Source organism: Balaenoptera physalus (assembly GCF_965194825.1).
Source record: "Balaenoptera physalus genome assembly, chromosome: 14".
NCBI classification, from domain to species: domain Eukaryota; kingdom Metazoa; phylum Chordata; class Mammalia; order Artiodactyla; family Balaenopteridae; genus Balaenoptera; species Balaenoptera physalus.
Window position 1 is genome coordinate 30,540,252 of NC_138893.1, and position 142,240 is coordinate 30,682,491.

The 142,240-nt window shown below is 49.6% G+C and overlaps 2 protein-coding genes across 8 annotated transcripts; both read left to right on the plus strand.

Annotated features, from left to right (window-relative positions):
- The first annotated feature begins 13,102 nt into the window (after nucleotides 1-13,102).
- Nucleotides 13,103-113,458, plus strand: CHST15 (carbohydrate sulfotransferase 15). 7 transcript variants are annotated; one of them, XR_014253287.1, is made up of 9 exons: nucleotides 13,103-13,240; nucleotides 62,510-63,548; nucleotides 64,247-64,586; nucleotides 66,491-66,637; nucleotides 69,799-69,955; nucleotides 86,058-86,214; nucleotides 91,837-91,984; nucleotides 93,715-95,414; nucleotides 112,038-113,458. XR_014253287.1 is itself a non-coding variant. In XM_082424327.1 (8 exons), the coding sequence occupies exons 2-8, from the start codon at nucleotides 63,003-63,005 to the stop codon at nucleotides 93,903-93,905; spliced, it is 1,686 nt and encodes a 561-aa protein (XP_082280453.1). In that variant the 5' UTR covers nucleotides 13,103-13,240; nucleotides 62,510-63,002; the 3' UTR covers nucleotides 93,906-96,145. The 7 variants fall into 7 exon arrangements, 5 of the variants coding, with proteins under 5 accessions (XP_082280453.1, XP_082280455.1, XP_082280456.1 ...); XR_014253288.1 differs by having other exon boundaries at nucleotides 112,053-113,458; XM_082424327.1 differs by lacking the exon at nucleotides 112,038-113,458 and having other exon boundaries at nucleotides 93,715-96,145.
- On the plus strand, nucleotides 108,092-109,610 carry LOC309642613 (ubiquitin-conjugating enzyme E2 D3). The gene has a single exon (XM_082424355.1). The coding sequence runs from the start codon at nucleotides 108,344-108,346 to the stop codon at nucleotides 108,785-108,787; it is 444 nt and encodes a 147-aa protein (XP_082280481.1). The 5' UTR covers nucleotides 108,092-108,343; the 3' UTR covers nucleotides 108,788-109,610.
- Nucleotides 113,459-142,240: the final 28,782 nt, after the last annotated feature.

The window sequence follows — 142,240 nt, forward strand, 5'->3', positions numbered from 1 at the left end:
ATCCCAGTGTCAGAGTAGAAGCAAGTGATGAAGACTGTGTCCATCCCATCTTTTCACAGTTTCGTTTCAAAAACAAAACAGAACAAAACAAAAAACCAGGCTCCATCACACACGAAAGTCTTCTGCAAACTGAGCTGAGAGATAATGTTTGGTGTGAGCTGCCCTGGAGGGAGAGGGCGTGGTGGGGATCTTTCTGGGCATAACTTGCCACTTGTCCCAGCACCAGGGGGAAGCCCCACCTCTCCCCTGAGGTCTACTACATAAAAGGAAGGCCAGAAAGCAAGCATCATTCATGAATTCATTCGACAAACTTCAGCGAGCATCCACTGTGTGCTAGAATCTGTGCTGAGTGCCGGGCATAGAGAAGCGGATAAGGAAGGGGTCCAGCTGTGGGCTTGGACAGACCGTCCCTTGGCACCTGGGCAACTAAACAAGCCACGTAACCTCTCTGAGCCTCAGTTTCCTGGTCTGCAAAATGGGAAGAAGAAATAGTATACACTTGATCATGAGGATTAGATGAGATGTGGTATATGAGTACAGCATTCAGACAGTCATCATGAAATGATGAACGATGGTGATGATGGTGGTGATGGTGGTGATGGTGACAGGGACCACAATGATGGTGATGACAAAGTTCCTCCCTTGGGGTAAATCGCAGGACACTGTAGAAGCATAGGCTGGGGACCTGAGTTTCACTGGCTTCTAGAGGGGGTGGCTCTTGAGTGTGTGGAAGAGGGAAGGGAGCTCCCCAGGCCATGAATCTGGGTGGGCAAGGTCTCTGCTACAGTCACTGCAACACTGACGTCTCAGGGGGTTGACACATACGATTGGTTTCTTGTTCACACACAGGCCATGTATGTTGAGAGACTGGACATCAGGTGTCCACCTTACGGTGACTCAGTGATGGAGGCTGCTTTGGCCTGCGGGGTCCACCCCCTCCCAGACAGCACAGGGAGAGTTCCCACCTGCTCTTCTGTGCTTCAGCTGGAAATGACACGCGTCATCCGACAGGCAGTCCCCTGGCCAGAACTCATGTGATCCCATCGAACCGCAGGGAGGGCTGGGAAATGGGGGAAGCCATGCAGAGGGTGTGGGCGGGGAGAGTGCCCCAGGTCGAGGGAGGGCCCAGGGACAGAAGAGCAGTGCTCGAAACTGAGAGTCGATCAGGGCTTCTGCGGTTAGGAGAGCAAGGAAGGTGGGGGCTTGGGGCGGGGTGGAGGCAAGGAGACCCACTGGGAGGCAGGGATCTGGGCAAGGGGAGTGGAGGCCTGAGGCAGGCCCATGGCAACGAGGCAGGAGGAGGAGACAGCGCCTTGAGCCATCAACAAGCAGAATCAAGAGACCTGTGGGAAGTGGGGAAGAAGGGATGAAGGGCAATTCCCAGCCTCCTCGCCTGGGGGACGGCCATTCCCTGAGACGGGATCAGGGAGGCTGGGGCAGCTGGGCACCAGAAGATGAAGTCTGGTGCCTCTGCCCCGGCCACGGGACATACAGAGCTTGGGAGAGAGGCCTGGGCTAAAGAGCAGCCAATCCACAGAGCACAGCCGTCCTGCCCGTCCCATCTCCCGGGTCCCACACCAAGCACCGCCTGTCACCTGCCCTCCGTCCACAAACCCCTGCTGGGCGTGCTTGGAGGAGACAGGGAAACCAGCCAGCCCTGGAAGAACAAAGGGCGGGGGGGGGTGGGGGGAGATTAAAAAGCACCACGCGTCATCTCAGCTGCTGAAGCTCTGAAGCTGGTGATCAATTCCCAGGCTGAACACATCCGATCCCGGGGCGGGCTGGGAGGGGTTGGGGGACAAAAATCGAGATGCTATTTATGGCATATGGAAGTACACCTTTAACACAGAGGATGGCCGGGACACATCACATCGATATCAGTCTTTGCAACCGTTGAGGTAATTGAAACATGATTAACCCCCCGTCTTTGGTCTTTGGGATTTGGAATCCAATATACTGTAAAGGGCTCCCTTCTGAAACTGGCTCTCTCACACGGTCCTCCACGGACAGGAGCTACTCACATAAGCATCATCAAAAGCCTCGAGCATTATTGAATAGGAGAGGTAGCTTTCGTGTGCCCTGATGTCTTTTGCCGTTTCCTCTGGCATTTCAAAGGCTCTTTTCAAGTCAACATAGAGCCACGTTCAGCCTCCAGGGAGGAGCCCCCTGGCCCTGAACATGGAGGTTATTTGAAGATGAATCAGAGGCAGGATCTTTACAAATCAATCAATACCTGCATTTTATTCTAGCCATTTCGCAGATGGGTAAACGGAGGTGCAGAGGGGTCAGGTCATTTCTTTCCCAGGCTCACCGAAGAAAAGCATATTGGGGTGAAAATAGGAACTGGAAGTTCTGCTCTGGCTTCCGTAAATTGTGGCTGCACCCGGCCTCTGCAGAGAGAAGACGAAAACCCTGCTAGAACAAAAGAGAAAGCAGCTCCACCTGAATCCTCCCGCACGAAAGTGACAGGCTTGGGAAGGACAGCCACATTTTTGGGAGCTTCTCTGCCCTGTAGAGAGGCCTGACTGCCTTTTATTAAACAGAGGACTATTCAACAATAAATATTTTTCACACACGGCCAGAGAAGTTACCACTGTTTCCTGTTTCCCAGCCTGGTTGAGTCAGCAGGAAATTAGCCAAGGTGCAGAAAACCTTGTGTTCTATGGTTCTGGTGTGTTGATATTTTTAAAATACTGAGCTGGAAAGCAACAGAACTAAAAAACACCCTTGAATGCCATCACCCCTGTGGGTCCCTTATCCTGGGAAAAATGGGTCAGGGTCCTAGGGTGCCAGGAGCCTCCTTAGGGTGAAAGGATGGGTGGGTGAATGTTACAGGGGGTTTGGGAAGTGGCCCAAGGTGAAGCTCTCTCAGTTACAGTTTCCTTATGTATAAAATGGGTGGAATAATGTACTTTCCTCAGGGCCGCGATGAGGCTGAGATTTTTCTGCTGAGTGAAGAGGGTTTAGTAGGGAAAGCACTGGCCTTGGATTGAATCCTTCCTTTACAGTTAGGACTTCTTAGCTGAGTCCTTGGGCAAGAACCTTTCTCTTTCTGAAACTACTGCTTCTTTATAAAATGGTGCATTAATATGTCGCATATGGATCTTTAAGAGTTAGGTACAGGGGCCCAAAGGACTGGACGAATGCAAAAGTGTCTGTAAATTGTAAAGCCCTAGAGGTACTCCAGGTATGATTTTTTTTTTTTTTTTTTTGGTGCTGTTGTTACCGTGGCCTCTACCGGGGGCAGGTCCCGACTGAGGTCAGGCAGCGGCTTGTGGGACCTTGCTTATTTGTGTTAGGCTTTTAGCAGAGTCTGGGGACAGCTCCTTCACTGGGGCTTAGAAAAAAAAAGACAAAAACTGGTTCTGTTGTTCCCTTCACATAATTAATATTCCAAATAAGAATCATGCAGTCGTTTCTATGAATATTTGATTCCTTGACTCCTCAAATATCAGCTTAGCTCTCCGGCTGATTTGAAAGAAGAAATAATTGTTTTTACACCGACCCGGACATACCAGCAGCTGTAGGCCCTGATCACGGCCAGAGGAGGGATGACTTAGTTTGGTTGACAAGATACATTGTACAAATGTCTGCATCCTGGTTCCTGAAGGGGGAGAAGCACCCCTCGGCTCCTTTTGAGGTGAGCATCGAAGGGGTGGACTTCGGGGGCCCTGGGCCCCTGTGAAGCAGGAGGGAAGCCCGGCAAGAGGCTGGTTTCAGGGGAGCCCCATGACAGGACGCCCAGGACTCACAGAGACCCAGCCTTGCGCGCAGATCAGTGGCAGTGGATGGAGAAGGCGGCTTATCTCCGATGCAGCCCCCAGTGGGCACCTGTGGAAAAATAGTTCCTCCCTCAACTGGGCGCAAAGACAGTGGGTCCTCCCAGCTCAGGAAAGAGGGACAGCAGTCCTGCATATACTGCAGCGCACACGGGTCTCTGGGTCCAGACCCTTCTCACTTCTTGACTCCTTCCTCCCAGAATTCTCCCTCCTGCAGGCCAACCAGAGGCCAGATACATCACAACTACCATGATACAGGCTGGCTTGGCCAGGCAAAAAAGGGAATACATGAGAAATGACAAACTGCTCTGAGGATTGTAATCGTAACATTGTCATCTGAGAATGCTCACAGTCATTGGCGTGTGCCGCTGGTGTGTAAGTATGCAAATCGGGAGTGAGGTGACTGGTGGCCCCTGAGGCTCCTGGAGGAGACCCCTGACTGAGTGCTCCAGCCTTTTCAGAGCTAACCTTCTGGATGGGACTCTTAGGTGACATCTGGTCCATTTCTGGGTTGGGGGGGTACCCCAAACAGAGCACTGATTCAAGGGGCAATGGGCCCCACCCCATCTCCTGCTCTATTTGCAAGGCTGTGTGCCTTTGGGCAACTATCTGAGCCTCAGTTTTCTGACCCGTAAAATGGGATGATAACCTCTTAGCGCCTCCCAGACCTTCGCAGAAACAGCTTGCTGAAGTGTCAGGAGCCATTGGTACAGAGCTACGGAAGTGGTAGCCTGTGGACATCTCTCCTGCAATCTGAATGGGTTGGTTCTCACTGTGCCATATAATTTTTTTCTCTGATTTAGTTGCCAATCCAAAATTACTTTTAAAATTGAGCTATTTCACAATAAAACTCAGATTTCTGGCTCCCATTCCCCATTTAGCAGGAGCTGAGACCCAGCTATCTCCTTGGATGGGTGTGTGTGCTCCACAGTGCCCCAGACCCCACCCTTCCCCATTGCCCACCTCTCGTCCCCTCAACAGTGTCTCGGCTGGAAGGAATGTGCACGGCCCCCAGCAGAGTGCCTGGCAACAGGCAGGTGTGCAAGGAACATCCTCTTCCCCTGTCTCTGTGCAGCCGTGAGGCCGGAAGAGCACCGTGTATTCCCGGGGAGGGACTGGTCCTACTCTCTCCCCTTCCCTCCCCTGTGGCCACGGTATAGCCAGGCAGTTGGCACATCTCCTTGCTCTGCCCGTGTCCTTGGGAAACTGGGGTGGGTTGGAGACCAGGTCACTGCAAAGTGCCAGGAAGTCATCAGACCTACCTCACGGTTGACCAGAAGGGCCCACAGCTCAATTCTAGATGGATGGACTTGCCGTGATGCCAGCCTCTTCTTAGTTCCACTGATGTGGCCCATGGGTTAGGCCTTCAAGTCGTGCCTTGGCTGAGCACCTCCCATCTCAACCTCCTCAAATGCTCAGGATACCTGAGACTTAGGAGATAAAAAAGCTACCTGCAGTCTCCTCTGAGACCTGGGGATGGGAGAATGGCCTTCATTAGACATTCATTCAAGGTGTGGAGGCCCCCAGGCTCTTTCCCAGGGTCAGCTTGCGGTTGGGGTATGATCAATGCTTTGGGTCTTGAGTCTTGAGTGGGGAGGGGAGTGAGATTTGGAGAAGAGGTTCAGGTGCCAAGGTCAGAGGAGGGCAAACTCGGAGCTCAAGCTTTCTTCACCTAAGGGACTCTCCCTGGTGGCCTGGGCTGTTCCTCTCCACCCTCTGACCCCTCCCCATCCACACCCCCTCTCTGCACACACACAGTCACAGTCTGGGACACTGCAGGGTCCAGAGGGGCCTCAAGAGCTTGTTCAGACCACAGGGGACTTTTAGGGATACATGGACCAGGCATTAAATACAGTGGAGATGCTTACTGGGAAAGTTACATCAGAAGGATTTAAAGAAAATTGTTAAGTCCTCTTAAAAACTATCCCAGTGAGAAAGCTCACTGGGTCCTAGTCCTTAAACTCTGACACTTGCTAATTTTCCTAACAGGGAGTATTAACAGGGAGGAGACACCTCTCAGTACCTGGCTGGAATTTAACCACTTTGTTGTTGTTTTTTTTAAAATTATATTTAATTTTTGACAAATTTTTATGGTGAATGATAGTGGTTTTTCCATTCATAAGGAAATAACTCATCTTCTATAAGAATAGTTTTTAAACTCTTTTTACTGTGGGGCTTTCCAAACACAGACCAGAAATAGAGATGGGTGCCCAACACCACACCTTCCAGCTCCAACCGTCATCAGCCTGTGGCCAGTGCCATTTCTCTGTGCCCCACACTCTTCCCACACCCCATTATTGAAGCAACTCCCAGCCACCTTACAGCTTCATCTGTATATATTTCAGTATGTAAATTGCTTCTGTGTGAGCATATTGAAAGAACGTGGTAAGTGGATCACTGTTCCAGATAAAGCAAAATCTGAGAGCAACCTGGATGACTGGGGCTTGGGGACGCTTATGCAGGCCAGCTTCTCATTGAGTGCATGAGAAAGCTGCACCCCCCCGCCCTGGGCCCCTGCCCCAGCACTGGCACAGGCTTGACACTTGGTTTTCCCTGTCTGTGTCCTTTTAGACTGTGAGCCTCTAGAGGGCAGGGCTGCTGTTCTGGGAGCTCATGAGTGGTGTCCCTGGACCCACTCGGGAAATGTTCCCTGAAGAAGTGATGCGGGCAAGAGCAGCTAGCCTTTTGGATTTCCTGACACTGATGTGTGGTAGGCTGAATTTTAAATGACCCCCATCACCTTTGCTCCCAGTGTTATGCCTATGAATGTGTAGGTTACATGGCAAAAGGGACCTTGCAGATGTAGTTAAGGCTACTAATCAGTCGACCTTAAGATAAGGAGATTATCCTGCATTATGAATATCTTGGATTCTCCTTGGTGGGCTCAGCGTAATCACAGAAGCCCTGAAGAGGCAGAAGAGAAGGCAAAGGGGTCCCAAGAGCAAGAAGGACTTGAAATGCTGTTGCTGTTTCACAGGTGGAGGAGACCACATGAGGAGAAATGAGGGTGGCCTCTGAGAGTAGAGACCAAACCCAAGCCAACACCGAGCAAGGAAGCGAGGGTCTCAGTAACCACAAAGAAATGAATCCTGCTAACAACCTGAATGGGCTTGGAAGTACTTTCTCCGCAGGACCTGCAGATAAGAACCCAGGCTTGCTGTCCCCTTGATTTTATTCTGGTGAGACCTGAAGCAGAGAACCCAACAGACATCTGACCCACAGAACCGTGATGTAGTTAGTAGGTGTTGTTTTAAGACACTGGGTTTGGGGTAATTTGTTACACAGCTATAGAAGACTGATGCAGATAGTGAACAGATCACCTTCTGTCACTTCTCATGATGGGTAATCAAGATTCTAATGACACTTTGGAGAGGACTTGGTCCCAAGAGATAATCCAGTTCCACCCCCATGTCATGGGCAGGGATGTAAGGCCTGGGGAGGAGAAGGGGCCACACTCACACTGGGTTTTAATGCCATCAAAGAAACTTCTAAGGAAGCAACTTCTCTCTAGTTAACCCTCCATCCAAGAGCAGATAGTCCCTGGGAATGTTTCATGATGCCATTGTCCCAGACTCATCTCAGAACGACCATATCTGTTGTCACTGAGCCACTTTGGGAAGCAGTGGGAAAGGCGCTGATGGGTGTGTGAGAACTGGGAAGGGAGACAGAGGCACAGCTGCGGGGCCTTGGACCCTGCCTGGCAATGTGGACTGGACTCACCTTTGGGGGCAGTGGAGGTATTACAGGTGTTTTATTATGGGGGCTGACATGCTCTGATTTGTGTGTTGGAAAGATGCTGGCTATGCGTGTAGAAAGAACCAGTTAGTGGAGGTCAAGGAAAGGAAGCAGAGAGTGTAGCTAAAGGCTACTACAACAGGCCCAAGGGAGAGGAGAGATGTGTCCAAACTAGTGGTTCTCAGACTTCAGTGGGTATGGAGTGGGGGAGGGTTGTTAAACATACAGATCCCCAGATACAACCCCCAGAGTTTCAGATCCTGGGGCCTCACCCCAGACCCACTGAAATGGAATCTCTGGTACTGAAGCCCAGGAATCTGCATTTTAAAAACACCCCAGGCTTCTAAGATCGGCAGGGTTGAGAAGATGACGGTGGCTAATGGGAGCTGGGGGTAAAAGAGCCAAGAGCTAAGGATGACCCTGGGGTCTCTGCCTCAGGCACCTGGGCAGGTGTGTGATGGGGACATTCAGAGAGCCAGGGGTTGTGAGGAGTGAAGCAGGTCTGGGTTGAACCCAGCAGCAAAGCTGGGCAGGAAAGGGGTGCAAATCACCAACAGCTGCTTGGAGCCTCTGAGTGTGGGTGTGTCATTCCCCTCATCCTCCCAAGCAGGGCTTTGTAACATGTGACTGCATTAAATGCTCAACCAGGAAAATGAAACGTGTTTAGAAGGCTCAGGTATTTCACAGCTAGGGCAGGCAATGCTGCTCTAAATTTACTAAAAGTCAACAGCTCATGTTTGCTGTTGGGTGGGTTGGAGATTTTATGACAGAAGCGAGTAAGTGAAAATGCTACCAGCTGTAAACTTTATCTTATTGGCGAAATGTCTATTATGCAGCTAAAAACATCCAGTTAATAGGCCATGCCCGCCAACAGTTGGCAGCAACGGTCTTAGGTGGTGATAACAATGACATTACGTCTCTTTCATCACCTGTAGGTTCTTTTTATCACCAATTACTGGCCATACGCTCACTCGTGCAGGATAAAGAGGTGAAGATGCTGTCATCACTAAAACCACTTAGAGTCTTCATCTGATTTTCCTTCAGAGGTTTCTGCCTGTGCTTTTCGGATCCCCAGTCTTCATTGGTGGGGAAGGCATTTGATTTTAGAAAGTAATTTGGTGGACAAGTCGCTAATCAAGCCAGGAAATTCCAACTGGGTCATTCACTGGATGTGTCCGTTGTGCCAGGCTCTGAGCTAGGGGCTGGGAATACAGAGACTTACCCGACCCTGTTCTTGCCCTCAAAGGGCTTACAGATTTCCCTGGAGGGAACTCAAAATAGAGTTCTAAAACCTTCCAGCTGTGGCAGCATCTTTAGAGTAAGTGAACTGACCCCCCGCGGGGGACCCCGTTAGAATAGGCAACGCTCGTGTAAACACACCCATTCCGACGTTTGTTTAAAACTGGCCCCATTGCTTTCTTCACTGAAGTTTCGATACAGAGTTGAAGTCTGCAGCTTTAAGGAATTTGTTATTATCCTAAATCTGGTTGAGGTTTTGGACCGAGTGTAGGAAATTTTCACAAGAACCTAAATTTCACGTTGATTTGTGATGGATTAGCATACCAAAATTGGCTTCAAGTGCACTTAATGGATGCATTACTGCAGAAGGGATCTGTCTAACCACAGTATTTTTAAATTTATGAAATTGAAATGCACTTCAGGTTACTGAGCAGTCTAAATTCGTCAAAGTCACAGGGCTGGAAGCAGGTCGCTGCTGGTGGCAGAGATCTGAAGCCAGGTCCAACGAAACAAATTGGAGAGCCTGTGCACTGATCCCCAGGGGCCCCATGGCCCTCACGTGCAGCCTTTTCCAGCACAGGAACTCTGACTCTGGCAGTCCCCACCCCCCAATGCCGTCCCCTTGGAAACAACCTGGAGTTGGGGAATAAGCTGAATGTGAATTGAACTTCATCCCAGTCTCTGCTAAAGTGTTAACTGAAAATTAAGGCGTTAGCTGAAAACTAAGTCCTCTGACATGTAAAAGGGCCATTCCATTCTAACAGAAGTTTCTTGGAAGACCCCGAATGCTCTGGTTTTAATGCTCACATGGTGGAATGACCAAAGGCAAGGTTGCGGCTGTTGAGTTGGGGCTTGTAATGAGCAGTGCCCATGGCCCGACCTTATCTCCTTTCCCCTTAAGTGGTCTGTTGTCCCCACTTTCAAATTACTGGGCCAGTTCCTTGCACTGTGATTCCCATCCCTTAATCCCTTTAACATGAACTTCCAACAGCAATGCCTCTTGAATCAACAGCTTTAGAAGATGCCAGAGCCGCAGCTTTCAAGGTCCTTCTCCCCTCCAGGTGGGGAAACTGAGGGTCAGAGAGGGGCTCAAGGGCTTACAGACAGCTGATGGCAGAAGCAGAACTTGGGTCCCCCAAGCTTCAGTATTTCTTAAGCAAATTGCACATAAGACGCCTGGAGATTGACACAGTGGTGTTTACTGCTTTATTCTCACTGCGCTTATCTGATGGGTGTGCCCACCATGAACTTGAATTCACTGGCACAAGTGCACACTAAAGGTATAGGAGTGGGCTTTGGTCTTTTCCTATGTTGTTTTGTTTCCTGAGCCTCAGTCTCCTCACCTGAAAAATGGGGATTAAATAATATTGGCTCACAAGGCTGTTGTGAAGGTCAAATGATGTAGCACGGGGAAGTACTTAGCAGTGTTTGTCACATGGTGGGGATCTGTAGGTCTCCATCCTTAGGAGGGTTTGGAGACTTAATCATCTTAGTGGCTCCAACATTCACTCCAGTGTGTGGCACAGAGCAGAGGTTCAGGGAGTGTCTGTTGAATGAATGAATGAATGAATGAATGTAACTTGGGGATCATGGCAGGTCCCTGGTCTTCCAATTTTCTGATGTGCTTTCATTCTCATAGAATCTTTACTCAAGTAATACTTGTTCATTAATTCAATTAACCAGTTCAATAACAGTTCTTATGTGACTATTATATGCAAAACCACTTTCAGTAATATTGATTACTAATAATAGCTAATATTTCTGAGCTCTTACTAGGTCCTAAGAATTATGCTTAATGTTTTCCAAACACTGTATCATTAGTCTTCACACCAGCCCACTGAGGGAATGTATCAGTCAGCCACTTCCACAATAATGCTATGTAACAAAATTTCCAACATTCAATAGCTTGCAACAAGCATTTCCCCCTTGTTCATGTGTTTGTAGGTCAGCTGAGGCAGTTCTGAATCCAGGCTGGGTCACTTGGCTCCAGGCTGCAAGTTGAGTTCAGGTCTGCTCCACGTGTGTTTATTCTGGAGCCTTGCTGGAAGAGGCAGCAGCTTCTCAGGATGTGTTCTTCTCATTATGGATCCAAAGCACAGGAGAGCAAGCCCAGCCCTGCAACACATGTCAAGCCTCTGATTCAGTCACATTCTTCAAAATCTCATTGTCTAAAGCAAGTCATATGACCAAGTCCAAAGTCAAGGGATGGGGAAGCACATTCCATGTGCTATGAGGCTGTGACAAGATGTAGAAGCGTAATACCCCCATGGGGTCAATAATTCAATTTACTGCTTGTAGGGGCTATTATAGGCCCCAGACTGAGGCAACGAAAGAAGTGACTTGCCCAAGGTCACTCAGCTCGTTGGTGTCAGCAGTAGGGGTTGAAGCCAGACAATTTAATTCCAGAATTATGGAGGCCTACGTGTGCATATGGTGAGGGGATATTTGTTTTCTTAAATTACTTGTATTTTTTTTACCCATTAGTTGCCAATGTCATGTTGGCACCAGCCTCTCTCACAGTTACCCATCCATCTACTCACCCACCCACTCACTCACATGTCTGGCCTTTGGGTATTCTCTCAACTCTCCAGAATAAAAGACTCAAGGGCAATTCTTGGGTGATTTTTTGAAATTAATGTTGAGGGGAAAAATTGCCAACCAGTTAATCTCAGGCACGTATATAAATACCTTTAGAAAGTCCCTGGTGGAATTCATATCAAAGCCGCACCGTGATTTTACTTAAAAACAGTTTCTTCTGGGTCAACTGAGATTTCTGACACCTGAATCTGAAAGTGATCTGGGTGGGCCCTGCGCTGTCTCCACAACGGAGTGGTGTGTTTACTTGGAGGGAGGAGAGGAAAGACGAGGTGTGTGTGGCTGTGGAATACGGTTCCACACACGCTTACGGGAGGGGATTTCCTCCTCCGTGTTTCCATAGAACCTTCCCTGTGTTTGTTTAAACCCATTGCACACTCTGGTCTGACAGCTGCCTGGCCCAGGGCCTTCCTTGCAGAAGCATGCGCAACCAACCTTCTTTAACAGCACCCTGCACTGTGTCCCCCGAGGCAATTACTTGAGTATATAAACCTTACTGAAAGGCAGGCTTTTCTTGGGAACTAATAAATAAGCCCCAAAGCCACAACGTGGGTAAGACCTTGAAAAATGGCATCATCATCTATTGGGAATTGTGAACCCTGCAAAAAGCAGCTCATTGTATTTTCAGAAAAAGCTTTTTGTTTAAAAAAATAATAATGAACAAAACCCACCAAGTGGAGTCTATATGGAAAAAGCAATCTAGTCTGAGATTCTAAGGCTGGTCTCTTTGCTGCATTTATCTTTCTTCGTAGACTTTATGTAAGAGGCATTATTTGCAGGAAAACAAGATACCGTTTTGAAGAATTCCCGTCTCATCCCAGCTTTCCATCTGCAGTTATAATCCTCTGATTGTGACCTCTGCATCAGTTGAGCAGAAGTTTATGACCTCAGGATGGGTTATAGTTTCGGGGTGGGTGGGTGGTGGTGAAATGAAGCCTCAAGCAATAAAAGTCACGTATTTCCAGAAAGAGAGGAAAGGGGGAAAAGGCACCCTCAGGACGCATCCCTCAGCGGTGTGCCAGCGCTTGACATTTATGGAACATTTTAGCTCCACTCTTGGTTGCTTTGTTGCTTTGAGGACAAGATGCTGGATTGTAGCCATGGGGACACGGGCAGGCAAAAGGCTATGTGACTGAGGACAAGGATTTTTTTTTTTCCTGTCCCTTGGACCTGTTTCCTGAGAGGCTGGGCTTGAGTCGAGTCTTCCAGAATTCAAAGTGTCTTTTCTTTAACTGACGGTATCTTCAGTCAAGAGCCCGGGAGTCGACCGCTGGTGCCGCTTCCTTGACCTCGGGCAGCCCAGGTGGTTTCCTGGAGCTGCCGCCCCCCTGGGCCACTGCGGCCGGCCGGGCTCGGGGTCCCGCTGAGCCTTCCCTCACCGTGGAAGCAAACAGGCTGGGCCGAAGAGCCCGGGAGAGCCTTCTCGGGATGCAAAAATACAACAGAGGGCGCGGAACCCACCAGCGCCGTGGCCTTGAATATCAACGTATGGGCTGGCTCCAGACCGCCAAGTTCGTTAAAAATGTCTCTCGCAGGGGTGTCATTGGCCGACTTCAGGGGTTTCGGTTTTCTTTCTATTTGGAATCACCGCATCGCACAAGCCGTGTTTACTCGGAAGGGGAGGGGGCGGGAACCAAACCCACCGCTCCGCGCACACGCCTTTTTCTCACATTCCAGACTCGAGCTGATGTGTGTCAGCGCGACACGGGGCGGGGGGAGGGTTCTTTTCGGATGTTTCATTCGCCATCCGCACGTCACTCCCAAACTTTTCCTCCCTGCGCTCGGGGAGTCAGGTTGACGCGCCCTGGCTGAGGGGCTCGAGGCGCGGGGCTGGGCGCGCTCCCGCGGAACCCGAGCCGAAGAGGCTCCCGGGCTGGACTCGGGCTTCTCAGGTACAAGTTGGGTGCCAGGCGCGGCGGCGGGGGCGGCGACGAGCGGCGGGTGGGTGTCTGGCTCCGGGCTCCGGCGCCCCTCCGCGTTCTGGCCGGGCAGCGCCGGGGGCGGCCCGGGCTGGGCGTAGGGAGTCCGGGCTGGCGGAGGCTGCGCGCAGCCTCACTCCCCGCGGCGCTCCCGGCGCGGCGGCAGCGGCGGCGGCGGCGGCGGCGGCCCAGGCAGACAATGAACTTGCGAGCGCGCGGAGCCGAGGCAGGTTTGGGCCCCGCGACCCTCGGCCCAGTCTCCCCGAGGCAACCGCGGCCCCCAGCGGAGGGCGTCCCCTCGCCGCCGGTTCTGGCCGCGCTCTGGGCGCCCCGCGCGCTGGGGACCCCGCGGGAAGGGTCGCACGCCCCCCTCCCCGGCTCGGGAAAATGCGGTCGGAGCTCGGGGACGGGGCACTCGGCGGCAGGGTGGTGGCGCTGCGGACAGCCGGAGGCCGGCGGGGGGGCGCACGCCACAGGGCACGCACGGGCCGGCTGTCCAGGAGAACGACCCCAGGAGTCGGAATCGGGGCGGCGCGCTGCAGGCGGAGGACCGACGGACCGACAGATCCGTGCTTTCTCCTTAAGAGCGCGCTTTGGGTGGGGATGGGGATGGGGCTGGGGGTGGGGGTGGGGATTCTCCAGCCATGCGCTCCGCTTCCCGGCGCACTTCTGGGAAGTTTCCAGGCGCGGCCCGGGGCAGGTAGGTGTGCATCTGCCACTCTCTCCCGGACTCCGGTTCAGAACCGCCTCCTCGCCCCGGCTCCAGTCCCGCGGCCGCACAGGGAGGGGAGGCCTGGGGGGGTGGGGTGTCCCAGGCGCCGAAGCCTGTGGGACCGGGTTCCGGGAGGGGGACCGCGGGGGCGGGCCTGGGAGGAGACGGGGGCGCGGCGAGGCCCGGGCGGCTTGAACTTTTGCCCCCCGCTCCCTCTTCCTTCCTCCCCGCCCCCTGCCCTCTGCCCCCTCCCAGCGCCCCGCCGCAGCTCAGGAGGCGGCGTGACTCCGGAGTAGCCGGCGCTTCCCGGCTGCGGTGGCGGCGGCGGCGGCGGCGGCGGCGTCCCCGGCCGGCCTGGGCGCGGCGAGCCGAGCGCTGCAGGTCTGAGCCGAGTGGCGCGGCGGGGCGGCCGGGCGGTGGGGCTGCGGGGTGACGAAGCTGTGGGGAGCCGGGGTGGCAACGGCCCCTGCGCGGGGGCGACGCTGCCGATCGTGATGGAGCGCGAGTCTTTTGGGTTGTGTGTGCGGGTGGAGAGGACTCGGCGGCCGTGGGCGGATGGCGGGCGGCTCGTGGCGCAGTTGGCCCCCTTGGAGCCCCCTAAGGTCTTGGGATGGAGGCGCCCGGGAGAAGGGAACCTCGCCTTTGGGGGAATGAATGAAGAGCTGTGGAAGCGCCTTCCGACTCCTCCGGGCGAACGGATTGGCCGGCGCGCGCGCTTGTGTGTGCGCGTGTGTGTTTAGGATTTGGAGCCGCCGCGGTCCAGGGCGCGGCTGCTTGACCGCCCCGTCGCGGTCCTGGTGCCCAGGTTGCCCGTCCGCCCTGCGCCCGGGGTCGGCCCGCGGGGCTGGCGCGGCGGGTGTGGACTGAAGGCTGGGGCTCGGGTGCCGGCTGTAGGCAGCTGGACGTCCGCGCCTCGAGCAGGGAGGTTCGAGAAGGAGGCGGCAAAGGCTGGGGCTGAGACTCGCTCCTCCGGCCCCCGTTTTCCGGTTCCCCGAGGCCCTTCGCTGCATTCACGTTGGGTGAGTTGATGGCATGGAGTTTTGGGGAATGAAGTTGTATGTCCAGGAAGCCGCAGGACGCCCCGGGAAGGGATGTGGCGCGCTGTTCTGTGAGGCTGAGCCGAGGGGTTCGCAGGGCCCCAGCTCCTCTTTATCAGCTGCGGTTCCTAAGAGGGCAGCCAGCCGGTGTTGGAGCAGAAAGCAGCCCAGGGGCACGTGCACCCGCTGAGGCGCCCAGGTGGAAACTGAGGCCTGGAGATTTGCCCCAAGTTCCTCTAGAACCTCGCACACCATTTTCCATGCCCAGCTTTCCTACTCCCGCCCCCCTCCCAAATGGTGCAAAATCAGGAACTCTCCCTTCCAGAACGTGGCACTTATTAATTTTACCAACTGTATGTTGAATCAGGCTGTCTTGAGGTGCAAATCATATATGATTTTGTTTAAAATAGCATGGGAATAAAAATGCCTTTTTATTAGGTAGTTTTTAATCGAATACGTTTTTCTCTCTAATACTCCTGAAAGATTGGCAGGAAAATGTTTTCCTTGCCTCCTGCTGCATGGGGAAACTGAGCCAGTAAGGTGAAGCAGCTTGCCGTGGTCTCTCTCTCTCAGTGCATAGGTGCGTGGTTGAGCCAGAAGTGGAGCTGCAGGGCTCTTCCTCCCTCCCAGGTCCAGCTCCCCGGGAGAACCATTTCTAGGGCCCTCTGAAGGAAATTCAATAATGTTTCTGTGTTTTTTCTCTCTGGGTATTGCATGACTGCAGTGAGCAGGGTTAATTCATCCAGGATACTGTGTGTGGGAGGTGGAGAGGCAGGTTTGTCCATAGTGGATCCCACGTGAGCCTTGCTTTTCTTTGATGGTTAGATGGCCAGGCATCCCAGCACTGTCACTGTGGATGCCGTGAGGGCTCTGTGTCTGCACCTTTCTTCTCCTCTGTTGCTGCTGCGCCCGGCCAGAAGAGGTGAGGAATTTGGTTTTCCGCTGGCCTGAAGGAGAGAAGATTAATCCCTGCATCTGGAAGAGGCTATGTTTACAGGAAAGTTTGGGAGAGGTTGGGAAGTGGACTCTGCTTATTTGGTGTCTGGAGAAAGAGCAGAAAAGAAACTCCAAGTCAACCAGCTGGGCCACGGGAGCCCCAGGCTCTTGGAACCTGCACTAGCAGAAGCTTTAGGTTAGGGCTGGGTTGTGATTAGACTGTGGTTGTCCGAGGCCACCTAGGGCCTGGCTGGAGGTGGCCGGCTAGCATCCGCCTAGCATCTGCCGATGGCATGGCGAGCATCCGCATCCGGGCTAGCTCCAGGGGATGGGGAGAGGGGAGACACTCCGGGGCTGCCCTGGGCAGGTGAGCACATGCCCTACCTAAAGAGGGCAGCTTTGACTCAGCTCCAGCCAGTTGGGGGAAAAAAAAATCGACTTGACAGGTCTTGTTACTTTTCAAGAGAATTCTCGAGCCTGGACATTTAAGTGTGGGCTCCAGTTCTGCAAGTAAGGGGTGGGGTGAGTGCTCTGCCAGGAGGTCTGAAGCTTGACATCTGGCCCTGTGTCTGTGTACTGGGGAGGGCGTCCCACTGTCAGAGACACGTGACACCTGACAGGGCATGGGGATCGCATCTCCCCGAGGCCGAGGGACTGAGAATTGACAGGTGCCCAATGTGCCTGTGGCCATGTGCCCGGCTCCTTCATGTGCTGTGTGTCATGCATCCATTCAATAGCTATTTGATGAATTCTTTTTTTTTTTTTTTGAATTTTATTTATTTATTTATTTATACAGCAGGTTCTTATTGGTTACCTATTTTATACATATTAGTGTATATATGTCAATCGCAATCTCCCAGTTTATCACACCACCACCACCCCCCTTCCCCCCTTGGTGTGCATACATTTGTTCTCTACATCTGTGTCTCTATTTCTGCCCTGCAAAGCGATGAATTCTTGTCATGTGGAAAGAGACACCCTGCCTGAAACTTTTCATATAATTTCATGATCAAATAGTACACCATGATAAGACACAGTCCCAGCCCTCGTAGGAAGGGAGCAGGCGAAAATGCCTGTACCCGATGGACAGATGAACAGCGAGCTGCATTCAGAGGTGGGCAGGACAGTAAGGCAAGGAAAGTGAGAGGTGGGTTGTGGAGGAGGGGTCTCCTTTTACTGATGTGGAAACTGAGGCTCGGAGCAGTGGGTCTGAAGTCACACAGCCCAGAAGTGGAAAGTCAGCCCAGGTCTCTGATTCTCCAGTGCCTGGGCCGGCTCTTTCATCCCACCCTGCTGGGCTGGAGCCTCTTGGAAACTTCTAGATGAATGGACATTGGCTGTGGTAGGGAGCTCTTGCTTCCTGTCCCTGTATCCAGACCCTGTCCTGGTCCCCAGGTCTCAGCAGGCCCTGGATTGCCAGGTGTCATTTGGGACGCATTTGTATGAGAGAGGAGTTTCCTTAAATTCTAAAAACAGAAATTATTTTGAAACGTAGCTGGCCTGGGAGTGTCACTGTGTGAGCCCTCTGTCACTGGGCATCTCTTTAGCAGCACGTGATTTAGAAGCGACACTTTCAGCCACTGGTGAGAACGGTACACCCACCTGAAAGTCAGGATGCTCAGGTGATGGTGACTGAGTTCCGCCGTGACTGCGTTGCTTTGCTGTGAATCCAGAGCCTGTCTTCTCACTTAACTAACGACGTACTGGGAGACTGTTTTGACTTGCACAGGGTCTTTCGTTATTGTTCTCAAGTGCTGGGGTCTGATTTCCTTCCTGAGGCGCTCATCCTTTAAAATGAAGCACTGGGACGAGATGATTTATGTGTAGACCTGTGTCTTCACAGCATGAAATGAAGCATAGAGGTGGCAGTTATCTACTGAGTATCCAGTCTCCATATCTAGGAAGAAAAGTAAAGGTTTTGTGTGGATTTGGGCCAATACAGAATATATATATTTTTTAAGTACGGGGGTTGGGGAGGAAGACATTTGGTCATAACAGCTGTCATTTGCTGGGCCCCTACTGATTCCCAGCTGGCCCTGTGCCAGCCAGATCAGACAGGTGTCCCCCTTTGTCTCAGTCAGAGGGCAGGGAGGCTGTTGGAGATCACAGGGAAGAAGCTTTCAGCCATCCGGATGTGCAGGAGCTAGGAGCACAGAATGACAGTGGAGGAAGGAGGGAAATGGGGCTGGAGGTGGAGAAAAACAATCGTGGCTCTAGAAGGGGAAGGCGGGCGTGAATCAGCAAGTGGTAAGGGGCGGGGAGGTGGCAGAAGAAAGCAGGTTCTCAGTCTCTGCTGATTTCGAAAAGGATGTACAGGAAACGCGAGCAGCCTCTTTCATCAGCAGCAGCTACATGCAGCATTTACGCCTTCTTCCAGGTGCAGGCCCAGGGCCAGGTGCGTGGGAGCTGAGAGGCAGCACTCAGAGTAGTGGGCGAGGCAGAACTTGTGCAAGTCAGAGTTACACAGTGCTGCCCGGAGCGCGGCAGGAGCCTGGGTTAGCGACTCTGACATTGGAGTGGTCTGGGGCGACTTCACCCCTGGCCTGAGGGCTGGGGGCCTATACATGACAATACCTGCCGGACACTTGCAGTGGTGCCTGGCATACAGTAAGTGCTTAAGAAACATCGGCTTTTGTGGTGTTCTTTAGCTCTAGAGCTCATAACCAGGGACGGGGGACGTCTCTGATCTCTCTGAAATTGCACGTACAGTTTTTTATGTAGATGTGTATATTTCTTGGTGTGTGTGGGGGGTGGAATTCTAGCATATTCTACCTCAGAGGGCTTCTCTGACACCCCGTAAGGCCAGGAGCCCCAGGACACATTGGATTCTAGTCAGGCTGGTTGCTTCACCTCTCTGGGCTATTTCTTCATCTGTGCAAAGAGGGGGCTGGATCCACAGTTGCCCTCTGGGATGCTTCCAGCGGAACGCTGTGGACAGGCTGTAGGTCCGTTTGGCTGCGCTCCTATGAGATGCGCTTAAGCCCAGGGCAGACCAGGAAATGTGCTGGGGTGGCTGGCTTTTGAATGTTACATCTTGAGCACCACTGCAAGCTTCAGAGAGTCCTGAGCAGGTGTGTGTGGGGGGGGGCTTTTTGCCGGGGCAGGCTCTCCCTGACACCTATGCTACATTTCTAGAGTTTGTCGTGGTCCAAGCCTTTCAGGTCTCTGAAGAAAGTGAGGCTGGCAGATCCTCAAAAGCAGAGAGTATCATTATAATGGAAACCTGGGCACTTTCCAGAACTGTGTTTGTGATAAAAATATTGAAACAGGCAGCCTAGTTACCCAGGTGCCTGCAAAATACCCCAACATGGGCAAATAATTGGATTACAGGGCAGGCACAATTGTTTTTTCCAGTGATATGAGGGAACCTGGTGGTTTCACGTCTTCTCTTGAAATGGGGTATGTGTTTGCTGACCCTTTTTGCTCCCTGTGGTCGAAAACATAGTGAAGTGGCCTCTGAGGGGGAAAGGGCCTGAGAGTTGGCAATTCTATTCCTCTCGGGGCAGCCCTGGATCTTGGGAGAAGTTCTGTCCTGCTCTGCTGTGCCCTTGTAGGGAGCTGCCCCAAGGGCCGGGGCCCGTGGCACATTTGCTGTGATGTTAGAAGGTGCAGTTCAGAGTCTGAGAGGTCTGTGAAGGTGTGTTATTTTCTCACCCCTGTTGAAAGGGGTCTGGGCAGCTCTGTCCGCCCTTCGTGACACACATTAACTGACTCGGGCTGGATGAAGTAAGTTCGGCCAGCACCTTCATTTTCCAATCAACCAAATGTTTGGTGCCCATCATGCGGATGTTCTTTTAGCCTGGGTGTTGAATCCTGTATAGACCCTTGGAGGTGGTGGGGTGAGCCTGGGCACCACGTTGACCTGTGTTTGATCATGACCCTGGGCAAGTGGTTTAATCTCCTTGTGCCTCGGTTTCCTCATCTGTAAAGTGGGGTTAATAATCTCTACCTTGTCCTTGTAGTGTAGTTTGAGTACCAGTAGTACAAGTTAGGGTTCAAGGGAGCTCCCCAAACTGAACCCTTCTTTCCTGGCCAAGTTCTGAACCTACCGAGAGAGAGGGGAGGAGAAAGATGGGTGGAGGTAAAAATGCAATGTTTGTTCCCGACTAAAGTAGACAAGGTAGAATGTGATTGAACCGGTGGGCACGTGGGCATCGCAATCCTCAAGTGAGAAGTGGGCAGTTAGGCCGGCTGACCTCCCCTGAGTCACAGGTCGAGTGGGAAAGCGGCAGCCTCTCCCTGGGGCGGCCCCCTTCCTCCACAGGGCAGCCAGCAGGGGGCAGTGCCTACTCTGTGTGGGAAGAGGCAAGGCCAGGCTACCTATGTCTGTCTAGGTCCTCCTTGCACACTCCTGGGATGGGGGTGGATGGACACCACCAGGTGTAGACACAAGTGGTGGTACACAGGTGGCGCTCTCTCCACGAGGAAGGAATCATCAGGAGTGCGCAAGAAGATAACCCCCCGACCCCCCACCCCACCTCCACACACAGCAAATAATAAGTACTTAGCCCAGGGCCTGACCCACGGCGGGGGGGGGGGGGCGGGCAGGGGTTTGGGCCTGGCACATGGCACCTATTAGGCATAAGTTGGTAAGGGCAGCATTAGATATACAGTTGATAAGGATATTGAGGGGGACATTGAGATTAGGAAGTGAGCCTGTTAACCAGGCCTTGTTATCTGCAGAGCATGGCAGTGATTAGCCAGATTGAGATAATGATTAGCCTTTGTAACACACATGTAATTTACAAGGGCAGGGGGCCGGGGGCGGGGGGGTGTGCCCGCGGAGCCACAGGCTGACTGACAGCCTGGTAGCCTGAGTGGGAGAGCCTTTTCTGCCTCCCCTTGGTTCTCCCTCCTGGTTCATCCCAGAGGGGAACTGTGGATACAGCCCCCTCTTTGCATGGCCTGAACCTTCATCAGCCCCCTGCCCCACCTCCCATCACCACCTTTGGGAACCTTTGCCAGTAATTCTTACCATCTCTCCATATCCTCCCATCCAGGTGTTACCATCCTCCTCTGAGTGTCTGCAATTCTACGCTATTGAACTCAACCTACTTTATACCACGTTCTTTCTAGTTTTCCTGGGTGTGGTCCACTCACCCAGGCCCAGCAAGCCTCTCAAGGGTGAGGAGGCTGTCTGGGGGCCCACTCAGTCATGAGAGACTGTCATTTGTTGAATTAATGCATCAAAAGCCAGCTAGTCCTGGAGAAAGGGCTGTGATGGATTTCTTGTGGGCCTCTGGGTGTGCAGCCAGAAGACAGAAAAGTATCCCCAATTTGGCAGCATGGTGCAGGAGAGTTAATGCTTGTCACTAAATTTCTGAAGGAGTCAAGAGCCTAATGTAATAACCTTGGATTTCCTGACACTAGATTTTTGGGCTATTAAAAGGTAGTGACCACAGTTCTTTTGTGTCTTGAGAGTCTTGGGGATAAATGTTATGGAATTTTGGTTGGTATTTCAGGAATAGAAGCAGGAGCCATTTACTCAGGAAAGAAATGTGGCGGCCGTTAGTGTTTCTTATGGCCAGTATAAATAGCTTGTCTTTAAGTTCCATGCTCCTTTGTTTGGAATGTAAATATTTGCATTAAAAATATAAAGTATGTCCTGGCACGTATTTATAGGGACCATAATTTCCAAACCAAAAATCAGACTATTGGTCTACAGAGGATTACTGCCTCTGATTCATGAACCTGTTTATATAAAGTCTTCCAAATGTACACACACAGAACCGTATTTGCTTTGTGCACGTAAGGGATCTCCAGGATTACAAGAAAGCAGAGTTGCCCCGGGGAATTGGGTCAAGTAGTTGGGTTTCCCGACAGACACTTATGATCACGCTGTCTGTTAAGTTGCAGCCACCCTGGACAGGGCGAAGTTTTGGCCCAGGTCCCGTGGGACCGGCCGGCTTCTCTGTCCTCAGTTTCCTAGACATCCAGGTGGGAGTTGGCTGCAGCTGGCTCATCTCTGGGTCATGTAACCAGACACCTGATTTCAGAATTGCTGCTGCTGTAGGAAGATGTGAGATGAATGCGGGGATTGGTGTTCTTTCCGCCATCTCGTTTCTGGTTCAAGGATGAAGTCTCAGGGCCCCTGGAGGATGTCCTCCTCCATCAGATTCTTGGGGCAGTTTAGCTTTTTAATTTTCCATGAAGAAAAGTGCAGATTTGTCAGACATTTGCTGGAGGCAGGATATCACCACTTACTTGGTCTCTGCCCTCTTCTTTGGAGTGAGAGATTGGGGGCTGCAGTCGGGCTGGGCCAGGGCCTCTGCTCCTGGCACTGTGTGTGTGTGTGTGTGTGTGTGTGTGTGTGTGTGTGTGTGTGTGTGTGTGTGTGTGTTGGGTGGGTTTATTCTCCAAACTCTCTGTTGGCAGCCCTCGATGGAAAGCCTCTCTCCAGATTCTCAACAAATACAGAGTGGGGGATGTCTGGTCTGTTGGAGAGGGCCAACATAGTCCATAAGCCAGCCCTGAATCCAGGCTCGTCCCCCGCCTGGAAACCTCCCTATCATCACAGGGTGAAGAACAAATGAGTGGGGACCCAGGGGGTTCTTGGCAGGGCCGGGGCCCCCCAGCTCTGGCCTCTGTTTGGCTGCTACCAGGACCTCCTTTGTCTGGCATCCCAGCCAGCCCAGGGCCCTTCTCTCTGGTGGGACCAACACCTCCTCTCTCCCACTGGGCACTGTTGCCTTAGGACTGGATCTCAGTTTTGAGGTAGCAGGACTCCTTCCCTGTCTTGCAAAGGGCATGGTGTCCTGGCTATAGGAGTTTCAAGCATCTTTCTGCTTGGGGTCCCAGGATGCTGAGCCCCACCCAGGGGAGGAAGTAAAGCAGGGTGGTGGTCTGAGGGGAGGGGCGTGGAGAGCTGACTTGTAGGCCCACGCTGCCTGTGTACCATCCAGCATTAAGCACTAAACTTCCCCTGTTTGCCTCTTACTTTGACCCATCAGTATTTCTTGTCTGAAAGAAACACCGTGTGGGCTTAGAAATGGTGAGTCCTTAGGGAGGACCATCTTCCTGTGTACCTGGGTGTTCTTGAACCGTGGGAAGCTCACGATTGCCTTTTCTTTGGTCATCTGTAGCCTGACCTTCAGTGATGGGACCTTCCCTTATTCTGTCACAACTCTCTATAAAGATAATAGTTCCAGGAAGGCCCCATCCAACCCCACTTCAGGCCAGTAATCCAAGCGCACTATTTTGAAAGTCAGAGGAAATAGCTGCTTTTAGGACATGTTGAACTTGGCTAAGAAAGTTATCAGCAGCACTAAATGAGAGGATGAAAGAAGGCTCTGATTAATGAAAGTGGGATCAGCCTGATATCTGTGTTGCCGTAACTTTGAAAAGCTATTTATACCTGCTCTGTAGCAGTTTCTGTGAGAAATTAGGTATGGAAAGATGTACAAAAGGGAAGAGTGAGCTTAACAAATGTGGCCTCTTTATTGGAAATAGCTTCCAGGAAAAAAAAAAAATCTTTTGCCCATGGGTTGACAGCTGAAAATCCACGCATCTTTTGCATTGTTCACAGTTTGGCTCAGAGAATAAAAATGATGTATTGGAAAGTAGATGAAACCTCAGTTGCCATTTAGATGGTAGAAAATAAATTTGCTTTTGGCTGTTAAAACTGAAACAAATCAATAGAAAAATGCAGGCCTGCCCACTTTTAAGTCAGCAGTTTCTTTTTTTCTGTGTGTGTGTGGGTTTATGTACCTTTGGATCAGTTATGAAGGTACAGGATTGTTTAGGGAGACGTGTGTGTGTGTGTGTGTGTGTGTGTGTGTGTGTATTTATATGTATATATATTTATTTTACGAAGTTCTCATCCGATTTTTTAAATTTGAATTTTATTTCTTTTATTTTTTTATACAGCAGATTCTTATTAGTTATCTATTTTATACGTATTAGTGTATATATGTCAATCCCAATCTCCCAAATCACGCAACAGACTTTTTTGCCCATTCAACCTGTCCTTTTTGTAAAACAGCTTTAACGAGATGTAATTCACATAACATAAAATTCACCCATTTAAAGTACACAATTCTGTAGTTTTTAGTATGTTCACAGACATGTGCAACCAGCACCACATGTAATTTTACAACACTTCATTGTATCAAAAAGAAACCATGTACCTATTAGCTAATCAGCCCTCTATCTCTCCATTCACCCCCCATCCTCCAGCCTTAAGCAACCAGGAGTCTATTTTCTATCTCTGTTGATTTCTCTGTTCTGGACTTCAGATGAATGAAATCATGTAATATGTCTTTTGTGGGGTCTGGTTTCTTTCACTGAACGTAATGTTTCATGGTTCATCCATATGGTAGCTTGTATCAGTACTTCATTCCTTTTTATGGCCAAATAATATTCCATTGCATGAACAGACCACATTTTATTTATCCATTCATCTGTTGATAGACATTTGGGTGTTCTCCACCCGTTGGCCCTTATGAATAGTGCTGCTGTAAACGTTCATTTATGAGTTTTTGTGTGGACACGTTTCCATTTCTAGAATTAAAATTTATGAGATATTTTTACTTGCTTTTAATAATAAGATTCATTTACTTTTTTGTGTGCTTTTTCCCTGGCCCTAGAGAAGGCTTGATTCTCAGATGAGGTTCTGATCCCCACCTGAATTGTCTGAATTCTAGGGCTTGGAAAGGGCTTCAGGGGAAACATAGTGCAGCCCCATTTTGTAGCTGGGGAAACCGAAGCCCAGAAAGGCCACACAGAGTCAGGACTGAATCGGGATTTTCAGAGTCAGTCCAGTTACCCTGAACGTTTTCCCTGAGCGCTTAGTGAAACTGCAGGTCACCCTCTTGATTGGCTGGCGACAGTAAACACAGGCTGGTCGGGTGGACGGACGGTGCCCGCCTGGCCCAAGCCCACCGTTCTAATCCCCTTTGATCCACAAAGGCCCCAGAGCAACTCACCCTCCACCAGCTGCCAAACGAGAAGTGCAGCTCGTGGCTGGTGGCGCCAGTGCCTTCTGAGTCCGTCCCCTGCAGCCACGGGAGGCCAGCGCTTATCCGGAGAGTAATTAAATTAGGAACCAATTCAGAGAATGAAATTTTATCTGATCTGGCCGAGCCCATAAACAAGGGGCTGTGACTGTGACTCCAGGGTACATTATGAAGTTGTTTTTTAAAGAGTCAGGCTGGGCCCCAGCCAGGAAGGAAATGTGCGGGACCTGCGGGCAGCTCCCCCGGGTGGGTGTGTTGCAAGGGCTGGGGGTGCGTCCCGGGGTGTTGAGCTGAATCCCCAGGCTAGCTTTTGTATTTTTGTTCTTTCCTTTTTTTTTTTCTAGTTTTATTGAGATATAATTGACATATAACTTGTATTAGTTTAAGGTATACGACATCATGATTCTCCAGAGGAGGGTTTCCAGTCCTTCCATGGCAAAGATGGGGGACAGATAATCTGCAGAAATCTCAGGAGCCATCCTCTTCTGTCCTCAGTCTGTCCTCGACTGTGACTCTCTTTGGGTTTCTTGATCAGATTCCCTGGATGTAACTAACATCCATGTTCCATCACTGCAGCATCTGTGGGATTTTAGCTCTGGTTTCCTTCTCTGCATGCATGGCCCAGCCAGAGACCCAGGAGTCTCCTTGGCCCTTAGCTGGTCAGTGCAGGAATTACCTCCTTTCCCTCTCTGCCACTAGAAGGTTATTTGTCCCTTTAGGATAGGAGGTGTGTCTCACTCAAGGTTATATCCCCAGGACCCAGCCCATGGGAAAGAATGATTGGATGGATGGACAAATGGATGAAAGGAGGAGAGGCAAGAATACATTGATTGATTGAAAACCTCGACCCACAGTGTGGAAACGGCAAGAGTCTTACCGGTCGTCTGGGTTGTTTTTCTGTCCTGCTTACCCCCCTTTTCCAGCTGGAGAAACTGAGACCTGCGGGGGTGAAATGACTTGCCCCTGATCCTTCAACTTCATTAACGAAGACCGTTTGAGAGCCTGACCCTTCATCTTCAACTCTTCTGACTCAGGCTCTGCACCCCCTTTAAGAGCCGCCCTCCAGTGATTGAGGACCTACTGTGTGCCCAGTGCTGTCCTAGGAGCTGGGAATCCAGCAGTAATTAGATGGACAGGGTCCCTGCACTCACAGAGTGTATATTCTCATGGATGAGTTCACGAATATCAGAGAACAGACTCTGATAAGTGCTATGGGATGGGAAGTGACTGTCTGGGTGATCGGAGAAGGCCTTTCCAAAAAGGTGACATCTAAGCTGATTCTTGAATGACAAGAAGGCAACACTGTCTGCAGCTCGGGAAGAGCATCCCAGGCAGAGGGAACAACCAATGCCAGGATCCCAGGAGGGGGTCAGTCGATAGGGTGGGATCAGGTGGGCTTGGGAGAGCTGGTCAGAGGACTTGGTTTAGAGCACCCTTGGGTTGATGCCCGTTGTTTTCTGTTCTACATCCCCCGAATTTTCCTTTCCAGCTTCGCTTTCTCACTGTCTCATCTCTGGGTGAAGAACCCTTGTCCCGTGCTGGCTGGCCCACAGCTGCTGCAGTTCCAAAAAGCAGGGCTAGTGAGAAGCAAAGAAAACCCCCATCCTCCTTGTCCTCTCACTTAGGGTTTGAGAGCAGAAGTTATTTTTATGTAAGCACATGCTTGACGGGGGAAGTCTTGGGTGGGCAGCTGAAACCACACTCATAAAAACAAGACTGAAATAGTCTGTGAAGTCCCAAAGGTGAGCATGTGGCTGTTCACTTGAATTTGGTGACAGCTCCAGGCAGCCCACTTCGGGGAGAGGGGGCCCTTTGGAGGGGGGACCAGGGCATAGCAAACTCCCGTGCTGGTGCGGCCCCTGCCTTGAGTATCGCTTTCTTCCCCTGGCCTTGACCGAGTCCCATCCGTCCCTCAGGACTTGACTTCCTCCTGTGCTCTCACGTGGAGGTTCTTCCTCCCTCCCATGGCTACCCCCAGATGTTTTGACATGTTGAAGACTTGCCAAGAGTCCCCTTAATCTTTTGGCGCTCCTAGATTCTGCCTCATAATTTTATTTTTGCTTTTTGTTTTGAAATAATTTTAGAGTCACACGAAGTTGCAAAAATAATACAGAGTTCCTATGTACTCTTCAACCAGCTTCCCCCAATGATAACATCTTACATAACCATAGAACGTTATTACAACCAGGAAATTGACATGGGTACCATGCCATCACTAAGCTACAGACCTTATTCTGGTGCCATCTAATTTTATTAAACCTAGGGACCCACAGCACTTTGGAAGCATTTTAGAATTTCATGAACTTCAATGTTGTCATTTATCTTTTAGATTGTTTTTGGATTCCTTCCAATTGGCCATCAGTTAAAATTAGTTTTGATCAGATCAAAACAAATTCTGGAAGACCCACAATTTATGCATTTCATGTCTCCGTGTGCCCACCTGGTGCTCTGTAGGTGCCTCATCCCTGGGTTGTGCACACACATAGCCTTCTTCCCTAGATCTGGGAGATTCTCAGAGGTAAAGAACCTATAATATAAAGAACAGTTTGGTGAAATAAAACACAGCATAGGGAATTGAGAAACTTGAGTTCTGATAATAGTAACCCACATTTGGGTACTTAGTATGTCCTAGACTTTACATTATTCCATTTACTCTCAGCAACCTTTGAAACAGACACGATTAACACCTCCATTTTACAGATGTGAAAACTGAGGCTAGAGAGGGTCACCCTGCCCAGGTTTTGGTAGCTTATGAATGATAGAATTGAGACTTGAACCCAGGCAGTCTGACTTTAGAGGTTGCTGGCTCTTACCTTGTAGGGCTGCCCTCATTTTTTCAGGCCATTGCATCTCTGGTCCCAGTTCTCACTGACTGCTCTGTGTCCTGGGGCTGCTTACTTGACTTCTCTGAGCCTCTTTCCTCACCTGCAACACGAGGGGCTTGGCTGAGAAGATGTCATGTCCCTTCTGTCTTTGAGTGCAGTTGGTTTTGCTGGTGAAAACAGTTATATCAGTAGAGGAAGAAACACTCCAAAGAGCTGAGTGAAATTTCTACCCTGTCCCTTGTAGGGACTTTTAAGGTTCGGAAGATTTCTGCTGCCTAATTTGGTTTGATGGGAACCTCAATTCCGATTGAATTATGCTCTGGTGTATTTTAATTAAACCATCTACAAACTGATTTCTTAAAGACGCAAAATCCCCATGCATTGTGCTGTGTCTGAACCCCCTGTGGGGTCAGAATGCGTCAGAATGATGCTGGTAATAGCCAGAAGGTGTTGTGTGAAGCCGCTCACGGTCAGCCTCATGGACCGCATTAATTGTGAGATGCCACCAGAACGTGATACGAGGACGTTATCAGCAGATACGTAATTGATTTTGCATCCTCCGCAAAGGAAGCTTAAAATGAAGCTTGTTGGTAAATGGTATTTAAACCTCGTTGTCTGCAGATGAGTTGTAAAAACTAACAGAGCAGAGCACTTGTGGAAGGGCTTAATTTTTTTTTTCAGATTGTGGAATGAGTTCATCCCTCAACTAAGGTAAAGATTTTCCCATTTAAAGGGGCTGGAAGAGCGTAAGCTTCAGGTCATAAATTTCACAGGCGGGGCCTCCACTTGAGTGCCTCTGAGATGGCTGGACTCTGGGATGGCTTTGTAATCACATTAGCTTGATTAATTAAAGGTCCCCGTATTTTTAAAATCGTCAGGCCGAGCTGCATTAGAAAAGATGCTGTTATAGACCAGAGTTATGATAAACAGGCTCATGGAAACTGATTTTGCTAACTTCACTCCTGGTATAGTATGGAAGATTCTGATTCTGCAATGACCCTGGAAAGGTCTCTACTGAAACCAATGATGGGATTAAACCCAGGGTGTAATGCCATTTCCAAGTATTCATTTGTACTTTAGCTGTTACATGTACCAGGAATAAGAGAAGCTCTCTGGATGTGATTTCTCTCTCCGTTTAATCCTGACTGTATTACTCTTTCGGTATCTCCAGAACTGACTCTGTAATTTGCAGGCCTTAGTACAACATGAAAATGCAAGCCCCTTATGAAAAAATTATTAAGAACTTCAAAGTGGGGACAGTAGAGCATTAAACCAGGTGCGGGGCCCTTCTGGGCACCGGGCCCTGTGTGACTGCATGGGTTGCAGCCCTCAGAGCTGTCCCTGGGCATCTTGTATCATGCTCTTCCTAGACCACCTTGACCTGTAGCAACTTGTGGGAACAGTAGACTGTAAGCATGAGGAGGACAGGGCTGTGGCCACGTCACCTAGGTGTGCTCTGCGGGCTCTGGCAGGGCTCCTGACCCCGGTACGTGCTTAGGAGAGATTTGCTGAGCTGAATCGGTTCATGGAGAGATTGTCCTGGTCTGCTGGTGGGATTTTATATGGCTTTCTCAGGTTCCATGCATCAGGAATCTGGAAAAATCCACTTTTGGACTCTTCAGAATGGACAGGTACAAGGACCAGAATTCCTACTGTGTGACAGCTCAGCTTGGAGGAGGATACAAAACCCTTCTAGATTTTGGGTGTGTGTGTGTGTGTATGTGTGTGTATAAAGCCAGTGATTTTTCACTGCAGAATATAAAAGGCTGACAAAATCCAGCACCTCGCAATGGTTAATGTGTGTTTCTGTTTGTAACCCTGTGCCTCGGTCCCTAGAGGGCCAGCTCCATCCTATCTTGGCTTTCATCTCTGGTGTCCACTGCTTGGGATCTCAGGACCACTGTAGGTCACCCTCGTCCTTTCCCAACCCTGGAGAGAGCCAGTGTGCAAAGTCGGGGGTGGGAGGGGGCGGACAGCGCATCTTGGCGAGGAAACAGACTCCAGCGCCTGAAGCATCCCTCCTCTGCAGCAAGTGGCTGCAGGGCTTGGAAGGCCCGGTTCTTCTTTGTGTTCAGTCTTTGTTCTCTCCCGCGTGTTGAGCTGGGACTTGTACAGGCTCAGCGGGTGCCTGTTTCCTCTTAGAAGCCGGTGGAGAAGCGGAAAGTAGCATCCAGGGCTGCCTGCCAAAGAGAGGGGAGGTTCCAGCAGAGGAGAGCCGGGACTTGCAGGTTTTAAATTGGAACCGGTGATCTTGAATGAGGATTAAAGTTATTTTTTATTGGGGGAGGAGCTTGGGGGTTGCTCTGCCCCGAATCCCTAAGGAAAGCTCTTCAGAGGCACGTCTCGGGGGAGTTACTGCGACCGCCACTGGATTCCCCGCCTTTTGTTCTCAGTTTGTACAGAGGTCACTGGGGGGGTGTGTGAGCTCAAAGGGAGCCGGGACGCTGTGCTCTCCTTTCATTGTCGCAAGCTGATGGGTCTGAATGGGGCTGTGATGCTCGAAGAAAGAAAGAAACCGTCTTTTATACATCTCCTGGCTGGGGAGAGATTGCTGGTCAGGAATCAGGTGGTTCTGGAGGCCATAGCTGCCCTTGCTGAGCCCAAGACTGTCTGTGGTACCTGGGTGGCCGGAATCAGGTCCTCCCTTTCAAGGCTACACTCAGCCAGCACTTAACTTACTCAGGAAATGACAAGTTATAGCACCTTGATGTGCAAACAAAAGCTGGTTTTATTTATTTTCCCTGTGAAGACATCTGCAATCATTGTTTTTATTTTGAAAAGAAAAATAATAGGAAAAAAACCTATAATATTTTTATTACCTGGTGCGGGAGTCTTAGATAAATAATATGTTGGGTTTAAAGCTATTGGGGAAAAAATCTTGATGCATAAACCAAAAGAGAGAGAGAGAGAGAGAGAAACATGAAAAGATGAATGTGCAAACAACCTCTCCCCGCTGCAAAACCTCACAAACACCGAAGCGGCTGGGATCTTGTCTGTGGGGTCCACCCCCTGTGTCCCGTGCCTGGGCCAGCTGCACTGAGGGGAACCTGTTAATGAATGAATGAATCAGGTGCTGGATCCCTGTTCTGGCCTGCGAGTTGGCCTTCTTGGACAATGGCCTCAAATGGAAGGAAGCTGTAAAGATACAAGAAAATAATGCTATCATGTTTGAGACACTGTGGTCAGTGATTAGCCTAAGTCAGTCTCCCCTCCAGCCCTGAGGGGTAGATAAAGCTCAGAGAGGTTTGGTAACTTGCCCAGGGTCAACCAGCTGGCAGTGGCTGGGCTGAGATTTGATTCTAGGACTTGCCTCACGGCTGCACACCACTCTTTCTACAGGAGATGTCAAGGAGAGGGAGAAATAAGATTGATGGACAGCCAAGTGTTGGGAATGCCTTGGTGTCCCCACTCTGAGCCTTAACCCACAGATGGACACAGACAAGGAAATAAACATCGGCTGCTGGCAGCCGGTGGTGGCTAAGACATGCCCAGCCTCTGCCCTTATGGAGCTTGGGTTCTGTTGGGTGGACGAGGTACAAAAACTGAGTCAAATGATTATTTAATTTCAACCGTGATGAGTGCCAGGGGGAGACGTGGGGGGCAGGGGTGATATGTGAGCGTGCCTGTTGGTGCATTGAGCCAGCGTGACCAGGGAGGCGTCAGAGAGTTCCAGGGAATGATGGTGGAAACTTGGAGGAGAGTGGGGCACCAAGGAGGCTCTGAGCCCAGAGGGGAGGGAGGGAAGGTCCTAGAAGGCCTCCTGGAGGGGCAGAGTCTGTGATGTTGGGCGAGTGACAGGGGTGGTCGTGGTGAGCTCGAGGCACATGCATCCCAGGGAGGTGCCAGGATGTGGGGTTCTCTCTCTTCAAGGTTCAGAATGGGGGGACTTCCCTGGCGGTCCAGTGGTTAGGGCTCCATGCTTCCACTGCACGGGGCATGGGTTCGATCCCTGGTCAGGGAACTAAGATCCCACAGCCGCGCAGTGCAGCTAAAAAAAAAAAAAAAAAAATTCAGAATGTGGTGGGCTTCTGGTTCCTGGGCACTAGATTGATTCCAACTCTCCCCAGGATCAAAGAGCGAGTTCCCTTCCCTGGGGTTTGCTGTTGATCTAGCAGCTTCTGCCCCAGAAAGTCTTCTATGGAAAGTGGCAAAAAGAGTACATGAGGGACAGATCTTTTAAGCCCGCACTTTAGACCTCACGCCTGCCGCGGTGTGCCCGGCCTGCAGGTGGCTGCCAAGCTGAGCTGGCCGCATGACGTGGCCCGGAAGGACCGGGGCTTGTCGGCCTCCTTGCCAAGTCCACCCTGGAGGGAGCCCTTTAAGACCCTGGAAACCCTTCGAACCTGGGAACTGGAGGTCATTATCCTCTGGACTCTGTGCTGGGACGTAAGATCAGCCCTGAGTGGTTGTGAGCAGAGGTGACTTTGGTTTGGTGCCTCTGAAAGGAAACGGGGGTCGATCTGATGGGAGGACATTGCCCTTTGCAAGGCCAGAGAGCTGGATTGCACACGCGCTTTCACGCCCGCGTCAAATTGCCTGCGTGCCCTTTGCTTCTTTCTTGGGTTCTTATGGGGCAGAAACCTACCACTGCCCATTCTAACTTTCTTTTCTTTATGAACTTTTTCCCCCCATGGTGTGTAACAGACCTAATTAGAGAGCACCTACCAGATGCTTACAGCTCGATTCATTTGCATAAACAGAACTCACCTGTGCAACCGGCACCTTGGTCAAGTGTGTCAACAGCACCCCAGAAGCCCCCAGTTCCATTCTGCTCACTGACCACCCCCCGAGGCCCCAGTCAGGGGAGATCACCATCCTGATCTCCACGGCCTCTGCTGGTTTCGCCTGTTCTTTGTACTTTATATAAACGGAACTATGTGGCATGTTCTCTTTTGTGTCTAGTTTCTTGCATTCAATACTACCTTTGTGAGATTCTTTCCTGGTATTGCTTGTGGCTTTAGTTTGGTCTTACAGCAGGGGCTCTGAGCATCCTAATTCTAGTACATGCCTTTGATCAGCATTGGGATCATTTCTGCTGGGCACAGACCTAGGAGTAGAATTGCTGGTCTTTGGGAATCAGTGTGTTCAGTGTCAGTAGATGTGGCTAGTTTTCCAAGCTACTGTATCAAATACAATTCCCACCAGCAGTGTGCGAGTCGCCTGAAAGATGAAATAAGAGCCTGGAAAAAACATGCCGTGAGACTGACTCCCGTTTACCCCCTGCTCCCCCCTCCAAAAAACCCCGGGGGATAACTGCTGACTATTCCTCAGGTTTGCATTGAATGGATAAACTGGGAACTGAGTAGAGAGTCCGTATGATGCCCCAGAGAGATGTCCATCCCTACTGGGATTCTGCACCCCATGGTCACGTTTCACTTGGAGCCAGTCTGTGTGCCTGAACTTGGGAATGGGGATTTGTTGGCATCTGGGAAGAGCCCAGAATCCAGCATTTAGTCACTGCACTTTGGGGTGTCTACTTGCATTGAAGTAGAGCCTCCAGGCTGATCCTTGAGATGAAAGGGGCTGGCCTGGGGTTCCTCCCTCCTGGAGCGGGGGGCAGGGGAGGGGGCTGCCACCACTCAGAAAGATTTTATTTGCAAATCAGTCCAGTTCCAGAACCAAGTGGTTCTTCACACTCCCTCCTTTTGTGTAGCCTGACCGGCCAGATTTTTCCACCCCATGTTCAAGGTGGGGAAAGAGCTTTTCCTTCCCCCAAGGCTGATGTTCAGGGTGACTGGGGGTTCAGAGCAGTGAGGAGAGGCAGCTGGCATTTCCTGAGCGTCCCTGTGTGTTGACAAGAGCTATGGGCATAGGCATGTTGGTGTCCCTGATATGCACAGGAAACTCAAGGAGAAAAGGCTCTGTCCCTGAGTGCAGGGCCAGGCCTGGCTGAGTTCCAAGGTGTATGGGCTGTCCTGGTTCCGACAGATTCCTGACTCACACGATGACCGTGGCTGGATAAGGGAGTATTGGAAAGAAGGAAAATCTGTGGCCATTGGCTTGAGGCTTAAAAGTCACCTGGGGTGATTGCCCACCTGCCTCCCCCTGCCTGCAGTAGATTCTGCAGATCTGGGGCAGGCGTGGAAGCTGTGCTTTTTGGGTTTTTTTTTTTTAACATCTTTATTGGAGTATAATTGCTTTACAATGGTGTGTTAGTTTCTGCTTTATAACAAAGTGAATCAGCTATACATATACATATATCCCCATATCTCCTCCTTCTTGCAGAAGCTGTGTTTTATCTAGTACCCTAGGAGTCTTACATCAATTCTGGGAAACAGCGATTTCCCAGTGCCTTTTTTTTGGGAGGCCAGGTAAGGAGAGGAGTGAAGGAAGTAAGAAACAGGCCTCACCCTCAAGAAGCCCTCTGTCCTGAGCAGTAGACATTTCTGGGACAGTGGAGATGCTCTGTATCCGTGCTGCCTGGGCTGGTAACATGAGCCACATATGGCCAATGAGCACTTGAAATGTGACTAGTTTCGGTTCCACCGAGGAACCGAAATTTTGAATTGCATTTACTTTTAGTTAATTTAAATTTAAAAACATATACGCAGTTCAGTTATTGGAAAACTTTTAAGAATGTTTGGAGCATCTTGGGCATGTACCTCTCCATTTTCAACTGTAAATTTTATAAAATCTATATACAGATCAAGTACTTCCAATGAAAATTTAGCATCCAAGTTGAGATGTGCTATAAGTAGAAAGTACAGGACTTCCCTGGTGGCACAGTGGTTAAGAATCCACCTGCCAATGCAGGGGACACGGGTTCAAGCCCTGGTCCGGGAAGATCCCACATGCCGCAGAGCAACTAAGCCCGTGTGCCACAACTACCGAGCCTGCACTCTAGAGTCCACAAGCCCCAACTACTGAGCCGGCATGCCACAACTACTGAAGCCCGCGTGCCTAGAGCCCGTGCTCCGCAACAAGAGAAGCCACCGCAATGAGAAGCCCGCGCACCGTGACGAAGAGTAGCCCTCGCTCGCTGCAACTAGAGAAAGCCCGTGTGCAGCAACGAAGACCCAACGCAGCCAAAAATAAATAAATAAACAGATAGATAGATAAATAGATAAATAAAAAAAGAAAGTACACACTGGATTTTGAAGACTTAGCATGAAAAAAAATAATGTAAGCCGCATAGCACAGGGAGATCAACTCGGTGCTTTGTGACCACCTAGAGGGGTGGGATAGTGAGGGTGGGAGGGAGACGCAAGAGGGAGGAGATACGGGGATATATGTATACGTATAGCTGATTCACTTTGTTATACAGCAGAAACTAACACACCATTGTAAAGCAATTATACTCCAATAAAGATGTTAAAAAAATAATGTAAACTACATCATTAATAACTGTTATACTGTATACACGCTGAAATGCTAATATTTTGGATATATTGGGTTGAATAAAATATATGGAAATGAACTTCGTATGGAACATTTACTCTTGGGTGTGAGGCTCATGTTCTCTTTCTTGGGCACCGCTGCTCCGGGGATTCTCCCCTCCCTTCCTGGGATTTGAGCCAGAGGGCCAGGGAACGGGGAGATGAGCGACGCCCCTCCTGTCTGCCCACGGTTTCGCTCATCTGGGTGCGGGGTTTCGGGCTGATTACGCACCTGGCCTCAAGGGTGCCTTGTCCACAAGAGGAGGAACTGTCCTGGGGCTCTGTCCTTCCTGCCGCTTCTCTGTGGTGGCGCCTTTAGAAATGAGCATCTGCTCTGACGCTCCTCACTAGGAAGGAAGCCTTAGCACATGAACGAGCCCATCTGCAATGCAGTCACGCGTGGATGGGCCATGAGCAGCCACCAGCCAAGCTGCCTTGACTTTTAAATTAGATTTAACCTAAATCTCTACCCCAACGGGATGGAGAGCCCCTCCAAACTTGAAGCTACAGAAATGTGGTCCAGAAAGTGAAGCGGATTTCATTTCTGCCTCCCTCCTCGCCCCACCCCCATTTCTGGGGGACAGTGAGTCCCCGGAGGGAGTCCCATGGAAGTGTGGCGGGTGGTGACGCAGAGGTGAGCGCATTATTCTGTCAGCAGCTCATGTTCACCCATGGCACTCGGCCCAGCTGACATTTGTCTTCTCTGTGGGATTCTGGATGCTTCTACCACTGGCCTGCAGGCTCCGCTGGGCATGACCTTGTGCAGGTCACCGCTGTGTCCCTGGCTCTACACTGGGGCCCGGCACATAGTAGGGGTTGAATGAACTTTACTTGGGTTAACTTGGAATGTACTGTCTTCATCTGAGGGTCAAACATGGTCTTTAGGGGTCAGGGGATTGGAGCATACCTCAGTGGATAGGCGCGGGATGTGGAGGTGGTTAGGAACTTTGGATCTACCTTGTGTTTAGTCTAAAACTTCAAGTGCAGGGTCTTCTTTTCTTTTAAAAACTGTTTATTGGATGACACCATAACTTTTATGCAGAGAAAAGAGAACTCTCCCTGTCTGTACAGACCTCTTCTTTCTACCAAGCCCTCCCTCCCCCGTGGTCTGCCATTTGCTCTGACAGCACCCTGGGTGACATCAGTATCTTCATGTGGTCCCCGGAAACAGGTGGGCCACGTGGCCAGAGTCGAACGTCTGACGGGGGTACAGCCGGAGCTTAGATGCGGGGGAACGCCCATCTTGGGGTGACTTCTTCACGATTGTTATAGCCCACACTTAATGCGACCTAATGCATAAATCCTGGTTGATCAGACCCTAGGGAAACAGGAAATGTCAAAGTCAAGACCGAGAGAGAGAAATCTGTGCCCCTCAGAGGGGAGGATGGGGTCTGGTTAGGCAGGGACGAGCTGGTGGGCTGGGGAGGGCCTCAGGCTGGCCTCTGTGCTCAGGTGTCCCTTGGCGGGAGCTCGTGGCAGGACGCTGGTCTTGGTGTATTGGTCCTCTGCTCTGCCTCACGTGTTCAAAGTCAGTGACTCAAATTTCTACAACCTGAAGCCGTAAACTCAGGAGTCCTGCGGTCCTGTTGGTCTCTGGGGAAATACCCGGCTCCCCCGCCCTCTCAGCCTTCCCCCGGCCACAGGTCCTGCACTCTGCTTGTTTGGGTTTCTCCTTCCATCACAGTGTGAGGTGGGGCACCCTTCAACTTGCCAGAGACCCTGGACTCCCCCGCCCAACTGCCGAGGACCAGCCCTCGTGACTCCTGCAACGTCACACCCTCTGCACTACAGATGGTGTCTGAAAACTGCAGGGATGAACTTGAACTTCACAAGACTTGCGTTTCTTGGCTGTATTGTGGTTTGTGTGGACTTGATTTGTGCTAGAGCTAAACTTGCAGAGTTCGGTTGAACCCAGTTCTCCCTGTATTTAGGGGTACTATGGGATGTGGGAAAGCAAGTGATATGTTGGTTTGGGGAGTTTGCACCTTTGCCCCGGAGATACCGAATTTCAAACTCACTGCCTCCATGGGAGGGGCCTATGGGGCATGATGCTGAGCTGGATGCAGGGACAAGGGACATCTCACCACTGAGTGGCAGAGTCCCCACCCTGACTGGTCGTGTCCCACTCACATCTGCCCGCGGCTTAGCCCAGAGAGGGACGTGTTCAGACCTGTTCAGACACTTTCTTCCTAGCTTGCATTATCTCCTTGCTCTGCCATCTTTGTGGGCTTGGGGCCCCAAATACCATCAGACCTAACATTTAAAATAAAAATGATCCTGTTTTTATTGTTTGAATTTATGTTTCTTATTAAAATGGAATTGAATTTATGTTTCTTATTAAATGGAATTTATGTTTCATGAGAATGCTTTGCAGTTATTCACAAGATAAGGTCTTTTTAAAAGAATAACTGTTTCCTCTTTCTGATTTTTTTTTTTTTTTTTTGTATTTAAGAGTAGGGCTATCAAGGCAGGTGATATGAAAGCAGAATTTTTAATAAGAGCGTAGCAATTCTTTTTCAACAGGCTTAGAAGACATTAAAATAAATGTATGTGCTTTGATCTTCTTTTTCTGGATTAGAATATGAAGAATCAGTTGTTGCAACAGACAGCAGAGTAACTCGTTTCTGATACCTTTCGGCGAGCTGGCATTCTAGAAGAGGCCAGCGTGAAACATGGAACTGCGGGACACAGACCAGACCAAAGACATGCCGACATGTTCACTAAACACAAACCCTAAAAGCAGGTGGCAATAGGAGTAATAGTGAGCGCCTACGGGGTACCAGGCTTCTTGCTCAGCGCTTTCCAGGGATCACCGCAGTCCTTCCCACAATTCTGTGAGACTAGACGTTACCATCATCATCCTGTTTCATCAGATGGGGAACTGGAGTGGGCTTGGGGTCGGGCCGTGGAGCCAGGATGAGGACCCTGGCCACCTGGATGCCCCCCGTGATCGTAGCCACCACCCTGCTCCCCGGGAACTGCTCACGAGTGGCGACGAGTCTCCACCACCCCCTCGGCTCTGCCTCTGACCCCCAGAGAAGGTGAGGAATGGAGGCGGCTATTCCTGGAATTAGCCATATGCTCATTCTTTTGCCTCAGTTATTTCACTAATTGCGGCAAAGGTTCTGGGAGTTCTGACGTTAAGTAACTGGATAATTGCCTCAATACGTCATTTTCATTTTACATGTTTGGACACAACCTTTAATGAGATTTGAAAACCCAGCTCTACTTGGGGAAACGATATTACCTTATATTTCTAACTTTGTTTGCCCAAACTAGTTGACGGATTAGGCTTCCAGTTATAAGTTTAATTGCCCAACACATAACCTCCTCCAAATGCCCTGTTTGTTGAAAGTCAACTTGATTTGGGGCAGGTTCACTGACCTTTCCTTACCTGGGGAATGAAGACTTTTAAAAAGATGATCTCTCAGGTGCCTGGCTTTGGTTCTGAGGTTCTGTTCTGGTGGCTTCTATGCCTAACTGGATTGCAGGTCTTAGGAGGGCAGGATGGAAGTCTGCCCTTTCCTTCATCCCTCCTCAAGGCCCAGCACTGATGACTGAACAGATGGGTCAGGACAAGTGTGAAGATGCCAGTGGTTTCACTGAATGATGTGAATGTAAATTACCGGCCAGAAAATATCCAAAGAAGATAAATATCTAAGAGCTTCACGCTACCTTTGACATTTTTTCCCTAATTTCTTCTTTGAGATCCCCAAAGAGAATTTTAAAGAGACTTCAAGTATACTACTTGCAAGAGTCCTGGCACATGATCGTATCCCCGGAATAAGTACAAAATGTGACGTGTGGGGTGCTATTGTCCCATCACTAGGGACTGGGGTCTGCATACCCACTGATGCTTTGAGAAGCCCAGCCAGTTGCTCTGGGATGTGCAGACCGCTCCTCTGCTCCGGCTACAAGGCACCTTTTGGGTCAGATCTCAGTGGGAGTGGGAGTGAATGGGGCAAGAGGAGGTCGAACCCCTACTACATGCTCACACAAGCCTGCTGTCACCAAAAGGCCCTGCCTGGTCCCAAAAAGGTGGGAGGGAACCAGAAGGGGACCCGGGAGAGGCAGCCCTGAGAAGGAGCTGCCGCTGTGTGGACCCACCCCTCTGGGAGGGAGGTGATTGGCAGTCCGGGTAGGGATGCCCCCTCCTCCCCAAGTTGAAATGCCTCCATCTCCTTTCCATTGTAAAGTGAATGCTTCTGGCCATTCATAGGGAAAAGCATCTTTGGAATCTGTTCACAGTCATTCATTTCTGCTCAAGGTTTCACAACTGCAAAAAAGGGTGTGAAAACCTCAGAAGAACTGAGTTAACCAAAGACGGTCCAGCAATGTCATAAACTGTCTTGTCATCAGAAAGTGAAAATAATCCCAGGGTAAGAACATTCAGAAAAAAAAAAGTCAGCCCAAATTGCTTTGTGAGAACGTAAACTTGTTTCTTGCAGCCAATTTCATAGGAGGAGGAGTGGGTGAGGGCTAGAAACAGACAGAAGCAGTGACAGACCTACTGAGGGTTCACTCAAGAGGCTTCAGAAGCATCAGTTTCCCCCTGCCCACCCTAACCTGCTGGAACAGAGCTGGTTGACACTTAAACTTTTCCAGCCCTGGCACTCTGTGATGCCATGAATAATTATTTTAACCTAAAAATCTGGTTTCTCCCACCCATAAAAACCAGTAAATCCTTCAAGTTAATTAAATGGAGGAACTCATTTAATTACATAGTAATTGGTATTTTTATCTCTTTTAAATATAGATGGGAAAGTAGCTGAGGAGACAAAAAAAAAAAAAAAAAAGAAGGAAAGAAGGGAGAAAGGTAATTTGGATTTTTAGTCGATTCTGAATACTTGATGTTTTTGAAACATTTCCAGATTTCCTTTACAGGAAAGGAATGAAAATGATCCAAAAGGAGGAGGGAATTTTTTTTTTTTTTCTTTTGTCCTGAACTCAGTCCTGGGGTTTTGTGGCATGTGCTGAGAAACTGGGTAGACAGAGCGCGTTCAGAAATTTGCCCGAAGGGGTTGTAAGAACTGAAAATGAGTAAAAACAAAACAAAATGGAAAAAACAGAAAGGAAAATACACAAAACATCCGGCTGCAGATAAGAATCATGTAATTTGCTAAGACATATCATTTTGATGTTTTTTGAGGATGAAAGCTAATTTAGAAAGGCAGGGAGGTACACTTGTGGTTGGGAGGAGTGAGATCCAGTCCCGGGCCCTTCGAGGCCCTTGTTTCTGCTCTAGCAGAACCGGGGGCGGGTGGAGGCAGCTCTGTGGGTGTCAGAGCCCGGGGCCAGCCCACCAGACAGCCCTACCATGGAAACCAGTGCCAGCTGCAGGCCCGAGAGATACCAGGAAACGGGTTTTCAGTACCATCGGGACTAATCCTAGAGAGGCAGACTTCAAAAACCTGCAGAATCTAAAGTCCTATTTTAAACATGAACCCTGCCCCCCTTCCCATCATTGGGAATTCTCTGTTTATGACTGTGCTATATTTGTGTAAGTGTTGCCTGCTTCCTGCCTGCCTTTCTAATATCCTTTTTTTAGGAAATATTTATAAAAGTCAACAGAAGAGACACTCTTGCCTTCATGGAGCTTATAGTCCGGTGGTCAAGGCAGATGTCAGCCCAATAAGCACACATGAAGATGAGAAGTAGAAGGGGTTTGGCGGCTGAGGGCAGGGGCTGACTTGGTCTGGGGGCTGGTGGCGGGGGAGCTTGGCTGACATCGGAAGGGGGAGCGGGAGTTCATGGGTCAAGCAGACTAGTGTTCGTGGTGATGGTGGCCATCCAGGGAGGCTGGGGGATGCAGATGGAGACAGACAGAAACAGAGGCGGTGGGATAACGATAGCCAGAGGAACAGAGGCAGCACCCATGCGGGGCACAGTCCGGCTTCTTTCCTTGGGTGGTGAATGTCCCCATTCACAGCGAGGCAGCTGACCAGGGCTCGGAGTTTAGGTGGCCTGCAGGTTAGGCGGCCGGCCCAAGGTCACCTAGTCGGGCAGTTGTTTCAGGACCTTGTGGTGTAAGAGCCATCGAGTCAGGCGTGTTCCTGCTCTGCTCGCCATGTGTCCCCATGGACTCAACGTCCAGTGCTTGTTTGGCGGCTCCATGGCCTCTGCTGGGCCTGGGAAGGATGGGCATGTCATCACGTAGGCACTCGGATTGTGTCGGGAGAAGTTCTTATTGACTCTGAGCTGACTCTAGGTCTGAACATCTATGTGCTTTGGCCAAATATTTATCTGAACCGACCAGAGCAGTTCTTGACAGAAAGTCAGCTACGGGGATTTTTTTTTTGGCCGTTTTTAAAAATTTGAGACTTTTTTTAGCCCAGGAAGAAGTCGGCTCTCTGCAAACAAATCCCAACCTTCGGAATGAGGCCTGAACGCTTTCCAGATCTTTATGGAAAAGATTCCGCTCTTCCGTGGTTAATTCCAAGAGGTTACTGAGTAGCACTGAGTTCGCAGGGCAGCTCGTGCAGCCCAGCTGTCTGCTTTTATACCGTGTATTGCTTGCTCTCCTGTCGCCACTCTGCTTTACCTCGTTGCAGAAGGAGGCTAGTCCTCTCCATCAGCAGGGCAGCTGTGGAGGGCTCCGCTGAAGCAGTATCTTAGCGGACTCCAGGGAAACGTGGTTATTCTTGGAGAGCATGCCTTTGTTACAATGTTTATTGAATGTCCACCTCTCCAGCTTCAAGTATCAAAACTCGGAGAGATATTTTTTGAAAGAAATCATACCCCACCAAACACTCTGAGCGCGCCCTACTTAATGGAGAAAAGAAAAGAACTCCTTTTCGATAGACTGATCTGTGTTTAGCGTCTTGGGTGATATGTCTGTAAATAAATACTTACTTGATCTATTTATTTTACAGAGGTTGGGAATCTGGATTTCAGATTTGAGTGGGGTTATTAGAAACTGGGTCTCTTTTCTAAAAGTGTCAAGGAAGTTATTAGAATGAGAGTTTGAAAATACCATTTTAAATGATTTATTTATTGAATACTAAGGAGTTTTATTTTGCAATTATTTTAACCGGTACGACTGCGTGTATTTTGGTTGCCATTTACTTTTTTAAAAAGGTTATGTTCCATTTATAGTTATAAAATATTGGCTAAAACTACCATTTTTTTAAATTATTTTTTTCTCTGGGTCTTTCCTTGCATCCAAAATCTAGTTCTTGGCTCTGGGTGTCCTGGTGGGACCAGCGTGTTTGTCGCGTGTCACTGCAGGACAGGGCCTGTTTCAGTCAGTCTCGATCAGACATTGCTGACACACAGCCTTTGCAACTTTCCATCTTCCTATTTTGCATCCAGGCTTGGCTGGGTTTTTGTACCCCGGGTGAGAGTCCGTACTGCGGGGCTGAGATCCTGTCTGCAGAGATGGGAGGGACAGAAGGAAGAGAAATGGGGGAGGTGGTGGTGGTTTGGTTGCTGTTTATGGAGTTTAGGGTTGAGGGTCGGTGTTGGCAGCACCGTAGAGGCATTTTGCACGGACCATCCCGTTTAATCCTCGCAGCTCCCTGGCGGTAGGTAGCACCATTGTCTCCATTCGACAGATGAGCAAACTGAGGCACAGAAGTGTAACGCGGTCTGCACAAGGGCACACAGCAACCAGATGGGCGTGTGTGTGTGTGTGTGTGTGTGTTCACATACTTCTGGGGTATGGACTTTCATCTTTGGTCCCCACCACCACGCTTCTCTTTCCATGGGGGCAACGTGCCCATTCCCACCCTGTGTAGCCGTGTGAAGCAGGATCCTGCGTCAAAAGAGTTAGAGGCTCATTTGGCCCCAGCAAACAGTCAGTCATGATAAATTGTCGTCTAGGCTCCCACTGTCCTTTTTGCGTGTTGTCCCTTGGTGCTATGTGCATGTTTATAAACATGGATGCCCACTCTGGGGAATTCTGTGGTCGGCTCCGGGATCTCCATGGCTGTGGCAGAGAGGGCAAGGGAGATGTCCCTCCTGGACTCACTCCCAGGCATGTCATTCTTAGCTCAATGGGAACTGGATTTCTTTTTACAACAGTCGAGCATTATAGTATATCCGGTGGTGGGGGGATATTAATGCAGAGATAACTGGAGAAGTGAGGGGATAAAGTGGGGCTTGGATGTAACTTCCCATTTGGCAGTTTGCATAGACCCCTTCCGTGCCATGACACCTTGCCTCGTATAGCCCTGCAGCCTCATTGCCATCCCTTGTGCCACCTGATCTGCAGAGAGAGGCAAGAGTGCATGCATTTTCAACAGACGAGGAAACTGAGGTTCGGAGATGGGAACTCGTGTCCTGGGGAGCTTGGCCCAGCCCATTTGCTTTTCTTTAGCTTTCTTCTTTTTTTTTTTTTTAACATCGTTATTGGAGTATAATTGCTTTACATTGTTGTGTTAGTTTCTGCGGTAAAACAAAGTGAATCAGCTATACATATACATATATCCCCATATCCCCTTCCTCCTGCGTCTCCCTCCCACCCTCCCTATCCCACCCCTCTAGGTGGTCACAAAGCACTGACCAGCCCATTTTCTATTTGCCACTCCTGTTTGTCAGCATTTATTATCATTGTTTCATCTTTCTCATCTTCGTGGTTATAAAAGTAATACACTATGTAAGTAAAGTTGGAAGCAAGGTGATTGGAAACTGTAATGTGCATGTGGGTCCCACCCTTCCTGTGGGGAGGGGCAGTTTGGGCTTCAGCTTGTGTTTTTTTTCTAAATTTATTTATTTATTTATTTATTTATGGCTGTGTTGGGTCTTTGTTGCTGCGTGTCGGCTTTCTCTAGTTGCGGCAGCGGGGGCTACTCTTCCTTGCAGTGCGTGGGCTTCTCATTGTGGTAGCTTCTCTTGTTGCGGAGCATGGGCTCTAGGGGCGCAGGCTCAGTAGTTGTGGCGCACAGGCTTAGTTGCTCTGCGACATGTGGGATCTTCCCAGACCAGGGCTCGAACCCGTGTCCCCTGCATTGGCAGGCAGATTCTCAACCACTGTGCCACCAGGGAAGTCCCTCAGCTTGTGTTTAAATCCAGATCTGCCACTTACTTGCTGTGTGATTTAGGACAAGCCACTTCGCTGCCCAGAGCCTCGGTTTTCTTACCTGCAAAATGGAGCAATTGTATCTACTTTTAGCATCGCCTCAAAGTCGGGATAGATGAGAGGCAGCATAGTGCCTGCCGTGGAACAAGTGTTACGTTCTTGTTAGTTCTCCGCCCCCACCCCCAACCCGGCCCTATATCAGTGCTTCTCAAACTCACCTCCAGGAGACCCTGAAGGCAGAAGATAATAAGTTCTCACTGGAGTACCCTAGGCTGCACGCAAGCAGCTTGCAGACACGGAAGCAAACTGCACCATTGTGCAGATTTTGTATCACTTAGTTATGTATCTGAGTATAACTTAATTTAAAAACAATGTTTCAAATGCTTAAATATTTTAAATGTGGAAGCTTCAAACTGTCTTGTAGCTTCCTGCAGCTCCTGGAGTACCTCTGCACAGCCCTGGGGGGCTGGCACACACCGCCCCACAACCCTGGGGTCTACACACCCAAGCTGGTGTCGGTGCTGGAGTTGCTGTCCTTGCCTCTTGCCACACCTCGTAAGAGCTAGACCTGTCTGTGGGTAGACAGTGGATGTTCTGGAGAAATCCCATTTTACCCTCACCTTGTTCTAAAACCCTCCAGGGGACACTGCAATTCAGTCAGATGGCTCACTTTTTCCATCCAAAAGACATAATTCCAAAGAAGTGTTTTCAGGCGGTTCTTCTTGTTCAAGGGTTAACCAGATTCTTATTTTGCTTATCTTTGGAAATAAAACAATGTTTAAAACTATTCCGATCAGCAAGGCCATCTGGTGGGGAGTATGCAGCTGCTCCGCATTCAATTGTGCCGCCTCTAATGTATTCGTTGTCAGTCCGCCGTACAGCTGCAAAATCATTATTCGCAGTTGGTTTTGAACAATGAGCTCTGTGTCTGGGCAAGACCTCTCTCCTCCGCCTGTCCTGAAGGACATTTGGATTGGTCACCTTCTGATGTTTGGCAGCCTTTTCACTCTTCCTGAAGTCACATCAAAGCAGGTGAGAGGGCTCTGGGCATCCAAGTGAGGCGGGACAGAGCCCCTTGCTCCTTTTGGCCCTAATACTTAGTCTCTGCATTATACTTGGATCCACTTCTCCTTTCATTCATTTTCCTATTTGTTAAGGAAGAATTGTTGGAAGGCAGCTAGAATCTACCTCTCATCTTTGTGGTCTAGTTGCACAGGAGCCAAAAGGACACACTAGTCTGAAAATGTGTGACTTTTCCCCCCCAGTAGTTAAGGTTTTTTGTTGCAGACATTTGAATCCTTGAAAGTGTGCAAAAAGAATAATAAGAGAATTTATCAGATACCTGGGCTCCTGAGGTCACTGGACTCTGTGATGATGTGTCGTACTTTGAGAAAAAGAGGATGAGGGTCTAAGTGGTGCTGGGGTTTGCTTATGGTCACGTGGCTGGTTAGTAGGTGTGGCAGGTGGTCCACCCAGGCCTTTTGATCCCCAGGCGCGCTCTCTGTCCTATACTCTGAGTCATGGGGGGGGGGGGAGGAGGTGTATAGCATTAAATTCATCCGTAAAATGGGAGTACTCATTGTGCTTTCCTTTAGATTATCATGAAGTACAGACAGGATTATCCATATAAATCCCAGCCTGGTGTCTGGACACCAGAAGGCCTTCAATAAATGTAGCTCCTGTCACTTTTATTGTTGTCACTAAGTGGCAAGAGCCCTGTCCTGGATTTCTGCCGAGAGTTTGCTCCTTCGCTCATTAATTTAAGAACTATTCAGGGAGCACCTGCCCCCGGGCCAGGCGTGGTTGATGTACAAGGAAATCTAGTACCTGCACTGATTTGATTTCAGGTTGAGCACCACTGACCCTGTCCTTGTAGAGCCGACAGTCCCATCGGACAGTCCCCAGCTCCAGCCACACCTCCTTGCCTGGGAGCCAGGGTGGCCGGTGGGCTGGGTGAAAGCTGACCTTGCTGCTCTTTGAGCCTCGAGTTCTGAGCAGGTTTCTCCCGGAGCTGCCATCTTACATAATGGTGTGGTATGGGGAAAGATCATAGGCTTTGCAGCCAGACAGACTTGTGGTTGGATTTTGGTTCTGCCACTGGCTGGCCATGGGGTTCCGGGGATGTGTTTAACCCTGTGGTGCCTCAGTTTCCTGCATTTAACTTGGGGGTCGCAGTGCTGACCTCAGAGGGTTGCCATCAAGAAAGGACCTCGTGTGGTGCTCTGTGTGTGGCAGGGGCTGGATCAACATTTGTCACCTACTCTTTTCACCATCCCTGGAGTCACTTAAAACCCTAAACTGGGCCCATGTTTCGAAGTATACATCCTCATCTGCACAGAGAGTGATATTTCATTTCTAATTTCAAATGTCTTCAAACAGACTGCAGATTGCTTCCTTGACATGCTTTACGTTATAGGACTGTCCTTGCTTTCTTGCCGAGAGCCATGTAGGTGGGCGGGTTTCACAGCAACCTGGTAAGCTTGTCTCAAGTAGGTTCTACTCTAATGGAAAACCACCGCCGTAGGTGTACAGGCTTGAGTGGAAAATCAAGTACCTAAATCCAGCACCAATTTACATTACAGTTACTACTGGAAATAATAAAATGAGTGGTTAGAAATAGTTCCTCTTCCCATTTGCTTTCAGAAAAAGAAAACCGTCAGTTGTGTCACAAAGACCTTTAGAATCTCGTGCCCGTTGAAATTGCTGGGTGACCGTGCAAAGTGAACATAGTGGCAGCCTCTTGTTCACCCTGCCGCTGGTGGTTCTGTGCATTTTAGAGAGACTGGGGCACTGGCTGGGTGTCGTCCGTACCTCTGACAGTTGCACGAGGGTGCCGGAGCAGGTTACCCTATGGGAGAGTGAGCCTCCCAGAGGATATTAAAAAGATCCCATTTGCCCTCCCGCCTTCAGCTGTCGGATATCCTGTGGGTCAATGAGGCAGCCCCATTGTGAGGGTACATTTTGAACCAGCGCTGGTTTCCCAGCTCTGCAGGTGCTCAGGGGCTGGTGGGCTTTGGGGCTGCCCTTGAAAGGGGATCTATGATTCTGAGTGTGGGCTTTTTTCTGGAGCCTTTGTTCTGGAGTTAGATGGGATGTTACAGAGGACCTGGGCTGTGCATTTTTCATATTTGTAGCCTCAACAAACACAGTGCCCTGCACACCGTGGGTGCTTGATAAACCTGTGCTCACCGGTGTGGGCTACTAATAAGGAGAGAACACTGTGTGTTTGGGGGTTAATTGTCCAGCTTTTTTGCCTAGCATAAGGCAAGTACTGCAGCAGCTTTTCAGGGCTTGCTGCAAAATTGTTGGCTTCTTAGCAGCCCGAAGACATAACAGATGATGATACTGGGTTTTTATTAGGGAGGAGTTAATTGCAAATCATCCACTCAGGAGTGTTAGGGCTGAAAGAGGTAGTCCTGACTCCATATTTTACATACAAGGTACAGGCTCAGAGATGCAGTGACTTGTCCAGGGTTACCAGCCAGGTGAATGTCAGGTCTGGATGGGGACCACGCTTGGGAGTCTCAGCTCAGGGGCCACACCCCGTGGCTCGCTGCCTTGTTGGAGACAGATGATCACTGTGAGGGGGGTAAGCTTTTTCCAGGGTACACCCACAGCTGTCCCAGGCTCTCCAGGGCTCCGCACCCTGGTTATTGAGGCACCTGAATGATCCCAGTCAGCTCTGCTTTTTAACATCTTGTTTTTACTATAAAACTGGGCTGTTATTCCTGCATCTGTGTGCCTGCCTGTAGCTGCCACCTGCCTCTTCTCACTCATTACTTCAGATTAGTTGCAGACAGGAAAATCAGACATCTATGCTAGAACTATATATACACTGAAAGCAGGTAGCCTGGAATGAAGGTCTGAGGGCCTCTCCTATAATAATACAAAGAATACATATCATTTATTGTGGCTTGGTGTGTGCTAGATGCCAGGTTAAGCATTTTCTGTATATTATCTCATTTCCTCTTCACATCCATGCTGGGAGGAGATAGTTTTATTCCCATTTTACAGATGAGGAAGTAAAGTCACGGAATGGTGAAGTTAGTTACCTGAGATCATAAAGCTGGCACAGACTTGAGTCGGATTGAAATGCAAGTCTGCCTGCGTCCTTTGGCAATCTGACTCCTGTAAGGCTTTGTTTTGACTGCTCAGAGAACATTTTTGCTACATCCCAACTTTCTACCAAGTTGCAAATCATTTGGTTCCCTAGGCCAGATGCAGAGGAGGAGCTGGCTGCATATTTGTGGAGGTTTGGTCTCAGAGAAAATGCCTGTTTCTTAAAGATATATTTTATGTAATGAAATAATAGTTTAGAATGTGTTTTCTAGACTGTAATGCATGTGAAGTGGTCATTACTAACAAATAAAATGTTGATGATGAACTTAATGTCGAGTCAAGTATGCTTTAAAAATAACTTTAAAAAACTGCCTGTGTTTTGTATGACACACATTTTGAGTGAGCCAGGAAGATCCCGCAGGCCACAGTTTGAGAATCCCTCTCTTAGACAAAGCACGGAGAAGGTGTCTTAGTCATCAGGAAAGACGAAATCTGGCAAGGAAACCATGAGTACAGGATGCAGGAAGGGCTTGCTCAAGGAGAGGAGCAAGGAGGAAATTATAGTGAGTCTAAAAATAGGCAGGGAGGAAGGTTCTTCATCAGGGACTGGGGAAAATGTGGTCAGTCATCTGATAACTAAAACATAACAGCTGTGGTTCTTGTAAGTACACATTTTGCCAGAAAATAACCTGATGTGTGACATTTGGGTAGTTTTGTCTTGATTTGGGAACAGCTGCCATCTGCGTTTCCAGCATTATTTTGGCATATCTGCTTCTGGTGTTAGCCAAAGCATTCTTCAAGGCCACAGCATTGATTCAGTTGATTCACTGGGTCTTTGGATGAATTGCTTTGACCTGAATTGCTCACTTTACTCAGATAAAGACACTTTTGGAACTCTTAAACTTATAATTATACCAGCGTAATTTAGTAACATCTATTGTTTGTAACCTGTAGAAGAGTGTATCAGTTAACTTTTTTTTTTTTGAGTTAAGAGATTCCTTTAAATTTAATCATTTTGGTTGATAATAAAGCTTATTTACACTTGTTCTTCCCTTAATAGGAACAGAAAATAACCACCCACTATGAGTCCTACATTATCCAGTAACATCTTAAAGATTAACCAAATCTCCCTACACGTTTTTCTTTTTTTTTAATGAGGTTTTTTTTTTAAACATCTTTATTGGAGTATAATTGCTTTACAATGGTGTGTTACTTTCTGCTTTATAACAAAGTGAATCAGCTATACGTATACATATGTCCCCATATCTCCTCCCTCTTGCGTCTCCCTCCCACCCTCCCTATCCCTCCCCTCTAGGTGGTCACAAAGCACCGAGCTGATCTCCCTGTGCTATGTGGCTGCTTCCCACTAGCTATCTAGTTTACATTTGGTAGTATATATAAGTCCATGCCACTCTCTCACTTTGTCCCAGCTTATCCTTCCTCCTCCCCATGTCCTCAAGTCCATTCTCTACATCTGTGTCTTTATTTCTGTCCTGCCCCTAGGTCCGTTAGAACCTTTTTGTTTTTTAGATTCCATATATATATGCGTTAGCATATGGTATTTGTTTTTCTCTTTCTGACTTACCTCACGCCGTATGACAGACTCTGGGTCCATCCACCTCACTACAAATAACTCAATTTCATTTCTTTTTATGGCGGAGTAATTTTCCATTGCATATATGTGCCACATCTTCTTTACCCATTCATCTGTCGATGGACACTTAGGTTGCTTCCATGTCCTGGCTATTGTAAATAGAGCTGCAGTGAACATTGTGGTACATGACTCTTTTTGAATTATGGTTTTCTCAGGGTATATACCCAGTAGTGGGATTGCTGGGTCGTATGGTAGTTCTATTTTTAGTTTTTTAAGGAACCTCCATACTGTTCTCCATAGTGGCTGTATCAATTTACATTCCCACCAACAGTGCAAGAGTGTTCCCTTTTCTCCACACCCTCTCCAGCATTTGTTGTTTGTAGATTTTTTGATGATGGCCATTCTGACTGGTGTGAGGTGATACCTCATTGTAGTTTAGATTTGCATTTCTCTAATGATTAGTGATGTTGAGCATCCTTTCATGTGTCTGTTGGCAATCTGTATATCTTCTTTGGAGAAATGTCTATTTAGGTCTTCTGCCCATTTTTGGATTGGGTTGTTTGATTTTTTGATTTTGAGCTGCATGAGCTGCTTGTATATTTTAGAGATTAATCCTTTGTCAGTTGCTTCATTTGCAAATATTTTCTCCCATTCTGAGGGTTGTCTTTTTGTCTTGTTTATGTTTTCCTTTGCTGTGCAAAAGCTTTTAAGTTTCATTAGGTCCCATTTGTTTATTTTCATTTTTATTTCCATTTCTCTAGGAGGTGGGTCAAAAAGGATCTTGCTGTGATTTATGTCATAGAGTGTTCTGCCTATGATTTCCTCTAAGAGTTTTATAGTGTCTGGCCTTACATTTAGGTCTCGAATCCATTTTGAGTTTATTTTTGTGTATGGTGTTAGGGAGTGTTCTAATTTCATTCTTTTACATGTAGCTGTCCGGTTTTCCCAGCACCACTTATTGAAGAGGCTATCTTTTCTCCGTTGTATATTCTCACCTCCTTTATCAAAGATGAGGTGACCATATGTGCGTGGGCTTATCTTGGGCTTTCTATCCTGTTCCATTGACCCATATTTCTGTTTTTGTGCCAGTACCATGCTCTCTTGATTACTGTAGCTTTGTAGTATAGTCTGAAGTCAGGGAGCCTAATTCCTCTAGCTCTGTTTTTTTTTTTTCTCAAGATTGCTTTGGCTATTCGGGGTCTTTTGTTTTTCCATACAAACTGTGAAATTTTTTGTTCTAGTTCTGTGAAAAATGCCATTGGTAGTTTGATAGGGATTGCACTGAATCTGTAGATTGCTTTGGGTAGTAGAGTCATTCTCACAATGTTGATTCTTCAATTCCAAGAACATGGTATATCTCTCTATCTGTTTGTATCAACTTTAATTTCTTTCATCAGTGTCTTATAGTTTTCTGTGTACAGGTCTTTTGTCTCCTTAGGTAGGTTTATTCCTAGGTATTTTATTCTTTTTGTTGCAATGGTAAATGGGAGTGTTTCCTTAATTTCTCTTTCAGATTTTTCGTTGTTGCGTATAGGAATGCAAGAGATTTCTGTGCATTAATTTTGTATGCTACTTTACCAAATTCATTGATTACCTCTAGTAGTTTTCTGGTGGCATCTTTAGGATTCTCTATGTATAGTATCATGTCATCTGCAAAGAGTGACAGCTTTACTTCTTCTTTTCCAATTTGGATTCCTTTTATTTCTTTTTCTTCTCTGATTGCTGTGGCTAAAACTTCCCAAGCTATGTTGAATAATAGTGGTGAGAGTGGGCAACCTTGTCTTGTTCCTGATCTTAGAGGAAATGGTTTCAGTTTTTCACCATTGAGAACGATGTTGGCTGTGGGTTTGTCATATATGGCCTTTATTATGTTGAGGTAAGTTCCCACTGTGTCTGCTTTCTGGAGAGTTTTTTTAATCATAAATGGGTGTTGAATTTTGTTGAAAGCTTTTTCTGCATCTATTGAGATGACTATATGGTTTTTCTCCTTCAATTTGTTAATATGGTGTATCACATTGATTGATTTGCATATATTGAAGAATCCTTGCATTCCTGGGATAAACTCCACTTGATCATGGTGTATGATCCTTTTACTGTGCTGTTGGATTCTGTTTGCTAGTATTTTGTTGAGGATTTTTGCATCTGTGTTCATCAGTGATACTGGCCTGTAGTTTTCTTTCTTTGTGACATCTTTGTCTGGTTTTGGTATCAGGGTGATGATGGCCTCGTAGAATGAGTTTGGGAGTATTCCTCCCTCTGCTGTATTTGGGAAGAGTTTGAGAAGGATAGGTGTTAGCTCTTCACTAAATGTTTGATAGAATTCACCTGTGAAGCCATCCTGGGCTTTTGTTTGTTGGAAGATTTTAAATAACAGTTTTAATTTCAGTGCTTGTGATTGGTCTGTTTATATTTTCTATTTCTTCCTGGTCCATTCTTGGAAGGTTGTGCTTTTCTATTTTATTGGCATATAGTTGCTTGTAATAATCTCTCATGATCCTTTAAATTTTTTCAGTGTCAGCTGTTACTTCTCCTGTTTCATTTCTAATTCTGTTGATTTGAGTCTTCTCCCTTTTTTTCTTGATGAGTCTGGCTAATGGTTTATCAATTTTGTTTATGTTCTCAAAGAACCAGCTTTTAGTTTTATTGATCTTTTCTACTGTTTCCTTCATTTCTTTTTCATTTATTTCTGATCTGATCTTTATGATTTCTTTCCTTCTGCTAACTTTGGGGTTTTTTTGTTCTTCTTTCTCTAATTGCTTTAGGTGTAAGGTTAGGTTGTTTATTTGGGATATTTCTTGTTTCTTGAGGTAGGATTGTATTGCTATAAACTTCCGTCTTAGAACTGCTTTTGCTGCATCCCATAGGTTTTGGGTCATTGCTTTTTCATAGTCATTTGTTTTTAGTTATTTTTTGATTTCCTCTTTGATTTCTTCAGTGATCTCTCGGTTATTTAGTAGCATATTGTGTAGCCTCCATGTGTTTGTATTTTCTACATTTTTTCCTGTAATTGATATCTAGTCTCATAGCACTGTGGTTGGAAAAGATACTTGATATGACTTCAGTTTTCTTAAATTTACCAAGGCTTGATTTGTGACCCAAGATATGGTCTATCCTGGAGAATGTTCCATGAGTACTTGAGAAGAAAATGTATTCTGTTGTTTTTGGATGGAATGTCCTATAAATATCAATTAAGTCCATCTTGTTTGATGTATCATTTAAAGTTTGTGTTTCCTTATTTATTTTCATTTTGGATGACCTGTCCATTGGTGAAAGCAGGGTGTTAAAATCCCCTACTATGATTGTGTTACTGTCGATTTCCCCTTTTATGGCTGTTAGTATTTGCCTTATGTATTGAGGTGCTCCTATTTTGGGTGCATAAATAGTTACAATTGTTATATCTTTTTCTTGGATCGATCCCTTGATCATTATGTAGTGTCCTTTGTCTCTTGTAATAGTCTTTATTTTAAAGTCTATTTTGTCTTATATGAGAATTGCTACTCCAGCTTTCTTTTGATTTCCATTTGCATGGAATATCTTTTTCCATCCCCTCGCTTTCAGTCTGTATGTGTCCCTAGGTCTGAAGTGGGTCTCTTGTAGACAGCATATATATGGGTCTTGTTTTTGTATCCATTCAGCCAGTGTATGTCTTTTGGTGGGAGCATTTAATCCATTTACATTTAAGGTAGTTATTGATATGTATTTCCTATTACCATTTTCTGAATTGTTTTGTGTTTGTTATTGTAGGTCTTTTCCTTCTCTTGTGTTTCCTGCCTAGAGAAGTTCCTTTAGCATTTGTTGTAAAGCTGGTTTGGTGGTGCTGAATTCTCTTAGCTTTTGCTTGTCTGTAAAGGTTTTAATTTCTCCATCGAATCTGCATGAGATCCTTGCTGGGTAGAGTAATCTTGGTTATAGGTTTTTCCCTTTCATCACTTTAAATATGTCATGCCACTCCCTTCTGGCTTGCAGAGTTTCTGTTGAAAGATCAGCTGTTAACCTTATGGGGATTCCCTTGTATGTTATTTGTTGTTGTTCCCTTGCTGCTTTTAATATTTTTTCTTTGTATTTAATTTTTAATCATTTGATTAATATGTGTCTTGGCTTGTTTCTCCTTGGATTTATCCTGTATGGGACTCTGCACTTCCTGGACTTTATTGACTATTTCCTTTCCCATATTAGGGATTAGGGAAGTTTTCAACTATAAGCTCTTCAGATATTTTCTCAGTCCCTTTTTTTTTTCTCTTCTTCTTCTGGGACCCGTATAATTCGAATGTTGGTGTGTTTAATGTTGTCCCAGTGGTGTCTGAGACTGTCCTCAATTCTTTTCATTCTTTTTTCTTTATTCTGCTCTGAGGTTGTTATTTCCACTGTTTTATCTTCCAGGTCACTTATTCTTTCTTATGCCTCAGTTATTCTGCTATTGATTCCTCCTAGAGAATTTTTAATTTCATTTATTGTGTTGTTCATTGTTTGTTTGCTCTTTAGTTCTTCTAGGTCCGTGTTAAACGTTTCTTGTATTTTCTCCATTCTATTTCCAAGATTTTGGATCATCTTTACCATCATTACTCTGAATTCTTTTTCAGGTAGACTGCCTATTTCCTCTTCATTTACTTGGTCTGGTGGGTTTTTATCTTGCTCCTTCATCTGCTGTGTGTTTCTCTGTCTTCTCATTTTGCTTAACGTACTATGTTTGGGGTCTCCTTTTCGCAGTCTGCAGGTTCATAGTTCCCATTGTTTTTGGTGTCTGCCCCCAGTGAGTAAGGTTGGTTCAGTGGGTTATGTAGGCTTCCTGGTGGAGGGGACTGGTGCCTGTGTTCTGTGGATGAGGCTGGATCTTGTCTTTTTGGTGGGCAGGACTACGTCCGGTGGTGTGTTTTGGGGTGTCTGTGACCTCATTATGATTTTAGGCAGCCTCTCTGCTAATGGGTGGGGTTGTGTTCCTGTCTTGCTAGTTGTTTGGCATGGGGTGTCCAGCAGTGTAGCTTGCTGGTCATTGAGTGGAGCTGGGTCTTATCGTTGAGATGGAGATCTCTGGGAGAGGTTTCGCCATTTGATATTATGTGGAGCCAGGAGGTCTCTGGTCGACCAATGTCCTGAACTTGGCTCTCCCATGTCAGAGGCAGAGGCCTGACACCCGGCTGGAGCACCAAGACCCTGTCAGCCACATGGCTCAGAAGAAAAGGGAGAAGAAAAAGAAAGAAGGGAAGGAAGGAAGGAAGGAAGGAAGGAAGGAAGGAAGAGAAAATAAAGTTATTAAAATAAAAAATTTAAAAAATTATTAAAAAAAAAATTAAAAAGTAATAAAAAAAGAAAAAGAAAGAAAGAAGACAGCAACCAAACCAAAAAACAAATCCACCAATGATAACAAGTGCTAAAAACTATATTTAAAAAAAAAAAAAGACAGACAGAACCCTAGGACAAATGGTTATAGCAAAGCTATACAGACAAAATCACACAAAGAAGCATACACATACACACTCACAAAAAGAGAAAAAGAAAAATTATATATATATATATAAAAAAGGAAGAGAGCAACAAAATCAATAAACAAATCTACCAATGGTAATAAACTCTAAATACTAAACTAAGATAAACATAAAACCAGAAACAAATCAGATGCAGAAAGTAAACCCCAAGTCTACAGTTGCTCCCAATGTCCACTGCCTCAATTTTGGGATGATTCTTTGTCTATTCAGGTATTCCACAGATGCAGGGTACATCAAGTTGATTGTGGAGATTTAATCGCTGCTCCTGAGGCTGCTGGGAGAGATTTCCCTTTCTCTTCTTTGTTCACACAGCTCCTGGGGTTCAGCTTTGGATTTGGCCCTGCCTCTGCATGTAGGTCACCTGAGGGCATCTGTTCCCCGCTCAGGCAGGACGGGGTTAAAGGAGCAGCTGATTCGGGGGCTCTGGCACATTCAGGCCGTGGGAGGGAGGGGTACGGATGCAGGGTGAGCCTGCGGTGGCAGAGGCCGGCGTGACATTGCACCAGCCTGAGGCGCGCCGTGTGTTCTCCTGGGGAAGTTGTCCCTGGATCACGGGACCCTGGCGGTGGCGGGCTGCACAGGCTCCCGGGAGGGGAGGTGTGGAGAGTGACCTGTGCTCACACACAGGCTTTTTGGTGGCGGCAGCAGCCGCCTTAGCGTCTCATGCCCGTCTCTGGGGTCTGCGCTGATAGCCGCAGCTCACGCCCGTCTCTGGAGCTCATTTAGGCGGTGCTCTGAATCCCTTCTCCTCGTGCACCCCGAAACAATGGTCTCTTGACTCTTAGGCAGGTCCAGAATTTTTCCTGGACTCCCTCCCGGCTAGCTGTGGTGCACTAGCCGCCTTCAGGCTGTGTCCATGCAGCCAACCCCAGTCCTCTCCCTGGGATCTGACTTCGGTTAACTTTTATCACATAACAAAACAAGGCTTGGTGACTTAAAACATAAACCATTTATTATTTCTCATATGTCTGTAGAGATTGGCTGGGGGTCAGTAAGGTATTGGCTGTTCCAGGCTGGGCTCAGCCAGGCGGCTCTGGTCCACGTGTCTCTCATCCTCCTCCTGGCCAAGCTGCCGTGTTCTTCCCACAGCGATGGTAAAGGTGCAGAGGGTAGGTGGACACACTCGACCCGTCTTACGGCCTGGGCTTGGGACTGGCCTGCTATCACTGCTGCCTCGTTCTTCTGGCCAAAGCAGTTTCCAAAGCCAAGCCAAAGGCTGGAGAAATGTATTCTGCTCCTTTGATCGGAGGAACTGCAAAGTCATTTATGTGGTGAAGGTGGTGAGTATAGGGAGGGATAAGAAACTAGAACCAAAATGCAATCTGCCATAAATAGTAATAAACTGCTACTTATCCAATACTTATTGTGGGCCAGGACTATGTATATATAATAATAACTAACATTTATTTAGCACTTACTGTGAGCCAGACACTTCTACGCACTTGACATGAATTGTTTCGTGTAATGCTCACAGCAGTGCTATGATACAGACCCGAAGATTATTCCCAGTTTCCATCCAAGGAAACGGGAGGAGAGAGGTTTAGTGACTTGCTCAACGTCAAAGCCGGGTAACCCTGCTTGAGCACCCAGGCTCCAGCGCCGTATGTGATCTGTTACTATCGTCAAGGACTTTTGAGAATACAGAGGCCTAGATCACTTAAGGGACTTGTCTGCAGTCACTGGGTGGACACAACTTGAGCATCCTGGCCCACGTGACTGCTGACTGTATTCTTCCCACTGTGCTATTGGCCAATGAGTGTTAATTGAGGAATGTAGCTTTATTCTGTTCACTGACTGTGATGTGGTCAAAGGCATAAAATCCAGGTATGAGATTGAAGCTGATCATCTGTTGTTTGTCCAGAACCCTCCAGTCTTGTTAGCTTTCGTCTCAGTCCCAGTGACAAACATAGAATATATTTGAGCTAAATGTGAAAGATGTTCCTTTTGCCACTTGTTGATTAATATTCCTTGAAAAAAACTTATTTCCATATGCATAGCCCAAAAAGAAATGTCAGTGGTTAGACATACTAATCAGAAGAAGGCTTTGTGTTTTAGTAAAGGTTAATTGAGACCCATCAATTTTTTTTTCTTTAAAACATTAAAGTAAAATAATGTAATTAGCTATTTTTTTCCTCTCTACTCCCAGAGGGCAGATGTAAATGTTCTACCTAAATGAAGCTATTTATTTAAATTCACCCAGATTTCTTTGGAAGTTTTGTACATCTTTCTTCTGCCATATCAGCTTAGAGCTACAATAATTTAATAAGTTTTTCCTAGGGTGAAATTGGATGCCCTTTATCGATCTTACACTGAGGGGGCATTCAATTACTTAATCTGAAGTGGTATATCTGGGTCTCTCGATTACAGTTTTGTTATAAACGGCTTGCTAATGATGTTTGGGGTGCATAGGTTAATAGGGGCCATCCTAGGCAGGGCTGGGTAATTGAATGCTTTCTATTTTGGGACCAGTTATGTGATCTCTAACAGTGGTACTAGGTTCCCACAATTATAGCCTGCATCCACAGGGCACCGTACTGAGCCCAGGCTGGGGAGCAATCTCACTGAAATGTATACCTGCCAACTCTGGTTTAATACCTGAATGGGAGCGCCAAGGGTCCTGTCTCATCTGAGTCCACTGGCACCAAAATCTGGACATTCCAGACAGGTGAAGTGCAGTGATATCCACGTCTTATTTCTTAAGAAAGAATAACCTGAGTGTTAGGTTTCGGAATGACTGTTCTTGGGATAATTTGTGGCATATGGAAAAGGCCAATCCAGGAAAAAAGGAGCAACCCGTTTTCCTTTCAATCCAGTCCATGAATTTGATTTTTCTTCACCGAGTGATGTTAGCTCACAGTTATATTTATTTTAAAGATCTTTTTGAAACCATACATAGTGTGCATCTATGTATTTGGACAAATACAGATACTCTTTGTGTTTGGACAAATCCTAGCCCTGACCCAGCCTTCCAGGCCTTCCAGAGTCTGGTCCCTGCCTTTTCTCCCATCCGTTTCCCCCGCCCACACCTGCCCCATAGCCCAGCGGTCTGCTCTCCTGGTGGTCCCCATGGGCTTTGATCTCCAGCTTCTCTTCTTCTTGGGGTCTTTACTTCCCTGATCTCCACGTAGCTGGCTTCCTTCTCATCATTCAGAGGTCCCCTCCTGAATTAGGTCTTCCCTGGCCATCCTCTCTACTCTATCTCCCCTTCCTCTAAGGCATCAGCTCTCCCAGGGGGTGGAAGCCAGGGATGCTGTTAAACATCCTAAGTGTACAGAACAGCCCCTGACAACAAAGCATTATCCGGCCCTGGTGTGGCATTGAGAGCTCCTGTTCAAGGGTTTCCTTGTTTTCTCCCTTTATATTTTCTTCCTACCCTTTATTAGCATCTGAGATGATGTTATTCATTTGTGACTTTTTATTGTCTGTTGCCCTGCAGCCCCTAACTCCTGGTGGAATACAAACTCCAGGTGGAGAAAAGCCCTCCCTGTCATGGTCACTCCTGCACCATTGCCGTTGAGGCTGACAAGGGTGGCCTGGAAGCCTCCAAGCTCCAGGTCCTGCACTTACAAAGGCTCACAGCAATGCATTCACCTGGTTATATGGCTGTTGTTTTTATTTATTTATTTAATAAATTTATTTATTTATTTTTTATTCTTGGCTGTGTCGGGTCCTTGCTGCGGAGCGCGGGCTTCTCATTGCAGTGGCTTCTCTTGTTGTGGAGCACGGTCTCTAGGCGCGCGGGCCTCAGTAGTTGTGGCTCACGGGCTCTAGAGCGTAGGCTCAGTAGCTGTGGTGCATGGGCTTAGTTGCTCTGTGGCATGTGGGATCTTCCCGGACCAGGGCTCGAACCCGCGTCCCCTGCATTGGCAGGCGGATTCTCAACCACTGCGCCACCAGGGAAGCCCTGGCTGTTGTTTTTAATCAAGTATTTGACATACTATACGCTGGCCATATGTTTTGATGGAATTTGTAAGTATAAGATAGTTTTACATTTTTTTCCTCCAAGAGAGCACTCCCGGGGTTTTTTTCCCACACCAATAAAATCTCCAACTCTTCAGACACCAGCTGGGTGTCCTACAATTCAGTTGAATTCTTACAGTAACTCCCTGGAATTAGCACAGACTTCACGGGTCAAGGGCTCAGTCCTCTGAGACTGCCCCCACTTCAGGCCCCAGTCACAAGTCTTGGGTCCCCAGGCTTACCTACACTTCTGTCCTAATTGGCTGCAAATTCAGAGGTTCCCACAGCCCCCTCCTCAGGTTCCACAATTTGCCAAAATGATGCACAGAACTCAGGAAAGTGCCTTACTGACTATTACAAAGGAGATGATACAAGAACAGCCAGATGGAGGAGATGCGCGGGGCAGTCTGCGGGGAGGGTCTTGGACCTTCCATGCCCTCTCTGGCTGCACCACCCGCCCAGCACTGCCATGGGCTCACCAACTAGAAAGCTCTCGGAATCCTGTCATTTAGGGGGTTTTATGGAGGTTCCACTGTGTAGGCACGAGTGATTAAATCTTTGGCCATTGGTGATTAACTCAATCTCCAGCCCTTCTCCCTTTCCTGGAGGTTGGAGAGGCAGGGCTGAAAGTTCCAAGCTTCTAATCAAGGTTTGGTCTTTCTGGCTACCAGCCCCATCCTGAAGCTGTCTGGGGGCCCCAGCAATAGTGGCTGAAAGGGGCTTGTTATGAATAACAAAATGTGCTGTCCCTGTCACCCCATCCAAGGGTTCCAAGGGTTTTAGAAGCTCTGCGCCAGGAACTGGGGACAAAGACCAAATACGTATTTTTTATGACATCACACCTCCCATCACATCCTGGTTTCAGGCCTCCACACCTGGACTTGCATCTCGGGCAGTGCCCAGTGCACAATCTGCCTTCAGAAGGGATCTGGTGAATCACAGAAGGGATGAATGAATGAATTATAGGAGAGTGTTTCTTTGAGGCCCTTAAGGCATCTGGAATTGTCTCCCCAGTTCTCTGCTCCCCGTTTTACATTTAAAAAGTGAGACGTGGAGTGGGAGGTCTGGCTGGAGGGTGCAGCCTGCCCAGGGGACAAATCCTCTGGCTCACCAGTCCCAGGCCTCTCGGTGGAGACTGTCAGCATCCCTGCCTACTCAGGTCTATTTGTTTATTTTGCTTGTCAAAGGAAACCTTTGTTCTTGTCGAGGAATGTTTTGCCCATCCTGTTGGGTCCAGATTTTGTACATTCTTGTCTTGGGGCTTCAAAGACCATGTTTGGAAAAAAATTGAATTAGGCCTCCTGTAGCCAGAGAGACAGAAGGGTGCGACTGGCTCCCCGCTGCGATGCTGGTTGGGGCCTCATTTTAACCCCACTTGGCCTTGTTTTTGGCATGTGGAAAATGTTTTCCTGGCCTAGTGAGGGGGTTTCCAAGCAGGGGAGCTTGCCCTGTTGTTTCTTCTGTTGGGGAGAATTGTTTGTACCCAGTGATGGGTCAGGGGTGGTTGAACAAGTTGGGGGCAGAGGTTTGAGCCTTGAGGTTCCTGACACGTCCCTCCCACTGCTCTCTGGGATGAGCGGGTGGTGAAGCCCGAGGTGCTGGCCTGGTTCCGGGGCCGAACCCTCCCACAGCCCCTGCTTCTCTGCGCTTCTCAGAACTGCTCTGACCCGCATCGCAGCCTTTACTCACTGGCATTCCTCAAACTGTTTCCTTGAGACAGTAGTGAGAGTTCTTTGGCCAATTATGTTTTGGAAACGTTGTGTGTTATATTCTTCTCCTGTGAAAAGTCCTACTCTAAAGAAGTCTGTGTAGTTTGGTCCATCTCACCTTTTCTCCAGGTAATTTAAGCACTGAAGACCTATGGACAACACGCAGGACATTTTGTGGAAGACATTTTAGGAAACTGCTTGGCTATTTCTTGGTCATTGTGTTTTGACAAAACATGGGCCTTTCGGTCCAAGGGAAGGGAATATTTCTGCTGGTGAGTTCTGATTGTTCAGCCTTTCAGCCAATATGAGAGGGGGCTTAACTCAGGGTTAGTTAATATCACCTCCTCTAGGATTGTTGGAGGGGTGTGTGTATGCAGAATTGGAGGTGAGTCTGCCACCCTTGGGAATTCTCAGGTGCTAAGGAAAAATAATGGGATGGGATCACCCATCCTTGATTCCACTTCAGATGTTCTTGGCATTCATTGACAATTAAAAACATAAGAGTAATAGTCATTGATGATGCTGTTATTATTCATGTTATCTACCTTTTATGGGATGCTAAGTATGTGTAGGCATTATGCAAAGTCTTCACATGCATTAGCTGATATAGTACTTGTTACACACTTGAAAGGGTGGTACTTTTTATCTAAATTTGACGGGTGAGGAAAGCAGAGCTCAGAGAGGTTATATGGCTGGCTCAAGGTCACATAGCTAGCTAGGTAGCATTGTTCTACCACTGCTGGAAACTAAGTAGGTCTCCTTTTTTGCTCTTTTTACAACATCCACAAAGAAGTGTCATTTGGGCAACAATACATTTTATAACCGCAGGAGTCTATTAATGGATTTTGAAGAATCATGTTTTCCCCAGGATGATGAAAGTGAAAAATTGTTTTAGGGTCTAAAGTGTTCTGTTGCTCAGGGGAATACTGCACGTTGGATTTAATTGCTTAATTACTTAAAGTCAAAAAATTTTTTTAATATGATACATTCTACTGAAGGAGAGAATCATTTCAGTGTTTCTAAATTTTCATTAACTTTTGCATCCTAAACTAGTAATAAATGTTAGCTCTAGGTTAAGAGACTATTATTGCTACTGGGAGAGTGAAAACCATTTTCTCTGCCTGCTCCCACCCTAAACATCCTCCTTCTTGGATTTTTTGTTGACTTAACAGCACTGATATTTCAATTCATCCCTCAAGTTCATAGTCACTGACTGTGCATGAATCTGAGAATGACTGCAAGTCCTGGGATAGGGGGATCCAGTCACTTAGATGTGTCAAGGCAAAGGCATTACAGAATATGTGGGCTGTGCAAAGTAGGAGGTGTTTAATATGTTGCTGGTGGCGCTGGTGTTGGGGCCACATTTGGAGGCAGAGACTGAACTCCAAAGCCAAGCACCAAAGACCCGAAACCTCTCCCTTTATCCTATATGGTTTTCTGTAACTTGCTTGTGACCCAGCTGGCTTGGCTAAAACTGAGAAGTGGAAAAGAAGTGTGAACGTCTCTCCTTGGAAGATGGTCCCAGGGTTATTGCTGTCATCACATAATGTAATAAAACCTCTTTTCTTTGTTGTTCAGGTAATCTGACATCTTAAAGATTTTGAAGAGGAAACACTTCAAAGGAACACGGGCTGTAAAAGAAGAAATCTTCTTCTTTTGGTGCGCCAATCCATCCGTCACTGAGGCCATGAGCTCTTCTAATCCCTTGGGTGTTCCCATGTTCTCCAGTGAGAACTCCTCCACTTCATTTGGTGCCATGGGAAAAACCTGAAGGACAGGAAGAATTGCTCCCGACCTTGTGGCTTTTTCCAGGATTGCAGTGGCTCTTACAGACCATGACAGTTGGAGATCATTCGTGTTGTCTTTCGGAGTCGAACCAAAGAACACGCTTCCTCATTCTCTGGTGTTTTAGCGCCTGACCATTTTTATATTTGTTTCTGTTGCTCGTGCCTTTCCACCATCTTATGTGATCACGAGACGTCCTTGAAGTTTTCCAGCACGACTTGCAGGCATCCGGACTCCTTGGGGGCTCGCCCATGGCTTGGCGGGCCAGCAGTCCAAGGGCATTACGATGAGGCACTGCATTAATTGCTGCATCCAGCTGTTGCCCGACGAAGCGCACACACAGCAGGTCAGCTGCCGAGGAGGCCCCCATCACAGTCGCCAGGAGTGCCCCATGTGCAAAGGAGAAAACAGAATTGTGTTTCGCGTGGACGGTAAGCAGATGAACTTGCTTGCCGTTCTCGAAGTGAGGGCTGAAGGGAATGAGGGCTGGAGTGGGTTTTTGCGCTTCAAGAAGGGGAAGCGATGCAGCCTCGTTTTTGGATTGATAATAATGACGTTGGTGATGGCTTCTTACATCCTTTCTGGGGTCCACCAAGAGCTTCTGATCTCATCGCCTTTCCATTACGGAGCCCTCCCCAGCAATCCCAGCTTGACGGACGGTGAAAATCCGAGTGACACAAAAGAGCATCATCACCAGCCCTCTGTAAATAATATTTCGTACGTGAAGGACTATCCAAGCATTAAATTAATTATCAACAGCATCGCAGCCAGGATTGAGTTCACAACCAGACAGCTCCCAGACGTGGAAGATCTCAAGAAGCAGGAATTGCATGTGAGTAGCCTGGTGCTTATCTCTGTGGACTGATTCTTAAAAAACTGCTGCTTCCTTTCCTGTCACCACCTTTGGGAAGAAAATGACCAAAAATTTCTCAAGTGTAGGAATGATAATTTGACAGCCTCATGGATGAGAGTTCACTGGGAGGTCTGTGTCCACGCTGTTAGCCCAGAGAAGGGAATTCTGTACTGAATGGCGCAGCAAGCAATGTTGAAGGACGCCCCTCCTAAAAATTCCTTTCCGGGACTTTTTGCTTGAAATGTGGCCCTGGCAGTTAAAGTTGCTTTTGTAGATCACCGTCATCTTGTTTCTAGTCTGTCCTAATCACGGTGTTTGCCTCTAACGGCCATTTAAATATCCAACTACATAGTCAGAAGTTCCAACTTTTTAATTTAGTTAGATTGCTCTGTGTGTGTGTGCGTATGTGTGTGTGCAAGATAAATCATGGTAGAATGGATTTTGATTGAACTTTTATTTTCATTCTCTCCAAATTTTATTTTTATTTGGGGTTAAGGAAAAGCATGTCATTGGCTGTTTACCAAGTTTTGTTTTAGTGTTTAGTCATCATCCAATAATACTTCCAATGTGAACGCTGTAATAAGTCTCAGGACAGGATCATACTGTGGACAGAATGTGCTTGTGCTAATGTTTTCCCCTCGGTGCGACTCTCCCCCTTTTTGTCTTTTTGACTGCAGATGTTTTCAGTCATCCCGCACAAATTCCTCCCCAACAGTAAGAGTCCCTGTTGGTACGAGGAGTTCACGGGGAGGAACACCACCGACCCCTACCTGACCAACTCCTACGTGCTCTACTCCAAGCGCTTCCGCGCCACCTTCGACGCCCTGCGCAGGGCCTTCTGGGGCCACCTGTCGCACGCGCACGGCAAGCACTTCCGCCTCCGCTGCCTGCCACGCTTCTACATCATCGGGCAGCCCAAGTGCGGCACCACCGACCTCTACGACCGCCTGCGGCTGCACCCGGAAGTGAAGTTCTCCGCCATCAAGGAGCCACACTGGTGGACCCGGAAGCGCTTCGGTGCGTGCCAGCGCGGGCCCCGGTCCCTGCGGCGAGGGTGCACGTGGGGGTCTCTCACCAAGCCCGGTGCATCTGCCGCCTTCATCCAGTTGCTCCTTACGCGCACGTCAGGGTCGGGATCAGGGGTCACCGTCAGGTTCGGGGTCACGGTCAGGGTTGGCGTGGGAGCCCTGAGACTGACCCGAGCAGGGCTGTGCGAGGCCGCAGGAGGGATGCAGGGCGGGGAGATGAGAAAACACGCCGAGATGCAGAGATCAGACAATTCTCTGGTTTAGGGATCCCCAGGGAGACATCCAGCAGGACCGAGCACCCAGCCCCCGACCACCCGCTGAGCATGTACGGAGCGCCGGCGGTGTGTAGGGCGAGGGAAAGGGGGCAGTATCAGCAGCTCTTCTTGTTCGGAAGGGCACACGCAGCACCCAGGAGTGGTGAGTTGGCCGGGTGGACGTCTGTCGGGGGCTGTCCATCCAGCTCCCAGCTCCGTGCTGTTCCTGCTAGAGCTCGGCACCCACACGCCCACCCCCGGAGGTGGCAGGAGATAGAAAGACGGCTGCATGAGCGGGGTTTCCGCTTCCTGCTGGTTCATCCCAGGGCCCTGAGCCTGTCATTGAGCTGCTTCGGGCTTCTTTTCTCTGACCTGACCCTTCGGCTTCGCAGGGTCAGAATGAAAGCCCTAGGGAGATAATTCTGGGAGACCCTGCTCACAGCACCCCACCCCTTTCCCACGGGGTTGGCATGCAGGCTGCTTTCTGCTGGAGCCACCCGTCCGCCCTTGGGTCACTGTTTCCTCTCCTTAACCTTTTCCCTTCTGCCAGGAGACGTTTGGTCACTGGAGCTAAGGGATGACAAATGCCAAAGTTCGGGAAGCCCTCGAGGGTGGTTTCTGTGCAAAGGACCTAGGTTGCTTGGAAGGGAATTTTGAAAGTGTTTCTTAGTACAGCCTAAGTTGAGACCAACTCTTAATGTGTTTCCCGACAAACGTTTGACTTAATCCCTTTGATGTTCCTCCTGGAGTGAACAGAAGCGTAAATGTGTCTTTTGTGCTTGGCAGGGGCAGCTGTGGGAGCCAGGGTTTCTCTACTCGTCTGAAGAGCGGCCTCCCCTACACAGCTCACCATTTTCCCCCGTGAAAACCAGGTTCCCACTGGCAGAGGAGAGAGAGGCACAGGGGCGTGTGGGCCTCTGGATTCTGAGCTCCAGTGTCACCTTGAACCTCTTGCTGTTTTGCCCCGGATGCTCTCTCTCCACTTTCCATTAACCTTGGTGGCTGTGGTTTAGGGCAGTGTGTTGTCAGTACATTTTCAAGTGAAATGTACCCACTTCTGAGGCAAGGGCAAAATTTAGGCTGCATGTGGCCGATGCCAGAATAACCCAGGTGTCCGTCCGGGGACCATCGATTCCCCTTATTGTTTGGACAGATGGACAGACTGCTTGATGGAATAGAACCTCAGGAAGGTGCTGGTCGGACCTGGTGAAGAAGACTCATCTGAGCTTCCAAGGATGCTGGCCCTCCGATGGGCTGCCTTTTCTTTTGATCCAGTGTGTGGATCCTGACACCATTGCTGCCCCGCCCCTGGGGGGCCTCACCTGGTGCACATGTTAACCAGCCCCAAACTCTCTGTCCCTCCAAGTAGACTCGATTATAGTTCTTGAACAGGCATGCCAGCCTTCCAGTGGCTACCTTGCAGCTTAATGGTGGTGCATTCCACCCCTCGAAGTGCACATGGGTTAAAAGATCATGGCCCATTCACAGACGCCCCTCCCTCTCTTGCAGCTCCTTGGGCTGAGCCTTGGCTGCTGCAGCTGGGCCCTTGGACCTTTCCACCCCCCCGTGGTCACTCCCCGGCAGCCATCAGCCCAGCCGTGGCAGCTTTGTCCTAACTCCTGCTTCCTGGTTCTTGTAGGAATCGTCCGCCTGAGAGATGGTCTGCGGGACCGCTATCCCGTGGAAGATTATCTGGACCTCTTTGACCTGGCTGCACACCAGATTCATCAAGGACTGCAGGCCAGCTCTGCGAAGGAACAGAGCAAGACGAATAGCATCATTATCGGTATGGCTTCCGTGTAACTCCCGCGAGGGCCCCCCTGCTTCTGCCCTGGGCCAGGCCGGGCTTCACTGCACCTGCGAGCATTTGCATGATGCCTGCCGGCAGCTGCTGAGCATGCGCTTCCCCGCTAGCCATCACTCTCACCCCCGTGTAAGATGTTCATAGTGCTCGTGCAACTTCAATAAAGCAGAAATGTTTAGTAGACTGTCTAGTTCTGTGGAGACTCAAGCATACCTGAACTGGCTTTTTGAAAAAGTTGCCATTTCTTTGCTTTCACTTGAATTAAGCTTGCATGCTTGATTTCTTTTCATGATACGCCCACCTGAGTAAGTTTGGTTGGGGGATCATGAATGTAAAATGAACCAGTGAGTCATCAGTTTAATTCTTGTGGCTTTTGTACTCCCTGGCCGCTGGGACTCTGCAAAGACGGAGGTGGCCTCTCCTGAAATAGACGCCGCCCTATTGCATCGTGGGTGACTAATTGCTGTTGGGAAAGCTTAGGCCTTGTCAGGCTAATGCCTTTAGACATTCAAAATGAGGTGGTTTGATTAATAGTCATTTTTTAAAAATTTACAAGAGTGTTTTATAGAAAACATATCTATTCACTCTCTCTATTGGATTCAGCTTAGGAGAAGACATTTATCCACTTACACCTCTGAAAGGGAGAAATGGAATCACATATTTTGCTTAAATTGATTACCTGAGGCAGTGATCTATTTTTTTATTCTCCTAAATCTGTTATATTTTGATTCTCCAAATTTGGTGACTATATTAGTGACTAAAAGGAATTGTAATCAACCATTTGAAAGATGGATCTTTACTTAACTCCCATATTCAGGGGGACAGGCTTACATGCCTAAGCCCCAATTTATTTATTTATTTTTAACTCAAAGAAATCAAGTCCTAGGAGCCGGATGAGATCACACCCTCTCACCCAGTGTGAACTGGCTACTAGCTATTTTCTTGCAGCCTTGAATTCTAACACCCCAAATTACAAATCTTAATTAATATTTGACTGTGACTCCCATACCATATGCCTCTGGGAAAATCTCATGTTCTTAGGAAAGAGCTAAAAATATGCATCCTAGGGTCAGGAAATAGAGCCTAAGATAATGAATGAAAAAGGAAGGCTTTAGTTTGGTTTCCTAATTTTATTTACTTCTGGATTTAGAAATGAAAACTAAGGAATATATCTACTGCTCTGATGTTTACCTGAAGCAGAGTTTATTGAGTTTTACGGTAGATGGAAAGCTGGCATCCAGCTCTGATCGTGCCACCAGGCAGCTCTGTGCCATGTGACAAGTCGGTCTTTGTGTTCGTGAACTCAGTCTGCTCATCTGTAAAATGGGCTTGTTGGACCAGATCAGTTCTGGGCTCCTCCCAGCCCTGAAATATGATTTAACTCTGCTTCAGCTTCTTTCGTTAGATCCTTGGTAGAAGCATACTGGTCTTTTTTCATCTTGGCCGATGGGTCAGAGAGGGCCTTTTCTTAATGGTCTGGGCTAATGGCTGGAGTCATGAAGGACTCAAGTGGCTGGGTTCTCTGGGCTGGGGAAAGGCCAGAGAGCCTTTCCCCAGTGCAGAGAAAGGCCCCTGCCTCTGCTCTCATGGCCACCCGGCTCTGCCCTGTCAGAGTGCTCACATGGGGCTCTGATTGTTTATTGAATTATTGATCTTCCCCTAGATTGTAAAGTTTGAGAGGGAAGGGGATTGTCTGTCTTGTTTCTGGCATCTATCCCCAATGCCAAGCATAGTGCCGGGCACATATTAGACACCAAATCAGAGCTTTCTGCCTGGATGGATGAAGGATGAATGAAGGAAGGATGGATAGATGGACGGGTGGATGGACAAGCATAGAACCAGTTCATTTATGGGACTGACAAAATTTGTGCCAACTTAGTTTTAGATACTTCCCTTGTCCTAATATTCCCTTATTCACTGTGAGTAGAATTTTCAAAGGACTTCTGATTGACTTGTTTTTTCTGTATTCTATGGTATTATCCCTTAAAAAAAATAGAAAGAAAGATCAGAATAGTAATGCTTACCTGGACACGATTGCACATCCAACAGAATAAATAGGGCCCTGCTAACACTCTGCATTACTGTGATGTGCTCACCACTGATCAAAGAGACTTAGTCTTTTGGCTCAGATTTTCACTGAATAAGTGACTTGGAGATGTATCATATAGTCCCATGTACCATGTTGGGAAATCGAATGTATAATTAATTGATTGATTTGTTTTTCTTTCTAAATCTCTGAAGACTGTCCTGAAAAAAAAAAGTCAGGGAATTGGTTCAGTTATCTGAGATAGAAATGTTGAAATGTCTGTGTCTTGGCCTCTCCCCTGTCCTAGAATGTATGTTTAACGTTATTACGCTTCATTCACACAGACTGTGATCAAACAGGGGCTAGAACCAGTTTCCTGTTCACACAGTCAGCACTGAGTGAATGCCACCTGCGTGCAGGGTGACGGGGTGGGTGGGCACGCAGGACCGAGGTCCCATGAGCCTTCCCGCAAAGCCTTCCTCTCGTTTGGTCTTAGCGTGTGCACTGTGACTGACCCTTGTGATTTCAAGGGAAGATTGATGCAGATTGCATGCAGTTTCCTAATGAGAAATGAGGATAAAAACAATGCCGGAAGCAATAACCGTCATTGAGAGGGAGAAAAGTAAATGATCAGCGAAAAAGGCCACCACAGCCATTTCAAGGAGCAAAATTATTAATCCAGAAGTTCGGATCCCCGAACTTCTCCTTCATCCCTGACACTTTCTGAAGGGAACCATCTAGGACAAGCTCAGCGGGCCCTTAGAAGGCCACAGAGCTACGCACCGTTAGCAAAGTTAAACATCGTGAAATTGGGAGGCCAGATGCTAGTAGAGGTTTCTTGGCACATCGTGGAGAGAGGAGCTGGGAGGAAGAGGGATGCCCGGTGTTGCGTGGGTCACCTTGGTCTCCAGAAGGAGGTCCTGGAGGGGAGGGGGTGACACGGCGGCAGGGGGTGGCCATCAGCCTCCTTTTCCCGGAGCCCCGTCTGCCAGCGTGGCAGATCAGCTCACCCGCTCACACCTATTTAAGAAGGCATCACAGCCAGATCTGTCCCCTGATTCAGGCTGCTCTGTGGGAGCCCGTAACTCAGCGCTGCTCACTCGTTTTCTGTTTCCAGGCGAGGCCAGCGCCTCCACCATGTGGGATAACAATGCCTGGACGTTCTTCTACGACAACAGCACGGATGGTGAGCCCCCCTTTCTGACCCAGGACTTCATCCACGCCTTTCAGCCAGACGCAAAGCTGATCGTCATGCTCAGGGACCCCGTGGAGAGGTGAGCAGTGTAGATTTTTCGTTTTGGGAAAAGAAAAGGCAGTTCTGCAGAACAGTCTTCCTTCTCATCACAAACAAGATTTTGCTGCTGCTGCTGCTTCTTTTTTTTTAAAAATAAACAAGCTTAACTTGCAATGTCACTGCTATTTCTTATGTAAACATTATTCTTGCGGCAATCTTCACTGCATCTAAACAAACCGAGGATTTTTTTCTTAGCCATTTTGACCCTGGTCTCTGGGCCTTCAGCCTCGGCCGGTCTGACCTCGGGACATGCCCCTTGGGTGATGTCCGGCCATGAAAAATGCCCTTAGTTTCGGGGATATCGAGGTTCTCTGCAGGGTTTAACTCCTAGAATTCCTTGTCTCCCGACCTGATTGATGCCTTTATCCTGTTGGCTCTGAATGTGCAAGCTCCACCTTTCCTTGAGACACCAAAAGGCAGAAAACGACAGACAGAGCTGCTTTGTTGTAGAGAACAGGGGCTGCCCGGTGTGAATGAGGCCAGGCCAGCACGGTATTGAACCGAGGGCTGTCTGAGGGTGGCCAGGCCGGCACTGGGTGATGCTGAGGTCACTGACGATGCCTGTGTGGATGGCAGAGTCTTAGGGCTGCCAGGACCTTAAAATCGTTTAGTCCGCCCCTCCCCCCCGCCCCCGCCCCGACCAGTACCCCTACACCAGAGATAAGAGGCTCCAGTATGGTCCAGGAGTTCCCCACCCAGGATGGCCAGTCCCACTCAGACAGCTCTGAGAGAGCATCCTTCCTGATTTGAACCCAAGTCTGTCTTTTGGGAGCATCGACACTTCAGACCCATTTCTTCCCTACGCAGACCATGTCTAATCCTTCTAAATGGGAGAGCCTGCCAGATATTGAAGACGGTGGCCACGGCCCTGTGTCTTATTTTCCTTTGAGCTAAATGCCTCTTGTTACGGGTTTAATGAATTAATTACACCCTCGCCCACAAAGATGTACGTGAATGTGACCTTGTTTGGAAATAGGGTCTTTGCTGACGGACTCAGGTTAAGATGAGGTCACACTGGATGAGGGTGGGCCCTAATCCAAGAGCTGGTGTCCTTATGAGAAGAGAACATTTGGACACCGAGACTTGCAGACACAGGGGGGGACACGTGTGAGGACGCAGGCAGAGGTTGGAGTGATTCTGCCAGAAGCCGAGGCTGCCCGGGGAGGCCGGCAGCCCCAGCAGTGGGACACAGGCCCAGAACAGATTCTCCTCAGAAGCCCCAGAGCAAACCGGCTCTGCTGACACCTGGCTTTCAGAGTTCTGGCTTTCAGAACTGTGAGAGAATAAATTCCTGCTGTAATAAGCCACAAGTTTGTGGTAGTGTTACAGCAGCCCTAGGACACTAATACCCCCCAGTTCCTTCCTTGGATGGCATACATTCCTGGCCTCGTAGCCTTGCTGATGATGACAATTTTAAAAACACCTGTAATCTCCCACCCAGATAGTCATTATTTTTATTTTGCTTAGTTTCTTCCAAAGTACTTATCTTTGTAGATAAGTGTAGTGTGTGTGTGTGTGTGTGTGTGTGTGTGTGTGCGCGCGTGTGCGCGTGTGTGTTGTGCAGCTGTGTGAATAAGCAGTCTTACATCTTGCTTCTTTCATTTCGAATTGTCGATTTACCTCCTTGTCCCCCTCGTGGCGTCTCCGAATGGCCCCCGGGCACCACGGTCATCTGGCCAGAGAGCTGGATGGCCCTTGCTCCGTCTCCACCCCTGCAGCCCTCCCGTGTCGCACCGTGGGGCCTGTGTCGATGCTGCACGCGGTTCCTCTCTGCCCTCTGCATCTCCTCCAGCCTCGGGGAATCCATCCGCTCTGCTGATGAGGCAGCCCTGACCTCGGAGCAGCTCGCCACGTCCTACCTGCTAGTTCCCATACCTCGGGAGGCAGGAGTTCGGCCCTTCTGCTCAGGGCGTGGGCTGGTCCCCCTCGGCTTGAGAACACTTGCCACACACCAGCCGTGCTCTCGTGTGGACGTGATTACATAACCGTCAGCCTTGAAAGGCCTGGTGACTAAGTGACCCCACGCTGCCCACTGAGGGGTTTTCACAGCTGCTCTGCCATGCCCCCCCGGCCCCGGCTGCCCCTGCTGCAGTTCACGAGGCCAGAACATTCTCTCTCGGGGGTGCTTGCTGCTCGCCCAGTGTCTTCCTGTCACATCTCCCGGTTCCTCCTCCTGTGGGAGGTCACACTGCCTTGACTCCAGAGGGCCAAGAGGGTGAAACTTCAGCCTCTGTCACTCCCTGGGCACAGAGGTGGGAGCCTTGGGGATGGGGCGCTCACAGGCGTGACTGTGGTCGTTACCGTCTGCGGTTCAGCCTGGGTGGGGAGGGAGGGCGAAGTGTGGCACTGAAGAGGAAAGGAGCTCCTAGTCGGGGGTCCAGAAAGGCCGTTCTGGAGGAGCTGAGGCCAGGCGGGGTTTTGAGGGCTGAGTAAGAGTTTGCCAAGTGAACGGAGTAGCAAGGTGGTCAAGGGGAAGGAGTGTTCTGAGTAGGTAGAACGGAGAGCACAAAGGGAAGGACCGCGTGTTCTCTTGGAGAGCGGGGCCAGCTTCCCTGAGTGTGTCCCTTTCTCCCCGCAGTCCTGATTCCACCTCTGAGGACACACGCACCATAAAGGCGAGCTTTTAATAGGTAGGGTCGTCATGCTGCCTGGGTTCAGACACTGAGTGGGGAGCTGGACCTGCCTGACTCTCTTCTCAGACCCCAGCCCGAAGTCCCCCTTTTAGAAGGCTCTTGGGCCCAAGATCGCATCCTCTTGTTTCCTTTTTTTTTTTTTAAGGAACAAATACTCTATTTATACCAGGAAGTGAAGGTTCTTACCTTCCTGGTGCTCACTTAACAGAAAGAGTTCATCAGTTAAAATGTTCATCGATTCCCAGTCACATGCTGGGCACCGTGCTTGGTGCTGAGCAGACATGTGTAGGTGCCTGTCCTCCAGGAGCTGCACTTTGTCAGGAAAGCGAGACATTGACTCTCATGATGCATGTGATGGTACCAAGGAGAAGGGCAGGTTGCCATGGTGACAGCCTCATCAGGAAGCTGACCCAGTCGTGGGGTTGCCTACTGTATTTGTCATCTATTGCTGCGTAACAAATCACCCAGAAACTTGGCTGCTTAAAACAACACACTTACTATCTCACACTATCTTCTGTGGGTCAGAACCTGGCACAGCTTTCCTGGGTCCTCTACTTCAGGGTCTCTCCCAAGGTTGCAGTCAATGTGTCACCAGGGCAGGACCTCATCCGAAGGCTTGACTGGGTAAGGATCTGCTTTCAAGCTCGTGTGGTTGTTAGCAGAATTCAGTTCCTCAAGAGCTGTTGGAAGGAGGGCCACCGTTCTTTACTGGCTGTCGGCTAGAGGCTGCCCTCAGTACCTTGCCACTGGGCCTCACCAACATCAGAGGTTGCTTGCTCCATCAGAGCCAGCAAAGGAGAGAGCTGCTACCAAGTTGGAAGCCTTCATCTTTGGTAATCTGAGCACGAGAGTGACAGCCCATCACCTTTGCCACGTTCTCTTGATGAGAAGCAAGTCACGAAGTCCAGGCCATAGTCAAGGGGAGGAGATTACAGGGAGTGAATACCAAGAAGTGAGGCTCTTGGGGACCATCTTAGAAGTTACCTCCCGGGACTTCCCTGGCGGTCCAGTGGCTAAGACTCCACGATCCCAATGCAAGGGGCCTGGATTCGATCCCTGGTCAGGGAATTAGATACCACGTGCCGCAACTAAAAGATCCCCCATGCCGCAACTAAAAGATCCTGCATGCCGCAACTGAGACCTGGCGCAGCCAAATAAATAAATAAATAAATAAATAAATAATTTTTTTTAAAAAGGAAGTTACCTCGCACACCTCCTTTGCCCATGCTGCTCTCTGTTCCTCCAGGAAAGCACACCCTTACAGCCGGAAGAAGAGCAAGTACCAGTGTAGCACCATGTGTAGTGGCAGGGCCCGCACACACATAGGGGAGCTTGTGTGCATGTGTGTATTTTCTGTGTGGGTTACCGACAGTAGCAGCTGTTCTATTGCTTTTTAAACATTTATAAAAGTATGTAACAATAGGAATTTCTTCTTTTTTGAACCCCGTGACTCATGGCCTGTCTGAAATGACTGGCTTATTTCCCATCCCAACCAGAAAGGATGATAAATTCTGGGTGGTTAGGTCACTCTTGAAGAAACAAACACTTGGGGCCCAAGTTCCTATTAGTCTAACTGGGTCCTGTGCCATTAGCCACTTCAGCCATTCCGTGACCTTGCACTTCTGCAAGTGGGAGATTCCCTGAGTTGCTTGCTGCCAGTGGGATTGGACCAAATTGTTCTTTCCTTCTACAGATAGGCTCGGAGAGGAGTGGGGAGAAACCTTTATTTCTAGTTTTAGATTGACATTTAGCCTTTATTTCTGTAATTGATCAAAGGCAGAGGGTTTGAAAATGTTGGAATTGTAAGCAAAATCAAATCAATCACTTTAAAGTTTCCAGAGGAGGTTGTAAACAGCAAGTCCATTTATTTTTCTGGAGGGGAAGAGAGAATAGTGGAAAGCGGATGGGATGGTTCTTAGGGCCAAAAGGGCCAGCCAAGAATTCCTGTTGCAAGTTTCTCTGTTAGAGATAAGGACACTTTAAAATTCAAGTTAATTAATTTTAATTAACTAGGCTAAATCGGCCCAGTTAATTAAAAAGAAGCCACCAATTACAAGCAGGATTTTCCTTCATTTAGTTCAGTGCTTAAGTGGAAAAGACTTCTTTTCAACAGTGCTCACACTGGCCTCCTGTCTCTTCATTTGTGAGACGGTTGATAGAGGTTGACTCTTAATGCAGAGGTGGTTATCTCCAAAGTAGTTCATTCAAAAGGCATTTGGAGAGTGGTCCTGCGCCATCGGTCATGGACTTCACCGTCTCTTTATCTTGGTCTTAATTCTGGGTGTAGTCTTACCACAATGCATGGAAATGACCACCTCAGGAGCCTTTGGTTTTCACGGTTAATGAAGGTAAGTCAGAAGGGAAGGAGAACTCAGGTCCATTAAGAGTAGAACTTGATTTTGACCCAAATGTTTTGAGCCTTGGAACCTAAGGAGTTTTTTTCTTCCTCTGCTTTTATAAACTGATTTCTTCTAACAACTCACTGGGCTGGTTAAAGAATTATTCTACTTATGGTGATAAACTAGGAATGGAAGGAATGAGGCTCTAAATGAAATGCATCCATTTATGTACCGTTGGTCATTCAAACAGAGACTAATGAGTGGGGATGAACCTTTGGACTAGAACCTTGAAACTTTCATGAATTTCACTCCATCTCCAGAGTGGCTGGTGGGATGTGTGGGTGGTGAACAAGGACCCAGGATCATTGTGGTAGAGAGACAGCCTCAGGGACCAGATGGTCTGTATTTGAACCCCAGCTCTGCCACTCACTGGCTGTGTGACCTTGGGCAAGTTACTCAACCTCTCTGTGCCTCATTTCCTCATCGGTGAAATGGGGGGAAAATAGTCCTACCTCTAGAGTTGTGAGAATTAAATGACTTAATATGTGTAGCATGTTTAAACAGTGCTGGGCAAATGGTAAATATTATATAATTATTAGCTATTATTGTTAGGCCACATTAGTGGCAAATAATAACAATAACCAAATTGAGCACTTATGTACTCATGAGACATTTATTGAGCGCCCTTGGTATGCTAGATGCACTGCATAGATTGGAGAGCAAAGGCCTTCCTGTCTGCCCTTCTGGAGTCTTCAGTGGAGGGGTGGGAACCTAGCATTAATTGATCACTTACTCCACCCTGGCTCTGTGCTAAGCCCTTTTCGGGCATCGCCTCCTTTGAACTTTGCAAGCAGGTGAGAGGGCTGTCATGATGCGTCGCAGGTGAGGTGTGTGGGCTCAGTGGGGTTAAGTCACCTATCCACCGTCACCTGGTTAATAAGTGGCCAGACTGGGATTCAATCCCATGTCAGTCTGACCGAGGATCCAAGCTTTCCACCTCCATCGTAGGTCAGTTAGTGGGATGCAGACTCTGAGACAGCATTTTGTGTGCGGGAGGTTTATGAGTGCTTTCGGGACGACCCCTGTGAGGGGCGACAGGGCAGGACTGGCAGAGGGAGGGGTCACAACAGAGGTCTCAGCCAACCCCACGGGGAGCTGTGCAGCTGAGATGGCCCTTCCGCGAGGCATCTCCCACCCACCAGCCGTTGGCTGTGTCTGACCTGGGGAGGTTTAACCTCGGGTGGGGCAGGGCTTTTCAGTGAAGGGACTGAACTGCGAGCCATGAGCAGGATGGCTCCCCACTTTTGCAAAGTTCTGTGAGCAGTAAGGATGCCAGGCTGTGTAGGTACCTAAGCCTGGACTCCACTCGTTCACTTATCTCCATATCAGTGACATCAGGATGCTGACCCAGGGCAATAGGCAGGTCTCGTAGGCGGGAGCTGAGCCGGATTGAAGCTTCTGAATTGCTGTGGACCTCTGACTCCGGGCGAGAATCTCTGTTGTGACTCAGCAGGTGCTGAAAACCTTCTCCAAACAGCCTGACTTCTCCAGATCTCTGGAAGCACCGATTTAGTGCCAGAGACAAGTTCTCAGGCAGAAGAGGAGCTCTGGCACTCCAAGGCCGTGAGATGTTTTCTCTATAACAGATTTGCACGAGGATTAAAAAGCAGGCTGTTCCTTAGCACCGACAGATTGATTTTTAATGTAAACTATCTCAAAGGGAGATTAGGAGAGCTCCCCTGTGGGCAAGAGATGGAGTTGCGGGGTGTAGGGGCGTTGGAGTATAAAGGTCGTGAAAACAGCCACAGATCAATTTCCGGTTCCCTCCCACCGCACCCAGGTCCTGCTCTCTTCCCTTTTCCCGCTTTAAGACCTTGGAGGATTAGGGATCCTAAGGCAGCGGTCTTGAGGAAGACTGTTGCGGAGCGTCCTAAGCTGCTTGTTAATTTCCTGGTGAATTCAGGCATTTTGCTTCTCAGAAGCTGCCTGTCTGGGTGTCACTGACACACCTTTGTATGGGCCCTAAAAGTGGTGTGAGGTCACTTTGATAGAGCTGCGCTGTGAGCCGCCCAGGGCAGGGAGGGGGAGCTGGCCGGGCCCAGGCTGGGGCCACTCACCCTGTTTTCTGAAAGCCGTTCAGGAGTGACCGCCTGGGGAGGGACCACATCTTGCTGTTGGTGGGAGAAAAACCATCGTGCTGAAAACTCCTGTGTGTGGAACGCTGTTTGTTTTTTGGGGAAGTGTTTACAAAGTCATTGGCAGACCTGAGTATTCCCACATGGATGGTTTGCAGAGGGAGGTTCTGTGTGCTGGGGAGCACTGGGAAGAAGAGTCCCCTCAGTCTGCAGAGATTGGAAGGTGATGCGGGCACGGAGCGCTGACTCTGGGCCGCCAGCTGGAGTTCAGGGACCTCTGCTACCCAGAGTGCGGGGCTGATGAGTGAAGGCGGCCCATGTCACGGCCCGGCCAGCCCGGGGAGTGGTGGCCATCGCTCTGCAATGAGGTCCGCCACCTGGGGATCTAGGTCTGGCTTCGCTGCTGCCTTACCCAGGGGTACCCCACCCATCCTCTGTGCGCCTGCCTTTCCTCACCTGTAGAGACACCTGGTATCGGGGTCACGGGCGCATCAAGTGAAAGTGCTTTGTGAGCCATACCGGGCTCGTAGGTAGAGAGGATGTTGGCATTGCCTCCATCTGTGGATGTTCACCAAGGCCCCGTGACTGGATGTTCAGGGAGAAATGGGGGGGGGGGGCGCGACCCAGACCCCATCTCGTGCTCAAGGGGAGCAGAAGACCTGGCCCAGGCAGCCCCCAGGAACCGGAAGCTTTGCATCCCTTTGGACCTTTTTAGGCCCAAACCTGTCTGTTCTTCTCTGGCAGAAAATGAGCTTCATCAGTGTCACCCCCAGGCACAGCCTGGGTGACTCTAGACATTTCCTCCAAATAAGCTGCTCTGGCCAGTCCTGCTTCACTGTTCCTCGTGATGAGATATGTTCACGGTGTGTGATTCAGTGGACGAAAGGGCCTCCTTCCCAGCTACATTAAAGGGTGCTTTTTCCTGTAGGATAAATAAATGTAATCATTATTGATGACACCGTATCGGAGGTCGGGAAGTGATCGGTCAGTGATTTGGATATGGGTGCCAGCAAATGGAGAGTAATGTCGGGCTGCTCCGGCTGTCACTTTGGTAACCAGGTGTATGTGACCCTCCACAGCCACGGAATCCTGTGCTCTCACGGGGGGGGGGGGGGTGGATTAGAAGATGTGAGTGAGCCCACGCTGCGGGGCTGCTGGTGATGAAATGTGACCTTTCACACGTATGTGGCTGGCCGGCAGGTGCTCCGGGAGCACGGGGAGGCCGGGGCGAGCGTGGCCTGGGGTGAGCCCATCCAGCAGCCGTGGCCGCCCCCAGCCGTCCACAGCTTCAGCATCTGCCCCGGGTCTTTCCTCCAAGCACGGCTCCCTGAGGCAGCCGAGGGGTGAGCGGAAGCCAGGAGAGATGGCAAAGCTCCAGGCCTCCGACGGCCTGCACTTGGCTGGGCGGACCTGACTCTGAGGCTCGAGCTTCTGTGGGCCTCTTGGGCTGGGGGATCCGAGCGACTTCTGACCCAGGCCCTCTGGGGACTGACAGGTGAAAGCCATCAGTCCCTTTGGGGTGATGAAAATGTTCTGGAATTAGGTGATGCTGGTGTTTGCACAAGTTTGTGCATTTACTAAAAACTACTACATCGTTCACTTTAAAAGGGTGAATTTTACAGTGTGTGGATTATCTCTCAATTTAAACGTGGTATGAACAAAAATATCACAAAAGCAGGAGAAACCCGCCGCAGCGGGTGGTCTCACTGAACAAGTAACGCACGAGCTGGAACCTGCAGGGGCCCCACCTTGAGGGAAGGCCGATCAATATGTACCTTGTCCTCTCAGAGCCAAACGGGTAAAATCGAATGAGCTATTTGCAGTGACCAATGAATAGTAGCTTATCCAAGTGATGAAAGATCAGGAAGTGAGGACGGAAATTGTGACAGGTACCTGAACCTCTGTTCATTGTTGCCGTGATTTCTAGATGCCCAGTGCGGTGCTCCGCGAACGCATTTGCTTTTCCCGGTCGCGCAAGTGCAGCTTCTCCTGTTCATCCTGAACGTTTGCTGCTCTATTACGCGTGTAACTGCTTTTCAGTCTCCTGTAACTTACTGAGTAGTTCCGTAACAGAACTGACTCTTGCTTCCAAATCACTCTGCACCTAAAACAATAAAATCTTAAAAACAAACAAAACCCCCAGAGCATCAGCTGGCTAGTGCCCCACTCAAGTCAGCTGCTGATTTGGCTACATCCCTAAACTATGAGGCTGGGCCAGGTCCTGTTGGGTCAGTGGGCTTTGGGGTCAGGCAGGCCTGGGTTGGTTTGGGGCCAGCGCTGAGGCTTCCTGGGCCGCATGACCTTAGGAAGCTCTGTAAGACTGGTAACGACAGTGCACATCTCAAAGGCTGGTCATGAACAGGGAAGGAGAATACACACGCAGTGCCGAGCACAGGGCCGGGGGAGGGCAGCCCTCGGTAGCCACGAGCAGGCACGCGGCGGGTGGACACCAAGAGGATTCTGGGAGCTGAACCTGTACAGCACTCGAGTGAGCCTGGCTGGAGGAGGGGCCCACGGAGCAGCGGTTGCCCCTGTTTTCCGGATGAGCTATACACCCGTCTCTGCTCACCTGGGCTCAGAGCAGTGCCCTGTCGCTGTTGGGTGAATTCAGCTGTGACCTTGGGGTAACCACCAAGATTTTACATGTTGAGACCTGCGAGCTCACTGATGGCCACTCCTCTGTTCCCTTGGGAAGAGACGCGATCCCTTCCAGAGGCAGCAGGTGGAGGGAGGCCCTGCCACACCCACTCCCCTTCCCAGCAGTGCTGGGGTCCCGGGACCTCTGCCCTGCACAGAAAAGGCGCCTCAGCCCCGCGAGCAGGCCTACCGTCCCAGGGCCACCCCGGCAGCCTTCAGAATAACCGCAGCACAGAGCCTGGAATGTCTTTGGACTTATATTTGGAATTGCTGTTGGAAACAGTTCTGGCCACATATAACACCCATCTGTTTGGGAGGGTTTGAGAGTCAGAAAATGAGGTGGTTCCGCAGGACGGGGGTTGGCAGCACCAAAACTCAGGGCTGGGTTCGGGGATCAGGGTCAGCTGGCCCTCACCCAGCCAGGGATCTCTCACCCCCTCCAGCCTTGACTTTTGCCGCCGGGGCCGCTCCCGTCATGCTGGACGGGATCAAGCCAGCCTTTCTTCCTGACCCTTCTACCTAGGGTCAGTCCTTCAGGAGTCTGGGACATGTCTTCTCCCAGCTCTGAATACCCTTTTAGCTGTTGAAGCTGGCACCCTTCTTGCTGAGTCCTGCTTCTCCAGATGGAACGGCCCCTTCCCCCTTACTGTTTGTCAGCCAGCACTGAAGGCAAGTGTCCTTTGGGGCTGGGACCTGCCAGGGTGGAGGAGAGCAACACCCCCCCACACACACATTCTCAATGCCGTACCTTTATTAACGTATCCCGAAGTTGCATCAGTGCCCCTGCAGTTTTGTGAGGATTCATTATATACTTATGTCAACCAAACCCCTTGTGTATTTTCCAGGTTGTCCTCTTTCCCCTACTTCATCGTTGTACAGTTGGTTTTAAAGACTCAAATGTGGACATTTAGGCTTATTTCTTTACATTTCCACTTGTCACATGAGTGTGCCTGTAACTGAAAGTGGGGGTCCGGCTGCTCGCCGCTCAAAAGCCAATAAAGAGGCCAGGTTGGTGGAAGGGAAAGTTTGCTTTATTTTGGATGCCGGCAACCAGTGGGGTGGGGGAGGGCGGACGCCTGTCCAAAGGCCGACTCCCTCTCCCCCGACAATCAGGGGGCAAGAGCTTGTATAGACAGAGGGAGGGGGCTGCATGCAGAAACAGCACAGCCAGCTCTGACAGTCATCTTGAACTTGGTCATCGGTGGTCTGACCAGCGTCATCTTGATTGTTTTATGTACAGTTAATCTTCAGTTCCAGGGTCGGTTTGTTCCCATTTTCCCGAGGCCAGTTCTCAGAGTTGTGGCAGCTTCTGTCGTGGCTACAGTCTTGTCATCATGTAGTTCACTTCCTCCACCTGGTGAGGGTTTTAGTATCTATAAGACAGCTCGCAGGATACGGCTCAGAATATGATCTATAGCCCTCGAGGAGGAACTAAAGGTCCTTGACTTTGCTTTATGACTAAACTGGTAGTATTTAGTCTGTTGGACTGTTTTCCTTTGTTTCTGCATTTTCTCACTTCTCTGATTAAACTTATTCTTCGGCTACAGTTTTTCCGCAGACCAAAGGCAGGCGGAGGGCACGGGGGGCAAGGACCTTAGGGTGCCCCTCTGTTTCACGCCTACTCTAGCGTTTCGAGGTCCGTTTGGATACTTATTCATGATATATTTGCTGTCCTTCTCAACGTTTTCTGAATGGTTTTAACCCATCCAAGTGGCTTGCACTAATCCAAGGTCATTATCTGACTCTTTTTCTCTAGTTGTGGGGAAATCATAGTATTGTTTATTGAAGACATTCTTACAAAGCACCAGCCTGATTCTTCGGGAGGACCCAATAGTGCCCTCCGGGAAAGTAAGGGTCCTGTTCTGCTTTTCCTCCTTCATATTTCTCTGTGGAAGAGCTGGCCACATGGCCATTGTCCTCCTGTACACACAGGTCACTCTTCTAGGGTCTCAGGGTGGGAGAGAGGGCTGGCAAAAATGACTCCTCAGGAATCTGGGTTTAGAATCTGGACTAGTTTCCTAGGAGATCTTGTAACAAATTATCACAAATTTAGTGCCTTAAAACAAAAGGAACTTATTCTTTCACGGTTCTGGAGGGCAGAGGTCAAAATCAAGGTACTGGCAAGGTTAGTCCCTCCTGGAAGCTCTGAGGGAGAATCTATTCCATGGGTCCCCAGCTTCCTGTGGCTTCCGCAATCCTGGCATCCCTTGGCTTGTAGGCAACACTTCAGTCTCTGCCTCTGTCTTCACATGCCTTCGCCCCATGTGTCCCTGTCCAAGCCTCTTCTTATAGGGACACCAGTGCTTGGATTTAGGGCCCACCGTAAATCCAGGATGATCTCATCTGGAGGTCTTCAACATAATTAGGTCTGCAAAGACCGTATTTCCAAGTAAGATCCCATTTGCTGGTACTGGAGGTTAGGACTTGGGTATATCTTTTGGGAAATCTATAGAATCCAAATGGGAGAGGGGGAGGGGAGAGGTCCCTGCTCAAATAGGGCATGAAGGACTTGTTACAGACATGCATCTCAGCATGTGTGTGGGCTCTAGGAAGCCCCCCACCCACCCTTTGGGCAGATCCAGGGTCCCTGGGGGACTGAGGGGCAGGGGAAATCTCCCCTCACCCTCCCGAGGAGGTGGGCCTGGCCATGAACCTGATTCACAAAAGATGGGGTCCTGAGTTCATTTCACTGTACCCCAGACAGATGACAATCAGTATTCTCACGCCGGTGGGCCTGGGCTGGCCTGGTTGGACCATTGAACACGTCCCAGTTTGTCCCCTGGAATTACTTCTTGATCTCTAAAGAATTGTATGGAAAGATTCTTCATGAAGTTACTATTTTTCATGAAGTTACTATGTGTTTAAAATTCAGCCAGGTTTAGAGGCTCTTGGTTTATTTATGAGCCACACGCCTACAAGAAATGTTATTACCACAAAATAAACTCAGCATGGAAAGCTTGAGCCGAGGGTTGGGTTTTTAAGTGGCAGTTTACGTGATAGAATTACAATTCTACCAACGAGTTTGGATAGCTGTGTGGGAGTCCTTGGTAAGAACTCTGGACTTGGACTTCCTATTAGGTACAGATTTTGATGACAGTTTGAGAGGCGTCTTTCTTGGGCAAAGTCGTAATATCGACAGCACTCATAGGAAATGTGTGAGCCAGAAGAAACCCCCATCAGACCCATTGCCACAAGATGCCCAGTTGCGTACAGCTCAACTGCACTTTGAGGTCCATGCAAATCTGGTTTTGGCGTTTATCCATCAGCTTTTAGATTATACTGTGACCGACCCTGCAGTGACAGGTGCCGTGTTTCAGTCTTGATGGAGGTCCTGTTTTTGAAGGGGGAAAACAGCACAGCCAATGTGGGGAGACACTTGTAATGGGGGGACAAATGTAGTGTCATCTGGGTCCTGTATTTGGGTGAACATGGATCTGGGGGAGGATCTACTCACCTGAGCATCTCTAATGACTAGTCTTGAAGCAAGTCCTTTTGGAGGTTTGGCTGACCAGGCTGAGATGTACGAACACTTTCCAGTGTGTGTTCGGATTCTAGGCAATCTGTGGGCAGATCCCAAACATCTCAAGACCTCTCAGAGGTGTCTTCTGTGGACACTGGCAGTGGATGATTTCTAAAGGGCCGTGTAGAAGGCACTGTGCCAAACGCCAGAGGGGAAGACAATCTGGTCCCTGAGAAGCGCTGCTCTTGTTAGGAAATCTTTGGAAACGCCTACAGCTGTAGCGAGAGGTGAGGGGTGCTGGAGAAGGAGTGTTTGCGGCTAACCTGTGCTCCAAAGGCGCTGCCGTCTCTGCAGGGGTGAGGTTGGCTGAGTGCCACGGACGGAAGCCCTGGGTGCAATCAGCGGTGCACATCTACAATCCCCAGACCTGTGGGTACCTAATACGATTTGCTGAATTTCCTTCACTGGAAAGAGGGAAGCTGGGTTGGAGAAGTTGGGGGAATAGAAAGTATGGAGCTGAGAAAGAGAGAAACGTGACACCACAGAGCAGGGAGCCAGTCTGAATCAGCCTGGTTTCTGGGCAGCTGGGGGTTGAGTGCGAGTATAGGGTGTCAGGCAGAGCAGTGGGGGGCCCTAGGGGGTATGCATTGAAAAAAGCATAAGACAGAAACAAGGGGGTGGTTTTTGAAAAGCAAAAAAAGATAAAGACTTACCCTCTCTGCCTGCAGAAACAGAGGAGAGTGGCATGGACATATATACACTACCAAACGTAAAATAGATAGCTAGTGGGAAGCAGCCACATAGCACAGGGAGATCAGCTCGGTGGTTTGTGACCACCTAGAGGGGTGGGATAGGGAGGGTGGGAGAGAGATGCAAGAGGGAAGAGATATGGGAACATATGTATATGTATAACTGATTCACTTTGTTATAAAGCAGAAACTAACACACCATTGTAAAGCAATTATACTCCAATAAAGATGTTAAAAAAAAAAAAGGCATAGAAAACTCACAACAGAACTCAGAAGTTCTGTTAATGTAAAAAATGACTGGGGAGTTCCCCGGTGGTCTAGTGGTTAGGATTCGGTGCTTTCACAGCCGTGGCCCGGGGTCAATCCCTGGTCAGGGAACTGACATCCGGCAGGTCATGTGGCGTGGCCCCCCCCCCAAAAAAAAAGAGAAAAAATTACTGGGTGACAATGGAATAAGGTTTATATTGGGCTGCTGTGTATGTACTGTCTTATCTACTTTTATGGATGTTCAAAATTCCCCCAAATTAAATAATTAGGGGAGTGCCGTAATAATAGATATATTAACTGATCCCATCCAATATGACCTGATACATCTATGTTTTTAAAAAATACAAAATATGCAGATATATATTTGAGTGTGCACTGAAAATTTCTGGAAGGATATATATAAGAAACTGATAACGAGGGTCACCCCTGGGATTTATATGGATTATCTTGTTTATACGTCACGAGGAAAGTACAATTAGTATTCCTGTTTTACAGACGAATTTAGTGCTAGACACCACCTCCCCGCTATGACTTAGAGTACGGGAGAGAGAGTGGGCCTGGGGATCAAAAGTTGAGACCACAGGGGAAATTGGGGCCAAAAACTTTAAAACAAAGCTGTGCTCATTACAGTGTTGTAACTTGTTTTGTTTTACTTTTTATTTGATATAAGAAAAGAATTATCCCATGGTGAAAGAAAGTATCTATCTGTAATGTTGAAAGTCCAGTAAAATATATTTTCAGAAGATTTGTGGAAAAGAAAGAAAGAAAGAAAATTACTTTGACTCGTGTTAAAGAATGGTAAGGCAGACTTTATTCAGGGCTGTAGCAATAGGTGTAGGGACCACTGTGGTCGGGTCTTGCAGTAGGGGAACGAGATTGTGGTCAACTCCAAATACAAGGAAGAGTGGGAATTTATAGCCAAGGAGGATGGGAAGAGTGGGAATTTATAGCCAAGGAGGATGTGGGTCAGTGGATGGGAAGTTACTATGAAGAAACAGCAGGGGTAAGGGGGGGTTTTGGCTAAACCGACCTAGCAGGATTCTTGTTGAAATTGGGCGATACAGAGACCCACAAGGAAGTCTAAAACTCAAGGCCAAGTTGGGAAGAAGGTTCAGAGGAACCTGAGAACAGTTTGGTCGAAGAGAGACACTGTCTGCTCCTGCGTGAAAGCACTGTTACATACGTGCGGCGGGGTTTGTGTGAACAGATCCGTGTGTGTGGACACACGTGTAGGCCTACAGGCCTCTGCCTGCGTACATGGGGGTATTTTTACACTGTGTTAAAAAATAGGTCCCTATCAACCTAGAAAGATACGTTTCGTAATTTTTGTTTTAACGTTCAGAGTCTGTGGTAAGGGCTGGGAATTTCACGCGGAATTATGATACGGGGAGAGCGACAGCTGTGCCGTTATTACTGCCGCCGGCAGAGGAGAGAGGAACCGGAGGGGACGTAAAATTTTCACGGCCTCTCTCTGCTGTTGTACGATCTTTGTAATCTGGTGTTTCAAAGTTCACTGTTACTGTGAAAACAGCCATGGCCTGAGGCGCCTAGAAAGAACCAAAAAAAGAAACCACAGAAACTACGGATGGCTTGTCTGGGGCCAGTGTAGCCTTGTCTGGGGCCAGGAGAGCGGGTGGCTCTGGGAAGAGTGAGGGTGTCCAGGGTGGTAGGAAGTGGCTCTCTGCCGGGGGTGGGGGGGGAGGGCGGGCGGTGGGGTCGGGGGGGGGGGGGTGGCGAGAGGAATGGTTGTGTTTTAATGAACCAAATGAGGTCATATAATCGCTTGTAGATTTCCATTATCACTCAAATGGCGAGATTTCGCATTCCCGATGGTAAAAGATACCCATTTGTTTTATTCACAGGTTGTACTCAGACTATCTCTACTTTGCAAGTTCGAATAAATCTGCAGATGACTTCCATGAAAAAGTGACAGAAGCGCTGCAGCTGTTTGAAGCTTGCGTGCTGGGTTATTCACTGCGCGCCTGCGTCTACAACAACACTCTTAACAACGCCATGCCTGTGCGTACGCGGAGGGGCTGCTCGGCAGTTATTATGCGAGGGCATTGTGCATCGGGATTTTAGCATATAAACAGAGAAGCATTTTAATGTGCAAGTGCCTCTCCCCGTGCCTTTGAGCGGTGGCTAATGCAAAACAAATATTCATGGATGTAAAAACTGTAAAAGCTGACGGACCCTTTCAGCTGGCTCCCTGCTTTCTCCCGCGCCGATCTCCCAGTTTCAATGCTCTCTCCTCCCTCTGTGAAAGAATGAGGGCGCATTTAGGAAGATTACTATTTAGTGAGGCTCCGAAAGCACACCCTGCAATTAGGATTGGCAGACCAACTCTCTGATTGTCTTAAGAGCGTTCTCTCCGATGCTGGATTGTTTTGTTGGTTTAAAAAATTACCCACCAGTGACTTTCAGTGCTTCTCCGACAAGGTCTTAATGGAAACATATTTTCCATTGATCCCTTTTTTCTTTGTTCTTGTTCGCCTTCAGGAATATAGCTGTACGTTTCTTGCCCTTTTTTTTTTTTTTTTTTTTAATGCAAAAGCAGCTGTTAATGGTGAATTCAGCACCGTTTAGCTAAGGGATGGTTTTCTGCTGCACAGCACCCGGGGTTGTCCTAAGTGCCTTTCAGCAGGTTTGCCGCAGTGGGTAAGCCTTCTTCAGCGAAGCTAATATGTCACCTGCCCCGGAGGGTGGTTCACAGCCTTGCTCTGCTGAGCGTGCCATGTGGTGAGATCTGCTTGAGGTGGAGGCTTGGGACCCCCCAGGTGCGGTGGGGTTCAAGGTCAAGAGGGTTCACCCCCTCTTCCTCGTTATCTAGGCCATCTTATCCGGCAGCATGCACAGAGGCAGTAGGTGGGATTCCAGGCTGTCCCGCTGGAATTTATAGTTTGGCAGGGAGGATACACACAAAGGATCAACACAGAATCTGGCTGGGGGTGTCGGGTAGAAGGAGTGGCCTTTGGAGCCAGAGGGTGGCGTGGGTTCAGTTCCCACTCGGGCAGCTGACGCTGGGCAGTTGTCTTAGCTTCTCTGAGACTCAGTTGCTTCATCATAAAATGGGGTAATAGCGCTGCTTTACTAGGCTGTGGTAAGGGTTAGAGAGTGGTAGTTCATTCGTGTGTAGGGGGCGAGAAGATAATCCATTTCCTCTACCCATCTCAGGTTCGTTGACCGGGGCCCTGTAAATTAGACTGACGGAAGATAAACAAGAGAAAAGTAAACAGAAGTTTATTAACACATGTGTATGCACACATGCACATATACACGGGAGCCCCGGTGATGAGTAACTCGGAGGGGTGGTTAGAACTCGGACTTATATAGCGTCTTAACAAGAGAACCATAAATTTGTAGAGAAGCGACAAGACAAAGGAAAAGGACTTTGACTTTCTAGGGTGGCAAATTGTGGGAAGGCAGATGTATGTGGGAGCCAGTGGTCAATAAGGGCTAGTTTTAGCAAGGTCTGTCATGTGGACTCCTTTGATGCTGTCTCCAGGCTGATCAGGGTCTAGAGTTGTCCCCAGTGATTAACTTCTGTCCTTCCTGCTAGAGAGAGGACGAGGGGCACCTTGCAGGGCATCATCTTGTTCAGTCCTCTCCGTTTCCCTAAAATCCAAGCCCATTTTACAGATGAGGACACAGAGGCTCACAGAGGTTAACTCTCCCACCCAGAGTCACGTAGCTTGTGATGGGCAGGCTCAGGGTTTAATCCCAGGTCCCATGGCCTTTGATGAGACTCATGGCATTTCCACCTTCCCTAGCTGGCTCCTAAAAAGGAGGGTTTGAACCGGCAGGAGGCATGTGCTTTTTAATTCAATTCCATGTTTTGCTGAGGATGACGAGGCATCTCTGGTCAGAATGAGACCCCAGGGCACGATCAGTGACAGGATGGCGGGGCCGTGATGTAATGCGGATCGCCGTGACCCTTCGGTCCCTGGAGAGCTCCTGCACAGTGGGAAGGGCCAGGCAGGCGAGAGCGGTCGGAAACCCTCCTCTTCGGGGTGAATCTTCATTTCTGGGATGAGAGAAGCGAATTTCCCTCCAGCTGTGAATCCCAGCTCAACCACAGTGCAGGGAGGCCCATCTTTTTCAAACGTACGTGGAGCGTGGCGCTACCCCGCTTGAGACCTTCCCTGCCTTCCTGTGGCCCCTGAGCGCACGAGCCCGCCCCAGCCCCCGTCCCCCTTCCCCAGGCCCCTCCCCCACCTCCCTGTCCACTGCTGCTCTCCGGCCACGCCGTCTCCTGCCAGGTCCTCTCGCCTCAGAGCAGGGCTTTGCAAGGTGTGCTCCCTGGACCAAGAAAATCAGCCCCCCTGGGAACGTGTCAGAAATGCAAACTCTCAGGTCGAGCCTCAGACCCCAGAATCAGGAACTTTGGGGCTGGGCCCATCAGTGCAGTCTGTTTAACAGCCCTCCAGGTGGGTGTGTTGTGCGCTTGGCTAGGAGAAGCCTGGTTCCAGAGCCTTCCACACTCCCCTCCCCGGCACACGCTTCTCCTGGTTTTCGCAGGACTCCTCATCCTTCAGGTCTTGCTTTAATCTGACCTTGTGTTCTCTCTCTCTCTACACTATTCGTTTCCCCACAGCATGTGTCACAACTGGCGATTATAGATAATTGTTTCTTCACCATTTTAGCTCTGTCTCCACTAGATTACAAGCGCCACGTGGCCGGGGGCCACGTCTGTTACAGAGCAACGTCTCTCCATTGCTTAGCAGGGTACCTGGTGTGCAGGATGCACTAGATTATTTGCAGAATGAATGAATGAATGAATGAATGAATGGGGAGTTTGTGAAACTAGTGGAGAGGCTGGGTAGAGAGTTCCAACCAAATCCCTAATGGGGACTAAAGAGGTTCGGCATGTGCCTGCCAGGGGAGACCCTGCACTGGCTCCTCAGCTGTTTCCTAGCATGGGGGGGACAGGCCCCAGGCGCAAGTACCTGGCTTCAGGACCAGGCTCTGGAGGGTCTTCTCCGCTGACCCTGGGCAGGCAGGACCCCGCACTCCCTGGGCCTCGGTTGGTTTTTCCATCAAGAGCCAGCTGAAGCAGGTAACCTCAAAGGCTTCTCTCCGCTCTGGTGTTTTAAAATTTTAAATGTATCGGGCGCTTCCCCTAAATAACCTTTTTATGTTCATTCCATTTTGGTTCTCTGGCCAATACTGGGGACGGGTGCGGAAAAGGTGTTGAGCGGGCCTGTCTTAGGTTTGTTAGTAGAGATGCTGCGCCCACAGGAAACTGTCACTTGAGGTGAGCGGCGCTTCCCTTAACTGGTAAGGGGGCTGGGGGTTGGAGTGAGCCAGAAGATGGAGGGTTCAGGGGGCCAGGGGAGGCTTCCCCACCTCTCTTCCCCTGCAGAGCCCCCAGGGTTGTTCCCTGCCTGCCCCCAACGGCCCCTCCGCTGCCGGACCAGCCCTCCTGGGAAGGAAGACTCAGCTGCTGGAGGCCTGGGCCAGTGGCGGGGGCTCTCCCCACAAAGACACAGACATGTTTCAGGGAAATACTGTCACCCGTGGACAGGTGCAGGGACCGCTGCAGCTACTTAAATCACCCTCATCCTGCCGCAAACTCCCAGCTCCTTTCCTTCTAGAAGGTTCTGAGTAGCAAAGGCGGGTTCCCTGGAAGATATAAAGCTCATCAGGCTGGTCCTCCCTGGGAGGGGCCGGCCTGGGAGCCTGACACAGAACCGAAAAGCTCTCGATGACTTAACAAGGAGACGTTCTCATAGCGGGTTGTCTGTGTTGGAGGCGACTCGTGTATTTATTTCTGAGGCTGGCACGTGCTCATTTTCTCTTTAGCTCTGGCCCAGCTTGACGTCTTTTCCTGAGCTGGTGTCTAAGGTAGTGACAACCTGAGGACTGTAGGCAGCTAATGAATTTTGGAGACAGCTTCTCCCCTCTAATTGTTTCTCTTCCTCCACCGCCTCCCACACAATTAGAAAAACAATGAAATGGAGAGAGAGTAGCGAGAGATGAAACTAGTGTCTGTACCTATTTTGTCAGGCGTTTCACCGTCTTATTGTTGCCACGGCGTTCAGTGTGAGTGCCTGGGCGCAGGCCACTTGCGGCTGGGGTGATGGAAGAGCCTGGTCCCCGCCCTGGAGGAGCTCAAGGTCGAGCTGGGAAGGAGAGGAAGTAGGGTGTGAAAGTGTCGGCTGCAGGAACTGAGACTGGGTGCTGGGAGGGGGTGGGCCGGGAGTCCAGTCAGACCAAGGACTTGCTCCACGCGGAGAGCCAGGCGAGGCCAGGCATTGGCGTGGGAAGCTCACGCTCAGAGGCTAGAGGTGGGAGCGCCAGTCAGGGGGCTGTGACAGTGCCAGGCAGGCGCTGATGTGGCCTGAACAGAGACGAGACGGGGGCAAATGAGAAGCAATTGGGAAGACCACAGCGAGGCAGAGCCAGAGGCAGGACACGGAGCGGGGTCCCAGAGGACGCGGTGGGTAGGGGCAGGGGTGGGAGGGCTGGAGAAGGGGGGCCTCAGAGCAGAAGGGGAAGGGCCTCTTCTTTTTTGGAGCCTCGCCAAGAGTTTAGAGCCCACTTTGAAGTGAGAGGGGGCAGTCCCCAAGACCGCTCTTCCTTCTGACACCATGTGCAAGTTGGGTGGAGTTCCCCAAACCACTGTCGGGTTCAGTAATTCACGAGAAGGAATCACAGGACACGCTGATGGCTGTTACCCTCGTGGTTGCGGTTTACGTAGCGGGAAGCGACACAGACTAACATCCGCCAAGGGAGGAAGCACATGCGATGACACACGCAGAGTGTTGGCCAACCAGGGAAGCCCGCCCAAGCCTTTGGTGTCCCAAGCACTTCTTGAGGCTCCCTCACGTACGCCCTGCCTGACCGACCTTTACTGTCCAGCCCCTCCTGGAGGTCAGGCCGGTACTGCGTGGCCCAAAGCCCCCATCATAACCCACACTGTTAGACTGTCCACTGGCCAGACCCCCCCCCCCCCAGGCAAGCAAGATACTCTTACCAAGCAGGACATTCCAGGTGGCCTAGAGATCACCTTCCAGGAGCCGAGGACAAAGGCCAGACCTCTCTGTGGTCAGGTTAGTGCTTCACCGCACATGCTTGCAGTTTGCATGAGAGAAGGCACAGGAGGAGGACGAGGACCCCGACGTGTAGGTGGGAAGGGATGGCTTCGTACAGCTCTGCTTACACTGGGGTGTGCTCACACACTCAAGGTCGCGGGCGTCCGTGTGGCGCCGGGCACTTGGCCGTTCCCTCTCGGGGCTTGTCGCTGGAGCATTTGCCACTGTTTCTCACGGCTGTGGTGCGCTGGGCGTAGGAGCTGAGGCAGCCGGGATATGTGCAAAGAACATTCGCGCCATCGGTGGGTGTGACCTTGGCCTCTCCCTTCTCCCCACTCCTCACTATGAAGTGGTGTGGAGCTACCTACAGGGTTGACCTGAGGATGACATGGGACCCCGAGGGTGGGAGTCCTTTGTGCGGGGAGCACCAAACCCAGCATGGAGAAGCAGGAACCCGTGGCGTTTAAAATCCAATTTCTGAAGGCGGTTGTTCGCTGGGACGACTCTTCACTGTTGGTTTATAATGACGTGTGTAATGCGTTTGAAAAGCGCCTTTCGGCGTCGGAGGAATTACCCCTGAACTAACGCCTGCCTTCTTCCGTCCTAGGTGAGGCTGCAGGTTGGGCTGTACGCCGTGTACCTTCTGGACTGGCTCACGGTCTTTAATAAAGAACAGTTCCTCATTCTCCGCCTGGAAGACCACGCCTCTAACGTCAAGTACACCATGCACAGGGTCTTCCAGTTTCTCAGCCTCGGTATGAATGTCGCACTGGAGGCCCACGGAGCAGGGCGCGAGCTCCGAGGACACCGGCTCCGTGAGGCGCTCCCCGCGTCCCACGCAGACCCCTGAGTCGAGCAGGGTGGGCTGAGCCGGGAGGCCAGTTAGTACCTGTTTGTCAAGCACCACGTGCACACGGGGCCTTGCGCGTGGCGTGGGGAGCCGTCTCTGGGGAGGAAGAGGTGGGCTCCCATCTGGGAGCTCCCTCACTGGAGGGAGAGGGGGAAGCCGAGGCTCGAATAACCGAGTCACTGGTAGAGTGACGTGGGGGAGGTTAGCGATCTCACGCTGGGTCCGTACACGTGACTTGGGGTCCCAGCCGCTGAAGCGATCCTGGAAGGGAGGGTGTGAGCTGCGCCTTGAGGATGGACAGGGTTTCTGGGCGCCTGGGACCGTCTTGCAGAGGCCTCAGGGCCTGGAGGAGGGGATGGACAGGTCCGTGCTTGTCTCAGCTTTGCTGGGAACCCCCGGAGGCAGAGCCACGTGGCTGGGTTTGGGCTCCTGGGCCTCTGGGGAGGGGAGCCTGCCCCCAGCCAGAGGAGACCGACCCCCAGAGTCCCGAGTGGCACTTTGCGGCAGCAGGCCAAGTCGCTGGCCACGGTGATGGCTGGTAGAGGCGGGTACACGGGTGCAGAGGGCTTCCCCGTGGACGGCACCCAGGACCGCTGGAGAGGCTGGAGCGGCCGGCACATTCCTCCCCCGATGCCCCCCGCGGCCCTGTCTCATGAGCTTGCCTGGGAATTCTGTTAATTGAACTTTTCCTGAAATCTGTTTGCCCGCCACTGGGACTCGGGCCCCTTTTGTCATTTGATTTTCTTTTTCCTTTTCTTGGAGAGCTTGTAATGTGATGGAGTGTGATTACTTTTTCCTTTTAAGGCCTAGAACCATTTTTCTTTGATTTGGCCACCTGTAGACTCTGTCACATTCATGAGCTTGTCTGTAATCCCTGAGATGGACAGTAAGGCCAGTTCTGTTCCTTCCCTGTCACGTAACCCGAGGACACTGGGATGTAGTTTTTCTCTGCATGGGCTCATGACTTCAGACTGATCCCGAGAGCCCGGGGCACAGAGGCCTGAGCAGTGGTCCTGGGGGTTAAGCCAGTGAGAGGCTTGCGGTCCCGAGGGCTGAGGGTGGAGGTGGCAGCCTCAGGGGGCAGCACCAGCTGGCCGGTTCCCGGCCTCTCCCCTTGGATATGCCTGCTGCAGGTGGAGGTTCAGCCAGTGGGGGTCTCTGGGCACAGGTGGCCTCTCCCCTCCCCCCATGGCCTCTTCACAGCACGACACACAGGGTGAAATGTGGCCCCATCACGAGGCCCTTTGCATCGGCCTGAAGTAGAAGCGGCGGGGGCAGACTTCCGGTGGCTGGTGAGCGGGAGAGGCTACGTGCAGGGACTGTGTGTGGCGGGTCACACAGTTACCCAAGGGCAGGCTGGCTCCCGTTTACGGGCAATTGGAAATGAAACTGTGCCCCAGAGTCCCAGCCTTGCTTCCAAGGGTGGGGTAACACACCGGACCACAGAATCTCTGCTCATTGACACTGGAATTTCCACCTTCCACCCTCAGCAACTCAGAAATGGATCCAGCCAAAGAATTTGAACCTCCAAATACATTCTTACGGGAAACTCCTGTCTCAATAGGAAGCACGGCTGGGATTTTCTCAAAGTTTCTTTTGCCTCCTGCCTCATAGGCTCTTTCCTTTGTGTTCCAGGGCCCCTAAGTGAGAAACAAGAGGCCTTGATGACCAAGAGCCCCGCCTCCAACGCGCGGCGTCCCGAGGACCGGAACCTGGGGCCCATGTGGCCGGTCACACAGAGGCTCCTGCGGGACTTCTACGGGCCTTTCAACGCCCGGCTGGCGCAGGTCCTCGCCGACGAGGCCTTCCTGTGGAAGAAGACGTGAGGCCGGGTTCCCGCTGCCGCCATGATTTCCATGCTTTGAAAATCTCTCTTGGTGGGGAACCCTTTCGCTCAGAGCCTGGAGAAAACCCCTCCCCAGGCCCACGTTTATGGAAACCAGTTCAGAATTTCCTTTGTGATGTTAAACAGCCCGGCGATGGACCCTTCACCGAGCCTCGGATGGAGGCTGTTGGAAATTCCACTTGGAAAAGGGTCCCCTTCTGCTCCAAGAGTGGCTGGGGTCCGGGATGAGGCCGGCGGGCGCTGGGCTGGGTGCCGGGAGGGAAGCGTGGAGTCTGGGCTTTGACAGTTCTGGGTGGAGGTCCTGCCCCGGGGCTGGCCAGATGTACGCTACACATTCAGCTTCGAAACCCTCTGTTTAGATCACTAACCTCATGTTGACAGAGAATGGAGGCTCTCATTTTTTTTTCCCTTTTACCCCAAAGTCAGCCCTTCCGTCTCTTCAGACTTAAACCCTGTTAACTTCACTGTTGATGAGAAAAAAGACACAAGTCGATTTTTGGTAGCACTTTCGTGTCTTGGACCTCCTCCCCTTCTGTCGTTGTGGACTTCACTTATGTTTAACAGAAAACGAGCGCATTTAAAACTAACCACTTTCTACATTTCACTGGCTGGAGCTTTCTTTTCTGCCCCTTTAGATGTTTTCTCAAGGGTTTTTTCAGTTTCTAATTGGAATATAACTTCAGTTTAAAATCGGAAGGGAAATTTTTGCTGTTAATGCCAGACTGAGCACCTCGAAGGAACTGATGGAAAATCTGGGCATCTTGGCCCTCGCCGTGCATCTGAGGTCCTCAGAGAACTGCAGCCGTTTGAGGTTTTTAGTACAGGGTGCGACAGGCTCCGTTGCTCTGCCTTCCTCCCAAGTGAACTTGTTATCACATTCTCCGCCATGTGTGGCCAGAGGTCCTTCCTCACTCAGCGAACTGCAGAATGCTCTTTTCTGATTCAGAAGCACAGCACATGAGCTATGCCTGGGCCGGACATGCTGTGCTGGGATTTGGAACGAGAATGCCGGGAGCTGTGTCCTTGACAGAACTTTCTGGGCCACTTGGCAGCCTGGTTTACTGTTGGATGGGCTGAAGGTCTTGCTGTTACTTGGAGGTGATGGGAAAGATTGAACACAGTCGTTGCACACAGCCCCAGGCGGGAGCCCAACCAAGCTTTGCACGTGGTTGTCAAGGGAAGCTTCTGCGAATCAGAACTCTCCAAGTCGAGGTGCCGGATGCACACCAGTGAGAGAGTGCAAATGCCTACACGCCCAGCCGCCACTCTTGGGAGTGAGGATTTGCTGAGCTGTCCAGACCTAGTGCCGTTGGAGATGGGATGCTCGGCCCATTTGAAGGCGTATGGAGGGCTCTGAATGGCACGGCCGGGCTGTTTCTGCTGTGAAGGAGCCATGGGCCTGAACACCCGCTTTCGGGGACAGGCCCCCGTTTCTGTCCTGGTGGCACTCGGAGCAGCAGCCAGCAGGCAAACCTGGCCTGAGCACAAGGTGCCGTAGGGGACGTCGCTTGCACGTGCGTGTGTATTTATTTGCAGTGCAGGTGCGGTGTGCGTGGGGGGGTGTGCGTGCGTCTCTGAGTGGGTTCCCTTCAGTTCTGTTGCTCATCAGCTTTCTCCGCTCTGGACACACCCCTTCGTGGATTTCTTTCTCTTTCCGTTCGCTTGTCACTTTCAGCCCGTATTTTTGCTCTTCGGCCCCCACTGTAATTACAAGGACTTTTCTTACGCACCCCTGTGCATGTGAACAACATGTAGCGTAATTCTGCTTCTTACAGAAGTATTACTGAACGTCTTATTTCCAATATTATTTGGTTTATTATACAAATCTTTTTATAGATGATCCCTCAGTGTCGATCAGCTCCGTGCAGACCCGGTGTCTCCAGGGGCCTTTCTCCAAAGGGCTGTCTGTCTGTTCCTTTGCTTTCCTCTGCTCTCTCTCACTCGAGGCCCCACTCTTGGTGACAGCACAGCTGCCCTTTCGAGCCGTGGTCCTCGAGCCTGTCATCCCAAACCAAAGCGAAATGGAGGATTTCTCACGACCCGGTCTGGAAGTTCCTTTGTGTCCCCAAAGCTGTGCATCGGGTTGTATTAAATTGTACTCCCTTAGTCGCGTAAGGTATGTTAATGAACCACTGTTATGCTGTACTTTTATTAATATTGAACATAATTAAATGTGGACCCCTGTGACTGGGACCTGAGGGCGCATGCCTTTCCTCATAAGCCGTCAGAGCTCTTGTGGGAGGTTTTCCGCCGTGTCCACTGTGCGTGAATGAACCACGGGGGTAGTTCTGTGTCTCACCTGCGTGTGATGTGCACCTGGTATGCACGGGACCTGCCGCACGTGGTGACGATGCGAGAGAGAAGAGCAGGCAGGTCAGACGTTACCAGGGACTCCCACGTGAGGCCAGCCAGGGGTGTGAGTCAGGGCGGCGAGGGCCAGCCCTACCCACAGACGGGCCTAACATCATCTTCAGACATTTAGATTTGATGGTTGGGTGACCGCAGGTCCTGCTGCCCCCAGCAGGCTGCTTCCCTGATTCCCGGGGCCTGCCTGGCCCCTGGGGGCTGCGAGTTTGAGACCCCTGGTGTCACTGGGTGCGTGGCATTGTCACTGGACACTCAAGGCCCCCACGTGCAGCCAGGGCAAGCCTGAGAGATGAGGTCCTCTCAAGTTCGGGGCTCTGGAAGCCTGGGCCATCCTGGGGGCAGCGGGGAGCCTGGGTTGGTCCCCGAATTCTGGAAAGACTCACCCTGGGCGAGCGTCTCCCCAGCACTGCCCCCCAACGGTTGTGTGCTGGGGGAAGAGGGGCTGGCGAGTCCAGGCCTGGAAAGGAGGAGGACCCCAGCTCTTGATGGCAAAGCCAGGGACGGCTTCACTCAGCAAGGAAGATGCTGTGCCCGTGAGGAGAAGCGGCCGGTGGGAGATGGGGGTCGGGACCGACGGGTGAGTCTGGAGGGCTGATGGCACAACTCCCTCCCCTGGGGCCTGTCCAAAACCCTGTCTGCTGCGGGACCACTTCCCGCCCCGACTCGGGAACCAGCTCTCAGGGAACATTCTGACGATCATCTCCGTGTTCGTGTAAACCTCCCCTCGGAATGACCTCTCCCCACGTGACTCCGTGTGGGAATTGAAGCAAAGGCCATGGGGCGGGGGGAGGAACTTGGGCCTCGTCCAGCAGTGAGAGGCCTCGTGTGGGGGCGGGTATTTTTCTGTTGCTCCAGAACCCTCACCCTGTGGGCAGATCCTGTTGAGACTAGGAAGACATCACTTTCCCAGAGCTTCACCTGGCAGGGCTGCCTGCAGAGCAGCCCGGGGAGCTATGTTAGGGTCCCGCGGCGGCTGCAGCAGGTTACACCAGACCGCGTGGCTTAAACTACCACCACAAGGCTATTACCTCACAGGTCTGGGGGTCAGAGATCCAAGCTCAGTCTCACGGGGCTCAAGTCAAGTTGTCGGTCGGCAGGACTGGTGCTTTCTGGAGGCTCTAGGGGAGAATCCGTTTCCTTGCCTTTTCCAGCTGCTAGAGGCCGCCTGCATTCCTTGGCTCGTGGCCCCTTCCTCCACCTTGAGACTCTCTCTGACACTGTTTCCCTCGTCTTGTCACCTCCTCTGCGTCTCCCCCTCTGGCCTCTTGCAAGGACCTTTGCGATGACTCTGGGTCCACAGGATGCTAACGCAGGGTCGTCTCCCCATCTCAAGGGCACATCTGCAAAGCCCCTTTTGCCAGAGAACATAACACTTACAGGTTCCAGGAATTAGAATGCAGACATCTTCGGGAGCCGTTATTCAGCCAGCAATAGGGGGGTGGGTCCAGTAGGCTGGTCGGCCGTCAGAGGATGGAGTGGGTGCCCACCGGTCTGTCCCTTTCGGCTGTGCCCTGAGGGGCCCACGCAGGTCTGAGTGCCTAGCAGAGGGCTGAGCTTCCCGACACGTCTGTTCTGAGATGGCGAATATTCCTGTCCAGGCAGGACCCTGTGACTGGGGTGAGGGGGGCAGGGTGAACGGCAAGTGGTCCTTTTGTATGTATGTTTCTCCCGAGGGAGCCAAGTGGCGGCCCCAGGCCCGGATAGGGTTCTTTGTCCCTCAGGAGACCCACAGAAGCCACATGGGCAGTTTCGAGTTTCTCAAGTTCAACTGTTTCTGCGTGAGTTATGCTTACAAAGGAGCAGCTTGTGAAAACGACAAATATGGTTAGAATGTTTTCTGGCCCCTGAGAGAGTCTCGGGGGCCAGTGGCCTCGTGGCCCCGTGCTCCAGGGATGCCTCTGGAAGGCAACTGCCAACCTCACTTTCAGTGCTCGTGCCTGATGGCCCCTGAGCTGGCCTTGACTCCCCGACCTCGACACTGTCCCTGCTTCCGAAGCCCCGCGCCGTCAGCCTGGCCCTTGTCCCCAGCCCTCCCACCCCTCCCCCTCTGGGTTCCCATCCTTTGCAGACCTGCTCCCGCTCAGGTTCCGAGTGGCAGGGCGGAGGCTGGGCGGTCCTGGGCCTCTTAGGCCTGCAGGTTGCTGTCCTGAGAGCCTGCAGGAGACGAGGATGCCACAGAGGCGGAAGTGGTGGCACCTCAGTGACTGCAGCAGGCCCCCGAGGAAGGACAGTTCCCCCTCGGCCGCCACCTGGGAGTGTCTGAGTCTTCCTGCCGGGGGCCCAGGACCCGCTCAAGCTGCACCTGTGCTCATTACCCGCACACTTGGGGTGAAGCAAGGAGTAGGACGGTCCCTCCCGTGTGACCGCCCTGCTCTGTGGGTGCCCAGCTCCGAGCCTGGGGCACAGAGGAGAGTAGGAAAGGGGCTTCCTTCCCCACAGTGGAGGACCCCACGGGTGCAGCAGTACAGGGAGCGCGGAGGCCGCTGGGGCTCCTGGGCCTTTCTGGTGCACCCCCGGCTCTGTGTGCTCTGAGCAGCCCCTTTGAGATCAGGCCCCGGTCAGCTCTAGAAGCAGGTGAGTCCGAAGCCTGGGCCTCTCTGCGTCTCACGACTTTCCCACGGCCTCACGTTGAGGTGGTAGTGGGGGCCCAGCACTTCACCTCCCTGAACAATTCCCTTCTCGCAGAGCAGAGAAAGGCTGGGTCCAGGGAATCAAGACGGGGAGGCTTCCAGCATCTTCTCCTGGAGTCATGAGCCATCTTTCTTCACCATTCTTCCCCTAAAAGGGACAGTCTGACTTGCACCCATCAAACTCGGCTCCCCCAGGAGGACAGTGTGGGGAAGGGGTGAGCCCTGGGCCTGGAGCCAGATGAGCTGGGTTCAAGGCCTGGTTGGGTCCACCCCATAACCTTGGGGACACTGCGGGTCCCTTCCACATCTGCAGGTCTATGGGCCTCATGAGTGGGTGTTGGGAGTTAACGAGGCAATGGTACATGAAAGTATAAAGTGAGGATCAGAGAGGCTACACGCCTGCCTGAGGTCACACAGCTCCGATCTCCAGAAAGAAAGAGCAGAATGTCAACTCAGATTTTTCACTTTTTAACTTCGTAGTCAATGCTTTTAACCATGGTGCTACAGCGTACATCCCCCCCCACTCCCCCATCAGGCTCCCATCCCCAGCAGCCTGTCTGCATGTCACCTGTCAACTCCCATCTCAGATGCCCTTAAGGATGGGGCAGCAGTTCCTGGGTCTTCTGGGGCAGAGGTTTCTGCAGACCTGCCCATCCAGGGGTCTAGGTGGTGACTGGGGCTTCTAGGGAAAACAAAGGGAAATAAACATGGCTTTGTTTTGCCGAAAAGGTCTCGCAGCTGAGAGTCCTGCTGCCAGAGGCGTCCTCCCTCCCCTGGCCGGCTGAGCCTCCCACTCAGAGGACCAGGCTGACCTCACAGGACCTCGGGCTGGCTGTAGTGGGGGGCTTCAGAGTCACATCAGAAGTGGATGGTCTGACCCTGGGCTCAGCCCCTCCTGAGGGCCTCAAAGGCACCAGGGGACACACTCAGCTAGACAGTCTGCCAAGAGTCAAAATTTAATTTTTTAGCAAGGGTTTTCTGAACATCTCCTTTGCACAAGGCGCTGGGCCAGGCATTCGGGTGGGTGGGGGCTGGTCGTCTGCTCATTCAGTGATTCTTTCACTGGTTCTTTCACCACGTATTCGTGGAGCCCAGTCTGCGTGAAGCGGGAGGCGGGGAGGCCAGAGGCCAGGTGGTCAGAGGCCAGGATGAGGCATGGAGCTGGTGTCCACGGTGGGGAGGATGGGCTGGGTTGGGTCAGAATTCTCAGAGCATCTGTAAATCCTACTTAACCACACATACATTTCTTAAACCTTTTACTTTTACTTAAAATATTTAAAGTACATTAATCTGTCTGTCTTTTGATAGAAGGGCCAAAGCCTTTTGCCCAAACGTAAGTCTGCAGATTGGAGTTTTCGGTCATCTTTCTGGCTGAAACCGCATCACGATGAATCAGCACTGGTTTCCGGTTTTGGTTCTCTAAAGGGGCATGAGAACTGGAGGGCCCTTGCGAAGCCTCTGAGAACAGTCTTTCATTGTATACGTGGTTATTCCCCTCATGTGTGCTGGGACTTTCCAAAACTTCCGACCTGGTTTTTAGAAACTGGCTCATATTTTGCACTTGTATTTCATGTGTTTACATCAGTGGTTCTCAAAGTGTGGTCCAAGGATGAGGGCGACCCTCGAGACCCTTTCGGGAGATCCACCAGTCAAAACTAAGACTCTTCACGATCATACCAAGACATCATTCGCCCTTTATCCTCTCATTTCCTCATGATGTACAAGTGATAATTTCCAGCGGCCGAGGCCCACTCTGATGCCTGATGGACTCTGTGCTTGTGCGTTCATGGGCTTTGAAAATCTTTCAGCTTTAATTTCTAATATAGTAAATACTGATAGATGTGAACCACATAAACAAAAGCTCTTTGGGAATCTTCAATAATTTTTGAGAGTGTAAAGGAGTCTTCATTCTTAACAGTTTGAGAACTGCTGGTTTCTATATTTATTAAATCACGCATTTCTAATATCAAGCACAACTGGCGTAAGAAAGACTTGGGAACAAACATAATTGACTTGTAATAAACTCAGAATTGACTGGAGGGCATTTTGCAGAATGGCCGAGAGCACTGAGCATGCCCTGAACATCAGCAAGGGTGCCTAGGGGACGAGGAGGCAGGCATCTGTCAGTGGGGAGCCCGGATAAGAGGCATCTGCGGTATAAGTGGTGCCCGCTGTTTACTGAGCACATGCTGAGTGCCAGGCCCCGGGCTCAGTGCAGCTCCAAGTGTTGCCTTGGATCCTAACCACCACCCTAGGAGAGAGGTCCTCTCTTTCTTCTGGTTCTGTCATTGTACAGGTGGGGGAACTGAGGCTCAGAGGGGCCAAACAACGAGCCCCAGGCCCCCAGCCCCTAAGGAGCAGAGTTAGTCCTTGATCTCAGGTCTATTGATCTCCAGGGCCCGAGTCTTAACCTGCACTTCTCACCTCTGAGTCCCTGAAGTCTCTGAGTTTCTAAGGAGGCAGAGCCTCAGGTGAAATCAGGGGGCTGCTGGTACCTTCGGGACACTCTGGGCTGGGAGGCCCAGGACGAGGGGACGAGGTCAGGGCCAGGTGGCCTCTTCAGGGTCATTTTCTTGTGGAAGCAGCAGAACTGACCCGGACAGCACCCCACCCCACCTCCCGGCACCCCATCGGTGCCCAGCCTTGCAGGGGCCCTTGGGCAGAGACTCGATCCTGGCCTGTGCCGCCCTCTTACTGCATCCCTTCTGTGTCCTGCGTCCACCTGGATGGGAGGAAGCTGGGCTGAGTGTGTGCTGACCCTCAGGAGGAGGCCCTGACTTTTGGGAGGTTGAACAGGTGGGACCGGCTGTTCCAGGGGCCCTTCCATCTCACGGTCTGAGGCTTTCTCAGAGCCCGGGAATCCTGGGCTGGTCCCATCCTGCCAGTTCTGAGGTTAGTCAGGGGCCCCCTGTGGCCCCCCCGTGGCCAGCCGCTCCTGCCGCTGCTGTGAGCTGGAGCCGTGGCTGAGGAATGGGGAGTGGCAGCTGCCCTCAGGGCTGGCCTCCACACCTCCGAGGGGCAGCTGGACATCCCAGATGAGGGGCCACGGTCACCATGGAGATCTTTTGTTTACTCCCGCCTCCACGTGAGATTATCTGCAGAACTGCCATTTTCTACACTTTCAACATAGTGGAATTCCACGGCCAGGCCAGCCTCCAGTTCTAAAGGCAGCAACCCAGGCAGCCTGCACAAGACCTCAGGACGCAGGCGAACTTCTCTGGCCTCTAAATCTCCTACTACCCCTAAGAGAGCACACACTTCTCCTCTGCTCCACGTTTTCTGCCTCCGTGCCTTTGCACAAGCCAACGCACCACCAGGAGGGCCCACCCTCCCCACTGTTCAACTGAGCCAGCTTCTTATGCCACCCCAGGGCCAAGGGCAAGTGTTACCTCCTCCTCCATGCTGGCCTCCTGGATTCCACCCTGCCTCCCACCTCCTGACCTTCTTGAGGCCTCTTCCCCTTCTTAGTCTCTCTCCCATCTTGTGTGGTGTTGATTACTTTCTACGTGACTCTGCAGTCATTTGTGTTTTCATCTCGCACCCAGACAGCGAATCCTGGGGGCACACAGGCTGTTCCTTCCCCTACCCTCAGATACCCAGCCGTGGAGTGATGTCCCCAAGAGGGAGGAAGTGAGTGCCCAGAGAGAGAACTGACCTGGGAGCTAGGGATCTGGATGACACTGAGCCAGTGACTTGACTTCTCTGAGCCTGTTTCCCCAGCTACTGAGCAGGGTGGGGGCCTGGAGGATTTCAAGGGGCCCTTTCAGATGTGCCCTTCTCTTTATCGCCTTTTGAAGACTTGACACTTTCCCCAAGCTGCTTCGTGCCCAAGATGTTTTGCAGAGGAAGTGTCTGGAGAAGGGGTTGGGCCGGGAATGGCAAGCCCCTCTCCACTCGTCTGGGATTCCAGGATGGCTGCCCTGGGCGCAGAAGGCACCGAAACGCAGCCCTGTGCTGCCCCCGTGTGGCCTCTCTAGGCACTGCACCCAGGAAGCCTGTCTCAGCCAACCTTTCCAAGGGCTACCCTGGCAGATGCACATCACCAATCTGGATGGCCCGCTTGACCCTCCACTGTCTTCTTGCTCAAAGCTCACCTGGGCCAGGGAGCTCCTGGGGACTAGCAGTCACCCTAATAAGAGGACGTCCAAGGGTGGAAGGACTGTGGTCTCAGATCAGCCAACCAGGAGCCTTGTTCTGGAGGTGCCATTATTTGGTGAGAAGGATGGTCGTAGGAGCCCCCAGAGGTGTTCACGTGTGCTTCTTGGTCTCCAGGCTCTCCCCTCGCCCCCACCTCCGCCGAGTGGCCTGCAGGCCGTGTAGGATCACACCCACAGTGCCTGCAGGGAAAGGAAGGCTGGGAGAGGGCCAGCCTGACTCTCCGTCAGGTGCTCCCTCCGCTCTATCTGGCGCTGCCAGAACACTGCTCCGAGTGGGCTGAGCTGAGATCCTTCTGCCCCTTTGGGACTGGTAGTGGTCAGGCACCTCCCCAGCCCCTCCCCATCTTGATCCTTCCCACGCGTAGGCCTCCCCTCCTCAACCCTCGTCCTCTACGCCACCATTCCTCATACCCTGTCCTGAGCTGACCTGAACCTGGGTCTCGGGCACCCTCCTAGGACTGTGCGTGGCTCAAGAGGGCCCTGGGGGAGCCATCACCCGCCCCAGGGGGACCTCAGACGTGGGAGTATTGGTGATGGGGAGGAGCCGGGCTTGAAGCTTCTGCCTGCAGACCTCCAGAGCTCCCCCCTCGCCCGTCCTTGTTCTGCCTTCTCCACCCCTCCCCGCATCACCTCCTTCCTGGGCTCTCCTCCCTCCTCCCTGCGAAATGGCCCTCCCGGCTCCAGGCCCCACCTCCATAAGCCATGCTCTGTGGCCTCTTAGCCCTGCCCAGGCAGGCTCCTCTGTTACCCTTGTCCTTCCCAGATGCGGGGCAGGAGCTCAGGGGTCCTAGGGGACCCTCTTTCCTGGGGTGTCCTATGCTGACCCCTGTCCTGCCTTGGTGTAGACGAGCTGAGGTCTGGGACCTCCACGTGGCAGGAGGTCCCCCTCTTGCTTGACCTGGTCTCCCAGGCAGACCTGACCTCTGCCCTTCCCATTTGCCTTCCAGCTCTTTCTGCTGTCTCCTCGCTCCGTCCCTTCTCCTCCTTCCTCCCGGCTTGCTCTTCCTCCAGCGGTGAGGTGCCTGCCAGACGGGGCAAGGCTGGGCTGGGCTGGGGCTGCGGTTCCAACAGGCAGGTCTGGAGCTGCTGCCACAGTGCAGCTCTGGGAAGGTCCAGGGTCTCGATGACAAGCCATGCTTAGCGTAACCCGGATACATCGCCGTGCCCACCCTGCCAGGACGTTCAAGACTGGGTAACAAGCAAAGAGAACCACCCCGCTTTATTAGCACCTGCGCAGTTGTAGCCCTCGCTCTGCTTCGTCACAGCTCTCTTCCTCGGGCGCCTCAGGCTCCTGCGCCTCCATCCCAGAATCTCCAGGGGCGGCTTCTTCCTCACCAGCTGGGGGCCGCCCCTTCTGGAACACGTGACTTTCTCAGCCCCTGCCTCAGCTGTGACGTGACCCTGTCCAGGCTGCTCACGTTTCAGTGGCCAGGACTCGTCACGTGCCCCCTCCCGCCACGGGACAGGCAGGCTGCTAGGAACTGGATGGAGAGTTGATGTCGGGCGGGGCATTTTCAGTGTCCCCCAGCTCCCTCAGAGCCCCCACTGGATTCTACCTTGGCCCTTCTCACTCATTCTCCCACCTCTCAATCTCTTTTGGATGTTTAACCTCTTTATACCCGCACTGCATTCTGTGAAATTCCCTTCCAGTTATGTCTCAGTTCACCAAATCTTTCTACTTCTCTACATCACCAATTCTGCTCTCTAAACTATTAATTTTTAGTTTTCAAGTGACTTTTTTGGGGGTCATTTTCAATTGTCGAATTTCAATTTGGTTCATTTTCAAGTCCGTCTGTTATTTTTTCATGGAACATTGTTTTTTAGATATTTTTTTTAAAGATTTTTTTTTGATGTGGACCATTTTTAAAGTCTTTATTAAATTTGTTACAATATTGCTTCTGTTTTATGCTTTTGTGGTTTTTTGGCCGCGAGGCATGTGGGATCTTAGCTCCCCAACCAGGGATCGAACCCGCACCCCCTGCATTGGAAGGCAAAGTCTTAACCACTGGACCGCCAGGGAAGTCCCTTAAATATGGTTTTTAATTCCTTCTTTATGTCTTTAATCATTTTAAACATGATTTATTATTTCATTTGAACTGTTATTATAAGTGCTTGGGGGATTAATCATTCTGTTTTTTTTTTAATCTGCTGACTTTCCCTTGTGAATTGTTTCCTTGTGTATTTTGTGATTTTAAAAAATTATTTTGAGTTTTTCTTGGGGTGTATTACCATTTTTTTTCTAGGGGAGGCCCACATGCCCTGGGATGGGTGGTATTTCCAGGAAAGGATTTTATCTTTGCTTTGGTCTGGATCCAAGGGATCATTTCTCTAAAAACAAATTTTGCAATAACTTTTTGGTTTGGGATGTCCTTGCTTTATGAGAAGTATAAATTAAAACTGTCCATCTGGTTGGGTGGGGTGGGTTTGGAGCTTCCGTTTTGTTTTGTTTTTGTTTGTTTTATTCTCCAAAAAAAGTTTTATTCTGGAAAAAATCTGGCACAATTTACCCCATTTTCCATTTATCCATAATGTGTAAAATCACCGAAAAGCACAGTGAGAGCATGGTTATTATCTGATACTTATTTGTTTCCTACAGCGTGGTGGTCTAACATTAAAGCAGCATTGGTCCTCATATCTACTTTCAGATGAGAGCCAATATTTTGGAGCTTCCGTTTTTAATGGGAGCTTTTATGCACCCTCATCTTTTCTGAGCAGAGTCAAGCTTTGCTCCTGAGATTGCGCTTGTATTTTCTGAGTCTTTCTTATAAGGAGGGGCCAGCCTTCCAGGGACCTGACTGTATTCAGAGTTCCCAGTTCACCTCTGCCTCTTCTATCTCAGGGACCTATTTCCTTTCTTCCCTGAGCATTAAAACCCAGCCCCTATCCCTTAGGACACATATTTACATTTGACCCCTCCCTGGGCTTCTGTGGTGTTGGCTCATGAATGATCCTTCTGGCTTGTGGTTCCTACTTTATTTCTGGCTCAAGAAGTGCCCTCTTTCCTTCTTTCAAACTTGCCTATGAATTAGAAAGAAATTGACATGTTTTGCAGGTGCAGAGATAGCTAGCAGGGCAGAGATGGGAATTTTCTAGTCAACTTTTGTTATTAATTCCTAGATTAATTTTGCAGTGGTCAGAAGACATCTCTGAATGATGTAAATCTTTTAAAATTTGTGAGGTTGGCTTTATGACCCAGCATATGGTTCATTTTATTAAATATTTGTGCATTTAAAGAGTGCGTATTCTGTCATTGTTGGATGTAGTATAGTTCAAGCTAATTGTGCTGTTCACACTTATATCCTTATTGCTTTCCTATTTTTATTGAGAGTCATGTGCTAATGTCTTCTACCATTACTATAGATTTGTCTCTTTCTCCTTTTGGTTTAGTGCTTATCTGGCATAGTTTTTTCCCCCAACCTTTACTTTCACCATTTTTTGCTTGTTTTTGAGGTAGATCTCTTGTAACCAAAATATAATCAAGTTTTAAAAATCTGATGTGAAGTTTTAGTCTTATTTGGAGTATTTAGTCCATTTACATTTTTTTAAAATTTATTTGTTTATTTATTTATGGCTGTGCTGGGTCTTCATTTCTGCACGAGGGCTTTCCCTAGTTGCGGCAAGCGGGGGCCACTCTTCATCACGGTGTGCGGGCCTCTCACTATCGCGGCCTCTCTTGTTGCGGAGCACAGGCTCCAGATGCGCAGGCTCAGTAGCTGTGGCTCAGGGGCCTAGTTGCTCTGCGGCATGTGGGATCTTCCCAGACCAGGGCTCGAACCCGTGTCCCCTGCACTGGCAGGCAGATTCTCAGCCACTGCGCCACCAGGGAAGCCCAGTCCATTTACATTTAACGTAATGATTAATATATTTGGATTTATAGCTACACTTTTACTATTTGCTTTCTATTTGTTGTACCTGTTTTATGTTGTCTACTCCCCCTCCCTTTCCCCCTGGTATTTGGCCATTTGGTCCTGTTTCTTGGCATGCCTAGTAATTTTTTCATTGAATTCTGGGCATCGTTCATCCTTTTGTCTGATGCGTGGATAAACTGTGTGTGTAGGGGTCGGGGTTAGTCATCTTAATCCAACCAGGAACTGAGTGGATGCTATTCAAGTACTGCTACTCAGGGCTGGGTGGCAGGATTGGAACACCTCTGCTCATGTCTGCTCCTACAGCATGGTTTTAAGGTGTGTTCATCAGGGCTCTTGCCCCATGATAGGTCCTGAACTCTAGTCCTTGTGTCCTCAGCACAGTGAGAAAATTAAAAAACTTCACTTACTTTTCAGGCTCTGTATTTACCTTTCTAGTTTTCGTCTTGTGCAGCTTCAGAAATCTTCAGATATTTTGAGGGGGAAATTGACTGAGAGCTGGGCTTAGTTCTTGGCCCCACTGCCACCCCCAAGAATCCCATTTTTGTATTTCCAGATCCATAAGCCTATCAACGTCTTTGTTAGTTTCCTTGATCCCCTGGTAGCTCTAACCTGGACCCCTTGCCTCTTGCTCTGTCCAGGATTCCCAAGTGCCCTGAGTAGAAAAGTACACATTTATTAAAAATTTTAAGTTTAATACAAAAATAAAGAAAAAAATTTCAAGACCTAATACTCAGCAAATGAAGCTTGTTCAGGGTTCCAGTGCAGGACCTTGGCCTTTTAGGCTTGATTGCCTCTCCAGTGCCTTCAAACACATGCTCTTTGGTGTGTCTTCAGCCTTCTTGTCCTCAGTATTGGTCCTCTGCAAGATCTCCAAGAAACAGAAGTCCCTTTGTATTATGTTTCAACCATTTTATATTTTGGGGTCTATATGTTACCCCAACCTTTCCTATCCTAACTAATACATATTTTACCAGCATTTCTATATATTTTTAGGAGGAAGTGGTCCATAATAACTAGTTTTCCAGTTGGTTGAGCCAAATGGCCTTATACTGATTACAATTAGAAAATATGAAGGACGTACTGTCATTGGTCACGTGGTATAGAATACACAGCTAAGTACGTGTGAAGAGAAATGTTTAAAAATGATGAGAGCGGACATCTTGTGGCTGTGTCGTGCGCGTGAGCCCCGTAGGGCCGGGGAGGCACCAGCTGCCGCGCGGGGAGGAGGCCGAGGCCGCAGCTTGAGGGAGGCCCCGGCCCCTCTGCGCCTGTGTCTGGCAGAGCCGGTGTGAGACCAAGAGACAATCCTTCCCAGCCGCCGGGATAATCAAGAGTTTTGGCCGGAACTTTGAACACACACCGAGATAGTGAAGAGCCAGACGAAAAGCACAGACTATGGCGCTGAAACGGATTAATAAGGAACTTAGTGATTTGGCCCGTGACCCTCCAGCACAATGTTCTGCAGGTCCAGTTGGGGATGATATGTTTCATTGGCAAGCCACAATTATGGGACCTAATGACAGCCCATATCAAGGCGGTGTATTCTTTTTGACAATTCATTTTCCTACAGACTACCCCTTCAAACCACCTAAGGTTGCATTTACAACAAGAATTTATCATCCAAATATTAACAGTAATGGCAGCATTTGTCTCGATATTCTAAGATCACAGTGGTCTCCTGCTTTAACTATTTCTAAAGTTCTTTTATCCATTTGTTCACTGCTATGTGATCCAAACCCAGATGACCCCCTAGTGCCAGAGATTGCACGGATCTATAAAACAGACAGAGATAAGTACAACAGAATATCTCGGGAATGGACTCAGAAGTATGCCATGTGATGCTACCTTAAAGTCAGAATAACCTGCATTATAGCTGGAATAAACTTTAAATTACTGTTCCTTTTTTGATTTTCTTATCCGGCTGCTCCCCTATCAGACCTCATCTTTTTTAATTTTATTTTTTGTTTACCTCCCTCCATTCATTCACATGCTCATCTGAGAAGACTTAAGCTCTTCCAGCTTTGGACAATAACTGCTTTTAGAAACTGTAAAGTAGTTACAAGAGAACAGTTGCCCAAGATTCAGAATTTTTTAAAAAATGGAGCATGTGTATTATGTGGCCAATGTCTTCACTCTAACTTGGTTATGAGACTAAAACCATTCCTCACTGCTCTAACATGCTGAAGAATCATCAGAGGGGGAGGGAGATGGATGCTGAGTTGTCACATCAAAGGAAGCAGCATTATTCTAGCAGCATCCATTCTTGTTTAAGCCTTCCACTGTTAGAGATTTGAGGTTACATGATATACTTTATGCTCATAACTGATGTGGCTGGAGAATTGGTATTGAATTTATAGCATCAGCAGAACAGAAAATGTGATGTATTTTATGCATGTCAATAAAGGAATGACCTGTTCTTGTTCTACAGAGAATGGAAATTGGAAGTCAAACACCCTTTGTATTCCAAAATAGGGTCTCAAACATTTTGTAATTTTCATTTAAATTGTTAGGAGGCTTGGAGCTATTAGTTAATCTATCTTCCAATACACTGTTTAATATAGCACTGAATAAATGATGCAAGTTGTCAATGGATGAGTGATCAACTAATAGCTCTGCTAGTAATTGATTTATTTTTCTTCAATAAAGTTGCATAAACCAATGAGTTAGCTGCCTGGATTAATCAGTATGGGAAACAATCTTTTGTAAATGCAAAGCTGTTTTTTGTATATACTGTTGGGATTTGCTTCATTGTTTGACATCAAATGATGATGTAAAGTTCTAGAGAGTGAATATTTTGCCATGTTCAGTTAAAAGTGTGCAGTCTGTTACAGGTTGACACATTGATTGACCTGATTTATGCAGAATTAATAAGCTATTCAGATAGTGTAGCTTTAGTATGCTGCACATGATACTGGCAGCCCGGGAGTTCATAGATGGACTTGGGACCCAGCAGTTTTGAAACGTGTATATGGAGTTTAAGAAATTTATTTTCCAGGTGCAACCCCCATCTAACTAAATTTTTTCTTCACCTTGTACACTTGACAGCTGAAAAAACCATAACATGGGAGTAATAATGGGTCAAAATTTACAAAATAAAGTACTGTTTTGGTGTGGGAGTTGTCATAAGGCTATGTTGAAGTGACTTAACTATGTGGGATATTGAGGGTTTTTTTTTTAATGGAGTGAGTATCCATTAAAATGAATTTGTTCAGCCATTTACATTAATGAGCATTTAAATGCAACAGATATCATTTCAGGTGACTTAACATGAATGAATAAAAGTCAATGCTATTGGAAAAAAAAAAAAAAAATGATACGTCTTATTAAAAAGATAATACACATTTATTAAACATTTTAAGTTAATACGAAAATAAAGAAAAATATGTCAAGACCTTGTACTCAGCCAGTGAAGCTTGTTCACGTTGGTAAATCTGGACCCTGGCGGAGAACACAAAGCTCAGCGTTTTGCATTCATAGGGTCAGGGAGCTATGCTATTTATCCAACAAATTCCTTTAAGTATTGGCCCATGGGAGTTTCTAGAGGGCATTTACACCCAGCACTATACATATAACACTATACATAGATTATAAACACATGTATGCATATACACACATATATATATATATATATATATATATATATATATATATATATATATATATATATTTGTTCATTGCCACATTCCCAATGCCTGAAAGAATGCCTAGAACAAACAGGTGTTTAAAAAAACATTTGTTTAATAAATGAATGAACAAACTAAAAAAAAAAAAAAAAAGCCCTTGCACTCTGTGGCAACTGCTGTCATCATATTTTTTTCCAATCTTATTTTTCTACACTTTTGATTAGTTGAGTCATATTATATAGACAATTCTATACGCTGCTCAAAGCAAAACACACATAAAACAAAACTTAGTATAGCATGTGCTGGGTGCCCCTGGCCCATCCAATTCACCACATAGAGCCCCAGTTTCTTCCTCTGAAAAACAGACATACCGTGACAGGGTTGTGGTGAAAATCCAACGGTAAAGCTCTTAATCGTTATTCCAGAGGCATAACTGCACAACACATGGTAGCTATTAGAATTTTAGGAGCAGTCATATCAATAGTGCCCCCAGTCTAGAGAGGGGTTAACCAACTTGCTACAGTCATACCTGAGGTCCACACTCTGGTCTGCCCGACCCCAGGCTCTTTCCATCTCCACCTTCAGCCTCGAACCATACCCGGCACCATGCTGGGTCCTGAGACTTCAGAGAAACTGAAAGCTTCCTCTGGCAGCTGGAGTGGGAGTGAATCTGTCATCACTTGCCACGATGATGCTGCATCACAAAAACCTCACCAAACCTCAGTGTCACACTGTTAGCATTGATTTAGCAGGTTATGAGTCTGGGGGTCAGTGACTTAGGCTGGGCTCTGCCAGACGGTTCTTCTGGTTGTGGCTGGGCTCACCCACATGTCTGCCAGTTGTCTGCAGGTTGGTAGACCCAGGGTGGACACAGCTGGGACAACTGGTGACCTTGGCTTTACTCCACGTGGCCCACCCTCCGGCAGGCTGTCCTGGGCATGTTCTTGTGGAAAAGGATGAGGAGCAAGAGGGTGAGGGAGAGATGCAAGTGTTTCTTCAAGCTTCTGCTTTTGTCACGTTTGCTAAAATCCCATTGGTAAAAGCAAGTCACGGGGCGGAGACTGAAATCTCTGGGGCAGGATGCCAGGCCCACAGTGGGGGGTCCTGAAAGTGTCATGGCAAAGGGTGGAGTACAGGAAAGGTGAGGAATGGGGACATCAATGCATTTCATCTGTTTCAGGGAGGAGAAGACACAGAAATCATCCAGTAAGCCAAGGGGGCAGACAGATCAGAACCCTCCTGTGTCCTGCCAGCAGGATGACCTGTGATACATGAGCAGATGGGCTCCTTCTAATCCCCAAACCCTTGAACTGGGCTGCTGGTCAGGAGGCCCACATTGCCCGGGGGCAGGTCACAAAGGAAAGTGTGCAGGTGGCAAAATCCTGGCTTTTAACTTCAAGAGCCTTTGGCTGGGAATAAACAAAAGATTCAGAAATATATGCAACAACATGTTCTTTCATCAACAGGAGTTTCTCTTCCAGATAAGGCAAGGAGCAGACCTCCTAGGAGGAGCAGAGAGAGGGATGTTCAACAGCTGAACTTGAACTTGAACGGGGAACGTGTGCTCCTGAACCAAGCATGTCAACTTCACCGAGAGCATCAGCCAAGGGGCTGAAAACAAAGGTAGCGACCATTCTTGTGAAAGATGACCAGGCCTGGTGCCCTCAAAAGAAGCGTTGAGAGCTTGCCAAAAACCCAGGCAGAAGGCACAGGGCCTCCTTCGTCCTTCCGTCTGCAGTAACCTTGAACTTCAAGGAGCTGAACGGGCATGGTGCCAGGAGCTAAGTTGGAGCAACCGCTGGCCCCAAATTAGGAATTTATAAGCGGCTCTGGGCTTATAAGAATCAAAAGCATATTCTTGCCCCAGTAGAGTTCGCCGGGATCCAGAAAGAGTCACACAAAGAGAGACTAAGAGAAACAAAATCTCTGGAGAGTTACATTTGGGGCGGCTGGAGGCTAGGTTGGCCCTAGGGTGACCTACGTGTCCCGGTTTCCCAGGGCTTTCTTGAATTCAGCACTGAAAGTCCTGCATTCTGGAAACCCCCTCGGTCTGGTCACCCGGTTGGCCTGGTGGCCGGAATTGCAAGACAGTAGAGAGCCATGGACTCCTGTTCTGTCCCTCTGCTGGGCCCTGCTCACCTGGCTGGCTGTGGGTTGGGACTCGAGGGGCAAGGCCTCCCAGCAGCCCCCAGGGCTGGGGGCACCTGCAGCGTTCGGGGGACAAGCCTGGTCCCTGAAGAGCACGGGGAGAGAGTCCCTCTTCTCATTGCTACCACTTCCCATCCGACACCTGGATGGAAATCTGTGTGGCCTGAGTGTATGCGGAGGGACAAGGACTTGATGGAAAGCTTTCCATAAACACAGAACAGCAGGGCGAAGGGCAGGGTTCTCAGACAAGGCAGGCACCTCCCTGGTTGCAGCTGATGGCGGTGCATGCACGTCCCTCGGTGCCCAGCATCTTCAGGCCCCTGTCCTCACCACTGTGTCTCCAGTGCGAGGCAAGGCAGGGAAGCCTGGGGGGACGGCGGCACAGAAGACCCCCTCCCCTTCTGTCCCGACCCTGCTTCCTAGGCTGGGAATTAGAGGACATTTATTTAAATATTTAAAAATAGCACCCAAACAGTTTGACCGTCCTTTCCAGGAGAAAAGATGAAGCAGCACTCCATGGGCCGAGCTGGCCCCCTCTCCGCAGAGCACAGACCTCGGGGGCCTGGGAAGCGGACGGGGAGGGGCGAGCTGGCGGCCAAGCTTCCTGCCCTGAACCCGGACCCCTGAGCACTGCGGTCTCCCCTCGTCAGGGATTTGCAGTGACAATGGGACGCTGAAATTCACAACATCCTTACCACCCCTCACTCCCCAAATATATTTGTATACGTTTGCACTGGTCCTATTGTGTTTGTCATCATTTTCAATGTTTTCCTGACAATTTGAGAGATTTGTGAGATTGGCTCGGGGATCTGGACAGGACACACTTCCCAAAGGCCAAGCTTATAACCTCTGCTGTGTCCCTGTTCAGTGGTTCCACTGTTTAAAGAAGTGTCAGCGTCACTCCTCATCACACGTCAAGTTCATAATTGATACTCGACATACTGCATTACGTTTAAAAAATGCACACAGGTAGAGCTGGGTTTTTAGGCCTCCCCAGTGCCTTCCCCCCACCAAACCCTCGGACCAGGGCTGAGAAAGGGAGGAGGAGGAGGAAAAAAAGAGTTAAATCCTGTGAGTATGTGTGTGTGGGTGTGAATGTACGTGTGTGTGTGTGTGTGCGTGTGAGAGTGTGTGTGGCGAGGTCTTCCAGCCCAAGGCCCCCCGGGCAGGGTCCTGCAGCGTGCGGGAAGGAGACTCCTTTTCATTAGGATCCCCCAAAGCAGCAGTGACCGCCTGGGTCCCTGGGCCTCACCGTGGGACCTCAGGTCACCTCTGGGTGCTCTGGCAGAGGAGCAGCGGGTGGCTGTAGGGGAAGAGGGCGAAGAGAGGCCTGCGGGAGGGCCGGTTGGCCGTGTTCGGCCACTGAGTGTCCACCGGGGGCGGGAACGTAGCGAGACCAGTGTCTGTCTTCTGGGAGCCGATGCTGTCCCGGGGGCGGGTGCTGGACACCACCGTGTAAGCGCTCAAGGTCATGTCAAGGGCTACTGGGTGCTACGGAAGCCGGGAGACAGGGTGCCCCGGGAGAGCACGGGTGGATGGGGGGCTGCCTGGACGGGAGACCAGGGCAGGCAGTGAGCTTGGACGTTTGCAGTGATAAAGGACGTGTGGGTGGCCAGGCTCAGGGTGAGGGGAGGCAGAGGAGCGGACGCCGCCTGGGCTGACTCTTAACCTTCAGGTCACGTGCCGGGTGGGGCGCAGACTTCTCTCCAGAGCCGGCTGCCTCCTCCGCAGGGGTCCCGTGGGCACCTCAGCCTCCTGACCTTCCCCATCACCCACTCCGAAAACCTGCCAGCCTACCACCTTCCCTGCCTCATGGGGCAGCCCCTCTGTCCTTCCCGTGGCCCAGGCCCCCAGCCGGGAACCGTCCTCGGCTCTCTCCCACGCCACACCCCTCTGGCCGGGGATGCCGCGGGCACATCCCTCAACTAAGCCCAGACTCTGACCCCCTCTCATCACGTCCACGCTGCTCCCCAGTAGCTGGGCAGTGGTCTCCCTGCCCTCGGCACCCACCCCTGTCTCTTTACAATCAGCAGCCAGAGGGAGCCTGGCAGAGGTGAGCTGGGGGCTGTCACTTTGCTGGAACCCTGCCGGGACTCCCCCTCGCCTGGATGATTCCTGAGTCCTTCCCGTGGTCCCCGGGGACCTGCACGGCCTGCTGTCATCCTCTGCGACCTTGGCTCCTGCCATCTCCCTTCACTCCCTCAGCCAGGCCCACCGGCCCTCTGGCTGGTCCTCAATCCCCAGGGCTGTCCACACCTCGGGGTCTCTACACTGCTAATGCCCCCCGTCACCTGGCAACAAGGCCACCCGATGGCCGTCCCCTGGCATTCCGGGTCCCTCTCCCTTTGCTTCTTTTTTTTTTTTAATTGTATTATTTTTAAATTTTTTTTAATTTTTAATTTTTTATACTTTTTATTGGAGTATAGTTGCTTTACAATATTCTGTTGGTTTCTGCTGTACAGCAAAGTGAATCAGCTATACATATACATATATCCCCTCTTTTTTGGATTTCCTTCCCATTTAGGTCACCACAGAGCACTGAGTAGAGTTCCCTGTACTACACAGTAGGTTCTCATTAGTTACCTATTTTATATATAGTAGTGTATATATGTCAATCCCAATCTCCCAATTCATCCCAACCCCCTTCCCCCCTTGGTATCCATAAGTTTGTTCTCTGCATCTGTGTCTCTATTTCTGCTTTGCAAATAAGTTCACCGGTACCATTTTTCTGGATTCCGCACATGAGCGATGTTATACAATGTTTGTTTTTCTCTTTCCGACTTACTTCACTCTGTATGACAGTCTCTGGGTCCATCCACTTCTCTGTAAATGGCACAATTTTGTTCTTTTTTATGGCTGAGTAGTATTCCATTGTACATAGTACCACATCTTCTTTAACCATTCACCTGTTGATGGGCATTTAGGTTGCTTCCATGTCCTGACTATCGTAAATAGTGCTGCATCCCTCTGCTTCTTTATGCCCCAGCACTTTTCATCCTTTGTATGCTCATCATTTGCTCATGAAGTTGGCTTACTGTTTTCCCATCTCCCACTAAATAGCTCCATGGAGGGGGGAGTTTGGACTGTCCCTCCCTGACATTTCCTATTGCAAGCTCCCAGGTCAGCACCCGGTGCATGGTTGGGGGCTCAGAAGATATTGCTGAACGTTGGATGAACGTGAGGCCTGGTTGGTCACAAGAGGAACTGGAATTTTTTTTCTGGTCACTGGAATAGATGATGGGTGAGTTTAAGCAAAGGTGTGACGTGAGCCAGGAGGATACAGGGACCATGGAAAGAGAAATGCATCTCTAGAGCAGAGACACAGGGTCCTTCCTGACATGAACCCGAGGTGATGGGATTCTGTTCGCTGTTTTCAGGTAAATAGGGACTTGACTGTCAAATTAAGTCCAGGTTTAGAAAACGAATACCCAGGGTCCTGGCCGAGGGAATGCCAAGTTAGACTTTCTTCCACAGATACTCAAATAATAGCAGCTGATTGGAAGCCAGTCTGTCTGGAAGCTGAGATTTCATTGGTGATTAAGTTTGGGTCATGAAAAGAGGCAAGTCAACTGGACTTCTGATCCTCTGTAACTACCCTGTGGGATCAGAGTGGGTTTATAGAGCTTGGAAAAGATCGAGCCAGACTTAAACAATGACATGACCAGAGGGGAAAATATCTCTCAACTAGCAGCATGCTGTTTCCTTAACAGACTGTCACCCTTGTTCCTAACTCCCCAGGGTTCAGCTAAGCCCCAAGTCAAGTGTCTTGGGCTCTTAGGTCTTGGGTGTCAATGGCCCTGGAGCCTGGACCACGTCTTCCATCACAAGGTCCCTTATTATGGACCTGCCAGCAGGGGGTCAAGTGGCTCTAACTTTGAAAGCAGAGCAATACTCTTGTTTCCATGTAAATTTGAATGGCCCCGACATGCTGGGGGTGGGGAGGTGACCTGGAGCCCAGTTCTCTAACCCCTGCCCCTCAACACTCCCCTCCCTGACCCCAGCTGTGACAGAAATGTGCCACTCACACATTTTATACAATTCAAGCAATGGTTTCATTGACGAGCGGAATAAACTAAAAGTTCTCAGCCCAAATAAGTGGTTAGAAAGATGATAAACGTGTAAGCAGTACTTTACCGCAATTCTGTGAATTGTCACTCAGTTTACGAGCATGGGCCTAAAAGGGGCCTCTGAGAAGCCACCCGAGGATGCTCTGTTTTCTGGTCCCCCGACAGGCCCAGCAGAGGGCAGGCTGAACCTGGGAATGTGCTGGAGCTGCTGGGAATGAGAGGCAGCTGCTTCCCAGGCAGAGTCCAAGGATGCTGGAATCTCTCTCCAAAGGCTTGCTCCCCGGCAAAGAGAAAATCTTCTCTGGCATTTCTCAGCCAGGTCCCCCTCCCTTCCTACAGTGCTTGTCCAATACTACCAACTGGTCCTGGCTGGCCTGGCTTTTGGGGCCTGGGGTACTGGGCTGGAGTCTTGTGAGAGCGCTGGCTCCCTCCTTCCCTCCCTCCTGCTGTCCTTCTAGGCCAAATCACTTGGTCACCACTGTGTCTGTGTCTCTTAGCCAGCTCCGGGTGCTGAGCCCACGCGGCAGCCCTGAGCCAGCTCTGCTGCCCACCTCGGCTCCAGCCCCCAGCTGCCTAGACAGCCTGGTACAGAGGGCAGAGCCTTCATTCTAGACCTGCCTGGGCTCAACTCCTGGCTCCACCAGTAGCAAAGGGACCTCAGCTTCCCACACCTTGATTTTCTCATCTGTAAAATGGGACTAAATCAGTTAACATTTGAGAAATGCTTAGAAGAGTACATGTTATGTAATCTGTGAGAGATGGATGGATAGTGTCGACTGAAAAAAAAAGTACAACCTAAAAGTTGAGAACTATGTTTTATTTGGCAGCCCAAACTGAGGACTTAAGCCCAGGACGCAGCCTCTTACATCGCTCAGAGGGACTGTTCCGAAGAGGTAAGGGAAGAGCCAGGATATATAGGGGATTTTGCAACAAATACCGGGTAGGTGAAACATCAAAAGATTATTGTTAATTAAAAGAAAACCAGATCTCTCAAGTTAATGCATTTAACACTTCTCTGTGTATGGGAAGATGCAAGAGTCTGGGCTCATTGAAATCATTTCCTTGATATGCACCTTAGATGTCTAGGGCCGGTATTCTGTTCTTTCCCATCCTGAGTCCCCTGAGGGCTCACCGTTGGGGGCGGCGGCAGTGGCTTGATGGCTGCAACAGCCCTTGTTTACGGATATGGCAGGCAACATTCTTCATTCACAATAGATATAAAGTCTTCTCAAACTGTGGACCATTCCGTTTTTCCACTTGACACTTTGAGCCAGGGCTGACCCACTCACCAACCAGAAACCCGCTTATGCCTGGGCTTTGCCAGCCCGCAGGCAGAGGGGGCAACACTTGCCCCCCTCCTGGCTCTCTGGGCTTCTCCATCCACCGCAGCTGCTGTATTTTCTTTGAGGAGCTTTTAAACCGCAAAGCTCTGTCCCAGCGTGCTATGGAAGGAAGGGGGATTGAGTTTTCCTCTTGCTTCTTTTAAATGCTTAGAGGTTGAATTTCAGTCCCAGACGCTGGCAAAGTAAGGAGACCCTGAAATTGTATATAGGTCTGGATCGTTCCAGAAGTCCCCAGAGATATGCAAAGCTACTGAGAGCTACCGGGAGCTGGGAAGCCTCCCCACTGCCCTCCCTGATGGACGGGGCACTGGCAGGGGATGCTCCTCCAGGGCTCAGCCGTGTCCAGAGGTGGGCAGGGCCTGGATGAGGCAGAGGATGCCATGATGCCCGGGCACCAGCGTCCTCCGTTTGGGTCACTGGACCCAAACTGGACCCTGCACGAGGCCCCTTTAGTCGCCCAGCCGGTGTTTGCCCCTGAGACCCGACCCACCCCACCCCATCCTGGGCAGGCCATTCTTTCCAACAAAGTTCACTGGAAGCAGCTCCTGTTCCCTCTCTGCTTAAACAACACGGGCTGGCCCCTGATGAGTCGGACCACGTTTCAATCGGTTTTTTATGGTGGAATGATCCCACAGTGTGTGCATTGTGTGAGTTCCAATTCCAAACCTTTCTGGTTTCATCATCTTCATTCTATTTAGTTTCCTCTGACTCATGTGATCAGTTGAAATATTAATTACAAAGAGAAGGCTAGACGCAGAGAGGGGGACGTGATTTGGCCTGGCTCTTCCATTTAACAAGGAGGAAACAGGCCTGGGGTTGGGGGAGGGACTTGGCCTGGATTCCCAGCCCCTGGCGGGGCTGGGGGCTTCACCGGGGCCTCCGGAGTCCCATTTGCGGTCCCAGGGGCTTCCTTCTATTCCGTTGCTGACTCGGCCCCCATCTCTGGTACCGATTTCCCTGCAAGTGGCAAAGCACCAGATGGACCCAGGCCCGCAGGAAGCCTCTGGTTAATCCAGAGGCCGCAGCAGGAGCTCCGACCCTCTTGAAAAGGAAGCCTGGGGTGGAGAGAAGCCACTGTTTGGAGTGGCTGTGGGACAAGGGGGGAGAAACAGATTCCCACGTTCCCTGCTTGAGTCATTCATCGTAGGGACACCCTGGGGTCATGGGTGACATGGGCTGGGGGAGGGGTGATGCGAGGACTCTGCCAGTCGCAGAGGCTGCCCTCAGACTAGAAAGTGGAACCGGCGCTGGTGGCCGGTGCCCGTGAGCGCCAGACAGCCACGCCGGAGCACGTGGGCAGGTCAGGCACGTGGCACTCACGCATGCGCGGGGAGGTGGACGGGGCGCTCGGCCAGATCAGGACCCCCGTTTCTCCACCTACAAACAGAACTTGTTTCACGGTGTTGTAATGATAAAAAGAAATCTCTGAGATTGCTTCACAGTTATTTTATTATGACATCCGCTCACAGGTGCTGCCCATTTGAGGGTTAGAGTGAGGAATTAAAGGTTCATGTCACTGATGTAAAAGTAATTAAACAAGGAGGCCGTTAGACTGGTAGCCCAGGTAAGCTGGCCGAAACCTAAGCCAGGGTCAATGCACTCGAATAGGAGAAGATGAGACGTAGAACAACCGACCCCAAACAGCCGACTAGCTTTTCGCCAATAAGGCAGGCTGTAGCCAGTCACATTACTTCCTTGCTTTGTCTCCACATCTTCTCTATGCAAACCTCTCCCCTTGCTCCTGTCCGTGGAGCGCTCCTAACCCTCTTTGATTTTAATCAATGTAAGCTCAAATAAACTCTTGAAAATTCTAATGTGCCTCGTTTATCTTTTACCGTTAAGCACCTTTCTCAGGGAGACAGCAGCCTCGGCCGGCCCCGTGGGGAGAGCAGGACTCCCAGGGGAGATGGAGAGGGGGCGCCCCTGCTCAGAGCCCTTGAGGAGGTTGTCAACCCTGGATGCATGTTGCCAAGAAAGCCGGCTCTTGCCCTGAAGTAGCTGCAGGTTCAGCCCGAGGGGTGCCCCCCAGCCCAGGGCCCCTCCAGGGCAGGAGGGTCCGTGACTGAGTGCCAGCACAGTGAAGGCTGGGAGATGCGCAGGCCGGCCCAGCCCCCCCGAAACCTGAGAATCAGGCCACGTTTTGTTACGGAGGCTCTGCAGGGCTGGCCAGGGAGTGGACTCCAAGTTTCTCAGGGTGGAGGTTTCCAGGTTCAGGGTAAGCTAGGAGCCGCTTCTGAAGTGCAGGGAGAACAGACCCAGCACCGTGCTGAGGCTTCGTGTGGGGAGAACATGAGGATTTGGGTACCAGGTGGGAGCAGAAGCTTGTAAATACCCACGGCCTTTGGAAGAAGGTGGATATTAACCCTGGAGACGCAGAGCGTGGACAGCCCAGCATAGACACGCAGACCACACCCCCTGCACTGCCTGTTCTTCCATCTGTTCAAACCAAGCCGTGGCCGGTCAGAGTCCCTGAGGAGTGGGGTGGCGGGCCTCCTTTAAATGGCCACGGCGCAGGTGGTGTGTGTGTGTGAGGGTTTTAGGTGGTGGTGTCTCGGAGACTGGCTTTGGAGCCCATGGATTGTTCCAAATTTAGAAAGCAAATGCGTGGGAGGTTGGAGAGGGCACTGGCAAAGGGTGTGGGCTGGTGCATCTCGGTGCCTCTTTTTAAGGAAGAGGAGTTCTTCGTCTGAGCCCCACTGTCTCCAACCACGGGGAAGCGTTTCCCTCTTGGGGCTGCGGTTTCTCATCCAGTTTGGGGTGAGTTGGGGCCGCTGGGCTTCTTGGGGGCCGGGTAGGGGTTGGATGACGTCAGAGGAGTCCTAGTGTCCCAGCTGATGCCTTATTCTTCCAGGACCACAGAGTGGAGGTGAGATGGTCTGCAGGCTCCTGCCCTCTGTCCACTGGAGGCGCTCCAGCCTGTTTGCTTAGTGTTCTTCCTGTAACTTTTCATTTGGAAGAAGGATTCTGTAGCTCTCTATCATTTGGAAATCCTTGGAGCTCAGAGGGCTTTCCTGGCTCTGACATTTGATGATTCTGCAACAAGTCTTTATTCTAGGACAACAAAGCTTCCCAGGTTTTCCTGGGACCCAGAGTTTACCGGACGAGACTTTCAGCGCTGAAACCTGGGGTGTCTCAGGCAAGGAAGGCCAGCTGGCCATCCTAGCACATTCTCACAGTGCAGCTTGGCTTTTGAGCTGTGCTTGCTTTGGGGAGGGAAAAGCACACCATTTAGAAAGCCTCTTTGATGCCTGTGTGCCAAGAAAAATGGGACTGGGAACCCAATCTCGTAGTAACACTGGATGAGAAGGGAGGGAAGCCCACCCCATCTCTTTCCAGAAAAAGCAGCATTTACTTTAATTTGCAAATCACAGAGCAGAAGCCAACTGGGGCCAGGGTTGGTGTGCCTGATGGGAGCTGAGGGGAAGGGGAAACTTTAAAAAGGAGAAGAATTTCACACTGAATCTCTTAATCTGTTTTTACAAAGAGACTCATAAAATCTTAATATAGCCCCAGGACCGTCATGTTTATAGACATGGCATCGGCAGTAATGGCAGTACTGGAGTGTGACCAGAGACTTTGCAGAAACACACCAGGGAGGGGTGTGGATTAAAGTGAGAGAACCACCTCCAAGCAGGGGAGGCGGGACAGCCAGGGCATCTCAGTCTGGTCTCCAACTGTGTCGAGGAGCCTGAGCTACAACCTAGTCTGAGGCTCAAGGTCACTTGCTCCTGTCTAAGAGCTCAGCCATGCTCAGCCCTGCCCAAGTACACCTGGGGAGGAGAAGGCAGCCTAAGCCTGAGTACGCCCCTCCCCTCCTTCTCCTAGAGGAAGGTGAGTGACGTCGTCATTAGCTCTAGACCAGTGGACACCCTTGTGAGGGATGTGAGACGGGATGGAGGTAGTTGAGAAGGAAGAGGGGCTGGCTAAGTGGAGAGGGAGGTCCCAGGGCTCCCTGGGGGGAGGACCCGGGCTGGCCTCCAAAGCACCTTTGGGAAGGTGAGAAGGGAGGGCATTGCAGGCAGGGGAAAGAAGAGCTTTCTGTCTAGACTCTACCTGGGAGAGATGAGCTTGGATTTAAAGAAGGTGCAAGAGAGGTACCTGCCTGTATCAGGGGTTGTCTTGAGCCCACAGAGGCTGAATATTCAAACAGAATTGAAACAAGTCAAGTCCAAGAGCAGAGCTTTCAAATCTAGTCCTTCTCCATTCTTTCTATGTGCTCCCACCACTGCCTTAGGAATCTGGGCATTGGCATGACTCTGTTAACATAATGGCTTTTTAATTTTTTTCCCATTACGTGCTTTAAAGAAGTGATTTCCAAACATTGGACTATGTGGAAAAAATGAAGAAAGAAGCAAGTGTTCCCTGGTCTAAGGCAAAATGTAAAAAATAAAGAAAATATAATGAGTTTTTCACAAAGCTAAGTTGATTCAGCTTAAAGTAATACCCTCCACACTGAGAGTACGCTGTTCCGCTCTCTTTGCGGTTCGACTTGCGTTCTTTAATGGGACCGTGGCAATGGGTGGAGGGAAGTTTGGTTATTGTTGTTGCTCTGTTTTATTTTGGTTTTTGTTTTAAGCTTCCAACCCAATGTCAGTCCCTGATTTAACTTAAAATTAAAAGCACTGGATGGCTTCACAGGCGAATTCTATCAAACATTTAGAGAAGAGCTAACACCTATCCTTCTCAAACTCTTCCAAGATATAGCAGAGGGAGGAACACTCCCAAACTCATTCTACGAGGCCACCATCACTCTGATACCAAAACCAGACAAAGATGTCACAAAGAAAGAAAACTACAGGCCAAAATCACTGATGAACATAGATGCAAAAATCCTCAACAAAATACTAGCAAACAGAATCCAACAGCACATTAAAAGGATCATACACTATGATCAAGTGGGGTTTATCCCAGGAATGCAAGGATTCTTCAATATATGCAAATCAATCAACGTGATACACCATATTAACAAATTGAAGGAGAAAAACCATGTGATCATATCAATAGATGCAGAGAAAGCTTTCGACAAAATTCAACACCCATTTATGATAAAAACCTTCCAGAAAGTAGGCATAGAGGGAACTTTCCTCAACATAATAAAGGCCATATATGACAAATCCACAGCCAACATCGTCCTCAATGGTGAAAAACTGAAACCATTTCCACTAAGATCAGGAACAAGACAAGGTTGCCCACTCTCACCACTATTATTCAACATAGTTTTGGAAGTTTTAGCCACAGCAATCAGAGAAGAAAAAGAAATAAAAGGAATCCAAACTGGAAAAGAAGAAGTAAAGCTGTCACTGTTTGCAGATGACATGATACTATACATAGAGAATCCTAAAGATGCTACCAGAAAACTACTAGAGCTGATCAATGAATTTGGTAAAGTAGCAGGATACAAAATTAATGCACAGAAATCTCTTGCATTCCTATACACTAATGATGAAAAATCTGGAAGTGAAATTAAGAAAACACTCCCATTTACCACTGCAACAGAAAGAATAAAATATCCAGGAATAAACCTATCTGAGGAGACAAAAGACCTGTATGCAGAAAATTATAAGACACTGATGAAAGAAATTAAAGATGATACAAACAGATGGAGAGATATACCTTATTCTTGGATTGGAAGAATCAACACTGTGAAAATGACTCTACTACCCAAAGCAATCTACAGATTCAATGCAATCCCTATCAAACTACCACTGGCATTTTTCACAGAATAGAACAAAAAATTTCACAATTTGTATGGAAACACAAAAGACCCCGAATAGCCAAAGCAATCTTGAGAAAGAAAAACAGAGCTGGAGGAATCAGGCTCCCTGACTTCAGGCTGTACTACAAAGCTACAGTAATCAAGACAGTTTGGTACTGGCACAAAAACAGAAATATAGATCAATGGAACAGGATAGAAAGCCCAGAGATAAACCCACGCACATATGGTCACCTTATCTTTGATAAAGGAGGCAAGAATATACAGTGGAGAAAAGACAGCCTCTTCAATAAGTGGTGCTGGGAAAACTGGACAGCTACATGTAAAAGAATGAAATTAGAACACTCCCTAACACCATACACAAAAATAAACTCCAAATGGATTAAAGACTTAATGTAAGGCCAGACACCATCAAATTCTTAGAGGAAAACATAGGCAGAACACTCTATGACATAAATCACAGCAAGATCCTTTTTGACCCACCTCCTAGAGAAATGGAAATAAAAACAAAAATAAACAAATGGGACCTAATGAAACTTAAAAGCTTTTGCACAGCAAAGGAAACCATAAACAAGACCAAAAGACAACCCTCAGAATGGGAGAAAATATTTGCAAGTGAAGCAACTGACAAAGGATTAATCTCCAAAATTTACAAGCAGCTCATGCAGCTCAACATTAAAAAAACAAACAACCCAATCCAAAAATGGGCAGAAGACCTAAATAGACATTTCTCCAAAGAAGATATACAGATTGCCAGCAAACACATGAAAGAATGATCAACAGGGGCTTCCCTGGTGACGCAGTGGTTGAGAGTCTGCCTGCCAATGCAGGGGACACGGGTTCGAGCCCTGGTCTGGGAAGATCCCATGTGCCGCAGAGCGACTAGGCCCGTGAGCCACAATTACTGAGCCTGTGCGTCTGGAGCCTTTGCTCCGCAACAAGAGAGGCCGTGATAATGAGAGGCCCGTGCACCATGATGAAGAGTGGCCCCCGCTTGCCACAACTAGAGAAAGCCCTTGCACAGAAATGAAGACCCAACACAGCCATAAATAAATTAATTAATTAAATAAATAAACCCAAAGTTTAAAAAAAAGGACTTCCTTTAAAAAAAAAAAGAATGCTCAACATCATTAATCTTTAGAGAAATGCAAATCAAAACTACAATGAGATATCATCTCACACCAGTCAGAATGGCCACCATCAAAAAATCTACAAACAATAAATACTGGAGAGGGTGTAGGGAAAAGGGAACCCTCTTGCACTGTTGGTTGGAATGTAAATTGATATAGCCACTATGGAGAACAGTATGGAGGTTCCTTAAAAAACTAAAAATAGAACTACCATACGACCCGGCAATCCCACTACTGGGCATATACCCTGAGAAAACCACAATTCAAAAAGAGTCATGTACCAAAATGTTCATTGCAGCTCTATTTACAATAGCCAGGACATGGAAGTAACCGAAGTGTCCATCAACAGATGAATGGATAAAGAAGATGTGGCACATATATACAATGGAATATCACTCAGCCATAAAAAGGAACGAAACTGAGTTGTTTGTAGTGAGGTGGATGGACCTAGAGACTGTCATACAGAGCGAAGTAAGTCAGAAAGAGAAAAACAAATACTGTATGCTAACACATATATATGGAATCTAAAAAAAAAAAAAAAAAACGGTCATGAAGAACCTAGGGGCAAGATGGGAATAAAGATGCAGACTTACTAGAGAATGGACTTGTGGATACGGGGAGGGGGAAGGGTAAGCTGGGACAAAGTGAGAGAGTGGCATGGACATATATACACTACCAAACGTAAAATAGATAGCTAGTGGGAAGCAGCCGCATAGCACAGGGAGATCAGCTCTGTGCTTTGTGACCACCTAGAGGGGTGGGATAGGGAAGGTGGGAGGGAGGGAGATGCAAGAGGGAAGAGATATGGGGACATATGTATATGTATAACTGATTCACTTTGTTATATAGCAGAAACTAACACACCATTGTAAAGCGATTATACTCCAATAAAGATGTTAAAAAAAAAAAATTAAAAGCACAGGTTCCAGAAATCCTAAAGGCTGAGAACAACTAATTAGATGGCTGACTGTCTCCCTGGCTAGAATATATATTGATATAACTTGGAATTTTGACATACGGGCTTTAGGCATCAAGAAGACAGGAGATTCTGGGCTATGGGAGATCAGGACTTAAGTGGTTGTGCTGGAGAGCATGGCACGTCTGAGTAGAAGGTGGGGCCCCTAAAAGGCGAACCCCCACAGCTTCCCTCTTGTCTCCTCAGTTCTGTCCCCTGGAAGATGTGCATTATCACGGTGATGGCAGGTGGGGACAAATTGGGAGGGTTTAGATGATACTATAAGATTGGGACCAACAAAATCTTTGTGGAAATTTGTTCCTTTGAGCTTGGGATGAAGAAGGGTTTTCTCTCCTCTGTCCCAGACACAAGTGAGATGAGAAAATGTCCTAAGATGCCGAGAGCTGGCCTGCTCTGAATCTTCTGTGTTACCCCTCCCTGGCCTTCCTTTGGCCATGTCCATCCCCAGAGGGTCAAAGAGTCCAAAAACCAAGTTGACATGCCCATCTGGAGCCTGTGTCCCCTTCCTTCTGGGCGAGGCTCCAGTTCTCAGAATCCTGGAGATCCCTGTCCTAATTGCCCCAAAGCACTTCCAGGGCCTGCGCTGGTCTCCTTCCCGAGTCCATTTCCCCCAAGTGGGCCACTTGGTTGGATGAGCACCTCTAGGCCCACGGAACGGCCAAGGGAGGCTATTTGCATGATGGGGGGAATTCCATAGACTATGAAGAGCTTGGGGGTGATCATGTGCGCATGAGAGGTGGTCCAGGGTAAGCCACGTATGGGAAGGGAGAGAGGGAGGAGAGGCTGGGGACAGCTGTGGCCACACTACACATCACAGTGCAGAGCCCCAAGGAGAACTCTCGGGGATGAAAAATACGTTAGAGATAAATGTACACAATCCATGGAAGAGTCAGAAGAAATCTGAAAAAAGGAAAAAAAAACAAAAAAAGGAAAAAAGAAAAGTAGATGAGAGAAGATAAGAAAATTAGCAGATCAAGTTAGAAAGTCTAATATCTGCAGAAGAAAACCAGAAAGAGAATAGCAAAGAAAGTGGAGAGAAGAAAACGATCAAAGAAATAATTCTTAAATTCAACTGTTGATGTGATGTCTTCATCTGGGTGGAGAGTGAGTGTGTCCAGACAGTGGCCAAAACAGAGCTCTGACCCTTCCCACCCCAACCCCCTTGGTAATACCCTCCATTCCAATGCACGCATCCTCTGGTGTCCTGCCTCAGTGAATGGCATGGTCAAGGGCCCAGGGGGTGGAGCGGGAGGAGGAGGCCACACCTTCTTGCCACTGTTTTGTCTGTGACCATCTTCTTAACTCAGGGAAATGCTGCAGGTGGGGCAGGGTGGAGAGCCACACTGCTTCTTGGGCATGAGTCATGGGCAGAGTCATGGCCCCAGGAAAAGGCTGGACTTGATTAGATGCTTTCATGCCTTTTATTCCTACCCACATCTATGTTTTCGGGACATAGCTGAGCCCATCAAGCACAGTGACAAACAGAAAGGAATCCACATAAAACCTATGCATAGATACAGCAAGAAAGCAAACAAGGAGGAAAGGGATATAAGAAAACGTCAGATGAATAACATTCTTCTGAAGAGGGGTTGCTCAAAGAAGGACGGGGAAAGATCAAATGAATCCTCCACAATCCAAAGAAACTACAGACAAAAAGGGCTGAAAAACTGAGCTCCACTGACATCTGTGTACGTTTTAAGGAAGAGATTGTGTAACGACAGAAAGAGATGAAAGGCAAGTTGACGGACGGATCTTAGGAAACAAGTGGGAAAGAAAAAATAAAACATTACAGAGATGGAAACCTCATTCAAAGCAACAAAAACCTCAAAACACAAGTTTGACAAAACCATGCAAAACAAACCTGCTCAAAGATGCCAAAAGGATTGTGGAGATGATTTATATGGAAGGAGAAGGATGGTGGTGCTTCTAGAGAAGAGAACAGAATGAAAGGAATATGAGATGTAAACTCACCAGAAGAAGGACTCAAATCTCCTATTCAACAAAGTCCTTGTATCCCAGAAAAAGAAAAGCACAAAGTGATCAATTCTGAATCATAACCATGTTTAGCTACTGAATACAAAGGCAGAATCCTATAAACAACAAAGCCAAACAAAACAAAACAAGACAAAAATTCCCCCACAGTGTCCAGTGCCTGAGGATGGTGTCCAGGATCTGCAGAGCTGGCAGGGAAAGGAAACGTGACCCAGCGCTCCCTGGGATATAAAGACAACAGACATCTTTAAGCATGAGCACATGGTTCCTAAAAGCTTCTTTTGACAGAACCCTGAGGAATCAAACTCCAGATCTCAGAAACAAGGCACCATCCTAAAAGGATTGGTGGTGAGTATACGGTTCATTCTTCTCTGGATGCGGCCCGTGTAAACAAGGATGCCAGTAACTGAATTTGAAGGGGAGGAGAGAGAAAGGTGGAATTTCCCTCATCTTTCATAGCAGGAAGTCAAACATGAAACCTACTATCATATCAAAATATAATAACCTCAAGTTCTTACAATTTTTATACTCCTTTCCTCCCTTAACTTTGAAGAGATCTTTTGGTCCTTTTTATATTGCTTGAATTTTTTTTTTTTTAAATGAGCATGTTTTCTTTTAACAGCAACAACAAAAAAGTCTTTATTCTTAAAACATTTCAAGTTTTCTCTTTTCCATCTGGTTTGCTTCATTAAAGAAAAAAAAAGAAGAAAGAATTTCCATGCCTTTGGAAGGCGCCTGTCTTAACTCAACATACCCAGGGCAAGGAAGGAGCTGAGAGCTGCAGACCAGAGGCTGTGACGGGTGGATGGGGGTCTCCTTGCTTCCTGCTGGCTGGAGATCAGGGGTCTAGGCCAGGCTGGAAGGCTCTGTGAACACCTGGTCCTTGGAGAAAGAGTCGACGGCCAGCGGGGGGCCCTGAGCTTGGACGGGGGCTTGCTTTGTAGGGCAGAACCCTGGGAGGTAGGCAAAGGAGAGGAGCATCTGAAGGCCTTCTGGAAGGAGGTTGCTGGGGCCCCCTCCTTCTGCCCCTCCCTGATTTCTTCATCAGTGGGCCCTCTTCATATGGACCAGGTGTGTGGCTTGGGCCTCAGACTTACCCAGAGAGCAGCCATCCTGCCTGCTGGCCCCCCTTTCTCAAATTTTGGCTATGCCCCTGTCAGACTGGGGCTTGAACAGAGAGAAACTGGGGATATGTGTGGAGGGAAGGGAGACATGGAGGTGGAACCATTCATTCATTCATTCATTCCTGTGCTGAGCAGCCCTTGTGCACAGGCTTGTGCAGTCTCTGGGGACAGAGATGGGTCCGACCCGACACTCTCAGGCCTCTTGGCATCTCTGCCGGGTGTGAGGAGACCACCAGGGAAACCCTCACATAGGACTCAGGACCCCATGGGAGTCGCGGGGGTTGCTGTGTGCCAGGCACTGTCCTAAAAGTGGGCACGATGGTGGCTCCAGGCTGGGAAGAGGGTTGCTTCCCTGGAGGACAGCTTTCTCTGCTGGGTCTCAGAGGATGACCAGAGGGTCACAGTGGAGTGGGTCATGTTGTGTCTCTTCCTGGCTCTTCCCTCACAGAACTATCCTCTGTCCTTAGGGCCACTTCCAGCTGTTTGTGTCTCCCCGCCTCCAGGCCATGCTGACTGGTCCAGTGCTGGGAGCACCTGACCCACTTGGCCCAATCAGAGTGAAACGGTGCCAGGCTGTGGTTTACAATCCAGCTCCCTGATGGATGGGTTGGAGAGATTGGGCAAGTCAGTACCTGCTCTGTGCCTCAGTTTCCCAGTGTGAACACTGGGTTGTGGGAGGATCAGATAAGATAATACACGTAAAGCATTTGGTACCATTCTTGGTGCTTTGTAGATAATGGCACAGATGCACCCAGGGAATTGGAGGTGTCCTGGGTCCCCGAGGGCACACCAGTCCTGGTTCTGTTTCTTCCAGAAGGCCGACTTTTCTCTAGTTCTTGGGGTTCATAATTCAACCTGTATTTTTATGATAAATTCCTTTTTTTGGTGATGATAATGGTGGGGTTCTGTCCCACCATTCTGAGGTTCTGACACCTCCCACTTGCAAGGGTGTCCCAGATTGGGGGATGGGGGTGTGCAGGGGTAGTGGCTGCAGGATGTCTTCTAGGGCTTGATGGGCAGGAGCAAAGCTGAGCAAGTCTGGGCTCATGCCTTTACCTGGAGCACAGAGTGCTGGAAAGAGGAGAATCACCAGGACCAGATGCTGAGTGTAGGGCTAGGCACACAGTACGTGCTCAATAAGAATTGGCTTCCAACTGCCCTAGTGAGTCCCCTGCCCCCCAGATCAGTCTCTCCTGTAAGGAGAGATGATCTCCAAGACCCCTTTTCAGCCCAAGACACTGAGTTCTCTGGAGTAAGTGATACATTCAGTGTGCACAATTTATAAAATATAATCATATATTATATGCTTATTTAGGCATCCCTGCACAGGCATCATTCCATTTAATCCTCGTATTCTTATCCCCATTTTATAGATGAGAAAACTGAGGCTAGAGAAGTAAAATCACTTGCCCAGTAGTAAGTGGCAGAGACATTTGTACCTGGGTTAACTCCACATCCCTTGCATTTAATCAGTATATTCGTCTGCTTCTTTGTGACCTGTTTAGATAATAAGTATTTTTTCCTTCCAACTGATGAGGAACAAGATACCAGAGGGGAAGAACTAGTCAATTCACACAGAAAGGAGAGTGGGCAGGGAGGAAAGGAGCACGTAATGAAGGGCTGTGTCAGGGGAGAGCTCTGCCAGAGCCATTTCCCCTTAATTGAGAGAGTGTTTGGAAAATACTCCCCTCTCTGCGTAATGAAAGGCTGGAGAAACTGGCTTATTTTAAGGGACCATGAGCTAATGCATATGCATGCGATCACTGATGCACAAGCTTGTGTTATGTCTGCCTTTTCATTTGTTTTCTCTGGACTTGTCTGCATTTAATATACATAACAAAATGCCTTCATTGTAATCTGTTTCTCATTTAAAGAAAAAAAAAAAGCTCAACTTAGAAACCCAGTATAGAACCAAAAGCTTTTAACTCAGCCATTCCATTAAAAAATAAAATAAAATAATAAAACAAGGCGCCTGGCTCCCTAAGGAAGGGCTGTCATGACTGTCCTGGCCAGCTCTCTCTGTGCAGCCCTTCCTACATCCCCCGGGCTGTTATTACTTGTCCCACAGAGCCTTCCTGGCCTGAGCTCTCAAGTGGGTATTTGCTGTGTGGATACAGAAGAAACAAGCTCTCCCTTCAGAGAGAATCCAATGATCTTACCTTTTGTGTCAAAGACCCATCTGGAGAACTGTAATCATTCCAGCAGAATTGCTCTTGGGTGATCTCTATGACTGTGTTTGAATCTCCGTGATTATGCGGTTTTATTATCTCTCGTAGGTAAACAAGGATGCTCTCTCTGAGATGCTCGTTGCCGGTGCCTGGGAGCCAAGCGCCCTGTGGTCCTAGGAGAGGATATTGTGGCTCCAGCTGAGATGGGTTCTGCATCTCACTTCAAAGGGATTAAGCTGTACGCTTAACCTTGGTTCTTTCGGCCCTGTTCTTGTCGCTTTGTATTACACCAACCTCGCTGGGTCAGCTCCTAGGCCTGCACCGTCTCCCACTGGCCAACAGAGAGGCTGGCATCGACCTGCCCGTATTAACCCTTGCCACCCCCGACCCCTGCCAGGACACTTCTACCAGGTGACCTGCAGGCCCTGGGGTGAGCAGGGGTTGGTGGGCATTGTCCAGGAAAGGTGTGGGCGGAGACGAGAGGTGTGGTGGGGAGGGGAAGGGGACGGTGAACATTTTCGACAATCATCTACCATCTTTATTCCGGTTTCCCGGTGCTGAACCGCCTTTCAGCCTGCCTGCCCCAGGGCCCTCGTCCTGGCCTCAGTTTCCCTCAGCATTTCCCTCTTGGCCCCCCTCCTGGCTGAGGCGGAACCATCTGTGACTCCACTTCTGGCTCCTCCAGGGATGGCCCCAACCTCAGCTCACATCTCCCAACACGATGGCTGTCCTCAGGGAGCACACAGGACAGTCCCCAGCGTGCCCCGAGGAGCGCAGAGGACTGAGTGAGGGGGACAGAGGCAACCTTGTGGAGGACGGGATGCTGAATTGAGATTTGAAGGGCGAGTGAGAAATACCTGGGTGAGGAAGGGAGGTGGGAGGAGTTCCAGGCAGAAGGAACAGGGTATGGAAAGGTCTAGAGGCACACCGTTGCACAGTCGGGGATTCTAAGTGGTTAGACAGAAGGTTCCTGTCACACATGGTGACAGGTGAGGTCACAGAGATTTGGGGGCCCAAAGAGCTTGAAAGCCTCTCTGTGTTACACCCAGGACCACAGGGTACGGACGGGCAGGTTGTGCACTGCACCAGTGCAGGAGCGCCCAAAGCGCTGTAAGGAGGAGAGCAGCCTGGCTGTGAGCGTGGCTGTGGAGAGTGGGCCGAGGAGACAAGCGAGGAAGCAGGCGTAGCAGAGCAAGGGCTCGGTAATCTAGGTGAGGCGTGCTCTTAGGCAGTGCCGGCAGAAAGGAGAGGAAGGCGTGTTGTACGTGGGGGTGGATTCTGCAGTGTCGGAGCCCGACAGCGTCAGCGCACCAAATAAAGAAAATACCCATCCCTTCAGTGAACAACAGGCCTGTAAAATTAGCTCCCATTTGTCACTGCTTTTGCCCCAGAAACTTTCCAGGATTTGTCTCCTCCACAGTTTTCAATGATGCTTGAAAAAATTGTTTTGCTTATTGCAGATAAAATGTACACTTGGAGACATTTTTTAAAATGTTTTTTGGTTGATGTATGTACATTATATAAATTACAGGTGTACAGTATAGTGATTCACAATTTTTAAAGGTTATATTCCATTTATATTATTATAAAATATTGCCTTGTTGTACAAGAGATCCGTGCAGGATGCCTTCTAGGGCTTGATGGGCAGGAGCAAAGCTGAGCAAGTCTGGGCTCCAACCATAGAGTTGTACATAGATCCTTGTAGCTTGGAGGTATTTCTTTGTTTCAATATCTCTTCCATGCTAATATTCAATACCTTTTCTCTTTTATAACTCAAAGAATGTTTTTGATTCCTACCAACCTCTTGCCATCTCAGTTCTGGAGATGCAGGAACACTTGGATGCTTGCGACGGGAAAAAGGCAGCAGAGTTTGGTAGAGTCTGATGCCATAAGTTTCCCTCCTTCCCGCACCCCACAAAGGGCTCAGCCCCCACCCCCAGCACTCACAGGGATAATTTCCTCACCTCCTTTTTCTCTCCCATGGTTGCCCTGGAAACAACCTGCCATGCTTGGTCATCTACTGACTTGGATGCTCTGCATGACTGAGAGAGAAGGACCTGGAGTTCCTGAAGGCAATTCAAGAGGTACTGGGGAAGGGGTGAAGTGGAAGAGAGGACCCAGTGAGATGTGAGGAAAATGAAGGGTTTCTGGCGAAGAAACACAGCTCCAGTGGTGGTAGTGACCAAAGAACCAGAATGCCATTCAGATGGAAATACGGTGGTTGCCCTGGAACTGTCTGTACAAATTCGTGTAAGGGAGTTACTGTAAGAACAAAATTCAAACAAGTAGTGGTTCAGCATAGAGCAGTTCACTTCTTGCTCACAGATGAGCACGGTGGGTGCGGCTGTACTCCACGTAGTCACTCAGGGACCCAGGCTCCTCTGTCTCTTCTCCATCACTGTCTGCATCAGCCAGGGTGAAGGGAAAGCGCCTGGAGCAAAACATGTGGGAGGTTTTTACAGACCAGTCCTGGAAATGGCATGCTCACTTCTTTTATTTATTTTTTAACAACTTCATTGAGGTATATTTTGTATATCATAAAATTTGCCCATTTCATTGAATGTATCATTCAGTAATTTTTTTAGTAACTTTAGAACATTTTTACTATCCCCTCCACATTAACCCCGCATAAGATCCCTTGTATCCATTTACTGTTCCTACCCAGTAGGCAATCACTAATCTACTTTTCATCTCTATAGATTTGCCTATCGGAACACTTTATGTATATAAAACCATACAAGATTTGCCTATTCTGAACATTTCATGTATGTAAAACCATAAAAGCATGTGGTCTTTTGTGCCTTTCACTGAGCATGTTTTTGAGGTTCATCCTGACATAATGTTTTTGAGGTTCAGCTTGGTCAGTACTTTGTTTCTTTTTAATGCCAGAAAATATTCTATTGTATGCCTAGACTGAGACGTGTTCACTTCTGCTCTCCTTCCATTGGCTAGAACTCAAGTCACATGATCAAATTACACTGCAAAGGCAGGTGGGATATGTAGTCTATGTGCCCAGAGGAAGGGAGCCTATTGTGGTGAACAGGTAGTAATCTCTGCCCAGGCACTTCTTCCCTGACTCCAATTACCCCATTAAAAATTTAGAAACACACAAATGTCGTGCATGAGTGGTACCATGCCGTGTGTGTGTGTGTGTGTGTGTGTGTGTGTGTGTGTGTTTGTGTAGAAACTGTGGAGTCCAGGTCCGAGCAACAGAGGGTGTGCTTGGGAGGAGATGGGAGGGGGCACAGACCATAAATTGAGGGCCAGAGGTGACCTTGAGGACATTAACATAATGTCTTCCTGGCCCCCCACCAGAAGCGTGGACTTCTACAGACCTCGGAAGAAGGGTCAGTGCAGAACTTATCCAGTTCCTCAGAGGCAGGGAGATGCATGGATTCCAATGAACAGAATCACTTCAAATGCACTTGAAATAGCTCATGAGAGGGACCTTGGGGTGGGGTTGCAGTTCCAAATCCATCCCTTCCGCGCTCTCAGATTTTCACATCAGCAGCATCTTGTCGACTCTGCTTAGCTGTTGATGCAGGCGCATTAGCACAGCTCCCAGTCTGGAGGCATAATTTTTAGAAGAAAATAAGAACCCTCCTTGCATTCTTAGAATAGTTGTCAAGGGGGAAAATGTCTTCCAGAAAAAGCATGGTCTTCGTAGGAGAGGGAAAGAAATGACACTCCTGGGCCTTTCCTGAACTTGATGCTGCGACCAGAAGTTCGGGGTGAAGAGTTGTCAGAGGGGCAGTCCAGGAGTTATTTCAGGACACGTTTTGCACTGGTTGCCTTTGATTCTCAGCAATGTTTTTCACTTAATATTTTAATCATCTGGCAGAAACGGGGAGGCTGATTCCTTCATGGAGGTAGTGACCTTTCCAGGCCAGTGAATTACATCCCCTTGAATAATAAGCCCAGCTGCCCACACTGACCTGCGGTTAGCTGGCTTCTCCGGGACAGCTGACTCCCCATACGTGCTCTGCGGAGCCCAGTCTCCGGCCTGGGATGTCTGACAATGGCCGAGCATCTTAATGAGGGGAAGCAGTGCTGCAGTTTCTTCCCTTTGGAGGCAGAATGTTGGAAATGCAGCCGAGACTCTGTCTGCTTTCTGGAGGGCAGTGGAGGATTTAGAAAATTCTGCAGGTGGAGGATTTAGAAAATTCTGCAGGTAAGTCTGAGGAGCCACCCTCAGACTTGCTCTGCCCCTCCCAGACATTCCTGTCTCTCTGGGGAGGGTCAAGAGGAAAAGAGAGTCGGGACAGCTTCTGTTGAAATTTTGCAGTCATTCCTTAGAAAACAACTCAGTTTTCCTACGTCCTGAAAAATGGCAAGGTGGAATGCTGGAATTCCATACCTTGTTCAGGTCCCCTTATTTTAAAGACCCAGAGAGCAGACATGAGTAAGTTTGTGTCAGAGCCAGAAGTAAAACGTGGCAAAATCTAGTGCTTTGAGAGCCTACATTGGACCTTCTGTTTCCATCCTACAGGAGGGAACAGCCAGGGAGCCAATATTTAGGTAGAGTCTGCTCCGAACCAGGCGTGTCTCCTATGTTCCCAGGTAATCCCACAACCCACCAGGTGCACACGATTGTTATTCTCCGTTATAAGCTGAAGAAGTTGAATCAAGCATCTCCCTTGAGGTCACACAGCGGGCAAGGGAGAGAGCTGGGATTCGAACCCAGGTCAGCCTCACACCCAAGCTTAGGCTCCTTGTGCAACGTCGTGGATGAAGCGTTCTTGATGTTTTCACCTTTCAGGCCTGGCACACCCTCTCCTGAGCTGTGGAACCTTGCAGGATGGCCCCAGGTGGGAGTAGCAGCAGGTGACCAAGACCCTGGGTGTCTTGAATTAGAATGCCTCAAAGGACCTGCCTTCGCTTCAGTCCTGAGACAGAAATGCCTTCTCGGGTCATCAGTGGCACAGACTCGTCTGCTCTGTGGGGCAGCAGGGGCTCTGACTCCTCTATCTGGGAGGAGAAGCAGGAAGGTGAAGCCCTAGAGGCCCAAGGCGGGCTGTGCTTGTATGGGCAGGTGGATTCGTGGGGCTGGACAGCCTCTCCAAGGCCTCGGCCTGGACCTCCACCCACCAGGGCTGTCAGCAACGTCTCGGCAACCTGGCTCCAGCCTGTTGGCACGCACAAGGCCCGACCACACTGCCAGCGGGGAGGTTTTTATGATCCCGTTTACTTTTCAGACCTAACCTCATCTCTCTGCACTTCGTGGAGCTGAAACACAGCCCTCTGTGAGGCCCGAGGGGGCGTCTGGCCTCCCCGCAGCCTGCCGGCCACCTGAAGATTTGTCCCTTGCTGATCACTCAGCCTGAGCGGCTGGCAGATCCTTCTGAGATGACGCCGGATACGGCAGAGTTCCCTGGAGGTATCGCATCTCGATGGGGTCATTATGGTCGTGGCTGACGTCATTTGTGACCATACGTTTCTCAACTTGCCGGGAACTTGTCCGTTCAAATGCCTTACCTTGTTGCCCCTGTAAAAACATCATTTTGTGAAGGTCATGAATCTCAGAAAATAAGAAATGGACAGGTTAAGTTTCTTTAACTCATCATTGAATGAGGAAACCAATAGTATGTTATAACCAGTTCAAAGGAAGATTCAAAGAGCATGCATAAAGGGGCAATTGGGGATGCTGAAACAGATTTAGAGATTGATGCAAAACTGGTTGATATTCACAGGGCGATAGTCAGTGCCATTCCTCTGGACAAAATTCATCAGCACATGTATAGACAAATCATTTGCATTCTCTAAGTTTCCTACAACTTACAGAGCTGTCACCTAGCTCAAAGAAAATGAGAGGTGCAGGCCCCTAGGAATCAAGTAACCCAGAAAGGACACCCACAATCTTGTCTGCCCTCAAATCATCCCACATGTGTGCTTGTGAGCACATCGTACCTGCTGACTGCAGGTTTACGTATTTTGGCTCTTTTCTGCCCAAGATAAGTGACAAAACGAGGTCTTCTGGCCCCAGACTCTGGCTTTTGAGCTCTTTCCCTAAGCGCCCCCCAAAGCAGAGGAGGGCAAAGGATGTCTGGGGTCCAGCCTACAGCAGGCATGAGGGTCTTCATTTTAGCTCATGTGAATTTTACATTTTATTCCCTCACTTATCCATCTTGGGTTAAACACAAAAACAGTGTTTTTCAATTACTCACTGTTACTGGTTCAATTGTGCCATCCAGAAAGATATGTTGAGGTCCTGACCCCCAGTCCCTCAGAAGGTGACATTATTTGACATGGGGTTGTTGCAGATGTAGTCAGATTTCGATGAGATCATACTGGAGTAGGGTGGACCCTGAATCCAACATGACTGGTGTTCTTATAAGAAGAGGAGCAGAGACACAGAAACATAGACACATGAGGGCAGAACGCCATGTGATGAAGGAGGCAGATTGGAGCGATGCATCTACAAGCCAAGGAAGCCAAGGAACGCCAACAACTACCAGACGCTGGAAGAGGCAGGGAAGGATCCTCCTCTAGACCCTTCAGAGCGAGCATGGTCCTGCCAACACCTCGATTTTGAACTTCCATCCTCCAGAACTGTGAGAAAATGTACGTCTGTGTTTAAGATGCCCAGTTTGTGGTACTTTGTTATGGCAGCCCTAAGAAATGGAGATACTCACTGTGGAGACAATAGATGCTCCAGGAAGAAGGACCCGGCTCATCCCGTGGCTCTGAAGGCCCTACGCGCTGTGTTGGACCCACCAGTGTCGGAATCTCGGTCTAATCCGTGGCTCTGGACAGGCACTACTGCTGCTCTCCCTGTCCCCACTCCACAACTTCAGTGTTGGCTTTAAATGCTGGAAGCTGAAAGAGAAAAACTACTGACGTATACAAATGTTTATTAGATGGACCTTGAGGTGTCTCCCGAGAACTTGGAGAAGAGGGAGGTAAGCCTGTTCATTGGGCGCTGTTATTAAAACCAACACAAACAGTGTGTAGATCAGAGATGTGCAAACTTGCTGGAAAGTGATTCCCAGGCTTGGAAACTCCTTCACCAGGTTGAATTCCTGGGAATGTCCGAATACCTCGGGATGAGGGTTTCTCAGTCACGGGATGGGTGTAAGAGGAGGCCTTGGGGCAAGTGTGGGCGGACCCTCCCAGGGCGAGGACCAGACTGCAGACTTTCACTCCTCCCTGCCCTTTGGCTGTTGGAAGCGGCACAACATGAGGTGGGTGCGGGGAGCCAGGGAGGGTGGGATCCCGGCGGTGGAGGTGCAGGAGCTTTGCGGTCGGGACGCTGGGAGGATCCTGGTTCTGGGCATGAGGCACCTCGATGGTGAGGTGGGGCCGTTTAGCATCTGTCCTGAGGCTCTCTTTGTGATTCCGCGACCAGCACGCCCCGTGGACATGCCCAGCCAGCTCTGCCTGTGGACGGGAAGGGGTGCCGGCTGATCCGTCGGCTCCGGGGGCCTCTCACAGCGTTTCTCACGGAGAGCCGGTCACGTGGCTCCCGGTCCTGAGCCTGGCTTCCCCGGCCGCGCGGATCACGCACACTTAGAGCATTTCTCGTCTCCGGGGCAGGAATTCTCACGACAGATTGAGAACGTCTTCCACATTTACCTTCATCTCATTCTCGTGCCACTTGGCCTGAGTCTGCCTGCCTGCCTGGGCGGGAGGGAAGTCACATCAGACCGGCCCCTCTGCGCCCGTGGCCTCTGCGCGCCCAGACGCTGGTCCCATGCCAGCTTCCGCTGCAGGCGCCGGGCTCCTCGCTTCTAATACACAGTCTCGTTTACATGCCAACAATCCTGCAAATCAGGGTCTATGCCTTGCCCTCCCCCATTATAAAGACAAAGAAATTGAGGCCAGGACAGTTTAATAGCTCGCCCAAGGCCACGCACAGGTCAGTGGCCGAGGCAGGATTAAATCCAGGTCTGCCTGACTCCAAAGCCGGGCTCCTCTTGTGTCACCAAGAACCGCCATGTGAGCCAGAAGGTCCAAACCCACCAGAACACCAAGAGGAGAGACTTTTGGAACCAGCCTGCCCTCCGCCCACTGGGCCCTGCTCTGTGCCTCTTTACTGGTTTGGCTTAAACACCTGGGTCTTGTTTCCAACCTCACCCGAGGCAGGCCCAGGTAGAAAACATCACCATGGTAACCCTTGTTTCCAAGGGGCAGCATATGACTTCTGGAAAAAAATGATACCTCGGTTCCCAACACTTAGCGTACTGTGGCTCTGCGGGACAAGTTTACTGGGCACCGCCGCTCGCAGTTGGCTCAGCAGATACGCTTCTGGGCTTTACATCTCTGATGCGGTATCCAGGATACCAGGAAACATGATGTGTTTGCTCCCAGAGAAGAGGGAGCAGGGGAGTCCGGGTATGTTGTTCACACTGGCTCCAGGCTGTCTGGTGAGAGGGGCTGGGAGGGCTGGTGCTCCGTCTGGGCTGTGGGGCACCTGTGCTGTGTCCCACCTGCGTGTCACTGCCACTACCTGTCTCATGTTGAAAGCTGGCATGACCCCTCTCCCCTTCCACTGACCCCTGGTAGACAGAGCGTATAGGGGTGGCCTGGAGCATCTGAAAGCCGGCTGCGGTGGACCCTGCTGGCTGGCCACGAGCAGTCATTCCCCTTTCTCGCTTGGTTACCTCTGCCGTGGTAACCCCCGTTCTCTTTTACCAGATGCTCACCCTCCCAGGCTCCCTATAGCCCAGCTGGCCACGAGGCAAGAGCGGTTGCCAGTGAGATATTAGGGGGCAGCTTCTGGAGGCTTCTGGGGAAGTTGTCCCCTTCCTCGTAAAAGGAACAGACATGAGGAAAGAGCCCCTTTCTGCCTCCTGTCGGGGGTCACTCTTGGAGGATTGCAGCCATCTCGAGACCAGGAGAATCACAGGCACTGACCAAGCATGTGAACATGGTTGAGCTGGAAACCACTTGCTTTGTGACACAGTGAAACACCTTTTATGGTCCGAGTCTTTGTTACTCGAAGTGTGATCCCAGATCAGCAGCTTCCGCATCACTTGGGAGCTTGTTAGAAATGCAGACCCTCAGGCCCGGCCCCAGCCCTACTGAACCAGAGGATACATTGAGAAAAGATCTCCAAGTAATTAATGTGACATAAAAGTGTGAGAAACCCTGGGGAGAGAGAGGAGAGGGAGCGGGGTGGAGATGGGGTGGGGAAACCTCTTAAGAACTGGCTTTTTCTGGAGATTTTTCTTGGTATTTTTGTGTTTATGCCTCTCTGAGCTAGGAACAATGAAATCTTAACTCTATTTAAAAGAAAGGCAAAACTTCCTCCCCGCAAGTCTTCTCCCCATCCAGCTGCAGGGGTGGGGACAGCGGGGTTCTAGCAGGCTTACAACAATGGCTGCGGGTGGAGGGGACGTTTGCACTTGGCTTACTGCTCTTCAGGTTAGACTTTCCTCATCCTCTCTGAAGTCTGGGCTTTAAGTTTAGAAAGATTAAATCTGCAAGTTCAAAACAAAGGAGCCCTGAAAAATAAAAAATGTTGCCTGGGACTTTTTCTTTCAAAAAAGCTTGTTTCCCTTCTCAGACAAGCAGTCAAGACGCTTGGAGAAGAAAACTTGTCGTGAATTTTAGCTTCAAAGGAACAGTCAGGAGGCTCTGTGGAAAGGGGAGCGCTTTCTTAAGGAAGGGCATTTGGTTCTTGGAAGAACACAAAGAGCTCGAATTCCAGTGCAGCTTCTTTCCACAGCACCGGGGTTTGAATGTTTTGCTTTTTTCTGTCTAAAAGGGCTGAGTACTGGAGAAGCATGTTAGCTCATAGGAGTTTGGGGGTGGAGGGACCTCAAAGTTGTAGACCATCAGAAAGGTTTCTCTGTATTATAGCAGGAAGGCACCTCAGCCTTCTCCCCCCTCCCTCCACGTGAAAGGGACATCTGAGGCTCTGAGGGGAACCATGGCTCTCCTGAGATCCCTTGGCTGGAAGTGGTGGAGTCAAGTCCAGAACCCAAGTCCAAACTCCCTTCTTTACATGTCATCATCTCCCTCCATCCCCCCACAAGTTATCATGACAGGAACGTTGGGTTTACCCAACTTCTCCCTACTTTGTCAGGGGTCTCCCACAGCTCAGATCTTTGCCAAATTCTGAGCATCCAGCAATGCCCCATCTCTGGGAGCCCAGAGCCCAGAGAGGGGGCATTGCTGGATGCTCAGAATTTGGCAAAGATCCCAACTTTGCCTCCTTCTAACGGTCGTTGGCCTCTCTGAGATTCAGTTTCCTCACCTGACTGAGATGGAGACAACAAGAGATGTCAGGTTTACAACCTTCCTACGATCTTCTAGGGAGCAGCCTTGGTTTGCAGAACTTGACTGCCTGGTCTTCTCCCTGGTGAATGAGCTAAGGCGATTGATCAATACCCATGGAGGAAGAGAGAAGATTAAGTGGGCGGGAGGCCGTGGACCCGAGGACCAGAGTGTGGGAGTGTGGGAAGAGAGAGAAAGAGGAGGGAAGAGTGGAGGAAAATGTTGCTGGGTGTGAGACTTGAGGAAAGAGTAGAGAACGGTGGAAAGAAACCTTGAGTGTCCCATGATGTAGTTCCCCCTGGGGGCAAGATATTCAGTGAAGACCTTCATTCCTTTTCAAGGCTTATTGGAGGTGTATTTCCATTTTGTTTGGATGTGTCTTGGCATTGAGATGGGGCTCAAAGTGGCCTGTTTTACTTGGGAGACATGTAAAATATGGGTAATGCCTCTTCTGCTTGCCTATTGCCCCAAAACAAAACCCCTACCCCAGCCTGATGCACCCACAATGCAGGAAGCCGGCATTCAGCCAAGACGAGCCACAGACACTTCTGGAATCTTCTGATTCCAGCTCAGGTCCTGACCCATCTGCTCCCGTAATTACTGATGGATCTTGGTGGGGAGGCAGTAAGGCAAATGGTTCAGACCATGTGCTCTGGAGTCAGGCAAGTCTGGCTTAAGTCCTGATCGCCCCTCATTGCCTGTGGCTTTGGAAATTGATTTACCTTCTTTGAGCCATAGTTTCCTCATCTGTAAAATGGGGATGATAATGCTGACCTCACAGGGTTGTATG

Excerpts from the sequence above, each read along its gene's own strand:
- CHST15 (XM_082424327.1), top strand. The coding sequence starts at position 63,003 with ATGAGGCACTGCATTAATTGCTGCATCCAGCTGTTGCCCGACGAAGCG. Across the intron at positions 69,956-86,057 it reads CTCAGGGACCCCGTGGAGAG|GTTGTACTCAGACTATCTCT; the intron begins GTGAGCAGTGTA and ends TTTTATTCACAG. Across the intron at positions 86,215-91,836 it reads CTCTTAACAACGCCATGCCT|GTGAGGCTGCAGGTTGGGCT; the intron begins GTGCGTACGCGG and ends CTTCCGTCCTAG.
- LOC309642613 (XM_082424355.1), top strand. The coding sequence starts at position 108,344 with ATGGCGCTGAAACGGATTAATAAGGAACTTAGTGATTTGGCCCGTGAC.